Source organism: Tetrao urogallus, assembly GCF_951394365.1.
Source record: "Tetrao urogallus genome assembly, chromosome: 8".
Lineage (NCBI taxonomy): Eukaryota > Metazoa > Chordata > Aves > Galliformes > Phasianidae > Tetrao > Tetrao urogallus.
In genome coordinates, this window is record NC_136821.1 from 17,362,397 (window position 1) to 17,480,333 (window position 117,937).

Genomic DNA, 117,937 nt, shown 5'->3' on the forward strand with positions numbered 1-117,937 from the left:
CTGCATGCGAGTGCCTGGGAACCCATGGATATCTGGAGTGCGGGCAGAGCTCTTGGCCTGTATTTCAAACCACACATTCCAGTCATGACAGACTGGTGGGATGTAGGGCACTGAGAATCAAAGTGTTACAAAGTCTCTCTCCTCTCAGGAGATTTAATAAATCTAGTATGTAGCACGTGGAGTATCTTCCAGGAATCTTGCTAGTAGAATGATGAGTAAGATTTTTATTTCTAGACCACTTGTGTGTTGTCTGATGTCATCATAACAGTCTTTCAGGACAGCTATTATGCTGTTGGAGACATGACTGCTTCTGCATGTCTAGGTGAGCTGATGACTCTACTGCTCCTGACTCAGGTAGCAGCCACCATTTTTCTTAAGCAAATGCCTAATCCTGATGAACAGAATCAAATATCTGGCTTTCTCCAAATATCAGGCTCCATTTGTGTCTTCATTAAACAGTGTACCTGAGCTGCTCTCACACTTTACAGAAGAGATATACAGTAATTAGTTTCTAAAGAAAGACTGCGTGATTAACTATCAAAAAGTTACATAACCTGAGGTGGATGCTGGGAGTCACCTGCTTTATTATTGCCTGTGTGGATCATCAAGTGGAAATAAAAAGAGGTGATACCCTTAATCATTTCTCCAATGTACCTTTTTTCTCTGGCCACCTCTTCTCTTTCTCTTCTACCTGCAAAAGGTTTGCATTTCAGAAGAAACCAAACTGGTGTGCAATGTGCTGCCCAGCATTTTAAATATGAGAACAGAGAAATGCAGCACATCCTATGCCAGATCGCAGAAAGAAAACTGTCTTGGCTTGCTTTGGATGTACGCATGAAGTAAGGACCACTAATGAAAAACTGGCTGCAGAGCTTAGCAAACCATCTTCTTTGATGTCAAACACTGTTGTGGTTTTCACTATTGATTTATCTTTAAAGAATTTTAACTGCTCTGTCTTTAGATAAGTAAATCCTTCATGGCTCTAGGAAGGAAATTGGCATGTGCACTAAGGAGGCATGGACTAGATATGGGATAGAGTAAAGCAGAAAGAGGAAAAAAAAATGTTTTACTAGATTAAACAGAACAGCTGAAAATCTTTTTAAATAAAGGGAAGCATAAGGCCTAAAGAGAAGGAAAATGGGGTTATTGATAGAGCCTACAGAGGGAGGAGAGTGGAACAATTAGCTCTGCTAAAGACAGAGTCTGAGAAAGAATATTCCAGAAAGAATCAGGTTGTTATGAAATACAGGAGATTTGTTTGTGATTCTAATTACTAAGCTGCGTCAGTTCACCTTTATAATCAGGGATGTCTGAAGCATTACGATAAATGAGGCTTTTATTTGTGTGGGGTTTTTTTGTTTTCCACCATCTCTTTTAATTTACTTTGTTAGCACCATTATATGGTAAAGCAGCGATGTAATTTATATATGCTTCCTAATTTTTTTCTCTGAAGCTTTTTTCTTTCCGCGTCATAAAGGAGGTTATCCTTCAAGATGTCACCCCTCCATAAAGGGATTGCTAAAAGAAGCTTGAGTTTTCGTAAAGCCAAAAAGTGTGGAAGCAAATATTTTAGTAGCAACAGAGTTGAGGAAAAAGAGAAGTAAAACCTTTGCGGGAGTCTGTTTCCTAATGAAGCTTTTCTTTTGTGCAGTGTAGTAGTTCTGGAGAGGTGGAAAAAGTTCAAAAAAGCTGAAATGGCTGAATGGTTATAAACCCCCTCGTTAATTACTCGAGTCATAGCATGAACTGGGTACAGACCTTGGTTCAAAAAGGACACGCTTTCCTTTATTCTGTCTCTGCATATATGCAACTAATTAGTGTGGTGATAGTTATTCAGAGCTGCAAAAGTTAGTGAAGGCTTTGAAGATTCTGGCTGTGGATGCAGTCAGCCTGGTTCAGCCATCATGGCCAGGGTGGCAGGCAGCTCCAAAGGGACTGGAAGGCAGTGCTCAGAGGGCGGTAGGCCGGGCACCCAGAGCCTCAGCGCAGTGTGGGGCTGGCAGCCTGGTGAGGACACGTGGTCGGGTACTGCATGGCTGTTGGATGGTTGTAGCATAGCTTGGGCATAGCCGAGGGCAAGAGGCTTCATTTAAAGGCAGCTTCCTGGCAAAGGATGCTCAGGCCCATGGTAGACCACTTTGTGCTCTTTTTCTTTTGTGCTACAGGCCACCAACTGTACTGCCTGTAACTTCTCCTTGTGCGTATCCAAACCCCCCACAACCAGAGAGCTTGCTCAGAGCAAGACATACAAATAGAATTGCATTTCATATATCTAAAACACATTTATCAAGCAAATGGCTTTATTTTTGATGTGCAAAACAGGGCAAATCTCACAAGGTCTATCTGAATGTTAAGTAGGAAATAGAAGAAACTGCCAAATGCAGGCTAGATAGATTGCACGAACGCCGCTCTGCTGAGGAGGTTTGCATGTACCTGTCTTGTAAAGTGTGGGGGAAACAACAGCCTACGTAATTATAACCTTTTTTTTTTTTTTTTTTTTTTTTTTTTAGAGCAAGGCTACTTGCAGTTTCTTTTCTAATTCTGTCTTAAATAGTTGCTTCAGCCTGGGACTGTTTTAAAGTCTGGGTTTTGTTTGGTTGGATTTGTTAATAACTCCCATATTGCTTGGCAGGCACTTGCAAGAAATCCGGACTTGTTTGTGTGTACTGTCCATTTCTGTCTGAGTAATAGTAGCGCTTCAGGGTTGGAACAACAAAGCACCTTGCATCCGCATTGGAAAGTCTTATATTAAAACCAGTTATGAGTCTGCAATTGTCTATCTCCCTGCATCTCTCTCAGCAGCTAAGCCAGTAGAAGGGTGAAGCCTTGGTGCTCAACTCTAAGCTTATCTGTGCAGATAACAAAGAAAGTAAAGTTCGAGATATCTTCCAGCTAGTTGCTTTTCAGACAAAATGTCTCTTCACACTTTCCTCAGTGTTCCCAAGATTTATTTCTAGGCATTGAGGTAAAGTTTTTTGTTAAATTGAGCTAATTTGCTTGTAGGTGTCATAAAGAATCTGAGTGCTATGCACAGAATCCACTGGCAGTTTGTTATGATGTGGCAAACAGCTAGTTTTTCCAGAAGCTAAAACTGCTATCACTGTATAGTGGGTCTGTGCTAATTCATATGGTCTCACTACAGTTAAAGATCAATAATTCAGTGAAGATGGATGCTCTTATTTAAAGGAATTCACAGTTAATTTAAATGAAAATCTGTGGCAGCAAATAGAAGGTTGTAAACAGAAAGGTATTTTCCAGCTTCTGCTTGTTAGTATTTTGATTTCAAAGGGAAATCGTAGAACACAGGTACTTTGATGTGGCAGTAAAGTTTCATTCGTGATTTTGATTTTAAACTCAAATGAAATGAACTTAATGCTCATGTCTTCAACTGATACCTGATTTATTTGAATATGTAGAAAATCAAAATTCTCTTTGCAGTTTGTCTTGAAAAATGCTTTTTCATCATGAATTTAAGAGGCTGCAAGTAGACTTGGTAATGGAAGGGAAGCACAAAAAATTGAAAATTGTTCAACTCATTTTTTGCATGTGAATTCCTATTTATTTAGAAAATTTTGCGTGGACAAAAATCACCTAGAGATTGGCTTTTGGCATTAGATTTGGGTTATTGGAGTTGGCGTCAATGAGCCTTCTAGGTCTCTTCCAACTCAGGGTATCTTGTGATTACTTATGAAATAAGTAATAAAGATGCATAAGCACAGCTTATATAGGTAGAGTTTTATATAGATAAAGCTTCAAGGAAGATGTTAGTAGCAATTGTTCTCTTTTTAGATATTTTATGAAGACTGTCCCAAGCAGAAAGAAAATGTATTTAGCTGATGCTCAGGGATACTAAAATGCCTGAAGTACAGCTACAATTTGGTAGAAATTAAAGCCACAGAAAATCTCCTTGCCCTCTATTATTTTGGCCTCAGAACTTCTGATGCTGCATATCTCAAAACCATAGTGTTATTTTTAGTCTGTGCAATTGGTATTGCTGTACAGAGTTGGAGAGTAGTAGGAAATTACCGTCATCAATCTCTGAATTGTAATTTGCATTGAGATTTCAGAATCTTGCTTTGTGTAAAAGCAGCATTGTTACTTGGATAATCACAGAATTTCTCAAAAGCACAGCAGCATTCTTCACTGACAATCTGGAGAGCTGAGTCAGTATCAAAGAATGTATATAGGCACTAAGTATTCCTACAGCTGCTTGCTTGTTTTTCCTTAGAGAAAGGAGCTGGAGGGGAGAATTGCTATTCACTAGAGGAACTGAAGGTTATTAATAGAGATGTCTATTTTTTTTTCCTTGTCTTTAAATTTCATCATTACCTTTCAGTACAGTGTGTCCTCACTGATTACTAAGTAGCTTATTAGACCTATTTTTCAGATACGCTTTTTTGTGTGTGTTTTTCTTGCTGTTTTCACATTTTGCTGGGATGCAGCTGGGGGTGGGGAGCGGGAAATAGGGGAGAGAGGAGAGAGCATGTTCCAGAGGATGCCAGGATGACTTCAGTTATTGGATGACTGCTATTTGATGGATAGAAAAAAGGAGGAGTAAACCTTTCAGTCTGCACTCAGCTGAAACACAGAAAACCAGTGTACAGGTAAGGGAGAAAAAATCCTGTATTGAGCAGCTGTTCTTGATCCTTGCCACAATATTTCATGGCTAACAAACATGCATGTGCAACAGTCTTACCGTTTATTTCTCGTTAGTGAATTTGAAGCAGTGTCTTTATTACTTCTGCTTTCTAGGACATTTCAAATTAATTGTAATCCATAGGGGAATCCTAGGCATCCCTGATGCTATTTGAGAACTTGCTTATGTGATGGTGTAGTCATTGATGCTGAAGTTGTTCATTAGGCTATAGGATGAGAGATCTTTTGTGTGATGGAGCTACTGTTGAAAATACAGCGTATGCTACCAGCAGCAAAACAGTGTAGGTAGATCTGAAAAGAGTGATGTTTCTTTCATTTATTTTTGCTTTATTTTTGTGTTTAAAATTTGTGGTTTATAATTCAATCAAAAAATTATTTCATAAAAATACATATAATTAAATTACACATACAAGATCAGTATTACAAGATTTATCTATTGCAGCTGCACACCAAATTTAATCAACTGTATGAAAATCATTCTACAGACTTCATATGTTAGCAGCAGCATTTAGATAACAGAAATTTGGGATGGTGAAGAATAAATAGTAAAATAATAATTATTAGTACAGTAAATAACCTAGTGCAGAAAACAGGCTTATCCATTGAGGTATGTTATGTGAGGGTTTACAATTACAGAAGGAAGTCTTGGTCCCACTGAAGAATTTGGAAACAACAGAGTTTTCTGTACGAGGGGAGGATTTAAATGTGTCAGCTCCCTCCTGACTCTGTTTTGCATGTGTTACGTGTAGCAAATAGCTGTAATACTACAGGACCTCATTATGATTGTTTGAAGCAGAAATCTTTATTGACATAAATGAATTGTGATTATAAATTGTTGCCAATGTGTATCTTTTTTGTTTTTAAAGCAAATAATTATTTACATTATTTCACATTAGTGATGGACTTACCACTACAGTAGGAATCCATGGAATTCATTTATTTTAGATAACTGTGCTTTTGCTGTATTTAATCTCATAATTATCTTAAAGAAGCTACTGCAAGTATTCCAGTAACCACAATATATTTCCAACATGACTTCTTTTTCCTGACATTTCTTGAAGTTAACGATAACGTACTGAGAAATACCTATTTTTTAAGCAACTTTCTATATTTACTCTTTTTTTGAAGGGGTTCATTTTTAAATTGTATGGAGTGATTGCTCCTTAATCAGTTGTGTGTTACTAAGTTTAAGTTTATTACTAAGTCCTAAGTTTATTTATTCCAGTCACACTCTCCCCGCTTTTTCTTTTCCCAAAATGAGAAGTTTAACTCAAACCAGTTCTGGTAACAGCGAGGAGTTGATAAAAACAAAGATCTGGTTCCACCTATATTTAAATGATTCTGTCTCCTTGGAAACGCTACTGCTGCAGATGGATTTGGATTTTGCTGGCTAAAAATACCTACTTAATAATGACAATATCAAAGATATTGGGTAAAACTGCGGTGTGTAGTCACTTGTTCTGAAGTTCCCTCATGATTCACGTACTACTTGAACTAAAGATATGCATGTTCTATCCAGTATTCCCAGTCAGCTGCTGCTGGAACTCACCAGTGGCATGGAAATGAGAGCACCTCATTAGCTGTGGTCACAGACCTGAGAAGGAAGTACATGCGTGGGGGAGGATTGCTGAAGAACTTGTAATCAGGCAGCAAGTTGGAAAAATAGCTGGTGGTGAGGGTGTAGAAGTCAATAGGAGCTACGGCAGTATCTGGTTCTTTCTCTCACATTGCAATTTTATGGATGACTGATGCCTCCTAGCCGGAGCTCTGCCACACCCTGTCCTTCAGTAGAGCAGTCTAAAAGCCTTTTCTGGGAGCCCAGATAGGAGTTTGAAAGTTTCTTCAGGTCTTTGGTGGTACTACCTGAAAACTTCGGTGGGGATCCCATGGTAGACCCAGCTAACATTCTCTTAGATGACATAGATCTGAAGGTTAGGTGTCATGAGCCTGAATTTGTGGCCCAGCTGCAGCTTGACTTTCTCTTGAATCTCCTGTTTGCCTATAGGGCTCAGTACCCTTTATGTGTCTCTTGCTCTGTTGGAAATGGCTTTTGATGCAACAACTCACTTAGAAAACAGTTACGAGTGAGACAGTGTCAGAGTGTACAGCTTCTATGGGCAAATCTCATCTACATGGGAAAGCTTTCTCTCTTGTTGAGTGTCTTTGAATCCACTTCTGCCAGGTCGCACCCTGCAGCTGAATGCAGAGTTCCTGGATGTCTGGTTGAATTAGCACTGCTTTTTACTCATCTCTTTTCACTCTTCAGGGAGCATGCTGAGAAGAGGCCCAGGGAGAGCTAGCCTAGAATTTTCTTGTTTGCAGAACTGCGTGTATTTCGTGTAGCTGTTGAACTCAGACATCAGAAGGTTGCTTTAATGCTGCTGTATATGAACATTTTGTATTGGGGTGATGAATGGAGGATATTTGCATGCTTGGTTTGTGCAGGTGTTTGTGAGATGCTGTGCAGAACGAAGGGGTACAGAACTGCCACACATTGTTATATCCGTACAACGTAGACAGGAGAGTGAGCATATGCCAGCATCCCTTTAGCATTCTGAGTTCATTGCCGGTGGAGCTAGTTTGAGTGTACAGTGGAGTGTGCAACAATGTGTAGGCAGTCTGGAAGATTCGTGGATTAGTGCTCAAGTGTGAAATCAGGAGTTCTCTAAAGCGACGGTACAGAAACCCTGCAAAGAGCAGGCTTGGCAGGATTTAGCTTGCAGTTTTGGAACAGATTCCCCAGGTTGAATTGCACAGCCATATTCCTATAGGATTTATTTAGTGCTGTAGGTTTAACTAGTCTGAAGCAAGCAAAGCCTTTTCCTAGTTTATGTCCTGTGTAACTGACCCCTGCTGTAAGCACTAACTCATGAATAAGATTATACTAATGGTATTTCCTGTGCCTACACAGTGGTCTCTAAGTGGAATTATCCCGCTGTGTGTTTTTAATTTTTACAGATTGTACTTGTGAAATATCAGAGCCTACCTCTGATAACTGGTGCTTGTTATTAGAGCTGCCAAATACACAGAAACATGTATTGCAAACATAAATTTGAATTCTGAACAGCTGTTTGATTCATGTTCTTGTACCTCTGCTGTTCACTGTTTGCAAGCATTCATGCAAATGGATTCGTGTCTGCATTAATGCAGTCCTTTACATGAATAGTCATTTTCACAAGCAAATGGTATTCTTTGTGTGAGTGATGTTCTCACTATAGATGCTTTCAGTTTTGACTTTTTTTTTTTTTTTTTTTTTTTTTCCCCTTGAAAAGCTGTCAGCTGTATGAAGAGCAAAATGTGATTTGTAACCAAGCAAATGCCTTGGTCAGTTCATGACCAACTCTTACTGATGTTTTCCAAGGAAGAGAAATCTTAAAAATATAGTGTGAGCTAATAAATAAACCTAAATGCAAAAAGAATATTAATCATGACAAATAGTCCAAACATCTCTGCTTGTGGGCGTCAATATTCATGATTTAACTCTGAAATGATTTGCCAAGTCTTCCTAGCATCTTGTAGCACATGCTGACTGGCCAGTGGGTGGGAGTTGTTTATGATGAGTACTGAGCAGTAATGTTTTATGTGTAACATCTGTTTTCTGCATCCTCCTGTTCTGTTTGCAGTCATCTACATAGGATAGGTTTTTGTTCAGAAGGAAATCTGTACTGCTACTCCAGACCTTGTCTAATTTTTTTCTTGCTTCCAGTTGATACATTTGAGACAAGGCAAGATGCTGTGTTACTCATGTATTAAGTCTTTGTTTGCCTGCCATTTATTTTTATTTCCAGATATGAATTTTTATCCAGGTAGATTTTATTACTGATGCGATCAGCTCTCAAGAAGGAATCTGTCCAAAATAAGGTTTCATAAGTGAATGAAAGAAAAAATTAATTGAATTTTTTTAAACCAAAATGCCTTTGGACTTTCTCGTTTGTTTGGGATTTTTTTTTTTTTTTTTTCTTACTGGAGCTTTAGGCAGTATCTGCTTCCTGAATGCATCGTGAACGTGAAGATGCATGATCTGAGACAGGGACCTATTTCATTATTTCATATCTCTTTGATTTTGTGTTTTGGCTGTTACCTGTGATACATTGTATCTTTGCTGGTATGTTCCGTGCTTTTTCACTTACCCATATGGTAAACCATATAAACTGTATATATATTTAATGCTGAATTTTGCAACACAGTCATTTTTTTTTTCGTAAATTGTGATTAGGAGAAGTGTCTCTTTGTCAGGAAGGAAAGATTTTCTGAATTCCTTATGTCCATACTGCAGCTTGTTGTCTGTTTTCTTAGCATCTTCTGGCACATGTCAAAGCAATAGCAGAAGTGCAAGTTAGGAGAAGAGCCTTTTCCTCTGCGTACCCAACCTGGTGCCGGTACTTTTTGTTCTGTGGATTGTATTTTTGTTTTGCTTTTTTGTTGTTTGTGGGTTGCAGTGAAGGACTGCGGGTGATAGCTAACAGTGTGTGGAGCTGGCTTGGCAGCGTGTCTTTCAGGGGGCAGCAGGGGAGGAAAAAGCTTCTCCTGGGACCACAGGAAGCAATGCATTGCCGCCCCTCCCTTCCACTCACCAGCAATTCTAACACAGCTCTTCTGGGGCTTTTCACTGCTATCTGGAGATACCTGCTTTCTAAAGGACTCCTGCGTTGAGTTTGTTACCATGGTTTTCTAAAATCTTCAGCCCTTTCAGGCGCAAGAAAGAGTCAATCTACCCAGGCTTTTGCATTATTTTACTCTGTAGGTTACAGGTACTGTGACTGATTTAAATATGCCTGCACGCAGGTGGGACTTTCTCTCCCAGCAGTACCTCTGGCTGCAAGCTCCTTACTCAGGCCTGCCTGTTGCCATGGCGCCGTGAGGCATCACCTTGCCAGCCTGCTGGCCCAGGTCTGGCAATGTTCTCTGTAGCACTACTCTCCAGTGTGAGGAAAAGGAGGAAAGATGGTTGGGGTGCTTTAAGAAAGAGGTCCTTCTCCCAGCAGGCACACGTCATGCTTCTGCTGTGGCAAGTTGTCCTTTCCTCAAAGAATCCTTGTCTGTGTCAGGTGTTGGCATTTGACCTACAACAGTGCGCACATGGCCAATTTTCCTTGTTCTGATACTGCTCCATCTGTCTCAGCTTTGCTTAGCCTTAGTGCATTTTAGTGCTCCGTTAGCGCAGTAAGGAGTCTGGCAGAGGTTGTTGCATTGCATCACTGTGGAGGACATTGTTGTGAAGCGTACATCAACAGGCAGGAAAGCTTCTGGCTGTTAGACAGCTCTTTAATAATTATCCACAAACATCTGGTTTTAATTGGACTCTTCAATTTTCGCCTGAACAGGCAGTTTGCTGTGGTGGATCTCTGATTGTATTGGATTGTTGTCTCAGTGTTCACCTCTGAAGGCTGGAGCTCTTGTTGTCCTTCTGAGAGCCTGAAAACAGTGACTTACTACTTTTCTAATTCAGATTTTAATGTATTCTACACATCTGCTTTTCTTAGTCATATAATGTTCGTTTTCTGTAGAGTCTTGTACTTTTTGTGTACTGGATTCTATGCAGAAGTATGCACCTTCAGAATATACAAGCTGCTGTAGTGCTTCAGACTTGTACTTTCCACTCATGTACTGAAAGTTCAACTTAAGTCTTTGGTGTCTTGTCCTGTCCCCAGATCCTGTATAGTCTTAAGATCAGGATGGGTTTGGATTTCTTTGTGACTGTGGTAGCTTCAGTTTGATTCCCAAAAATCAAACTGAAACTACGGATTTAGTTGTAACAATTCAATTAGAGTTCCCTGTCCTCATTTCTTGATTCTGGACTTCAGGAACCCTTACAGATATTAAAAGCTTTGTGGTTTCATTTCTGTCAGAAGTTGGACTGCTGCTTTACTCTGTTTTCCACTGGGATGTGTTTTGTGATTAACAGAGTACAAAATAACTCTTGGATAAGCACGATGTGCTGTATACTGCTATGCTTATTGCTCCTGGAGATGTGGATGTGATACAGGTAGCATGATGTCTGTGTAAATGAGGTATGGCTTAAATGCATCAGACTGAACATGCCTCAGTCCTGTGCAGATGTGCATCTTTCTGAAGAATATTGGCTTATGGAATGGCAGCTGTTTGTACAGATGTGATTCTGAAGGAATCTCCTGCTGGTACATAGTGTGTACAAACAGATATCATCTGTGTAATATCCACGTTTTTGAATAATGGAAGTATCTTTCCCCTATCCAATGTTTTTTCTGCAGAGACTTGATACCAGAGGCACACAAATCAAAAGATTTTTTTTTTCTACACAAGTGACAGCACCTAAATTCATAGTGATACTCAGCTTCTCCACTGCTCCCTTGTACCCTGACTTAACTGTATTAGCTAGCTGGGTCTAGAACTAGTGTATACGTTAGTTCCAGGGATCCTGGAAATCGTATGGTAGGGTTCATTGCAGAAATCTTAATAAGATGGCTTTACTGCTGTCAGCTCATGGCGCTTGATGTAAATGTGGGCTGTGCTAAATGCAAGGAAATTTAAGACTCTTTGTCGTTAAAAATAGTTGTTTCTGCTACTAACTGTAAACAGTTACAGTTACTGAGACTCTTACCATCTGTGACAGCTTTACTGAGGGGCAAGTTGCATGTTAGTCATCTAGGTGCTATGTGGTGTACTTGTAAAAGACAATGTCTGGCAAAAAGACGTTAGTCTAGAAATCATTTCAGGCTATGAAATCAGCTCTTTGTGACAGTCTGCACACTAGTAATGATTACAGCTATTAGGTTTGCCTTGCAGTGCAGTTATGACAGAGCTTCTTTGGACTTGGAGCTTAAAGACTCCTGTAGCCACAATTTCAATGTACTTAGACATGGATTTGACCTAGGTTTTGATTGCACAGTAAAATCTGTCAGCCCTTTTCTTACTCTTTCTGCCTTTTCACTGAGATGTTTCAGTGTAAGCATTTTCTTTCTCACACTCCAGCTGCTTCTTTACCCTGTTCTGCAGTCAAGCTATAATCCTTTGGTTTTGATATTGCAGGCTGTTGCCATGGAAATAATTGTGATTTCGCAAATTCAGTGCTGTAAGCTCTGCAGGAAGCAGAGGAAAAGGTGGTCAGCAAGAGATACAGTGAGGACAGGGAGGGCAGTTTGGAAGAGTTTTTTTCTGACTCTTAACTTTTGGGGTTTTCTTCCCCCTCTTCATTTTTTCCATTTTTCTAGGTTTTCAATGTGTCACTGTGTGGGTTTTCTTTATTAAGTGGGGTTGTGTTAGTTGTTGTATCTTAATAACTTACAGTATTTAAAGTAAGGTTGTGTTTTGTGTGGTTTTTTTTTTTAGTTGTTGTTTTTTTTGTTTTGGTTTGGTTTTTTTGTTGATGTTATTGTAAATTGTAAGGAGATATAGAATGATCCTTTCCTCGTCCTCAGGACAGAAATGTAATACTTTCTTTGCAGCGTATAATTACTTACTTTTGGAGAAAAGGGCAAAGTTGAGATATGAGCGTGTGCTGTTTGTCATGTCTTTAGCCTGAGCAAATCTCTTTCAGGAAAACAATTTTTTTTGTAAATAGTAAAAGTTGAGAAGATCATGAAAGGGATATGCATTTAAACGTGTTTGTGTGCCTGACAGTATTAGAACCTAATATATTTGTTCTTTAATTTTTAGTAAGCTCTGCAGACAAATAAATTCAGTGTTGAAGATCTGCTGATAATACAGCATCTGTTCTTATCATTATGTTGCATTATGGTAGCATTCCACATCTATATTGAAATCTTTTCTCTCAGTTAGACACATCCATAAGGGTAAAATGAAATTTAGTGGAGGAAAATACTTCATTATAAACTAAATTGAACTGGCAGCTTATAGAAGCTGAAGGCAAGTGATGTTCAGAAGAATGAGAATTTTTTGCTACTGTATGCTTGGAAGTGTCAAGCAGCAGCTTTTTAAATGTGTCTTTTTTTCTCCAGCTATTTACAGCAACTTTCTACTGATTAGCGTAGTCAGAGAGCAGATATTATCAGTAACTTTTAAATTAAGATCTTGCAATTAATTATATCACAAGGATGCAATCAGTAATGATGCTGACAGTAAACTTATACTTTTTTTTTTTTTAAATTAAAGATATAGGAAGAAAAAAACTGGTTTAGCCTGTTAGATGCATTAACGTGATCTAGGAATTTTTATTTTGTTTTCACTTAGTATTCCATAAGTAGGGATAAAAAGGTCAGGTATCTTAAACGAAAGGGAAACAACGGTATTGGACAGTATGGTTAGAAAGCAAAGTTCATGAGGATAGATTCAATCCCATGACACTTGTATCAATGGACATAGTCTATGTATGTGCCACTGCTCTGAGTATCTGAACTTTCTAAATGCTGCACAAGAAACTTCTGTGTAAATTAAAATTGCTATATGACCTCAGAACAGTATTTGCAGGGCCTGGCCTGACAATATGCTAAGTATCTCATGCTCTAAAATCTAATTGAAAATATGGACATTTGCTAGTGCTCAGCATTTCATTCTGAAATGTACTTGGTGACAAATACTGATTTTTGTCACGTAATAGGTCTAGTTGCCAAGTATGGTTTGAAGTGTTGTGTGAATGAATATGCATTTCTACTGAGTTGTATGGGATTACATGCATTTCATACTTGACCAAAGCATAAAGTGAAATACTTATTATTTAGTTTTGTGCCTGAAAACTAGTTGTGGAATGTTGACTGTTCTGGTAGAATACAGATAGCACTTTCTATCTTAAGAAGAAAAGACAGTCTGTAATAGAGTTAGAATGTCTTTTGGACAGCTTCTCCTGTAAAAGTTGTTTAAAAAACCATGATAAGGAGCCACTTAACTAAAGGTAGAGGTATCAGAATGATATATAAACTCCTCCAGGTGAAATGAATTAGAAGACTTGAACAGCAGGCAGGTGTTTCAATGCTTCATTACCTCTGTTCCTGTTACAGGTGCATGTGACAGCACTGCAGCAATGAGTGGAATTTTAAAGAGGAAGTTTGAAGAAGTTAGTGGCACCTCGCCTTGCTCCTGTGTGTGGGATTCGGATGATGATATTTCTAGCAGTGAAAGCGCTGATAGCGGAAGCAGTGGCCACCCATCAGCTTCTAATCATTTTACCCGTAAGTACTGAACTGTTGTATTAAGGCATCCAGAAAAGTTCTACTTACTTTGAAGAGACACAGTGTAGGCTGCCTGCATTTATTTTGAAGTTCTTTTCTCTGTTTTACTGTATTTCAGCGTTAACAGTGTGAGGAGATCCTTCCTATTTAAAAACATCTTTTTCCTCTAGAAGACTTTTTTGGTAAAAGTTAGTGGTTGTCAGATTGCATAACTTTTGTACCATATCAGTTACAACCAGGGAATGTGAAATGTTTTAGGAAAATGGGAGAACATCTTCTGTTTTGGGTGATAATTTTGAGGAAGAGGAAAAAGCAGCAGTAACTAATATATGAGGCCGGTGTTTTTGCTTTATCCTGTCCAGTGCTGAGTAGTCTGCACTATCTGTTGCAAATCAGGCAGCTGATCCTTGTAACCACTCATCCTGTCACCTGAGCCTCAGTCTTTTCCTTTTACCCTTGATAGGAGCAGAAGGATATTTAATGAGATGGTGTTATATTCATGCTTGATGTCTATATGAGACACTTGAAGAACAGAATAAAGACAGCAGCTAGTAGAGTAGATTTTGAAAAACCAGATTTTTCTCTAGGCTTCTCACTGAAATTAGAATGGTAGTGAGAAGGACAAAGACTGAGATGAACTGAGACACAGGTAGATATGAGAAGTCAACCCCCCTCCTCCACCCCCAACTCATTACTCTCCTTTGATTGTGTTTAGGCTCTTGCTGTTGGCTCTTGAACTTGAACTCTCTGAGCTTTGCAATATGGTTTTCAGTCTGGAATTTCTTCCGCTTGGCCATCTGCCAGTGCTTTACTCTAGCAAATAGGCTTCAGGGCATGGTGCAGATACATTTATTTTGCTTAGCTTTGGACGATTTTCCATTTTTATATGGTTTTTGTTTTCATTGTTTCGTTCTTAACAAAGCCACAACGTATTTGCTTGTTGTTTCTATCGGTAATGGCAGTACTTTAAAGCAACGCAGTTTGGGGTAACTATTTTTTAAGGTTTTTGAGAGAGGAAGAAACAAGTACATAAAATAGACAAGAATCCATGACTGCTACAATAACAGACTTTATAAATCACAAAACAAGCTGATTGAAGTAGTTGTTTTTGTGTGTGTGTGAAGTAGAAATAAGTAATGAAATTTGAATTTAAGGAACGTGGCTCTTCATAGCTGAATCTTGGACAATATAGTTGAGTCAAAATAGAAGCCACATATTCTTCTTTTTACAGTGGTATTTTTATCCAAGCATCAGAACCGTAGTCCAAGAAAATGCAGTAGTTGATATAAATTATCTGAGGTACTTGTGGTAATTTCTGGTTTGTTTCCTCAAAGAGAAATTAGTGGTATGATCTAAAAACAGTTTTCTTTTTCTTAAACCATTGTTTTTAAAAGTGTGCAACTATCACAGTTTACTGCTTGCATAAGGTTTTTTTGTACAATAGGATTTGGAATTTTATATCTTGTTTCAGAATATTCCTTTCCAACCAAATGGTGGTAATAGTCATTTTCACATTCCTGTCTTCTCTTGCTGTTGCTTTCTACCAGTCATAAGCTTCTGTAAAACCCAGATGTTTAAAATTTATTAGCAGTTTGAGATCTCCCACTGCACAAGTTGGAATAAGAATATTCACAAATAACAATGATGCGATAAACTTGTGGGATTAGGTTGTATAATACTTAAATACGTGGCAACACATGAAAACGTGGCTTGCTGCCGTATGCAACTACATTCTCAGTACCACATGCTGTATGTATAATAGCAGGTTTTTAAAATATGTGAAGTGTATTTGCTCTAACCTCATATGAGATCAGTTGGATTCTTTCCTTCTCAGCCCACTTTATGCAGTGGTGTGTTTTATGCTATGCACATGTTCCCTGAAGTCTGTGCTCCTACAATGTGCCCAAAGCCAATGTGCTGTTCAGAAAAATCTCAGAAGGTTCATATGAATTCTTCTCGCTCTTCTTTATCAGTACATGTGCAGATTCATTGCTTCTCCTAGGGACTTCTGAGACACACAACTGCAATATAAAAAATCCTCTATTAGGCCATGAGCTCAATACACAGCAATTCTTTGTGATACTGGAATGTAATAATATAACAGTATTTCATAAGCTAAACATCAATTAAGACTGTTGTTAATAACTAATACTCAGCATTTTACATTAATTCTTTTATTTATTTTCTGTGGTCATGTATTTTAATCAAAAGTAAATGTTGGGCATATCCAAAACATTTAAAAGATTACAGTAGCGTTTTATTAGTTTTCATGTTTCCAGTAGCATCCATGGAAATGAATGTGCCAGTTTCAGTGTATGATATATGTCAGAGTACACATTTGTATATATTTATAGTATCCAAAACGCATTGGTGTGTAAGTGCATAAATGTATATGTAATTTGAAAAAGTGCATGTATATTTGTGTGTGTGTATATATATATATATATGTACAAGTATAGTAAATGCACCAATAGTGTATAGAAATGTTAAGTGGTGCTTTAGATGTGGAAATTACCACTGAACCAAGGAGTGAGAAGTTACAGCATTTCATAAGTGTTAATGGCTGCTGTTCCAGCTGTGGTAACTCTTTTCCTCCCTTCCATCCCACCCAAAGATTTAAGTATTCCTTGTGTGAATCAAACAGTTCTTTTCTTTTCTGATAAGATGACTGTGCTGTGTAAGCAAATTAATTCATGCCATTCTTGTAAAGGAAGGGTGAATAGTGTTTGTTAAACCCTTGAAGGAAAGTTTACTTTTTCACTCATTGTTTGCTATTCATTTTATTGGAAGCAAGATTTCACTTTGTTTTAAATCTTCTAAACTCTTGGTTAGGGAATTTGACAGGGATTTGTGCTTTCCCAAACTTAAGCTCAAGTGCAGCTGGAAAAGTTTATCTAATTAATGTCCGTTAACCTTCTACAAATTGATGAAGCGTGTTGCAAACTGTACCCTTTCTGCTAATTATAATCCATAGGCAAAGAGGGTCAATGAAGTGTTAGAAGACAGTTTGTTCACTTGCAATGGAACCAGCCTAGCTATTTTCTTTGTGTATTATGATTATTTTCTTTTCGAAAGGGTGGTATCTGCTTGAAGGGTAACTGGCTGCAGTAAGTCACACCTGTCAGTTGGTAATTATCAGGTGTCAGGTGGTCACAGTGAAACGCTATGGAAGAACACTTGTGTGGGTTTTTGGTCTGTGATCAGGCACAGGGTGGTAGAGGTGGCTCTTGTACCCTTTGTTAGTCAAGAGTAGAGCTTTGTTTTGCTGACATGTGTTGCGTGCAAAGAACCTAAAAAAATGTTTTGCATGGAGCTGGACCTTTTTGGGTTGGGGCAGAGGTCTGCAGCTTAATTCTTTTTCTGGATAGAATATGTGAGAGGCAGAAACTAATGGCAGTGTGTTTCTAAAGTGATGTTTGATTTGCCTTAGTTTAAAAGGCCAAAAATGAGATTGTAGAAATGTTGAGAACAGAAGCCAAAAGTCACTCCAGAATATCTTGGACTCTGAATCAAAGAAATTCAGTCTCCTTAACCCAGAGACTCATGCTGAATTGCTTGGGAAGGGTTTTCCAGCATTTAGTATAACCAGTGTGTAAAGAAGGAGCAATACTACTGCTTTCCAGACTCTGACCAGATTATTAAAAACAATCACACCTGTTGCTACAAGATGTGAGGAACTACTTGAGTCTCCATTTAAATTCACTGAGGCATTTCTGACATGAAAACCTGAGCCAGCAGACATTTTCCATTATCCCATTGTTTTGTCATGACTGACTTCAGTTTTTACAGTTTCTATGACAACTGTGATTTTTGATTGGTGAAGAGTAAGAATGAAGTGCTGAAACAGTTTTTGGACTGTACAGTATTTTTCCATCAACAGAGCGTAGTGAACACATCAAGATGTTCTTCACTGAACAGTGTTGTAATTGAATTGCTGCTTAAGTAGGGATACCTGCTTGTTGCAGACTCCACATACAATAATTTTTCAGTTGAAATAGCTGAGAAGAAAACCCTGCTACCCTTGCCAAATAACTTTCCTAAAAATTATTGATAACGTATAGCTTAAGACATCCTTGCTTTTCAAATCGCGTGGATATTTATGTTACCGTGTTAATACATAAAGGAATGAACAAGACATGGCTCAAAGCAGTGCAGCAGGTTGTTTTCTGAGATTGTTTAGCATTTTTTGTAAGTCCTCAGCAAAATGGAACTTGATGAGTAATGATAGAATTTCATCAAGTAGTTGTCCAGAAAGTAAAAAAAGGGGAAGGAGAAAAGAGCAAAATAATGACTTTTTCTGGATTACAAGAGAACAGAAAGTCCTTAGAATCCACAGGTGAAGAATTAGTGGAAATGCAGGGAGGAGCTAATAGAGAGCTATTGGGGGAGGAAAGACAGCTTGTTAATTGGATCATATATGAATGAAATGAGGTTCCCTGAGGCAGGAGGATTTTGACAAGCAACAAGCAAAGTTTTAGAGTAAGAGCAAGAAAGCGCTAACAGATTTTCCTTGGCAAATAAATCATCTTGCAGAAAAGGACACAGATTGGCTGGCTCACAACTGGTAAAGAGTTAGGGCTAATGAACAAAATGAGAATGAGCCAGTTTTATCGAGATCAAAAGAATTCAGTGCTCTGACAGTTTGTAAATTCTTAGTAAGTTGACTCATCTTTCATTTCAATGATACACAGAACATATTCGAGAAACACATTAGAAAATTACTGGAAAATGTTGATTGGGATTCCATAGCGCTTGCAGTTCTGCTTTGTATTTGCTAGAGGAAAGCACCTTGCAGTTGTGTAAATCCTGGTCTGCACTCAGGGGTATGTACTGATGGTAACATGACATATGAAATGAGATTTGCTGATCTGCCCTTGTCTGAGATTTGCTAAAATCAAGCTTGATAGCTTGTCTTTGATTTCTGATGCAAAATAATATACATGTATGTGTGCATTATATATATTTATATATAAAATATATACAATTTATATGTGGTTAAAGTAATGCATCAGATCCAAGCCACTAGTTTAAACTTCCTGTAGTAGTGGTTGTCTTCTTCAGATGCTATTCTAATGTGCAAAATAACTTAATAATTTTACGAATGCATGAAAACCATCCATAAAGAATATGAAGTTTATTTTGCTCAATTATGTACATTCAATTTAAAAAATATTAAATCATGGTGACTGTGACTTTCTTGATAAGGATGAACGTTCTTAAACCCCCAGTCTTTAAAGTTGGTTCTTCCTTTCAGTTAATTTTAAGCTTGGATTTGAGCTAGTCTTACTCAGCATTCTTTCCTGGAGAAGCCATGAGGTTAACGTGTGAATGGGCTTTATTTTAGTGCAGGCTTTTTCCGTGGTCTTTGACAAATAATACAGTTTTACAATGTGTTTCCTAGAGGTAAGTAACTTAGATTGAGTGCTAACTGTAGCTGTTCTGCTTCTCAGACATGAGGAAACTTTCTGACATTTGGATTCTAGTGAAAGCTTGGGTGGTCTGATACTATTACGTTAGATTCTGCAGAGAAATTACTGATGAATCAAATCATAAAAGAAGGGAAAAGGATTTTTCTGTTACTGGTTTATAACTTCTAATAGTTTCATTTTTGTCTGAAAAATTTTCTTTATGCTTTCTTTTTCAAGACAGCTCTGTCCTAGTGCCAGCTTTTATTCCTACCAAGAGTCCCAGTGGTCCTTTGGAAGCTTCTCTTGGATTTTCTTTGTGTTCTTGCAAAGCAAATAAAGCTTCAGAAAGACTCCTATAATATCCTACCCCCCCCCCCCCCTTTTTTTTTTTTTTTTTTTAAATCTAGTGTCATTTTTCATTTCATACGTTTAGTATAAGTTCTGCATTCTGTACTGGTTTAGAGCTTTTAATACCTGCCTTTAAAGATGGTCAGAATGAGTGCTTTAAACAAATTACATAGTCTGTGTACGGAATACATTGTTTTAGCCTGGGAAATATGAATAAATTGTGAGGATGCTGAGTACCTCCAGAGACTCGGGAGTTAATTCATTGTTTTCAGTTGGACTATTTTGCTAGAGGAGAGCTTTGTGACTGGTCAAAAGCAGGTGTAGGGGAGTCCAGTATGTCAAGAAGGAAAGTATACCAGTACTTTATGCATGATGAGAGGAACAAACTACAAGGCAGATCTGTAAAAATGGTGTCATACAAAATTCCAGAAGATTCCTTCATTTTTTTAACATATATTTTCTTTGAATAGAGATATTAAAAATAATAATAATAATGAAAGACTTATTCTCAATTATGGCTTATCAGAACTGCAAGAAACAGTTCAGAACATGGTTCTTCATTAGCTGCACTGTCTTTCAAGGGTACGTTCTGCAAGTCAGTGATTTGCTTTTCTAGCAGTGGCCACTAAAGAGACTATTTTTTTTGCTAAACTGCTGAAGTTGGCATGTGTTAAGATGCTATTCTATTCATCTTTGAAGTGCATGTAATTCTATTAAGTGTAGTATTTGAGTAACTTCTGAAACTGGCAAAATATCACAGTCTCCTCTATTCAACACTGTTGATTTTGTCATTCATCTGTTCACTGAGTATGTAATGGTTTTGGTGTTCTAACTGCATAAGACTACCAGTACTACCCCACTACATTTGTGTGTGGGTAGTATCCTGATTTCAAAGCTTGTTTCAGACTTTTCATAATACATTTGACAATTATGATGGTGTTATGTAGCAAGTTCCATTTGAACCCTCATAATAACGAAATGGCTCTGTTTTAAAGAGGGAAACAGCTTGTGGTTGGCTGAGGACATTGGTTTATCCTGCTATTTCCCCGTTCACTATAATAGCCAGTTAGTGTCTTTGTGTAGCATGGAGTCTTTGTATTTTAAAGAATTCATCACCAGTTCTGGTAATAGTGGCGAGAAAAGGATTTTCACCATCAGATTGACTGAAAATTGTGCTATGTTTCCCCAAATGAGGCCTCAACCTTTCTTATCCATGTTTCTATTTCTGTTATATTACTGGGTTTTGCTGTGTGATTGGGTGCAGGATTATCATATTCCAACCCATTAAGTCCCACTTGTTATGTACAGCATCACGGAACTAGCTGCGCTCTTAACAAAGACAGCTTCAGCTAGCGTGTGTCCACTTTGAGCTTTCTGTATTTCTGATGTTCAGTGTTAAGGAGATAAATTAATTGACAATATTAAAAGGCTACTCATTGTATGCACCAAGCTTGAATTCCCAAAAATGCAGACAATTAATTTTACAAGTTTACAAAAAATATTTGTGTGCGTTTCCAGCTGGCTTGCAAAGTAGCTTATCTATTGAAGGACTTTAGGAAAAACTTTTGAAAATGTTGAAGCAGGAGTTGTGTTTGCAAGTAAATTAAGGGCAATTCCAAGCGCTTAGGTTAGCTTTTCCTCCTTTTAACAGAGGTGTAGCTGTATTTGTACATTCACCTGCTAGCAAAGGAAGCAGCCATAGGCAGTGGTCAACTGTGGAGCTACAGTGCAGCAGTGGTTACTATGGAAACTGTAGGTGACCTACATTTTACCAAAAAAGTGAAAAAGTTATGTGATAATTTTCTTTTTTTAAATGAAGCACGCCTATCAACTCTTGTTTTCATTTTTTGCACATTACTTTGCTCATATAATACTATCAAAGTTGATGAAAACCTTGGAGCGGAGTCATCGTTTCATTTTTACAGCACTATTGAAAATTAGTAGAAATTGTCACCTTTGTCATGTCTAATGACGTGATGGAAAAGCTAAAACGCTGACTTAGTAGAGTGTGAGGTAGGACTATACAGATCCCTACCTACATGTATTTGCAGTCTCTGCTGTCCCACTGGCAGCGCGCAGTGTTGAGCTGTTCACACGCACAATGTCATATTCATTTGGCAGCTGATATTGGAACTGCCTTTTGATTTCTTCCCTACCTATCCCTTTCTCTCTCTGCCTGTGCATCTTTGGTTACTCTTTTTATTGCTCTGAAGTTCACACAGTCTGCTCAGTGTGATCTGTTCTGTGAAGCTTGCTGCTCTCCATCAGTTCAGTGATGAATTAGTGGATTAGCTACTGGCTCATTTGTTTGTGTACCTCAAAAAAAAAAAAAAAAAAAAAAAAAAAAACTGCTGGTTTTGCAAACCAGAACTTTGTTGCTCTAAAAAGCTTGAGTTGTGTGTACTGTATCCATTTCCTCACATTGCGATCAAGGCAGTAACAGTATTGGCATGAAATATCAATTAGTTTGTGTAAAACTTAGTAAGGCGCTAAGAAGTGTAAAGCACATCTTAGTACTTTTGAGGGTTGATTTAGTTTGCCTGAATGAAGCAGACTTAAATTATCACCTGAAATTCTTCTATCGTGATGAAAAAACTTATTTTCCAAATTAGTTTGATCCTAAAAAAATCTTAAGCATGCTGTAAATAGAGAAGTATCAGTTGTTACACTACTAAAGCTTGAGGTCATAGTAAATAAAACATTAGGAACTGAATGCCCAGAGAGTCACAGCTAGAAGAACATTCCCAGTGCTGTAAAAAGAGATGGAAATTGCCAGAGGTTTGTCTAGAATCTGTACATGTCTTGTTTTATGATCACGCTGCTATGAACCACCTATGAACACAAAATACCTTCCAGGCATATTTGAAGTGCCTCTGTGTTACTTGTGACCATGAGCCTGTCTTTCCTGTGCTCATTTTTTCCGTGCCGCAGAAGAAGGTGAGAAGTGATCATTCAAACCACATAAGCAGGTTCTGCATTTGGAAATATTGAAATGACTGTTCCAGTCTAATCTTTTGCAAGTTAAAATGAACCAAAATATGATTATGAAGTTTTGTTTTGTTTTGTTTTTTTTCAAGCAGAATCACAAGTTTTATGGGACAAAATAAAAAGTGATGCATATTGGTACCTGTAATTGCAGAGCCGGGATTGTCACCAGTTTGTGCTCGTTTCCTTTTTCTCCCTTTACCATAGCCACATGCCCAAGTGTACACTATAGATCAGGTGGAGATTTTTTTCCAAAACTTATATTCGAAAATGTATTTTAGAAATATAAGAAATCTTGCTTTAAGCGCTTCAACAGATGGCAAGTCTGTCACCTGCCTTGGTAAGCAACACTAATGTTTAATTGTCCTTGCTGTTCCTGAATCTTGTTTTGTTCAGTGACAGACTTCTTGGTGTGCAGGCTTCCTGTTGTGTCGCTTTGCTAGCAGAAGTGGCCAGTGTGTACCAGAACCACAACATGCATACTGGCTGTGTGCCATATAAATTAACGAGTCACATCTGCTCCTTCTGAAATACAGTATAGAAGACAATCAGTAATTCAGGTCAATCTTAGATATTTTTGTGAAGTGACTTTTTTTTTTGTATGGTTTATACACACAAATCACATGCTCTTCTGAAATCTGTTTCCTCATGTTTATTGCTTTTTTTTTTTTCTTTTTTACAAACAAACTGAATTTGCTGTTTATTCTGTGAGTTTGTGTAAGGCATCACTAATAATTTGATAGAAATTTTATGTTTGTTGATATCATTTTAACAGTAATGAGACATGAATTTCATTTTTTTAAGGACAGATTAAGGAAATGTCTACAGACTGAAAACATGATTTCAGAGGTCTAAAAATCTCCTGAGAGAATCTGCCCTTCTTTGAGATCACAAGGTCAGTAGTATGGTAGCAGTTATTCTCGTGCATCTGTCTATGCAGTTATGCAGACCCAATTTCAATTTGGTACCATTTGATGGTACAGAACATGGTGTTATATTTTATATCTCTGCAGGGATTTTTATCTGCAATTTTAGAAGAGCATTGGGGAAAACATTCTAATTTCCAGCTGCAGCTTTGCTTAAAATGGCTTAAAATTCATGCTAAAAGCTTTTAGATTATTATACATCAACAGCTTCCAATGTAATTAGATTTCACAGGAGAAATGTTCGTAACTTCTTGCCTATGTAAATGAATTAACTGTTGCATCTTTTTTTACTTGCTTGTAAAAATATAAGCTGCTTAATATTCTGGAAAACACTAAGTTGTCTGAAGAGGTGCCTTCAAAGCTTGTATTTTAATTTATAACAACACAATTCAATTGTTTTTTTTCCTAAGACTGGAAGTAATGTGTATGATTTATTCAAATGCAAAGAGCTATCCAGCTAAAGTAGTAAATGTGTTCAAAGAGCTTGTGTGTAATCTGTGTGCTATAATAAGAGCTTCACCACACAGTAATTAAAATGCTTGATAAATAAAGGAAAATAAAAGCTATCTCTTAGATACCATGTTCATAATTTGCTGTAAGTTTTGCTGTGATCCTTGAAAACATGTACAGTTTTTCTTTCACGTGTTTGTTGTTAGACTGTTATTTTTAAATGCTGCACATATTAATGAAGGAAAAACTGGAAAGCATGAGTGTAGTTAACTCTTATCCTGAAATGTCTGAAACCAGAAAATTAAAGCAGACACTAAAACTGTCCTCTTGTGAACAACCATAGATCTAAATGTAGTAGTATTCTGCTTATGTACGGCTCTGTATCATGTGGAGCTGCGCACATGGGCAGTGTTCCATGACCACGCTTATTCCTTTTTCTTGTTGGTTGTTTTCATAGTCAGAGTCAAATGAACTTATATTATTTCTTTTTACCTTTTCTAGATTATCCTTACTGCACATTACCAAACACAGCTGAGACTTAACTTTTTTTCAGTAGTTGGTGCCTTAGATTATGTAGTCTGATTTCTAATTATCTGTTGAGTTATTTTCTTTTGCTCTAGTGATGCTGTGTAAAGAAGAGAACTCCTCTCATTTGAGTGCTTAGTGTGCCAGAAGTTGGAACTATAATTAAAAAAATTAAGCAAACACAACAGAAAAAGGCCCTGATGACTTTAGGAGTGCTCCATTAAGTCAGTAAGTTGGTAAACTCTGCAGGAAGACTTACCAAATGAGCCTTACTGCTACCGCTGTTCCACTGGTGGGTGCAACTAAAAATGGGATTTGGAAAGGAAATAGACCAGTATTCCTTTGGCTGCATCAGAGAGGGCATTTGTGAGTAGTTTTCAAGTACTAAATATTTTACACATCAAACTGGCTAAGGGCACTGTTAATGTGTGCCCTTCTCTAGACAGACGGGATACATACGTAAAAATTTGGGGCAAAAGAGTGGTATGTTTGTGTTCCAGTATAAGAACAACTTCAGATTTATTCGAATTACAGTGTACAAACCTTGCAGTGTAAGGCTTAATTGCGTGGTCATTTTTGAAGAAAAAACTTTTGAGGCTGTTTCTCAGGGTTCTGGTGAATTTTTTTCATGACTTCATTAACTCTTAATGGGTTTTAGAGATCAGAGGAGGCTTAGATAGGGCTTATTAGCAAGAAAAAACCTTTAAGGAAGCTTGACAATTAATAGGTGTGCAAACACGTAGAATCTTCTGAATCATTCATTCAGAGTGTAACATCAGAGTGCTCTGAGTGCTGTGATGTTCATTCTTGTTTTCTATCTCTCATGCTGTATTAAAATGCTTTAGGTAACCATATTGGATACCTGAATATTTATTTGAATACCGGTAGTCTAATACAGTTTCAGTGAAAAAGAGGGCTGTCTTCTGCATATTTTTCCATATTTGTAATGGATAAACTGACCTTCTGTCAAAAATTAGAACATAATCACAGAATCACAGAACTGTAGGGGTTGGAAGGGACCTCCTGAGATCGAGTCCAACCCCCCTGCCAAAGCAGGTTCCCTACACCAGGTAGCACAGGTAGGCATCCAGGCAGGTCTTGAACATCTCCAGAGAAGATGACTCCACCACCTCCCTGGGCAGCCTGTTCCAGTGCTCCGTCACCCTCATTGTAAAGAAGTTCTTGCGCACATTTGTGTGGAACTTCCTATGCTCCAGTTTCTGGCCATTTCCCCTTGTCCTGTCTCCTCTCACCACTGAAAAGAGTCCGGCCTCGCCATTCTGCCCCCCACACCTTAGATATTTATAGACCTGGATCAGGTCCCCTCTCAGTCTCCTTTTCTCAAGGCTGAACAGACCCAGTTCACTCAGCCTTTCCTCATAGGGGAGATGCTCCAGGCCCTTCACCATCTTCGTGGCCCTCCGCTGGACTCTTTCCAAGAGATCCCTGTCTTTTTTGTACTGGGGAGCCCAGAACTGGACGCAGTACTCCAGATGAGGTCTTACCAGGGCAGAGTAGAGGGGGAGGATCACCTCCTTTGACCTGCTGGCCACGCTCTTTTTAATGCACCCCAGTAAGCCATTGGCCTTTTTGGCCACAAGGGCACACTGCTGGCTCATGGCCAACCTGTCGTCCACCAGGACACCCAGGTCCCTTTCCGCAGAGCTCCCCTCCAGCAGCTCATCCCCCAACCTGTACTGGTGCATGGAATTATTCCTCCCCAGATGCAAGACTCTACACTTGCTTTTGTTAAACCTCATCCGGTTTTTTTCTGCCCAGCTCTCCAGCCTATCCAGGTCTCGCTGAATGGCAACACAGCCTTCAGGCGTGTCAGCCAATCCTCCCAACTTCGTATCATCAGCAAACTTGCTGAGGGTGGCCATTATCCCCTCATCAAGGTCATTGATGAAGATGTTGAACAAGACCAGACCCAGCACAGACCCCTGAGGAACACCGCTAGTTACAGGCCTCCAACCGGACTCTGCACCACCAACAACGACCCTCTGTGCTCTGCCAGTCAGCCAGTTCTCAACCCACCTCACTGTCCACTCATCTATCCCACACTTCCTCAGCTTTGTTATAAGGACGTCATGGGGGACAGTATCAAATGCCTTGCTGAAATCAAGGTAGACTACATCCACTGCTCTCCCCCTATCCACCCAGCCAGAGACAACATCATAGAAGGCTACCAGGTTGGTCAAGCACGACCTCCCCCTTGTGAACCCGTGCTGACTACTCCTGATAACCTCCTCTTCTTCCAGTTGTCTGGAGATGACATCCAGTACAAGCTGTTCCATCACCTTTCCAGGGACAGAGGTGAGGCTGACTGGCCTATAATTGCCTGGGTCTTCCTTCTTGCCTTTTTTGAAGACTGGGGTGACGTTGGCTATCTTCCAGTCTTCAGGCACCTTCCCCATCTTCCAAGACTTCTCAAAGATGACAGAAAGTGGTTCAGCAATCACCTCTGCCAGCTCCTTCAGCACCCGTGGATGAATCCCATCGGGTCCCATGGATTTCTGAACATTGATGTTGCCTAGGCGCTCCCGGACCACCTCTTCCCTGACAGAAGGGGGGTCTTCCATTCCCCAGATCCTCTCACTCACCTCCAGGGTCTCAGATTCCCGAGGGGGAGCTTTTTCACTGAAAACAGAAGCAAAGAAGGCATTCAGTATCTCCGCCTTCTCAGCATCCCCCGTTACCAGAACACCCCCATCACTTAGCAGGGGAGCCACATTCTCCCTAGTCTTCCTTTTACTGTTAATGTACTTGAAAAACCCTTTTTTATTATCCTTTATCCCCTTTGCCAGATTTAATTCCAGGCGGGCTTTAGCCTTCCTTGTCGCATCCCTGCAGACCCTGACAACATTCCTGTATTCTTCCCAAGTAGTCAGACCCTTTTTCCACATTTCATGGGCCTTCTTCTTTCCTTTGAGTTTGTGCACGAGCTCCTTGCTCATCCACACAGGTCTCCTGCCACCCTTTCCCGATTTCTTCCTCACAGGGACGCACTGATCCTGAGCTTGGAAGAAGAGCTGCTTAAATGCCCACCAGCTCTCACAGGCCCCCTTGCCTTCCAACACCCTAGCCCATGAGACAGCTATATATATATATATATATATGTATATATGTATATATGTATATGTATATATATGTATATATGTATATGTATATATGTATATATATGTATATATGTATATGTATATATGTATATATATGTGTATATGTATATATGTATATATATGTATATATGTATATATGTATATATATATAATTCTATGTAATGTGAATAAAATCGATATTAAATGTTGATTTCAAAAGAAAAAAAAATTGGGATTTCTTAAGTACATGATGTAGAAGTTCTAGCCTTAATGCTTTTTAATAGCATGAAGGCTTGTTGTTCAGTATTTCTGTAGAACTGCATTTTGTCTTATTGTTCAGTATCTTCTTAGTAAGAGTATTATTTTTGAGCTCAAAGATGTTTTAAAGTTGTTGTTGAGGAACTAGTCTTACCTTAGTATACTTGAAGTACTTGCCCTAACCTGTGGGTGAGTTCAGTTTCTGACCTAAATTTGCTTATTGTATTTTAGTTTTTGTTGAAAATGATAATTGGATAAAAAGCATTCTGCAACGCAATCTGGGTGAAACACAGACAGTGGAATTGTTGATGAAATGCAGTTGTAGATGATAGGTAGGCCCTGTGCTACCATTTTACATAGAAAATAGGGTCCTGCAGTTAAACTTCAGGTGTCATCTGCTAAACATTTACAGAGAAGAAGGATTTTTATCTGCTGTTGCACAGCCTTTCACTCACTATCAAATCTATAGATAAAGAAAAGGACTTTAAGTTGCCTCCCCAGAGAAGCACCCAATTCTTGCAGCTGTCTGCAGTCTCATGCCTGATTGTTGGTAGCTGTGTTTTACTATAGGAGTTGGTATTTTCATTCATTGTGATGAAAAAATATTCAGATAAGAGTACAGCTTTCCCCCTCTTGTTTTTCTCTTAAACCTTCTCGAAGTGCACATTTACCTGGGTACCAGGAGCAGTTAGGGTCACTGTAGTTCAGGTAGAGCAGATCTGTGCATCCGAAGGGGCATTCCTTCCCTTTGCTGCCTTCTCAGTCAAACAGCTTCATCTGCTCTTCCTTGCAAGGAGGGATTTTCTCTTAGGCAAATACATAAATTCTTTCCTCTTGTGTTGCTTTGGGGATAAAATACCTTAGCAGTTCATTTAGTGTATTTATTTCCACATTAAACAGTAAATAGTTTGCAGACCAAATAATGCATTTAAACAAAAGTCTTCATTTTTATGGGGTTTAGAATATGTTTGCAGTTAGTTCTAAGCCCCTGAAAGGGTGGGGTTCCTTTTAAAAACATAGAATGGTCTGGGTTGGAAAGGGCTTTTAAGACCTATTTTCAACCCCCCTGCTATAGGGGGATATACCTCCTTTTAGACCAGTTTGCTCAAAGTCCTTCTCTTCTCCAGGCTGAAGAGCCCCAGCTCTTTCAGCCTGTTTTTGTAGGAGAGTGCTTCAGCCCTCTGATCATCTCTGTGGCCCTTGTCTGGATCTGTTCAAACAACTCCATGCCCTTTTTCTTTCTGGGGCTCCAGAACTGTGTGCAGTACTCCTGCATACTGTGGGGTCTGATGAGAGCAGAGTAAAGGGGCAGAGTCACCTCCCTTGACTTGCTGGTCATACTTCTCTTGATGCAACTTCTGTGCTGAGGACATTGCTGGCTCATGTTAAATCTTTCAACAACTGACACTCCCAAATACTTCTCCTCAGGGCTGCTCTCAAGCCATTCTCCACCCAACCTGTATCTGTGCTAGGGATTGCCACAGCGCAGGGGCAGAACCTTGCACCTGGCCTTGTTGAATTTCAGGAGGTTGGCATGGGCCCACCTCTGAAGCCTGTCCAGGTCCCTCCGGTTAGCATCACTTCCCTCTAGTGTGTCAACTGCACCACTTTGCTTGGTGTTGCAAATGTGCTGAGGATACGCTCAATCCCACTGTCCATGTCGCCTACAAAGATGTTAAACAACACCAGTCCCAACACTGATCCCTTAGAAACACCACTCATTGCTGGTCTCAGCTTGGACATTGAGCCATTGACCACAACTCTCTGAGTGTGACCATCCAGCCAATTCCTTATCCAGTGAATGGTCTGTCCGTCATATATATTTTTCTCCAATTTGGTGACCAGGATGTCATGTGAGACAGTGCCAAACTGCACAAGTCCAGTAGATGAGGTCAATTGCTCTTCCTGTATCCGCTGACATCATGAATGGCCACCAGATTTGTCAGGCATGACTTGCCCTTGGTGAAGCCATGTTGGTTACCACCAGTCACCTCGTCTTTATTTTCCGTGTGTCTTAGTGTAGGTCTTTTAGAAGGATCTACTCCGCAGTCTTGCCAGGCACAGAGATGAGACTGGCTAGCCTGCAGTTCCCAAGTTTTCCAAGCTTTGTTTAATAAATAACGTAAATAACTTAATACATGAGATAATAGAGTAAATAAATAATATGATAACAGAGTAGTTATCCTATTCATCTTAACAGTCCTTTTGGAATGTTTTCTCTTTGCCCTTCCTTTTGTGAAGGGGAAGTTTATTCTATGTGTTTTTTTAAATGGTAGCTTGACTTTTTGTGTCTAACTCACAGGAATAAACCAATTATAAGGCATAGAAAAGCTGGGAAGATTCACAATGTAACCTTTGATAGAGATGGATCTGCACAGAATTATTGATGAGAAGTTATGTCCAGGCTTTTGTGTTAGCCAGTTAATTCAGCACAGCTTTAGAAGTGCTTATCTTGCACTTGTTTCACAACACATTACACCTGCTACCTCAGGCGTCTTGTTGCTTCTGTGCCACCTCCCCCAGGCTGTAGCCTGTCTTTCTCACGCTTTGTTGGCACCCCATCTACGCTCTTCCCAGTCAGTGTCAGAAGCCTCCATTTAATTTCTCCCTGCGGGTCAGCCCTCCTCAGAAGCGTGAATTGGTCATCAATTGGTCAAAAGCCTGAAAAGTGCAAGTAAATTAAAAGTATACACCCTGATGCATCAAGTGGAGCCCTTTGCCTCTTTCTGGAGTGGTTTCTTCACTCTATATGTTACCAGATCTGAATTTCTTTCAGTTACATACAGACAATTGATAGAAATTTCTGCATACAACAAGATGCCAATTTTTTACCAAACAGGCTTTATTTCTGTTGTATGTAAAAAAGAGTTATAATGTAGTAACAGTTCTGCTTTTGACTTTTCATGTCCAAATACTAGGTTCCTATCCACTGTCTCTGTGTGACAATCCCTGGCTAATAACAGAGGAGTAAAAAGTCCCCAAACCATCTATGACTTCTGAAATAATTGAGCAAGGGCTGCATACAGATGAAGATGGAAGGTGTACATATGTGCACTGTTGTCTTAACTAGGGGTTGTGGAGTTCAGAAAGACTGATCTAATTGTGCTGGAACAGCTGCCTGGATGGAGCAACTGTACAATGTGTAGAAGAAACCTGACTCAGTTGTTTTTAATGTTTGTGTCCTTTAACAGCTTATGCTGTGTTATGTATCTAGGGCCAGTGGCTGTTTTCTGCACTAGAAAATGGCATGAGAGTTACTGCAAATGTTCTTTTCTGATAGTGCAGGCTTGGTGCTAGTGGGGTATGTTTGATTAGCCTAGGAGAAATGTGTCACACACAAAGCTTTACCGAATGCTGTAAGCTGCTGAAGGAAATGATCTCTGCTATCACAGATGTAACAGTTTTCCCATGCCAGGATCTATAAAACTTCAGGACAACTGAGCAGCTGTCTCACAGCTGATACTTCAGGAACTAATGAGGTAGTTTTTTCTTTAAAATGGACATAATTTAATTTTATATTACATTGGCTGCATTTTAATGGGTAGCATGATAAAGCCTGAACTCCTTGAGTGAGGTCAGCCTATCTGCCACTGTCGTGATTTTAGGAGCAGCTAAGCATATAAAGAAAAAAATCTTATACTAAAAATCTTCCAGTGGTTCAGTACAAGATAGGTTTTAATCAGTAGTTATGTTAAAAGGGAACTTGAAATGTGTGTCTGACTGTAAATTCTTTTATATTACTTTTCTCCCTAGAAGTTAGAAGTAAGAGACAAAAAGGCTTGTGCCCCATCTTCCAACATAGAGAGTAACTACTGCAGGATTTCTCTCATAGTATGAGGGTTTTCTGCTGTGGAGCTGTGGTTTCCTTTCTGAGAGTTTTGTGCAGGTATTAATACTAGCAAAAAAAAGAAAAAGAAAAAAAAAGGCGAAACTCCATATTTAGTGAGCAAAAATAATTTATGTATTTGATACTTCCTATTAAGCAAGTTATAAAAACGTGTGAGTTTTCTACTTCAGGTCTTGGAACCAGTGTGAGAATTGTGAGTAGTTCCACTGAAGAAACCACATTATTTAATGAATTAGCACTTTCATAGCATCTGTATCCTTTTGTCTGTTAAGATACACATAGTGTTGGTTATGTGATGTATTGGCTGAAATGTGATGCAAGGATTTCAGAGTCCTGTATCCTAGGCTCTAGAATTTCCCTGCTTTGGGAATTTGAGACATTAATTAAACAGATCTGTCCAGAAGAGACTAAGGCCTTCTTTCAGCAAGATGCTGAAGTCACATTCTTACTTAATGAGAATAACTGTGCTGGGACCATTGTTTTTTAATATCTGTTCTCACTGAGTCAGAAACTTAAAAACCCGACCCTATAACATTGCGTCAGAATAAATGGTTAAGGATGCTGATGAACAATTTAAAAATTATTATTCATTTTTAAATATTAACACTGTTTCTCCCTATTTATTCATCATCATCCGTATTGTCATTTTGATTCCTTGAAAAACATCGAAATTCAGTGGTCTGGTTTGTAACTAAAGACCTAGACGCATTCTTGTTATTTCTAATCCATCAAGAGTATCCAACAGCTCCCTTATTTCTTTATTTAGGCTTTTCTACACAGCAGTCTAATGAGGTCAGAAAGGTCAGAAGAAACTAGCAGGAAAGGTCAGAATGGCTTATGCATGGGTCTTTTTCTGTAGGCTGATACTCAGCATGCTGGGAATGGGTCAGATTATACTGTTTGGATTGTGCAGTGAAATAATGACATTACCAATTTGACAAGTATTCTTCATTATCCTTTCACACAGAATTCATTTCCATGACTAGAGCAATTAGCAGGGATTATCTCTGAGAAGAGGAATAAATGGCTTTTAACTGCTTTGTGTATACGAAAATAATGCTAGCTTGTTTAAACTTTTCCTATCTGAGGGACTTTTTTATAAGTTCAAGTGATAGGATATCAGAAGAAATAGTACTTTCCCATCCACCTACTGCTGTTACTTAGACATAAACAGAAATGTGAAGTTCATATGAGACTTAAATTTTCTTAATTTCCATTTGCCATTATAACTTTTTTTTTGTTACTAACAGTTTTGGAAAATAATTTTCCAAATGATTAGGCAGGTCCTCTCCAGCTGGCGGTGTCGCACATACTTTGTTCTTTTTATCACTAAGAGCGCAACTGTGGGATAACTAACAATAAGGTATTTGATTGCTTTTTTTCTTTAATGGAGAAGCAAGGCATGGGATAATTAAATTGCTCAAGGTCTCATAAAGTTACTCACCAGAAAAAGCTTTCGGAGTTTGAACTGGTTTTGGAAACTAATTGCAGTTGTTTGCAGCCAGTCCCAAGATGTCAATTCTTACAATCCAAAGAAAAGTTCAAATTTGGCATTAAAACACTAGTGACACATTTATAAGGAAAAAAATAACAGTTACCTGACAATTCCTAAGTGCTTGGTCATTTATTTGCAATTGCTCTTGTTTTAAGAATGTGTGCTATTTGTTGCATTTTTTATACATACTGCAGAATTATATGTTATCGGGCTTTGGCTTCAGAGTTCTCACTGGTTACTCACTGCTTAGTAAAAATTATCATATTTTACTTTTAAAGTATACTTGAGCCTGTGAATGTCTGTATTTGTTGTCTGAAGCTTTGGCTTTGGCTTGGTTGACTGGGTGCTGGATAGAGTGTTCTAGTGCTACCCACGGCAGAGCCACCTGGGTACCTTGTTTGTATGCTGGGAATGAACAAAACACCAGATGTGTGGAGAGGCAGGAATTTTCATTCCAGTCCCTGTTCAGGCTAGATGTGATTCAGCTGTCAGCCTGTATCTGTAGACTAGTATCTTGTTGGTTTGTTGTTTGGTTTTTTTTTTTGTTTTTTTTTAAGCTCCCTCTCCCTCCTTCCCTCCCCCCTCCACTGCTTCCCCCTTCACAATAGTCTCGGGTCATTGGTCCTTTCTTCACAAATTTTCTGATTTTATGTAGTTACCTTTCCTGTCTTCCAGTTCTTGCTCAGTGCACATTTCACTTTGTGAATTTTGTCTCTATTTGCTGAAGATTTGGGATGCAAATTAATTGGTCTTTTATTGTTGTTATTTTTATAAAGGCTAGAAATATATTCCTAGCAAATTTTGACTGTTGGTGTCACAACATCGTGTTTTTGGTGTTCAATCATTTACTTTGTCATTCAATTACCTTAGAACTTATGTGTCTTATTTACATATATTCTAGATACAAATGCATTTGCTACATTATCAGAATAAACGTTCTGGCCTCATCTTTCACAAACCACCTTCAGGAGTTTACTGTATTTCATCCTCTGAAACGTTGCTTTGTCTGTGCGTTTTCCCAGACATGGTTCTCCTAATTGCTATTGGATTTATTTTTCCATTGGGAATTCATTTTTTCTTTCCCCATCCCATACCTTTCTGTACATTTATATTTTTGGCAACCTTTTTCATTTAATCTCATAAAAGTGTGCAGTGAATGTATAGGTGTATCCCTCTCAGATTTTTACTGTAAAATCATTTTTCCATTGAGCAGTTTTTCTTATGCATATCCTCTAAGATGATACTCTAAGAACTGTGAAACAAACTTTTTAGTATTTCCAATCTCAAATACCACAAAATCCTAGCCTTAACAAATCTTATTCTTAATGTGTTCTTGTGTATATCAGCTGTGCTTTAAAGGCAGTGTCTCCCTGACCTTTTTGATGCATCTCTTTGTATCCCCTTTAGCAGCATGCTTTTTTTTTTTTTTTTTTTTTTTTCGCTGTTCTAAAGGTATACTATTTGCTTGTTTCTTGATACAGAAGCAAGTTCTTCTCAGTCTGTTATGTGATAACAACTTTTATGGGATAACAAGTGACATCTCTGTTTTCTCTGCGCTCCTAGCTCTCTGAATGTACCTTTGTCTCTTGTTTGACATTAAAAATGTATATCTTTTAAGGCAGAGACCTCTTTGGAATCTGTTAGTGCTATTGTTATTGCAGTATGATAATGTAGAGATAGCTATCAGGGTAAGGTTTGTGGAGAAAGTAATACTACTTTAGTGAGACGAACTTCTGCAGTTAGGAAAAAAAAGACAGTGTATGATCTCTCTCTCGTGTTCTCAGAGGGTCCAGTTTTCTTAGTCATCTCAGTTGTCTACTTGGAGATACTGCTTTTCTCTTCAAAATTTGCCTATTTCATGGCTTGTCAGCCTGGCTGTCATCAAAAGGCGAGTAATTATTGATCTGGGTCCGGTCCAGTATGAATGTAGTTTTTCAGGTTGTCTGCGAGCACAGCGAAAGAATAGTAGGATCAGCAAAGAGTAAGTACCACCTGCCCTTGTAAGTCTTCTACAAGCTAAATATGACCACTCAGAAATTGTCTAGAAAACTGCAGGATGCACAGTTGTGAACTCATTGCCACTGTAAATTATATGAAAAAAAATTCCTGCATGTAAATGGTGCCACTGCTGTATCTCATTCCAAGACATCTAGGGCAGTGAAGTTGTCTTTTGCTGTGGAAGAATAGAGCAGTGGCCCTGGCAAATGCTTATGCTTCTTGAAATCTGAAATGGTGGAAGTCTGTATTAAGAATCCTGTATCCTGGTGACACATGTAACCGTTAGCAACAGTAGACTTAGAGTAGAATGAAAATGGTTTCTCGGACACAGCCAGAACTATAGTAGAGTCAGTGAAATTTGCCTACCTGAAGCTATAGAACAAGACAGCCAAGGACCTCAACTTTATACTTTTCAGTCACAAAACTGGTGAGTTTCTCAACAGGCTCAGAGCTGTTGATCTGGTAGAAGTCTATTAACATCAAATGACAGCTGCTGCTGTCAGCTTGCACCTTTGCTGTAACCTAGGTCAAAACAGACAAGCTGACTGGACTCTTTCTAAATATTTGACAACACGAGTATTATTTCCATCTATTATAGCAGGAACAAACAGTGTCCGTATGCTGCTAGAAAGGAAAATAGTGTGACAGAGATAATATCCTTAATGCTTAAAAATGCCTGGCCGAAGGATAAGTTGATGGAGAAACCGTGGTCACTACAGGGATGCCAAAAATAACACTGAAGGTAGTAATCAGTGCTTTTCTGCAACACTGAAAACTGCTAAATGATGCAATTTCCTGTCAGGTAATGTCAGTGGTCCACACAGCCCAAGTTTTTGTCCATGTCATAAATTCATGAGCTTATTCAAACTGTTTGAATATAAACCTTGCAGGAAGTCTTTCTTTATTGAATATATTTATTGTCAAATACTGTGTTTTTGTTGTTGGAAATGGCAATCATTCTTTCTTGGAAAGCTTAGTTCTGAAATGGAGGGACATGACTTTAAGTTTTATTTCAACGTTGAACAGTTCCACACAAAGGTGTAATCCCCAAGATATTATAAAGAAATAGCAAAGTGTCTGCTGCAATAACATAGCGGTTCAGGTTTTGACTTGATTAAGATCTGGTATATATGCTATGAAATTTATTTTGGACGTTAAATACATGTTAGGATTTTTCACTGATTTTCTTTAACATTGATTTTGGAGAAGGTCAGAGCATTACCATGTCTTCAAGGGATAAGGAGAGGATACTTCTGCAAAATACACTTAGTTTTTTTTTTCCGTGTAGTCTACTGTCATGGAACTTATGGGGAAAAAATGTGTTGTGCTCTTTTTGGTTTAGAAAACTCAACAGGAGCAATAAAATTCCCAGTGCAATGCTGATACTATCAGTGATGCTGGTACACAAACAAAGAAGAAAAGAAAATATATTTTCAAGCTCCTCTGGAAACACATGAGGGAAAGAAATCAATGCTGGCCAAAGAGAAATCATTATGGACAGAATTATTACATGAGAATTGGTTTCTACGCTTTAAAGGTTACTTGAAACAGCAAAGAGTTTCTAAATCTAAAATTCAGTGTTATTTTAAACTGTAAATGAGATGTAGGATGGTATGTGGGATGTATAAAGGCAGGAACAAGTCTTGCAGCAAATTCGCTTCCTCTGGAATGAGATCCTAAACTGATGTTTAGAAATTCAGTGGAGACACCTTATTTTAGAATTTAGTTATGTTCTGGTCTATAGGTATAAAAGTTCACTATGTGTTTTATTGTAAGTGAAAATGTGCTGTAAGTTGTGATGCCTTGTGAGTTACTGCCGACCTGTTAAAAAATGCTTGTTTGTATTGTGGTTCAGATCTATTATATTTTATCACCGTCTTTGCTCAAATTGAAATTCATGTATCTATGGTAGTCGGGAAGAAACAACAATGAAAGATTCATCTTCTAGTGGAAGGAATCTTGAATTGTTCGTAAAATCTGAACAGTTTGTATGCTCCACTATGTAAATGGTGGAAGTGAGGGATGAGACAATGTTACTGGTTACAGCAGTGCTCTGTGAGGTGATACTGATGGTAAGTCAGTAAGAAAAGATGGTGGTCTTCCTCCTGACTGGATTTTTTTTTTTTTTTTTTTTTGCTTTGAGCTCCTCTGTCTCGGTGACCTTCTATTTAGAGGAAAAGAAAAAAAGAAAAAAATAGCTACCATGCTTGCTTCAGGTATTTCCTTTTTCAGATTTTATTTTAAATTTTTATTTTTAATCTTTCTGATGTTCAACAGCCAAGTGAAATTTCTGAACTGGAAAATGATACTGTGAGAAAAGGTGTGCTTAGTAACTAGGCAGGAGAAAAGCAAAGGCAGTAGAGAGTATATCAGTTAATTAAAAACTAAAAACCACCTTTGATTCTTGCATTTGTCTCGCAATGTCTTATGGCACCGAGCATAGCTGTGTAGTTCTGAATTACTCCCTGGCACTGATCATGTTGCTGTGTCTGAGCTGTCATGGAAACTAGCTGGAGCAAAGCTGGCTTATGAAATGCATACCAGACAGCACAGGCAGTCTCTCTTCTTAAAGTATTTAGGTTTTTTGAGACTTTTTTATTTTTATTTTTTAACTTGAAAACAAGCAGTTTGCTCTTCAGTATAAAGCTTGCTTTCTGGGTTTTTTTTCTTTTTTTTGAGAAAGTGTGTTTTCTGCTGGTGTTTTGGACTTTGCATAAGGCTAATGCTGGCTCTATCAAGCATTACTGCAACACTTAATTTAATTGCTTTGATTATTCACATAATCTAATGTAACAGCAATGAAGAGATTATTTTGCTGCTTGCTGTACATCTCAGTATAACAATTCTGCCACAGAGTTAATGCATTCTTTTGTTTTGATAGTTAACCAGCAGTTTTCAGAAAGTTTGCAAAAGGAGAAGGAAACCCTAATTATTTACTACAGGAGTTATTTTGGCTTGAACTCAGCAGCTCTTAAGTCGTAGTGCTGCTCAAGTCCATCCAGCTGCTTTCTGGAAGAAAGTGTGCTTTCCCCTGAGATACCAGCCTAGTATGGAGGTTAAGACATTTTTTTTTTTTTTTAATCTTAAAAAGATTTAGATATTGTAAGATATACCAATAATGTATCAGTAAAAATGAGGTTGCTTTGAAGATAATTGGTAGAAGTTGGATATTGTATATCTCATGAAGTACATAAAGAGCATTCACTGCTACTCTGTGGCTGCTTTGCACCATGTAATTTAGGAAGTTGCTCCTGGTGTGAAGAAACTTTAGAAGTCAGAAAATAAGGAAACTGTATGTACTGCCCTTCAAACTGACATGAGAAATGTGCCAGATGTAAGAATGAAGGGTGGCACTGACAGTCTTACACTGACATGCTGTAGAGCCACTCTTTGGAGTAACTCTGAGCTAAGGTGGCTGAAATCATAACAGCTTCTAATGCCTGCCCTTCAGGTGTAATAATCCTTTTTAATTCTGCCTTACCTTTCCAATTGATTTTGAAAGGTAAAAGATTTTCAAATAGATTTATCAATTTTCCCAAATTTTAGACTCTATTTCAAAATATTGTTATACTTCTCTGTAGAAAATGTAATTTAAGTTTTTCATATTTATGTACTTCAAGAATCCAAAATATGTTCTTCAGACATGCTATTGAAATCATACAAGCCCCAGAATTTTGAACTGAGTGGTTAATATGGAACTGCTTGAAGACAGTTCAGCTTTAGCTGTGATACATCCAGAGAAAGAAGAACAGGGATTCCAGGGAGAGAAAGGGTATTTGATTAAGTTATATTTGGTCTGGAAAGAAGTATGTGGAATTAATATTTAAGATTATCCTACCCCAGTGGTATTGACAATAACTTCAAATGAAGAGCTTTAATATTTCACTATTTTCTGTCAAAGAAAGTAGTTCTGTAGAACTACTGGAATGGCATTGTTCCATGGGAAATTTGCAGCAATACCTCATCGTGAGCTCAAATTAGAGGAGGTTGCATTCGCAAGATCTGTAGATGTTACTGATGAAATGATCACAAACCTCTGACTTCAAAACCTAAAAGTCAACTGTGAGGCATTTGGAACTGTTGGTGCTTATAAAATACAAGGCATGACCTCCAAACTATACTAGTTTTGAGAGCTGGAGTAAAGCATGGGTGGTCTGTGGGACATTTCTCATAAACTCTGGGCTTCAGATTTATCATTAAATTGCAAAAAAGGGTATGAGTAAAACCCTCTTTTTCAGCTAGTGTGGGAACTAGCATTCCGGTCGTCTTGGAGAAATCAGTGCTCTTGCGTTTTATTTAAAGGTACTCTTTTGGAAAAATAAGGCACAGGGTGCAAATGGCTCCTTTTTGTCTCATGCGATTAAGCAGTGCTGCCTCAATAATAGTTTTAATTCATATTGGAATCATGAAACTGTGATATAAGATTCTGAACAGCAAATTAGGCTCAGTACAAAACAGTGTAGTTGTATAAGGTGAGAATGACCTGAAGATCAAATTTTAGTCTGTTTTCTGATAAATGGTGCTTTTTAAAAAAAATCTGTGCAAGATCTATGTTTTAGTGCATATAATCTGTGTAAAAGTACTCAAGTTTAAATGCATACCAGCTAGAATAAAGCAGGCTTTACTCATGCATTCTTTTATAATGGTGGAGATGATTCAGCATCCAAACTTCAACAGTTGCCTTTAGCTGTAGCCTCAGTGGAAGAGGAAAGCATAAGAATTTCCCTCTGAATTGGTCTTCCTTCAGAGCTGTGTGGGATCTGGCAGACAATTTACCTGTATTTACAATTTGTCAGCAGATTCTTGGTTCTGTTTTTTTATGTGGATTTACTAGGAACCTTGCTTCTCCCTTGTCTCCCATGGGAGGCTTTGGGTGGGAGGATTGCTGAGCATTTGCACATTTACTTCCACTGTTGTTTCAAAGAGAGTTGATGTTGGATTTTCCCAGTGAAAGTCCTACGATGAACATGACTTCATAGGGAAAATTCAACAAGTCCTGTATGAGAGATACCAGGAAGTGTTTGGAGATCTTCCTTTTGTGAAGTGGCAGGGGAGATCTGGGTTCTTGCTGCTTTGAGACTCTTGGGTGATTTCTAACTCCTCAGGGGTTAAAGGCATTTCTATAATAGTACAATGAAATTGCAGAAGATTCTGATAGGGACCTGCTTCTATTTAATATACCTACAAGAATAGAGTATGGGGTGGAATATATGTAGGTTCCTAAAAAAGTCAAGTCAGAATTTGGAAATTCCAAATTTTACTGTGGAGGATTGAAGCGTTTTTTTTCTCTCCCAAACTTGAAGAGCTGAATAACGGAGGGTGTTTTTCATACAGCATGAAAGCTGCTTGCTGCCATTGTCTGCCTGCAGAAGCAGCTAATTCCTGCAAACTGGTTTAACAGTATCTTCTTGAATATGTTTTCCTCTACCTTTCAAGATTTGAAAAGTGCTCCCTAGTATATATAATAACACCCAGAAAATGTGGAATAATACCCTTTACCTTACCGGTTCTTTTTTCTTTTTGTTCTTTCCATCTGCCAAGCATTTGCTTTTTCTCTCCCCCCCCCCCCCCCCCCCCCCCTTTAGTGCTGCTGCAGCAAAATGCCTGCCTTTTGTTTATGTCTTCCTCCAGTAGCCTTGTGACATCACCAATGATATTGCCAGGGGAAAAATATGCATAGCTGCAGCTAACCCAGCTGTTCGTTAGCAGTGCGTCTAGCCTGCTTTCATTTCTTCTCATTAATGTCTATGTGTAGTGTTTCCTGCTTAAGAGATGTGGAGAATCCACCAGCCATCTGCTCAGTCGTTGTCTCTGGGCAGAGAAAAATGGTGGCATTTTAAAATACGTACATTCTTGATAGTAGAATTTTTTTAAATTTATTTAACAAAATGAATGTGAGATTCTAGCAGGGTTTCATCGCTGGATTGAGCAGTAGGCAGTTCTGTGTCCTTCCTGTCTTTTATAATTCAGTGCAATCACAGAGAACTGCATATCAGCTGATAGAACACCTTAATAATACATGATGAGGAGAACAATAAAGAGTTGGAGAGTTTTGTCATTGATTTGCATGACGACAGTAAAGCACGTGAATGTTTGTCATGCTTGTTCCTTCTTCCATGCAAATCAGTAGCAAAACTTCCATAGTACCAGAATAAAGCCAACAAAGTGCAACAATCTGTCATTTATTCTAATGAGGGGGGTTTTCAAGAGGAGTTGGGATTCCATTTGTGGAATGTTAATGAGAAAACAGTTTCTTTTTGCCAGCTTATGTTTTGAAAATGCTATGAATTGTTCCAGAGATAATTCACAATTTCATAGGGGAGCTGCATCTTTGTGGTGTTGTTATTATGGTTAATTACTTGCTTAGCACAGCTTTTCAGGATGGAGATGTTCATTTGTCGTCCCTCGCTCTCTGTTAGGATTTAAAACAAGAATATTCTGATAGCCTGATTCCTACCTCAGAATTATCTTGAAAAAATCTGTGGTGGATTGTGGAGCCTTGATGTTATCGATGGAAAAAATAATCTTTATTACTTTCTTTATATATAAAAGCTTCCATAATTTTGCATGTACTTATTCACTTGGTTCTGTATAAAACCCTCGGGTAAATACTAAGCTTTGAGGCAATATATTATTTTAATTTAAAATTTGTCTAAAATAAAAGACAACAAAAAGACAAAACCAGCCAACCCAAACCTGAGTATCATCACACACAATATCAGAAGGGATCAGACTTCATTGCGCTGTATAATTTGTCATTTTGCTCTGGGAATAATCCTTGCTCAAATGGCCAATTCTTATTCACCTGAACGGTCGCACTGAAACCAGCAAAACTAATTTTATGATCAGAGATAGCAGGATAATACCCTTGGATGAGACAAATTGAAATCAAGGGGCTGCTTTTTAGGAACAATTTTTCATTCAGACGCTCATCCTCCACATAAAGGATAAACACCGGCAGATTAAACGTGTTGGCAAAATATTACTTCTTTAGAATATTAATGGCAGTGTGTGTGCAGTACTGCAGACGCTGCAAGGTTTTCGCTGCTGCTCGCAAGGAAAAACGACTTAAAAACTCCTTCGAATGTCTACCTGAATTTTTGTTACAAAGGGAATAATAATTACAAATAATAATAATAAAAAGTTGAGGGGGTTTTCCATGGCGTCTGCTGCCTTCACGAGCTAAAGAAGCTTTAGGACTTGTTATTCCTTCCTCATAGCAGACTTCAGCTGGTGGGGGGGAGGGAGGTGGAAAAAAAAAAAAAAAAATCCATAGTCAGTGAGATGAGTGGCATGCCTGGCTTCCTCCGGCAGCGCTCCCATGTGATCGCACAGGCAGCCTCAGTGAGCGAGCGGCGCCGGCAGCAGTAGGTAATGGGGCTTTGTGCGCGGCGCTGCGCTGCTCGCTGAACAATAAAGCATATGGTACCGGCACGGCGGGGCTGCGAGCCGCGGGAGGATCTGCTGCACCGGGAGGACAGGGAATATGTCAGACGTTATAAAGTGACGGTCGGTCTGGGTTGGTTCCTAATTAATAAAAACAGTGCATGGATTGGAAAAACAGCAATTTGAACAGGTCAGTTTTTGGGTTTTTTTTATTTTATTATTTTTTTTTTTTACAGATTATTCACACCCTTCAGTATTTAAAATCTAAGTGGCGGTTTTGCTATTTCCTTATTTTTAGTGAAGCCAGGTGTTTTCTTACACCGGGTGAGGCGGGCTGGGAAGGCTGCACACAGTGTGATTCCAAGACATTGTGTGCACTCGGTGACCAGATGCACCTTCATAGCGTTGTTAGTGTTATTCCTATGCAAGTCAAACTTTAATTATGCATGAAAACTGAGTTGCAAGTGAAATTAAATGTGTGCTGGATGGATCATTTACCAATATCATAAAATATTTAATAACAACAGCCTATTATTTTGCTAGGCATTCAAGACTAATTCTGTCTCGATAGGAAATGTGTAGTGTTTACGTTTGCTCTGAGGTCATATGGTTGGTGGAGCATATCGGACTGCTTTGGGATTTTTCTTTCATTTTTTTTCTGAGACAAGTCTGGATGTGGTGTTTCGTATGATTTTTAACACAGCTGTGTGTGCACAGGGACGATCCGCTGCCTCCTTCTGCGTTTATTCCACTCTTGTTTAAGACAGAATACATCTTATCGTTTTCAAGCAGGCATCCATCTCTCTCGGTAACTCAGGTATCTGTACATCGGTTTTATACGTTTTGAAATCCGGTGAGGCGAAGCACCGATGTGCCACATCTCCATCTTATCCTGCCGGGCACAAGTCCTGCGCAACCCTTCCGTACATCTGTCTCCACGGCCGCGCACCCGCAGCACTCGGGTGAGTGAGGCTGCGGCGCCGCCCGGGAGAGCCGGACCCGGCCTGGGGAGAGCCGCCCGGCGACGAGAGGGGGTAGCGGAGGAACAGAACGCGGCACGGGGCATCCTTTCCAGGCCGGGCGCTGCCGCCGTGCCGGGTCGGGCTTTCGACCGAGCGGCGCCTTCACCCGTAGCCGTTTGCCCGCCGCAGCCGCACCCCGTTCCCGCGCCTGTGCAGGAATCGCGGCCGTCGTTTCCGTCCCCACGTCGCGGCCCTACTGAATTAAAAAAGGCGAAGAAGAAGCGGGAGGCCCGCTCTGCCGTCGCGGAGGCGGGAGGTCAGGGGCGTGCGTATCTCCCTGGAAACCGCGGCGGCGGGCGGGCTCCCGCCGGGCGGGGCGGGGCGTGCGGGCATTGCCGCGGGGGCCCGGACCCGCCGCCGGTGGGGGCGCTGCAGCCGTCCCGGCGGGCTGAGGCCGGCGTGCTCCGCAGCGGGGGGCGGGGCCGTGCCGAGCGGTGCGGCTGCGGGCTTACCTGTGCGCGGCCGGGCGCGCACTTAAGTGCGGGAGCTTACCTGTGCGCGGCCGGGCGGCCCCGAACCGCGCTGCGGACGCCTGTCGGAGGGATGGGCGCTGCTCCGAGGGAGCCTGGGCCTGTGACTCCTTGGCAGGGGCCGTGCAGTTTCTGTGCTTTTCCTTTAAAAAAAATTGGTGTTCTTAAATGCGAAGTTCTCTGCTTTCAAGCACTGTTAGGAGAAACACAGTAACACAGTCGATCGCTGTGTTACTGTGTTTCTCCTGTTCAAATTAATACAGAATCAAAAACTGTACAGCTCGGCATCTGTCAGCAAACAGGCTGTATACTGCAGACAATAGATCACAAAGGGTGTGATACAGTGGCTGCCTTGTAGCCCTTCCGTCAGCCCGCAATGTGCTTAGCGAGCCGCTCGCACAGTGCTGTGTGTGGTGTGCGTATCCAGCCCCGTGACACACACTCAACTTGTTCCTCTGAACTAAATGGAGAACGTAATGTATACTCGTGCAATTATATAATTGCTGTGTTTGTTTTTTTACGGTGGGCTTTGAGATGTTCGAGGCAGTTAGGTTCTTACAGTCAGTACATACGTAAGTGAAACTCTAACAGCTAGTGCTGAATACCAGCAGGACCATCGGAGCTGCCTCCTCACTGTTCTGAAGGAACCACTGATCTGACGCAGGCCTGCCTTTTCCATCCGTGCACAAAGGATCAAAAAGACAGTTTTCCTGTGGACAGAATCTTCGTGGTTCAGGCATTCATGCTCTAAAGCGCTCCATGTATTGAGTTATTTAAAGAACATTAAAGAAAAAATCCCAAAACCTCCCGAAGCAAGCAGGTGTCCTGGGCTGATGCCAAGTTATGGTAATTCTGAAACGCTTTGTGATTTGAATCCCATTAGAACTATGGTCTATAAAAACAGTCTGAATGCCGGATGTTGATCTCCTTTAAACATCATAAATAGAATTGTCTTCCTCTTGCATGCAGTGTTATAGAGATAGAAACGTGGTTCTGCCTTCATGAATTGCTAAAATTCAGCATTGATTCTGCTGCTGCCTATTTATTCAAAAGCTGGGAAGTCCACATCTGGTGTTTAATGTTTCAGTTTAGAGCATGTGTAGTACTTACCTGGTTTAGTGTCTTAGATATTTGATCTAACTTGTTTATAGAAAAGAGGAACTTTTGCTGAAAAGCATGTTGATTTCAGTAGATGTAATTAGAGATGTAATAATAAGGTTTAGCATTAATTGGAGGTGTTTAAGTCATGGTGTAGGACACATAATGGAGAATATTTGGTAATTCATTCTGAAACTTAAGTATTTTTTCCAAAACATCGATAAGAGGTTCTGCTCTTTAAAACTCAAAGTTGCTCTTAAAAGATACTTCTGCTAACTGAACCTCGTGTTTAGGGTTTTTAAGGTTTGGTTGTGTTTGTTTTTTTTTTTTTTAAGGGTTTTTTTCCCCCAAGCAAGCAGATGGAAGTCTTGTTGAAGCAAGGCAAGTGTAATCCTTTGCAGGATGAATAAAGCCCTTAAAGTATGAATGTGCACGTAGTCTGTCTGCTAGGATCTTCATCCTTGCTCTGACCCAATAAGGATGCCAAAAAAAAAAAAAATAGGTTTTATGAATGTGGCATTTTCTCAGTCAAGTATCACTAAACACCATCTTCAAAGTGTAGACGTCATTTGGAGTCCTGGTGGTGTGCTTTGATCACTGTTGCTTCATTGCTATTTTGTAGGTTTTTTGACCCAGAAGGGGATTGAATGTAGCAAAGTAATGTAGGGGTGCCTGCTTTAGCTGGAGAGTTGGACTTGATGATCTCTTGAGATCCCATCCCTTCCCCTGTAATTCTGTGAAAGCAGCAGATAGGTCTCATCTGCAAATGCACACAAACCAGAGAAATTTACTTATTGTTTATCTCAGATCTGTTTAATTAACGCTTTAATTTCTCCATAAGTATGGATACAATTTTCTAATGAAACCTGTGATAAGTGGTAGGTATGAATAATTGCCAACAGAAGTCTGGAAAACTTTTTAAGTGTATTGTTTTTATGTGTATTTCTCTGCAACAACCATCTTTCTTCTGATCTTACCCTCAAGCCCCCAGAAAGTTTGTATTTCTCAGACCTCTGTTCTCCACCATTTCATCTCTGCTTTTCACAATGAAGTAGGGAAAATGGGAAGAGGAAAAGAAATGTGTCAGCATAAAAGTTAGGTGGAGTTAGGTGGAGTAAGTTGTCTAAAAGCGAAATCAGGAAAAAGGAAGAGGAGCTACTTGAGGTTTTCAGATTTTTATGTTTAAATTCAAAACCACAAACATGGATTTTTCTGAAAACTTAATGCTGAAATGCATGAGATCACATGTGTTAGGGTTTTCTGATAATCAGCAGACCTTCTGAAGGACTTGGAAAGGAACTGAAATGTTTACCAGCTGCAGCTCCACCATCCCCTGTAGTCCGTGGGTTTCCATGTGAAAATACTATCAAGTGCTGCTTTTATGTAGGGTAAGGCTGCAGAGTGAATGAGCCACCATGGTACTGGTAACTTGCATCAGAATTCTGCCCCCTGAGGGTAAGTTAGAGGAGTTTGGGGTTGTGTCACTTTTACTTCGTCTTGGTAAATCAGTTTTATGCATAGATACAAGTAAATCATTTTCATCATTATGCTGTGAATCAAGATACACAGCTCTGTGCCAAGCTCCACGCTGCTGCTGCTGTTCAGTGGCAGTACTCAGTGAGTGGATCTATTCTCAAGTTAACATTTTTGTCTTTATGTATTCAGTTACAATGTGGGGACAGAAACTGTGCAACTCTTGTGGGACCCCAAGACCTTGCAGAGTTCCCTTTGCTTTGCTTGTAGGTCCAGAGGCTTTGTTGGACCCTTCCCAGCTCAGAGCAGCTCGAGGTAAGACTTTGTAGCTTTCCATTAAGTTGCTCACCGGTGTGGCCCTCTCACCCACTCACGTTTCTAAGTAAGCATCTTTAATAATGAAATGAGAAAGCGAAAATCACAGAATATTACAACTTTTGTGTCAGATCCCTTGGAAAATACAGAATAATCACAGATTTTATAAAGCAAAATATCATAAAATTTATAAATTTAAATTTATATATGTATATATGTTTACATATGTGTGTGTATATAGGACATGGAGTATAAGCCACATACCTTCACAGCAGGGCTTTCCAGGAGACCATGAGGCATATAATTAGTTCTGTCCCAGCTGTGCTGCTGAGTGGTCGTAAGGTGCTTACAAGTCAGGCAGTGCCATGGTAGTGGGCTAACTTGATTTCTGTTCATTGCTGGTGTGGTGACACATAGATGTTCCTAGACCTGCAAGTCTTCTGTCAGCCTTCTGAAGAGTTTTCAGCCTTGAGATTAGATAGATTGAACTGAATAGGATTTTTAGACATTTAGAAAAGCAAAGAAAGTTGGTACTCAAGTTTAATACAATTAGGATCTAATTTTTGATCAACCTTATTGTGGTCTGGAGCCTTACATATTATTCTGTGTAGCACTATACATTTCCTTCCTGTGCTCTTGTGTTGAAATGCAATGTTTCATGCAAGTAAGGACCAACATGTTTTTTGATGGCCAAAGATACGCAATTACTAATGATAAGATTGACTGTAATTGAGTACACACTTTAAAACTCCTACCTTTTGAGGTTGTCAGTCACTGAAATTGCTGGCTTTACAGGGAAGTGTTTCAGTTCACTGATTGTGTGTGTTGTGCCACTCTATAAAAATCAGCCATCTCATTCAGTGAGGCTGCGGTCACTAAGTCCAGGAATTTGAAATCTTTGTTTAGTTGATCGTTTTGACCGATTTCTTAAGAAAATAGGTCTAGACTGTTACACTGCCTTTGTGCCTGTCACATTGTCCCTTTTATCTGTCATATTTTCCTTATTAGTTCTTTAACTCATTACCTCATTTCAGCTGACTTTGAATGAGCAGTAGATGGTCTTCAAGTATTCTGCGAATTGGGTACAGAAGAGAGAGACTTAGTTTACAGCAATTAAAAGAAATTTGATCTGTGACTAAGTCTCTGATTATTGAAGCAAAAGCAACCACACAAATGAGTGCACTTCTGTTTATTTATAAACCATCTCTAAGGAGAACATCTATGAACCAAACCTCCTACTGTGCCTCAGGTGATCTGACCACAGTGTGCACATCCATAAATAATCAAGCTACTTTTGTTTCACAGAATGCTTTTATTTTGTAAGTCTGGAATTAAATTTACTGGTATTTTCTAGCTGATAACTTAGTAAGTTATTTTTGCCTTGCACTACCTTCAGAAGAGAAGGTGAATTGTCCCTGCTACATATGTTTTAATGGCATGAGGAGTTTTAGCAGCTGTTGTATTGTGTAAATTGTATAAATATTTAGCCTACATTCAGTAATTCATTGTGTATCTTTTTTTTTTTTTTTTTTTGTGAATTTTCACCTTCAGTGTTTATTGTTGAAATCCTATTATTGCTAAAATTCTGCAGGATTTTTTAAATAAATGTACCAGGTTTTTTTGTTTGTTTATTTTGGTTTCATAGATACACTATGTATTGAGGCAAATAGTAGAAGCAAGTATTAACTTCCTTTAGTTTGAATGTGAGTTGTGCAGGCCTGAATATCTCCTTATGACTGTCTCAAGTGTGCATTAAACCTGCAGGTAGTAATATTGTACGTTGGTTGTACATTGGCCTTGATTTAGATATGAAAACTTGAGTTATTATAGCCATAAAGCTATTTTGAAAGATACTTTTGAAATGTCACAACCTTCCAGGAGATATTAATAATGTATATTTTCCAGTACAAATAGTTTTATTGACTCTACTCTCTGGAGAAAAAAGATGCACTTAAACATCCTTTTACTAATTTTGGCCAAGCTTTGAATAAAGTCATTGTTGTGTGCTCATGCCGTGGAGATGATATTCATTTGTTTGGTAGTAGTTGAGTATTACCTCCCCATGAGCAAAATTATTTTTGTTTAAAGGGGCCTATTTGATATATTGTCCCTCAAATATTCCTGCTAGAGAAAACAATAGTTTTTCTGGTATTTTTGAGCTACTGTTTAGTTTCCAACTTTTTTTTTTTTTTCCAGTCTATTGTTGGTGACTGAATGATCTCTTCAAGAAGTGACTTGAGCTACTACAGACGATAATCTGTCCACCATGTTACCGCTAATAGCTGTCCCAAATCTTTGTCACAGTCCTGTGAGGATATTAGAGAGTTCAGTGTTTAGTATAAAAATAAAAACAAGATGTTAAGGGTGATTTGGTTGCTTTTAAATTATCAGATATATTCAACAACAACAAAAAACAACCAACAACACTCTGGGTTTTAAATGGCTTGTTAGTGAAGTTGGAAGGATGTGAACTGTTAGAGCTCTGTTTTCCCTCAGAGAAAACCTAAGGCCGCTGGAGTTCCAGGTCTGTACCTGGGCTTTTTTGGATAAAGGGAAAGGTTTTGCTGTGGCTGTGACAAGGCAAAAGCATGGGGTCTGTCAAAATGATCTGCCAAACTGGAATTGGAATGCTGAGTTAAGAAAAGGAGAGTTGATACAGTCTCCATTAGGGAACATGCTGAGCATGCCTATTGTATAATAAACTGCAGCGCTACTAAAACGCAAATGGCTGCTGGCTGTGCACAGGCAGCTCTTTAATATCTCAGGATTTGGTGCATAATAAACTAAGACTGTTGTTCATGATACCCATGCTGTGAATTCTTATACGCAGTATTTGGTAAGGCATATTGAACATCCACATTAAAAGCGTATGCGTGATTACATTTTTTGAGGTTGTGGCAAAGGGAAACCTATGTTAGAACAGCAAAAGAATCTGCAGAGCCTCACAGTGAATAACTGGTAAATAGCATGATTTTTGCACTCATATGACCCTTTGCTGTGTATTTTTTATATCCAAAACAGTGTGTATTTACACTTCAGAGACATATATTGAAGCTCAGAATACATTCTGTACTACAGTGACTGTATTAGGGCAGTGTTCTGCTTTGCAAATCAGTTCTGCTGAGAAGCTGGGTGCACTGTTACAGCTCTAGTGCTGTTTATGCTGGCTTGTTCAAAGGGGGGCTAAGTGGGTGCCTAACTGTAGCTACATGTTCAAATACATAGCAGGATGCATAGTTGCAGCATGATAATGGCCAGCTTCAAGGCTTGCTCGTATTTCTTTATCTGCTTTGTTTACCATCACCTTTGTAACTGGCCTTCAGTCATCATGACAGCGCATGGCTTTGCTGTGATTAAAAAGTAGAGAAAATTTGAAACCCCACATTTCTGAATCAGCTTCCAGTTTCTGTAGGGAATTATTATTATTATTATTTTTAATTTAAGCATTCAACTCCTCATCTTTTTTTTTCTTTCTGCAATTTCGGTTCTTTTCCTCAAAGTTCTAGGCATGAGGGTACTTCCTTCCACAGTAGCTGCAAGATTTTGTTTGTTTTACTTTTTAAAGTTTGTTCTTAGAAGTAATAAATAACCAAAAGTAAGTCTTAAAATTTTAAGTAGGCTTCAGTAGCCATGACTATACATATCATGACATGTTTGTGATGCCGGAGAATCATTGTGCAATGCTTTTCTTTATCTGTTTTCACTTTTAAAATATTTTTCACAAGTATAAATGTGTATGAAGGTATGTATGAAACTTGCAAAGGAGTTGAAAGAAAATAGGCAGAAACTGAGAGAAAAAGAGAAAATCCTTTGTGCTAGTTTCCAGAAGAATATATCTGGAGGTCAGAATAGCCAGCTTAATTGATTCCTGCCAGAGGCAGTGTGAATTTATATCTTTAACCTTGACTTGACTTTTAGCATGTATTTACTTGGTCAATTAAGTTGTTGTAGTTGTTTCTTTTGACCATCTCCTTTGGTAGTCTCGTTGTTGCCACTTCACTCCCTCCCCATGTGAAATCCTAATGGCTGGAAATACTTGTAGTGTGTAGGCTACAACAAAATATACTGACGCTCTCTGAACCAGCATGTTCATGCTTTCTCAAGTATAAGGGATGCTTCGAAAGTACTGCCCTCCTGTTTTGTATGTTGGCCCACAATGCCAGAAGTGAATGTTGGTGGTATGGTGATGGTAGAGGTTGAACCTTGCAGAAGGTATCCCATTCCATGATGTTGTCATGCAACAGATGGCAGCAGAGGAGCAGTCTGACACAATGGAATCTGACATGGGAGTGCATGAGAAGCAAAGACGTGTCATTTAATCGCTCCATATGAAAAAAATTATACCTATTGACGTTCATAGGCACTTGCTGAACGTTTGTGGAGAGCAGTCAGTGGATGTGAGCACAGTGAAGTGGTGGGTGGTTTGTTTCAGCAGTGGCAATGGTGACAGTGGGTCACCTCCAGTGGCACAGGTTTGACAAGCACAGCATGCAGGCTCTTGTTTATCATGGGTGAAACTCCTGTCTGGATGAGTCTGTTGCACACTGTAGAAAATAATGCCAAGATTCATAGGCCACAGTATGTGCACAAGTAGCTTGCCAAGTGTTAGGTTCTATCAAACAGCCTTCAGGTATGTAAGCATCACCCATGGGATTGAGCCCATCCTAACCTTTCCATCCCTTTTTCCTTTTAGACGTGTGTTACAAAGCGTATTCCACTTTCTGTTTGCTCTCAGGCACCTTGCTCAAAAGAACACCAAATTTGAGCTCCTAGAGAGACCTGGATGTGAGTTACTCAGACATCTCAAGCCCTTGTAACTTCTGGGTGTGTGCAGAAGCAGCCTTTATTCTAGGGGAGCTTGGAAGTGAAGAAAATTGAGACACTGAAAAAGCTTAGATGCCTTTGAAGGGATGTGTGCCATATAAGCAGAGTCTTTCAGGAGAGCAAATTTTATTTAAAGACCGCACAGTAGAGAAGTCATTGGAGTGGCTTAACACTCCAGGGGTTCTTAGCTGGAAGCCACTGTTACTGCAGACAGTAATCAATTATTTCTGTGTCCCTGTGCCATTACAAGGAGTGGAACAAGCACATGCAACTGCGATTAGTTGAGACTGTACTGTGTATGTAGGTTCCACAACAACCCCTCTTGCTCTTGTTTGCTGGACCTAGGGAATGTGACACAAGTTTGCACAGCAGAACCAAGAAGGAGGCATTAGGGCCCATGGCTCCCTGTGTGTTACCACAGGAGCTGGATGATTACTGTTGGGAGCCTGTTCCTTGTTCTGGGAATCATTAACTCAGAACTGTAAAGAACCTGTTTGAATAGTAATTGTGTGTTACTATTGCTTTCAGATCTGCACAATTTTCTGCTCACTTTCTCTGCCTGGCTGATGAGCACTTTAGATACCTATTGAAAGTAGAATAGTGTCAGCAGGAGACTGTGCTGCTTTGAGGAGTTTCCCAAGGGCAAAATCAAAGCATACTTAAGGTTGGCATGCACCTCTAGAAGTCTACAGCTCAGCACACGATGGGACACCCAGAGCAGGGCACCAGACAGCTTGTGAGGATCTCCCGCGAGGGACTCCACAACTTCTATAGGCCACTGTACCAGCACAGTAAAGAAGTGATTCCTAATGCTTACACAGAATGGTTGAGAATGCAGTTACACAGCTATGAGGTTGCAAATGTGGGTGATAACACAATTTTAGGCAACTGTGGTTGCCCAACTTTGGGCTGAGGAGCTTGATGTTGCAGTTCTGTTCGTGTCTCTGTCTCTATTGCACTCTCCACCTCCTCTCAGCCCCCCACCAAGCATATGTCCTAACTCCAAGGCACTGCACTTCCATTGTAATAGCTGCTGTTGAGGATTAGAGCGTACTCATAAATATTGCTATAAACATGCAAAAAGACCTTAGTGACTCCTCTTCAGTTATTTTCACAATGTGGGAAGTACCTGCATGTGTGGTACTCTCTCTTCTACAGCATATTTCTAGACATGGCTGTATTTCTGCTGCTCTTTACTGTCCAAAATATTGTAAAGGCTGAAATTGCTGTGATTTTGAATGGACTGTGGCTGTAGTTTTGGGAGATGTTTTGTTGATCTTTTTTCCCAATAAACCAATATGAAACTTGTTGCCTCAGGAGAACAAGTCAAATGAATTTATAAGAGGCTGTGCACTGTAATATAGCAACATTTCAGCCTTATGCTTAGGGGAAATTGACTGCAAGGATGAGGAAGCAGAGCCATGTATCTTGCAGTGAATTGTGGCTGGATTTCTCATTCCATTGCTTTCCACTGAAGCATTAAATACTGCTGCTGGAGACAGGATATTAAACCTGCTGCAATCATGTATGTGCTTCTCACAGCTTTTACTTCATAAGAGGTGAACAATCTCCTTTGTAATAAAACTTTTGTTCTAGGCCTTGTAATTAAACAGCATAATGAATATTTTGTATAATGCATCTGTAATTTCTAATTTGGGCTTACAAAGGCAAGTTTGAACTTCCCTAGAACTCTATCCTGCTGTGCTTAGGAGCTGGCAGACAATGGGAAACGCTTTGTCAGCAAAGCAGAGCAAATAATTAGAACTTTCTGTTGCACTGGGGTGCAGCCTTGCTATGCTTGCAGTGTCCTTCCTAGTATTTCCTGCAGACAGACCTGTGTTTGCTGAGTTATCATTTTGGATTAAGTCTTTCAGACTTCCTGTGACTGGATGAGCCCATCAATATATCTTTCATAGTTGTCAGCTTCCTACAGCCATCTTTGTCCTGCTCTAGCTTCACATCAGGCCAAAAGCTGGTCGCAAACCTCTGACATACTGTCTTTGCTTATTCACATCAGGAAACTGTGGTATTAGGGATTGAGAGAGTGGTGGGGTATGTAGGAGACATTTGAACTGTGTGGCACTCAGTGGACTTTGAGATTTAGCAGAGATACCTAGGGATCTACCAAAGTGCTGCAGCTTATAGGGTCAGAATGTAGCAGCTGCATCCATGTCCCTGCCGCTTTGTTAATGAAAAAGACAAAAAGGTATGAGGCTGAGGACAGCATTCTTTGGCTTCCGATGCAGGCAGCAGGGCATGGCTTTTGGGCACGTTATTGGCTAGGCTGTCACCCCTCCGCCAGAGCTGGGGGCCTCACTCAGGGTGCCTGTGGGCTTCTCTGGCTCTGCTACAGCCAGCAGCATCCGAGGAAGCTCAGTGCCTGGCCAGCGCTGTGCAGCATGCTGGTAGGCAGTGTGGCCAGTTCTGCAGTCTGTGCCTTGACCTTGCCTCACTAGCAGTCATTTAGCCTGACATACATTAGCTTCTTGCAGCTTGCTTTTTTTGTCTGTTGTTGTTTTTTTAACAGTCATAGAGGAATTGGTTGGAAGGGAGCTGCGGGTGGTGTCTGCTGGGTTTTTGCCCCACTCAGTGACTCTGGGATATCACCAGTCCTTAACAAACTTTTTGCCTGGCTGAGTGTTAGCACTGCTCAGCTCTGCAGTGCTACAGAAACCATGGAGCAGGTGCACAGCATCTGAGTGAGCTCAACTGCCCTTCAGCTCTTGGCTGGTTGGGGGTACGCTTCCTCCTTCATTATCTGGATTCATTTTAAATTTCTACCCTTGGTGCTAAATTTCTGCTGGAATACTTAGCCTTATAAACTTTTTTTGCAACCTCAGCAGCTTTATTAGGTATCTCATTTCTTAAAGTGGGATGGAGAAGATCGGGAAGCAATTAGTGTGTCTGACTGGAGTGGGGAACTTTTGAATTCCAAGGGTTTCTAAAATGATATGCCGTCTTTGTGACTTCATTGCCATATGTCTATCTGTATTATTGAAATTGTCAGAGAATACTTACGATTCCTTGCAGGTGTGATGTAAGCACTAACTACATTACATATATTTGGCAGTGAGAGCTGTAATGTTCTTATGTAATTTCATTTCTGATGGTGAATGTTCCTTTCTTCCAAGTGAGGGTGTTTGAAGAGCAACTCCAAATTTTTCTTTGTTTGAAGTGTCCCAACATAACCTTTGCTGGAGCTCATGTCTATGGAAGTCAGGGCTGCTGAGCACCCCACAGATGATGCACAACATTGGGCAGTTGCAGTCATGATTCTCACCAGCCTGTAGAAAGTCTATATTTAAAATTAAATGGTTGTGCTTTTCATAAAAAGAGGTAACTTGAAAATGTCAGAAATAACCCTTGAAAGTAATTTGCTGCATGTTGTTCTAAATAAACATCTAAATAAAATCTATCCCCATAGGTAGCAAGTTAGAATATGATGTATGAACATTTGTTTTTTTCATGTGACTTCACAGTCTCCTAATTATATCTAATCACGTACTAAATGGCTATTTAAGATGAGATGTGGCAACTTACTGGTACTTCTAAATAAAAATGACTCAGGAGAGTATGACTGAATATTCTGCAGTTGGATGTTTCCATACTTCATTACCCCTGTTCCTGTTACAGGTGCATGTGACAGCATTGCAGCAATGAGTGGAATTTTGAAGAGGAAGTTTGAAGAAGTTGATGGCTCCTCACCTTGCTCCTCTGTACGGGAATCAGACGATGACATTTCTAGCAGTGAAAGCGCTGACAGTGGTGATAGTGTCAATCCATCCACTTCTAACCATTTTACCCGTAAGTACCAATGTTCTGTATCAAACAAAATTCTTTCTGTTCCTCAAAATAAAATTTGCCATTTTAGTTTGATAGAGGTGATGATTTAAAATTGAAGAGATGACAAAATTCACTTTCAGAGAGCTTGTGACTTGCTCAGAATGACTTAGCAGACTTGTACCCTTTTGCCTTCACGTAACCTGTGTACAGTTATCTGTAGTTGTAAAAATGTGAAGTCACTTGGAAGGCCCTAACTGTTTGCTGTTTGAATTACATGTATGCTCATAGCAAACATTGGGAATTGTGCTTACAGTATTTCAAGCGTGTGCTGTACAGAAGATACTGTAGGTAAGTTTAGTTATTTTCCTTGGACAACTGTCAGCTATCTGCAAAGTATTGTATTAGCAAGAGATCTCCTCCAAGGTAGATAACGCTATTTTTTTTTTCTTTGGTTGGTTGGGTTTAGGTTTTCTTTTTTGTTTGTTTGTTTGTTTTGAATGGAGCAACTTTGTGTATTAGTCACAGAGACATCCGTTATTGCAGTAGTTTCTGTTCTTCATGAAGAGGAGAACATCTGTACTCAGCAATTCTTTTGTGCTCAGATAAACATTTGTTCTTAAGTTAGCAAAGCTATGTAGGCTATGTGGGCAACAGGTATATGCATATATATACATATTATACATGTATGACAAATTAATTTACGTTTTGTAGTTTATAATGCATGTTGCAGTTGGCTTTACTGTTTTGATGGTGAACTGTATGTTTTAAAAATCTGGGTTTTTCGTGCTTCGACTCAGCTATATATAAATGTGTGTACTGGAGATAGTGGCCATAAAGCTGTTTCTTAGAACTGTGGACTAAGGAATAGATGAGGCGCCCTTGTCACCATCCATGTACTGTGTGATGCTTCCAACTTGTGGTTTAGCTTGTGTCCAGGAGTCATGTTTGTACCATGTGGTATGAAGGCTCTCACAGTTGGTTTGTCTGCCTGATGCTGCAGTGCAGTTTGAGCTAGGAGCTGGGTGTGAGCATCCAAATCCTGTTCTGTTATGGAATGCTCCTCCAAAAAGGGTTATGCAGGTGCAACTTTTCTAATGTGTTTACTTGTAAAACTCTTGATGAAGTGTATTATATTTAAGACTCGGCTTTAGTAGGAGTCTTTATATTGTGGAAATGCTATAAAGGAGTAAGTGACCCAGTAAATCTTGCTAGTAGTAACAGGAAACAGTTTGATGGTAATATTCTCTACATGCTGATCTTTTAACTTTTGCATCTATTAAAAGACTTAAATGATTATTCATTGCAGACTGAAAGCAGCCCTTGTACATCAGTCATTGCCACCCACATAGAAGACAGCAATTCTATTGTGAATACGCAAAGAAAGCTTGCAATTCAGAGGAGAAAGTTGAGAGACGTTGTAATATATGCATATAACAGTGAGCTTTGTTTATAATTGACTCAATAAATGGCTTGATTTCTGAATAAAAATGGGGGAAAATATAACGTTTCTGAGTGTTACGAGTAGAGGTCCATATGTATGTATCAGCTGGCAGTGTCTTCCTTCATATGAGCAAATCTGAAGTACCATCCTTTAGTGACTGGCAGTGTGGTTTTTGTGAGTATCACAGTGACCTGTAGTCAACATCAAAATCTACATGTTACATCTGTAACTTGCTTTTAAAAGCCTTCATGTGGCCCTCTAAATCTTATTTTCCTTTCTAATTGGCCTAAAAAAAGATAATTTTTAAATCACTTGTAGCTATAGCTTTGTTGATGCATGAGTGAGCAAGCAGCTGGTTTATAAAGCTGCCTACAATCACCGATGCATCTCAGTATTTATAAGATCCTTAAACATTACCTGTTAGCACAGATAAACAAGAATGTTTCAGCTATCGTGCTCCATTAGCCTTAAGTTCAGTTCAGCCTCTCGGCTATACAAGGATCATTCAGATGTGGCAGAAACACCAGAATATAGCTTAGATGCAAATAACTATACCTGTAGTGTGATTGCAGAAAGCACATAACTGAGATGTCTATGAGTGATGTCTGTTGGGGCTTCTACAAAGGTTCTACAAAGGGGTAGGTACAGAGTTTCTTTAACAAGATATCCATTCAAACAGATCAAGGCAGCAACAGTGCATGTTGCAGGCATCTTCTGAGTCATGAAATGAAATTGCAGTCTGCTTCTGCTAAATAAAGTAGTTGCTGCTTTCTGCTTCGGAGTTTTCATTGCCAGGTGGGTTTAGGGTGAGTCTAGTATATATATTTATATAAAATACAGAGTGCTCCGTAAAGCTCAGACAACTGTTACTGCGTCCATAACCATAAAATCAGTAAATTTTGCTTTTTCTCGGTCAGGTGTGTATATATAGATGTATATACATGCTCACTTTTTCAATTCTCATATCAAATAGTGATCAAACACCTGCATTCACAGTGACAGACACACACCTTACCTTCTTTTATTTATTGTTCTCAGTCTACTGAGGTCATTTCAGTTTCACCCAGCAGGCAATTACTCACACCATAGGTTTACCTTAATGAATGCCAAACCCTGTTACCAATCACCAGTCTGCTTATGTGTCCCATTTCACAGCCCCTCTCCATATCAGAGAGGAGAAGAATGTCCATCTTATGTAAGGTATTAGGCTGACCAGTATTGATTTTACTATTAAAGACAACTGGAAGGATTCTGAAATACAGGTACATCCTCACTGTTCTTTCCTTAGGAGTACAGTTTGGAGTATTGTAGGGCCTCTGGAAAATTAAGATTTGCTTCATTTGTGTGGCCATGTAAGAGTTTGGAAGAAGGTATCAAATCTTTGGACATTCACTAGGAAGGTTTGGATTCTCTTAAATTACCTTTATGTGAAGGCTGAAGTTTAATTTGATGTGGGGTCCATAGCAGAAGACATTACCCAAGCCTTGAGCTTAAAGCTGTTGTTTAATTTGTGGTTAATGATAGAAATCTCAAGGAGTTGGACATGGAAATGCTAGCTTGTTATAGGGGAACACTTAGGAAGTACAGCTAAATGCAGGTGTTTTTTTTTTCATGGCATTTTGCAAATACTCACGTTGCTGCCACAAGGCTTGGGATTTCCTTGCTAATCAGGAATACATTCTCCTCATCATTTGTTAACTTGCATTAGGAAGTACAACCAGGCTTAGAGAGTCTCGATTTTGATTTCAAAGAAGTGAATGCATCTGGGCGAGAAATACCAAGAAATGCAAAGAAATTCAGTGGAGTAAATTTCTCAGAGCTCAAATGCTCATACAGAATGAAAGGGCAAGGTATGCAAGAGATCCCACCTGCTGTCTTTCACCTGGAGTAATGACTGCAAGAGAAGGAATGCAGGAGAGGCATTAGGAGGCCGACTGATTTTTAAAAGGATTTGTGTTTTTAATTCTATTTTGTATTTTTGAAAATTTCTCTCATATAAATTAGTACATGTCATGCAATATACACAGGGCTGTTTTTCCTTTAAACAATGCATTCGTTAAAGACGTTCATCGCATATGCAGAATGCCTGAAAATGCAAATTAATGGAGAGTTGACTGGAGTCGTATTTGTATCCAATGGCTGATCACACAAGTCTCCATAAGGTTGGACAAAGGACCGACTGTAGTCTTAGGAGAGTTTGGCAAATGCAATTGTTATGCATAGGTGTTCCTGCAAGGATGGCATCCTCACAGTGCTCAGAGCTGGGGCCAAGGTCAGAAATAATCATCCAGGAAACGGCAGCTGGCATTTAGAGCAACTGGGGAGGCAGAGAGCGGTTAACTGTCTCCAGTTCTCTCTGCAGGCTGAGATTTTATATTGCATCTTATATTGCAATCTTATATCTTATATTTCTTATCTTAATCTTATACTGCAGAACACAATCTGTGCCGTTGTAGCGAGTGTCAAAGGAAAGCCTGCTGCAGATAGAGGGTGGTGAGGAAGGAAACATGCAGCTTTCTTTGAGATTTCCGCGGTGCATTTCCAGCTTTCGGCATGCAAAGAATTGTAATATTTCTGTAAAATTTTAAACAAAACTCTGACAGTGGAGTCAAATCTTAACTGAAGCTCAGGTGAAAATTGTCAAAAGTCAGAGCTGCCTGTGAACTAGTCTTTTTCAGAAACCATTTCTGAAGTGCAGTGCAAATCTGGCATTATGTGAGCATCCCCATCCAGCCACTGCTGTGGGATGAATTTAGCCTTGGATTTACCACGGAGGGAGGTACCAGAAGGATGGAGCAGTGAAGCTGTTAGGGTCAGCATTACTGTTGTGCATTACTGTTGTGCAATATTGTGCCTGTCCTGCCCAATTTCCAGCCCTCATGTTGCTTCTTTCTGAATATGCCATGCTTGCCCTCAAGATACGGTATGTCACAGCATTTCCTCCTAAGGAGGATTTCCGGTTTTGTCGGAAAGGCATTTAATTGTTAAGGGCTTTAAATTTTTAATATATGGAGTCTGTTGAAAGTATATCTTCAGAAGTGGTAAAGGAGCATAGAAGCAATTTCTGGAATATGCTAATTCACTGAATCACAGAATTGTAGGGGTTGGAAGGGACCTCCTGAGATCATCGAGTCCAACCCCCCTGCCAAAGCAGGTTCCCTACACCAGGTCGCACAGGTAGGCATCCAGGCAGGTCTTGAACATCTCCAGAGAAGGAGACTCCACCACCTCCCTGGGCAGCCTGTTCCAGTGCTCCATCACCTCACTGTAAAGAAGTTCCTGCGCATGTTTGTGTGGAACTTCCTATGCTGCAGTTTCCAGCCGTTTCCCCTTGTCCTGTCTCCACTCACCACTGAAAACAGTCTGGCCTCGCCATTCTGCCCCCCACACCTTAGATATTTATAGACCTGGATCAGGTCCCCTCTCAGTCTTCTCTTCTCAAGGCTGAACAGACCCAGTTCACTCAGCCTTTCCTCATAGGAGAGATGCTCCAGGCCCTTCACCATCTTCGTGGCCCTCCGCTGGACTCTTTCCAAGAGATCCTTGTCTTTTTTGTACTGGGGAGCCCAGAACTGGACGCAGCACTCCAGATGAGGCCTCACCAGGGCAGAGTAGAGGGGGAGGATCACCTCCCTCGACCTGCTGGCCACGCTCTTTTTAATGCACCCCAGTAATCCATTGGCCTTTTTGGCTACAAGGGCACACTGCTGGCTCATGGCCAACCTGTCATCCACCAGGACACCCAGGTCCCTTTCCGCAGAGCTCCCCTCCAGCAGGTCATCCCCCAACCTGTACTGGTGCATGGAATTATTCCTCCCCAGATGCAAGACTCTACACTTGCTTTTGTTAAACCTCATCCGGTTTTTTTCTGCCCAGCTCTCCAGCCTATCCAGGTCTCGCTGAATGGCAACACAGCCTTCAGGCGTGTCAGCCAATCCTCCCAACTTCGTATCATCAGCAAACTTGCTGAGGGTGGCCATTATCCCCTCATCAAGGTCATTGATGAAGATGTTGAACAAGACCAGACCCAGCACAGACCCCTGAGGAACACCGCTAGTTACAGGCCTCCAACTGGACTCTGCACCACCAACGACGACCCTCTGCGCTCTGCCAGTCAGCCAGTTCTCAACCCACCTCACTGTCCACTCATCTATCCCACACTTCCTCAGCTTTGTTATAAGGATGTCGTGGGGGACAGTATCAAATGCCTTGCTGAAATCAAGGTAGACTACATCCACTGCTCTTCCCCCATCCACCCAGCCAGGGACAACATCATAGAAGGCTACCAGGTTGGTCAAGCACGACCTCCCCCTTGTGAATCCGTGCTGACTATTCCTGATAACCTCCTCTTCTTCCAGTTGTCTGGAGATGACATCCAGTACAAGCTGTTCCATCACCTTTCCAGGGACAGAGGTGAGGCTGACTGGCCTATAATTGCCTGGGTCTTCCTTCTTGCCTTTTTTGAAGACCGGGGTGACATTGGCTATCTTCCAGTCTTCAGGCACCTCCCCCGTCCTCCAAGACTTCTCAAAGATGACAGAAAGTGGTTCAGCAACCACCTCTGCCAGCTCCCTCAGCACCCGTGGATGAATCCCATTGGGTCCCATGGATTTGTGAACACTGGTGTTGCCTAGGCGCTCCTGGACCACCTCTTCCCTGACAGAAGGGAGGTCTTCCATTCCCCAGATCCTCTCACTCACCTCCAGGGTCTCAGATTCCCGAGGGGGAGCTTTTTCACTGAAAACAGAAGCAAAGAAGGCATTCAGTATCTCCGCCTTCTCAGCATCCCCCGTTACCAGAACACCCCCGTCACTTAGCAGGGGAGCCACATTCTCCCTAGTCTTCCTTTTACTGTTAATGTACTTGAAAAACCCTTTTTTATTATCCTTTATCCCCTTTGCCAGATTTAATTCCAGGCGGGCTTCAGCCTTCCTTGTCGCATCCCTGTAGACCCTGACAACATTCCTGTATTCTTCCCAAGTAGTCAGACCCTTTTTCCACATTTCATGGGCTTTCTTCTTTCCTTTGAGTTTGTGCACGAGCTCCTTGCTCATCCACACAGGTCTCCTGCTACCCTTTCCCGATTTCTTCCTCACAGGGACACACCGATCCTGAGCTTGGAAGAAGAGCTGCTTAAATGCCCACCAGCTCTCACAGGCCCCCTTGTCTTCCCACACCCTAGCCCATGAGACAGCTCCAAGTAGGCCCCGGAAGAGATCGAAGTCGGCTCTCCTAAAGTCCAGGATAGCAATCCTACTTTTTGCTTTACTTCTTCCACTCAGGATCTTGAACTCCACCATCTCGTGGTCACTGCAACCCAAGCTACCCCCGACCTTTACTTCCCTGACAAGCCCTTCTCTATTAGTGAGAATAAGGTCCAGCAGTACCCCTCTCCTCGTCGATTCCTCAACCACCTGCATCAGGAAGTTGTCTTCAATTCAATTCCCCAGGGTTTTTTTTTGTTGTTGTTGTTTGTTTGTTTGCAAAGAAGATTGTGGAGCAAAGCTGGTTTTTGTCAGTGATGTTTGACCTGGGTTTCCAGGGGGTGTGAGGCTCTGCCTTCTGCGTCACTAAACGTGGTGGAACACTGCATGGCAGTCAATGAGCAGGTGGAGATCGGTGTTAATTCTTCTTGCCACAACATTTTATGTGGTGCTAAAAGTATGTAAAAAATAAGACAAATGGGATTGTAGAGTATAAGTAAAGCAGTGTTTCCTCCTGTCTAAGACAGTTTTAATTCAAAAGGCTGCAGTTTTTTCCCAGCCCTTAGGAATGTTCACATGCCTAAGAGATTTCTGTGATGGTGACAATGAATTGCTTTGCCCTCATTGATGCAAGAGTGCTAGTAATCTGCCGAATAGCCATATGGTTTACATTTATTTTAATGTGTCTTTGACATCAGGAGAATAGCTGAGACAGCAGAAGAAATTGCTTATGTTTTGGAGTTCAGCCAGAACTCAGATTATTCACGTTTAGTAATCAAAGAACTACCAGTTTGCTCAGTAGAGAATGTTTGAAAATCTTTATGGGTTTAAAATGTCACTCACATCAGGATTTTGTAAAATTAGGAAGTATGTTTTGCATTTCACAGCCAAATACAGCTGTATCAGGATTTGTTCCCAGTTTTCGGGGTTCTGGCTTCTATTTCAGTCATGAGATATATGGAATTAAGTGCTCTGTCTTTCACAGGTTTTACGCTGCTGTAGGCCTACTGCCCAAAGAACAAAATAAAGCAGATGAAAAGCGTGGGTGTATAGAGCATTACTTGTATATGAGAGTCATCTGTCAGTGCATCATTGCCACTGCTTACCTATTTAATCAGTTATAATTTAGTCACACGTAAATGAGACTTGGATGTTTCTCGCAAGAGTACACTGCATTTTGGAGGAGCATTACTGTAGTAACTAGAAGAAGTAGGGGTATGTGTATGCTTGTTGTGTAGGAAAAGATTGTCCTGCAGCACATAACTCTTGTTTCATGTTGCTTTGCAGCTTTGAACAAATCACTGAAAAAATCTCAATTTCTTGAATTAGTGCTGAACTATCTATAGTCTTTCTTCTAATAGAAAACGAAGGGCTATAATGAAAAAACTTGATGTCTGGTAATAGGCATTCTCGCTTGTAGTACAGTCGTTCCTCAGTTTTGCAATTCTTGAACTTCCTTTGAACATTCAGTCACCAGCGACGTGTGTAAGCCTGGAATGGTGCGCGAAGAGAACTGGTGGAAATGCCACGTGTAGTCATTAAGTAATGGTAACTGGTATGGATAAAGAGAACTACTATAAGGAAGAGAGGGTAATAACGGAGGAAAAATATGAATTGATGCATCCTACAGTGTGTCCACGCACATCACAAACAAGGATAACAAAAGAGCATGAACAAAGAGCAGATGGTGTTTCTAGGATGGGATAACAATCCGTGTTGTTCTTTAAAGTTTTCCCTTAAGTGTTTTGGCCTGACCTTTAGGAAGCCTGTTTACCACAGGTTCCCAGTTTCCAGGATGTTTCCAGGATGTTGCAGATGACCTGAGCAGTGGCTGCTAGTGCAGGCTGAGTGAGTGCTGTATGACTGGGGCTCAGCACTGCCTGGAGCCAGCCTGGAAAGCACAGCAGCTGCTCTGGCGTGGCACGTGTGGAGCTGGGAAGCCCTGTGGGACTGGGCATGATGCCACGGGAGGCAGGTTATTAACTCAGGCTCTGTTCTGCTAAACCCAGAAACTAAGCCACTCAAATGCCAAAAATCAACATTTGAGCTGTTGCTTCCTTTCAGAGGTTGAACTCTGGCAGGGCTTTTTGAAGATGTCTCTTTCTGAAGACCTTGTTCAGATATAGTGATATTTTCTAAGGGACAGTTCTGTAGCAGCAATTATGTTAACAGCACCATTCTTCCTTCTAGTAATAGATTTTATGCTTTACAATCCATATTCTGTACATCCTTCTGTTGTGTCTTGAGTTAAGCAGTGTTCTTAGCAGTAATTACAACTGATTCAAACCTACTGCTTAAGGTGCAGTGCATGCAAAATAGCATATGGCTCTGAATCCTGCTAAGATGATTGAAGAATGTGAGTTTTTGTTGACTTGAAGCAAAAAGAACTGAATGAGCTTGTGCTGGAGTATGGAGTTCAACATTCTACAACCTCCTGAAGGGAGGTTGTGGTGAAGAGGGATTTGGCCTCTTCTTCCAGGCAACGAGCAGGACATGGGGAAATGGCCACAAGTTGTATCAGGGGAGGTTTAGATTAGACATAAAGAAGAACTATTTCAGAGTGATCGGGCACTGGAATGGCTGCCCAGGGAAGTGGTGGAGTCGCCATCCCTGGCAGTGTTCAAGAGGTGTCTGGATGACGTGCTGCGTGATATGGTTTAGTGCTAGTGGTGGCAATGGTGATGAGGAGACGATTGGACTAGGTGATCTTATAGGTCGTTTCCAACCTTGTGATTCTATGATTCTATGATTTCCATTCAAATTCTAATACTAATTGCCTTCGAAAAATCGCATGAAGGCAGTAAGAGACAGACTTGGAGAAATACAGCAGAACACATGCATGGTGCCTTTGCAGGGCTGACTGTGGCATGCCCTTTGGTACTGAGAATCATAGAATCGCAAGATGGGAAAAGAACCTACAAGATCATCTAGTGCAACCATTCTCCCATTACTGTCGCTATCACAAGCACTAAACCATGTCTCATAGCTCCTCATCCAGACACCTCTTGAATACTGCCAGGGATGGCGACTCCACCGCCTCCCTGGGCAGCCATTCCAGTGTCTGACCACTGTCTGAGAGAAAAAGCTTTTCCTTATGTGTAACCTAAATCTCCTCTGGTACAACTTGTGGCCGTTTCCTCAGCTTCTGTTTGTTGAGGTGGTTGCAGCTCCCCGGGCGCACTGATGGCAGGCTGATTGTATCCTCAGCAATCTGGGACACCAGAATATCTCTGATTTCTGTTTCTGTGTAACTAAGAGCAATCCTGTGTTCTTTTGCAGGTCCTGCCTGCTCTGTTCTTTCAAACAACATTGTCATAAATATGAATACGTTCTGATTTCTTTCTAACAGTAGGATAGAGTAGACGGCAGTGGAGTTATCTGTAGTGCCTCAGCCCTCGCTTTAATAAGCTCTGGGGTGAGACAAGACAGAAGCAAACCCAAAAGATAAGATGAGTTTCAGAAATAAATAGTTGCTTGTAATCTGAGACCCCTCCGTGTTTACATGCTTGCTTACAAAGATTAGCGTATAATTTGACTAGGAACTACAATGTTAGTAAATGACAGCATGAATTTTGCTGACATTTACAACAAATGCATTTCACAGATCCACTGTCTTCAGCACAGCTGTATAGTGCTGGGCTTACAGTGCTCATTTTTGTGGCAGTGAGAGTACTCTAGCATTTTCTTGGAGTTCAGCTTATCTCCACTTTAACACCATTTTTGTCAGTGACAAAACAAAACTTTTGATGGTGTAGCACTGATAATTTAATTGCTGGAAGCGAGAAAAACTATATGAAAAGTTGAGGAAATGCATTAATGGGTTCTTTACAACAGCTCATGGCAACAGCAGTCTTACTGAGACAGCTGACCAAACATTTAGGCATAAACATATGGTGATGTATGAAATTCTTGTAAATGTTGACAACACACACGTGCTCACATGGGTGTCCCTGCCCCTCCCCAGAAATCTACATGGTGGGATAGCTTGTTCATGTAGTCTAGCTGTTACCATAGATGATATTCTTTTCTTTTCCAGATGGAATTTGTTAAATTGCACAGCTTTCTGCTGAGCTCCATTGATTAGTGTGTAGATGGCAAATAAAAATTCAGATTGATTTCATTATTTTTAAAGTAAAGTAGTGTAATTCAGCTCTTCCATAGAAACTGACAGAAGAATGGAAGCACTTTTATTCCAGCATTTGGTACTTCTGCCAGTAAGCAACCATGTCAAGAATTCCATAGGTGAGTCTAAAAAAATTGCTATACATTTGAGTGTTATGTAGTAGATGCTGAAGTTTGTAGAGATTCAAAGCTTGTGGGACGTGGACACAATTACCTTGTAGTTCTTCATGAAGCACACACACACACCTACATATATAGTTAACCTTCTGTATTTTCTTTCCTTTGATATTTTCCATAGTTTTATGTCTCATCTCATTTGTGGCTGGCTGTTTTATGTAGTATAAGTGCTGCTTGTCCTTCAGTAGCTGTCAGTGCTTCTACCCCTTTGGAGGAAGTTGAAATTCAAATAGGATCAATAGTACTCCATCAGAAACTGGACACATCCAGGACGATTAAGACACCTCCTTTGCTAGGAGCAGGATATTTTAGTGTGCTCTTTCCTGTGTGTAAAAGCAATAGGCAAAGAACTTTCTGATTCATGGAATATTTTCTTTCACTCTAAATGGAAAGTGAATGTCATGATACCAAAATATCTTCCAAGCCCTATTAAAATTTTGGTCTTATTAATAGCAAAAATTTTGTTTTGAAATTGTGACGTATATAAAAAAATCAGTACATTACAGCATGTCTTCATATTATGCAAAACTGGAATAACCCTGTCAAATATTCCATTCTATTTTAATAGCCTTCTATCCCTAGTGAAACCTCCTGTATATATTTTTGACAGGCTCTGTTGATAAAGAATGTCCTTAAACATGTAAATTTAAACATGTCTAATGTAGCAGAATTTCTTCTAATTCTTCTGTATACATCCTACATCTTTCTGCAGTATCCTTTGCCGAGGACCTATAAGTGAATGTGGTTATTTATCTATTTTACACTTGCAATTTAGCAAACCTGCAGCACGCCTGAAGTGTGTGGTATTTACCATGCCTTTAGCTGCTTGTCAGTATTTATAAAAATAATTTTATTTCAATGTTTTACAGAACCCAAAATGTTTTTTATGACTGTGTTAGTAGGGCATATCATCTGTGATTTAGTTACAAGAAAATATTTTCCTATGTACCTTTTTTTCTCATATAGCTAGCCTATCCCATTTTATTTTTTAATATAGAAGTTTGAGGTTAACATTTTGATACTTAATAATTGAAGAATGAATGAACTGTGTTTTAACTGTGACAATAAACCAAACCTATTACAAAACCAAGGCTGAAAACCAAGTGCTCCCAGCCTCCAGAGACAGTGCAGTCTTAGATGAACAACATACATTGTGTTGTTCTTACAGCATTAATGGAATGGTTCCAAGTCTTTCAGGAATGATCGGGCACCTTTTAAATTCTGCTTGAGTTCCAGCAACTCAGTCGCTCATTTGTGCTTACCCAGTTGTTGCCTCTGAACTTCAAAGCAATAACTTATTATCTACTTTCTTGACAACCTGTTGTCATTTTGCAATAAATCAAATGAATCAGACTGCTGGTTAGTCTTAAAAATCAAGGAGGGTCTCCTACTCTGTATCTCTTACTTTGCAATATAGACTCACCACTGTTACCAGTAAGAAATGATAGATTGATATCACTGAAAGGAGATAAAAGTGCTGTTAAAATTGGGCATGTATTTTTAAATAAATCCTTTTCACATGAGACTGCATGTTTGTATAAGAAAAACTCAGCAGGAGTGTGAGGGGAATCAGAAAATAATTTTACATGGATAGATAGTGATAGGACCAAAGGGATAGTTTTAACCTTGAAGAAGGGAGATACAGGTTAGATGTTAGGGGAAAATTCTTTATTCAGAGGGTGATAAGCACTGGGACTGCTTGCCTGGCCTGGATGGGCCCTGGACAGCCTGATTGTGGGTGACAACCCTGCCCGTGGAAGGGGACTGGCAGGGACCATAAAGATCACCCAGTTCCATTCTGTGTTTCTATGATTCTAGAAAGGACCTGATTTTATGATAATAGAAATTTCTGAGAGTCTGAAACACAAACAATACTGCCTTTGTAGTTTATCTAACACGAACTTCACACGTGTTAAAGTATAAAAGATAGAAATCTTTTCTGCAGATGTGATCCAGTGCTTTAAAGATGGGCTAGCAAATCTCTGCTGGAGCTTTGCGTTCCAGTGGTGCATACAGCTCTGTGAGAGCTGTTGGCCTGCTGCTATCCTGACTGCTGTCATATGCAGTGTCTGTTTTGTGTGCTGGGGTTTAAGGAAGTGCCAGTTGATAGATCAGTCTCTTTGAGGCGGCAGTGTAAAAAGAAATTTACTTTTCTGGGATGTGTTTGCTTTGCTTCCTTAGAAAAAAGAATAAAACTTTAAAAATGCTATTAGAAAACAGCCATTCTGGACAAGAATTTCTGTTCTAAAGTAGAGAATAGTGCTCATGATTGTAGCAGTTTGTAATGACTTCAGGGTTTGGTAATTTTCTCAACTCTCAGCACCTCATTTAGACTGCACTTCTCTGAATGGTAGCGTGTACATATTAAGGAAAATAAAAGTACTCAAGTGACAAATTCGCTGTGATTGCAAGTTATCATTAATGTAATCATTAATGTAAACTGTATCTGTTCCAGCTTCTTCCATCCTGAAGAGAGAGAAGCGGAAGAGAACAAAAAATGTCCATTTTAACTGTGTCACTGTGTATTACTTCACAAGAAGGCAAGGCTTCACCAGCGTTCCCAGCCAAGGGGGAAGCACGCTGGGAATGTCCACGCGCCACAACAGTGTGCGCCAGTACACGCTTGGAGAGTTTGCGATGGAGCAGGAGAGGCTTCACCGGGAGATGCTGCGAGAGCACCTGAGGGAAGAAAAACTCAATTCTCTAAAATTAAAGGTAAAACTCATTAACTTTGTGCTTTGCCTTATGTATTCTCATGAGCAGAGTCAGAGTTGTATGGGCCCAGTGTGCATCTTTTAAACAAAACTGCTTTCAGCTCTAATTTCAGTGAGAGAAATTACATTCTTTATTTTATTTTTGCTGAAGATGCATATTTTTTTGATATTATGAAGCACTGATGTAGCTCTTGCTAATGTGCTTTAAAGTGCTTTACAGGGATGTGGTTGCTTACTTGTTTTCTTACAGAGAAGGTGATAAAGGTGGAGAGAACACTGGAACTTAGTCTGAAGTTAGACTCTGGAACTGCCTCTGAGCCCTGGCAGAGTGCCCTATTTAGACAAAGGAATGATAACATCTTAAGTACAGAAAGCAAAACACCTTATTTTCTTTGCCAGTTTGACTATATTTGGCAGAAAGTAGGGAACAGCAATACAGAAAATGTTTTTAGTGTACCAATTTATGCAATCATTCGTCTTTAGTATTTCACCAAAAGTTGTCTAGTAAGGAATAAAAATCAGACAAATTAACTTGCTTTATCAATTCAGCTTGATGGTAGTTTTGAAGCTGTCCTTTTAATTTAGTAGAGGAAGGAAACTGTATTTGAGAAGAGACAGGAATTCCATTTTTTTGAAGCGTCCTTTCTGTGTCTTTCAATTTGCTCGCAAAATCTCAGGTTTTGTTATTTTGTTTAGTGAATGAAAAACTTCCGGTATGATGGCATATGTTACCTCAGGTGTTTTCAGGTGAATTCTGTAATTAAAGGTGAACAAAGTTGAACTGTGGCTGAACTGCTGGGCTCCACAGCTCCTATTTCTTGTGCTTTGACAGATACGAACGACTATGTAGGTGCAAAGCAAAATAACACCCGCAAATCTCTGCCTTTTTCCACTAGAATGAATGGTGTTTATAACTGTCTGTCTGAATACCTGAAGCAGTGCATATGACCCTTACTGCTACAATTATTTTTTATTCAGTCTCCTATTGTTTTAATTTGAATAGAAAAACAGATTCTTATATGATTGATAATAATTGAATATTTTTATGAAAAAAGCCTCACAAACATAAAACCACGCACGACAGAGGCAAATAAAAGACGGACATTTTGACAGGCTGGAAAAAAAAAGGCTGGAGTTAATGATTTATTGCTATTTAGAGATTATAGCTCTAGACGTCACAGGATCTTCAGAGCATCAGGTGGGAAGTGAGCTGTGTCTCTGAGTAGATCCCTTGGCTGACTTCCAGGAAGAACTGTTTTGCTGTTCACTTGGTTTCTAAATAAATGCAGAAAGGAAAGGCTGTAGATTTCTAAGGTGATCAATCAGTGATTGGGTATAAAGTACTGCATATCTGCACAGAAAAATGAAGAAAATAAGAAACTGAAGGAAGTCAAGGTTGTTCTGATTGATTAGATTGATTGAAGGACTGATTAGAATGATTGTGCAAACAGAAAGTAGTATTTTCTGTGGTTCTGTTCTTAAATTTCAGCTTCCCTGATTAATTTTTCCATTGGATTAAAATGTGCAAGATAGAACGCACTGTCTTTTGTACAACTTGTTTAAAGAAAGAAAAAAGAAATATGAATATTTTGGAATTGTGTGTTTGTAATGTTAGGTACTGTTCATTATTTTTACTTGCTAAAAGTGAGGAGCCAGATAAGAAATTTCAGTTGATTAAAAGCAGATGATAAAGACTACAGTCATCTTGAAATCACTGTAGTCATGTAAAGCAGCTCTTTGATGTAAGCACTGCTGACAGTGGCATAAACACTGTTAGCAGCCGAGTGTGAAAGTTTTAATGGCAATCTGAGCATAAAAGCCATCTTGTTGAGATGAAAGGTACAAGGTAGGCTTTACTTTAAATGTACTGTCATTTGAGAAACGGTATGAGTTAACACAACAGGTTAGCTACAGTACTCTTTATTGCTTATTTATAAAGTCTCTTTAGATTCAGGTATTTGAAAATGATTTGCATGACCCAGAGTGATGTTAAAGCCCCTGAGTCTGCAGCCCAATGGATAAATCAGCACAGACTGTACTTATTTTAAAAACAAGACAAATGCAAATGGAAAAGGATGTGGGTTTGTCTTTTGTAAATAATGTTCTAGCCCTATTTCCATCTGTGTGGTGTTAGGGAATGTGCCTGAGAAGTATCACTGAGGAATGGTAAAATGTTAGGTAGTTGCTATGAGAAATCTGCTATTTTGCGATTTTCTATGAGCTAGGCAATCTTATGAAACCTAAATGTGATGATGGTGCATGTTTTCACATGCATATATGCTTAACAATTTCAAAGAAAGGAAACTCACAGTACATTAACTGCATTAGATAAATATGTGACTTAACTGAATTCATGCAAGCTGGTCATTAAATTATCAATAATTGGTAAATTTGTTTTAGTATTAAGGCAGAATATTCAGTTTTCAGTTTTCCAGTTCTGTCTAGGAGCTTGCAGAAATCTTTAGCTTACTCGATTCATGTAGCTGGACAGTACAAATGGAGGCCAGTAGTGGTATGATATGAAATTATAACAGTTCGGTTTTTCTACAGTGAACTGTAGGAGAAACTAAAAATCTATTATCCGTGTTGGTTTCTTCTGTGTGAAATGTAAAAGAGAACTTCCAGCTCGGGCAGGCAAAGGTATCCAACCCAAATTTGTCACCTTTTACGAAGTTGAAGGGATTTTCAGGCAAACTCTTCATGTGTTCATCAGCTATAGCCTGTTGTTATGAATTAACCTTTAGTTTTATGACGAAAATGTTACCCATCTGCATATATTCGGATGTGTTACAACAACAAGAAAACACAATGCTGTCCTGAGGTTTTGAATAGAAAAATATATTTGATGGTTCTTAATAATCTTCCATCTTAACCAGTTAATTGTTTGAGAAATGTTCAAAGCTTTCAGTTTCATTAATTCATTTGTTCTTTGCGTCACAAAATGGAGAAAAAAAATCAGAGAATACAAGGGAGTCATCCAGCAAGGGAGTGAAAAGGAGCTGAGGTTCTTTGAAATTACAGTTTGCTGTCTAATCTCACTTGATGCCTGTGACTTTGCAGTCCACAGGACGCCTACAGCACCTGACTAGAATTCACTCCTTAATGCTCAATCACTACTTAGCAAAGCTATAAGCTATTAAGCTTTGCAGGAAGAGGAGAAATATGCGACAGGCTGGGCATGGTTGTGTAGGTGCCTTTTGTAAGCTGAGTGGTTAAAGTATTTACCTCATCAGTAAGAGCTGATGATCATGACAAAAATAATTACCAAAGCAGGAATTAGAAGTCTTCCATAGTTTCAAATGTAAATCATGACAAACTATTAAATAACAGTGATCTGCTTAAGGAGTTGTTTGAACTGTGTATATCTGAAAATGGAGAAATTAGAAGTAAGTCATTTTTCTATTAAATGCAAAAAGAAGACCAAAGCAACATAATAGAAGCTATTTAATAGTATCGAGGTAACAGAAAATGAAGAATAAAAATGATTAAGGCTACCATCTGGATGTTCAGCCTGAGTTGTATGTACTGAGGGAAATTGCCCCCCACTGCCATCAGATAGCTGATTGAAGATGCTCTGAACTTTTCTATGCATTTACTTGTCTCTCACTGTAAAGAATACAGAAAAAGACTTTTAATGTTGTTTATTCTACCTTGCTGAACTAATATGTTGAAGTGCTTCATGTAGGGTACCTGGTCACTGTAAAACAAAGTGATTAATAGGAAATAGAGTGAGCAAACAACATAAAGGTAGTTTGAGAGGACATTTCAGATAAAGTAAGAGATGAATGTATATGCATGTAAAACTAGGGATAACAGACACGGTAAGTAACATTAAAGATGAATTGAAATGAAAGCACTAAGCTCTGAAGGCTGCACTGACAGAAAAAGAGTAAGAATATACTGCAAAGAAACAATAATGCCTGTAAAGGCAGAACACTCCTGTGTTAAACAAATATGGCGCTGGATTGCTAAGAAGAGATGATTACTGATCTGGGAAGATTCTCCTTGTGTAACATGTACGTGTTAGTACACTGTATAAGCATTGCAGTCTGAATACTGAGGCTCCTCCCATCTGACGGGGATGAGTATCACCTGACAGTACAGGTTGGAAATAATGAGCATTTTCTTCTATGATTGTCTTATACAGTTAATATAAACACAAAACTGCAATTACAAAAGAAATAGGCCATATGTAGGAGTTCACCATGGAGTAATTCAATTATGCTCTAAAATGACAGAATCAAAAAGATTTTGTAATATAAATGGAAAATGAAAAATGCTAACACAGTTGAGAACCTAATAAAAGCAGCAAGAGTGGTAAAGGTGAGATTCATTGTTAGATAGAAGATGCATATATAGCTAGAAGATGTAATTGATTTGTTTCCTTACGTACAGCACTTTGTTAATTGTTCTGTATAACAGATGACAAAGAATGGTACAGTGGAATCTGAAGAGGCTAATACGCTGACACTGGATGACATTTCTGATGATGATATTGATCTGGACAACACTGAAGTAGATGAGTATTTCTTTCTACAACCCCTGCCAACAAAAAAGCGAAGGGCACTGCTGCGAGCCTCTGGAGTGAAAAAGATTGATGTGGAAGAAAAACATGAGCTGCGGGCCATCCGGCTGTCCAGAGAGGATTGTGGCTGTGACTGCCGTGTGTTTTGTGATCCAGAAACTTGCACTTGCAGTCTTGCAGGCATAAAGTGTCAGGTAAATGTCTACATTATTGTCATTATTTAACTAGCAAGGGAAGGGGCTGTAGGGGTGTGTGTGCATGCACTTTTTTGTTAAGGTGGTAAGTACTGAAAGGTTATTGAGTGAATTATTAAACAGTAACTTGTGGATCTTAAACTAGTTTAAGGCTCGGATTTAAGAGCATGTAATGTGCAATACAATTTTTCTCCTTAAACATCTTTATTTTACAATCAGTTTAGGCATATACACTGTTCAGTATTTTTGGTTTTGTTCATACATATTTTCCTCCTCGTGTTCCCCTTTGGCCTTTATCTAAACATGCAAATGGAAACAGAAGAATCAGTAGCCTGCAGATTTCACAAGGGTATGTAGCTTTTGTTTTAGAGACAATTCACATACTGTCCAAATGTGAATTATAGTCCAAACTCAGTGAGAAGTAGTAAGTCAAACTGCGGTACTGTCCCTTCTTTAACATGCATGATACTTAACATGCAAGCATGAAAAACTGCATGCAGGCAACAAAATATAGCAGGTAGTTTTTCTCTCTACAGATTTAATGGTATCGCATATTGTACATATAGCTGTAAATGTCCCAAAATAGGAACTCCCAAAAGATGGTTTCTGCTAATTACCACAAGTAGCTGTTACGCAGCTGAGTTGGTTTCTTTCTAAACGCATTTTTTACATCATTTCTTAAATCCCTGCTAAATTTTCTCTGCTATTCTAAATAATATGTTCCCTTTGCTGCTCCTGTTTTCATCATCTTCACGTTTTGGGAAGATGTACTAATTGATTGTTTCAGATGGCTCTCTTCTGCATCACATTTGATGTTTAGGTATAGAGTAGATAAAAATTATAGACCTTAAGCTGTCTAATAGAACTATTTGATTTGTGGATTCAGTCACACTTTTATATACTTAAAATGGACACTATGAGACATAGGGATATTTGACACGGCTTATTCTTAAAGTACTTCTCAATTGAATCCCACTTCACTTCTATTTTTAGGCTTTCTAGGTTCTGTGATATAACCAGGTTTATGTTAAGTATCGTTAATCTGTATTCTCTTTTTCAAAAGGTGGATCGTATGTCTTTTCCATGCGGTTGCACTAAAGAAGGGTGTAGCAATACAGCAGGTAGAATTGAATTTAATCCTATCCGTGTACGGACTCACTTTTTGCACACAATAATGAAACTTGAATTGGAGAAAAATAGAGAACAGCAAATTCCATCACTAAATGGCTGCCACAGCGAGATAAGTGCACATACTAGTTCTATGAGTCCGGGACCCCATCCGGTTGAATATTCAATTGCAGAAAATTTTGAGATTGAAACTGAACCTCAGGCTGCAGTTATGCATTCTCAGTCAGCCGAGGACTTGGACTGCCCTGGGGAAGAGGAGGAAGAGGAAGATGGGAGTAGCTTTTGTAGTGGAGTTACTGATTCTAGCACTCAGAGTTTAGCCCCTAGTGAATCAGATGATGATGAAGAGGAAGAGGAAGATGAGGAAGATGATGAGGAAGAAAAAGCAGATGACTTTGTAGAAAGTATGAGCTCCCATGCTGACATGGTGCCTCTTCCTTCTGTCCTTTGCTACTCTGATGGAACTGCTGTGCATGAAAACCACTCTAAAAATGCCTCATACTATACTAACTCTTCAAATCTATATTACCAAATAGAGAACCATGTTGCTGGCACTGCTAACCAGATTGGTGAGACTTACTCAGAAAGGGATGCTATCAAGAATGGCAATCTTTCTCTGGTGCCTTACAGCATGACTTCAGAACAGTTTGTTGACTACACTCGGCAATCAGAGGAAACTTTTAGCAGCCCTCATTACCCTTCTGCAAACCCCTCAGTGATTGTCTGCTGCTCATCTTCTGAAGGTGATAGCAGTGCTCCGTGTAACAGTTTATACACTGAGCATAGGCCAAGTCACTCTCAAGTGGAATTTCACTCATTCTTGAAAGGTCCTTCTCAAGATGGATTTGTTTCAGCTTTGAATGGCGAGAGTGGTGTACAAGAGCACCCTGCCGAGAATTCACTAGTCCTCTCAGAAAAGAGTAGACTGCACGAAGAGTGCATCAAATCACCAGTGGTAGAAACAGTACCTGTTTAATATTAAAATTATTCTAAGACTGACTTCCTGTAATAAAATGCACTCAAATTGGATTTCCTAGAATCTTAACTTTTTTTTTAAGAGGTAGACAACACTTGGGCTATAGTCAATGTTCCAGACACACCTTCAAGCTACATTGCCAGAGGCACTGCACAGAATCAGTTCATGTAAAGGTTAAAAAAAGCAAACCAACGTCAGACTGTCTTTGATAAAAGTAAAACACGTAAGTAAAAAACCACATCTAACATATTTCAAAGTAGCCTACCTGTCAAATATGTGAAACATGCCAAGCTATCTGAATCAAAGCTTCAAGTTTTTGATTGTCGGGCCTGTGCAAGATTGTTAAAAATGATAGTTTGAAATAATCATGTTTAAAGTCCTGATTTTCAACGTATTTGAAAGAACATAACTTTAATGTAAAAGTAATTACTGTACAAAAAAAAGTTTTAATTGTTCTGTACTGTATGTATTTTATTTATAGTAGCTTAGTATTCATGTTTTGATAAAAATGAACAGTGTGTTCATTTGAACAGAAGATCCATAGTTAGTAAGAAAGAGCATGACCAATTTTCATCTGGAGTACCATGTATTTTTTAAATACCATTTCTGATAAATTAACTTAAAATGCATTTTTAGAGTACTATTTTCTCTTTCTTTTTACTGTTCTTGACCAACAGAAGAGTCAGAAAGGGGGGCATGTGCATCTTATAGGAAGGTGAAAGGTAGACAATCCTCCATCAAAATTAGTGGTATTTCTAGAACTAGCACCCCTTCCCAAAGAAAAACGATCTTGTATATAATGGCAAAGCAGTAACTTAAGCTTGCACAGCACCTTTTAGCCCAGCAAACATTCAGATACTTACTTATGCACTTTAGTGCCATTTTGCAGTGATGTTTCGACTGCAGAAACTGTGAACTATTTTGGAGAAATGCCATAGCTCCAGACTCTGAGGTATATGTAAGATCTTAAAGTCCATTGCAGCAAAACTAAGCCAGTATATGAATAAGTCAGTCAGTCAGTAAATACTTGAAAAACAAAAAACAACTAACAAGCAAAAGTCTTGTTGATCACAGTTTAAATGAAGCATGGAAAGTAATGTGGAAGGGTCTAGATTTTCCTAACTATTTAGCAGTTTTTATGAAATACAAAGGATTTTGTGGACTGTAGACTGTCCCTTGAATTACTTGATCTAAATAAGGATCAGTATAGTCAATGACAAAACACAGTTACAGATATTTTACATCGCTGAAGTCTGCACGCAGAATAGAGCATACACCATATGGATTTCCATTACTTTGTACTCCAGTTATTCAAAAAATAAATGGAAATTAAAATGCCTGCTTTACCTTATGAGCAGACATTGCTTTCTTCAAGAAAAGGAAGTGTACTAGAGCCTGCTTTTCTGTACGCTGGTAGTTCTCTGCAGACTTTGATTTCAGAAGCCATTTTAATTTTGTTCTAATAATGAAATATTATCATACATCAAATATAGCTGCTGTGAAGACCTGTTTTGTTTGCCAAAATAAGGATCACCATCTTATTTTCATCTGTCAAATCTCCATGGTTAGCTGTAAGCATGTAAACAGACTATCAACTTTAGCTCTGTGACAGTGACTGGTTAGAAGCTCTTTACAACATCACATAAAGTGCTTCAGTAGAATAATTTCCAGATCTAAAATGTGCTTTTTAAAAAATAAACTTAATTATTTTAGTGAGATCTGGGCATTTACTGAGATCAGCATTTTCTGATTTTCTACGCTAAATTAGCAAAATATTTTTACTCCACATACTCACTGGAAAGGTTTTTTTTTTTTGTTTCCACAAGTCCTACACATGTTTTATCTTTCTCAAATTGCATCAGAAAGTGCTAGTTCTCCTAGGACTGGATATTCCATATTTACAGCATACTCCATGGTCTGGGAAAGTGCAGTCATGTTGATCAACTGCCTCTGCAGCTCCTTAAGCCCTGCTGCTCTTAGTCACTCTAATCTATTTCTGTACAGGCTGAGTAGCCAAGTAAATGCGTGTGTTCTCCACTTCCAAACAGCAAATACCCATCTCTAAAGAGAAAACCTTAGTTCACAAAAGGTTCTGCATGAAAAAAAAAGAGTAGTGTTATTCTGTCCAGATATTTTACAGCAAATGTTACAAGTCTCCACATACAGGGATCTTGCACAAACAGCAGGCTTAAATTAGGCAGTCTCACAACACCAGCATCAAAAGCACAAATCCCTTCCTGAGCTGGGAGAACAATTGTGAATCAGTAGCAGCATTTTAAGTTCAGAGTGTGTTGACTACTGGAGCATCATGCATACTTTACCAGGGTATTACTCAGGGGAAAGTTAAATTAAATATTTTTGTTTCATTATTCACCCCCTTACTGAGCAATAAGAGATTATTTTCTTGGCCCCTATGCTTCCAAATGAAAAATACCTTTAATAACATTAGCAAGCACAGTAAGCGATTAACTTTATAAAAGTTCGCTTTAACATTCTGAGACAATAGTTTCTTTGTATTTCTCTTGGCACTGGTGTCAGAGCAAAGGCCTCCTCTGTAAATTTCTGAGTACTTAGATGTATATACCATACACTTTGATGCACGTGCTGTGGGGGCACGGGGTGAACATAGCTAAATTCTCAATAGTGTACAGCACAGGGTAACAAGGAGCTTAAAGACAGCATGCAGGCAGGAGTGAATATGCCAAGGAATTCTTGCTACAGTATTTGCCCTTGCTTAAAAGTAGCTAATTCCACAGCCCTGCCCAGAACAGATGCTCCAGTTTATAACTCCTGAGTTAGCTGTAGAAATCAGCTCAGAGCCAAGATTCCTACTCCTATCAGACTTGTTCATATTTTGCTTAGAAGACCAAAGAAATCTTCATAGAAGCAAAAATAAACTTAAATCATGAGCTGAAGAATGTTTCAGTCTTACATTCTGGGCTAACGTATGCATATGATGCATCTCATTTTCCAGTTAGTTAATACTGATAAACAGTCCTATCATTTGGGGCAAACCTATTTCTATGTGCTAAAAGTATTATATTATTAAATGATAAATGGCAGTATTTGCTTCTGTATAGACATGGCTTATCATTTTTGGAAATGTTTACTTTACTGATAGCTGTATCAGCTTTTTCTCCTAACACATTTTGCTACTGATAAGCGCTCGTAAGAAGCCAGATAATAAACTGGCAGATAATTTATGATTGTGTTAGGTAGCTCAGAAAAATACATAATAACAAAAGCAATTCCCCCTCCGTTCAAATCGGATTTTTACACAGAAAATTAATAGAACACCACATAAAACTGAATGCCTTTTTGCTCCTAATGTGAACTTTGCCCCTCTTGGAAAAAAAGTATTGTTAAAGTTTATAAAGCTTTAACAGATGTTAAAGTTGGCACTTTTCTGGCAAAAGTGCAGTATCTTTTTTTCCTAAGGGCTTTAATTCAATTCATACCCATTTTGAAACATCCTTTAAAAAAAAATAAAAAGTTGGTCAGTAAATCTTTCTGATCTTTTTTTTCCTTTTAAGTTTTTTTTTTTTTTTTAATCAGCTATATACCATTTCAATAGGAAAATTTTAACTTAGTGAAGTTTTACTGTTTTACAGTTACATAAATTGTTGCTAGTGAATCGTTTGAGTTGTCATTGCTGTCTTTTAAGGCCATTGATTACTATCACTTGCTGTAAATGTGGTTCAGCCCAGCTCACCTCTTTGTTACGTGATGAGTTAACAGTGTTAACAATGGTATCTTGCCTTTTTATAAGTTGTACAGAAAATGCAGGTAATACTCATGATGTTGTTACTCACTGGATTGCTAATAAATCCAGAACCAGTTTCTAACCTTATCTGAGCACCGTATTTCAGTAAATGTGCTATTAAATCAACCATGTAGACATCTCCTGCCCCACAATCTACCTAGAGGATGTCTTCACTAAAGACAAATTGTTTCTTAAAAATTGAGAACATACATTCATATACAAAACATGGCATGTTTTTGAATGTTCTTAAATGTTCTTAATTCTTTGATAGAAATGTGAAATACCGGACAGAGTACCAGGCTAATACAGAGGAGACCTGGGTACCTTTGGCTTTGCCTTTGTTCTGCTCTTTTACTTGGAAGTGACTCTGACTCTGGTTTGCAAGGTACTTGGAGGTGCTGTGATTAAAAACTTTCAAGACAACAGCCAGGATAACATTTTTCCTCCTTTTTTTTGGCATCATAACTAAATTTCTGCAAACTAAGTCACTTTCCCAATAAATTCTAGTTTAGCTCAGAAGTACAGATTTCATCATCAACATGAAACACAAAAAAAGCAAGGTCTTCTTTTATGGACAACATTAATAAGCAAACATAGAATGACAAATTCCGCAGTGAAAAATGTGAAAATTAGAAAAAAAGCTTGATTTACCTGTTGAGCAGCAAGATTTTAGTTTGCCAATGACACCAGCTACAGGCAGTCTTATTCCTCTGCTTATCTTCTTTCGCTAGTTGAGTTCTGTCAGTTGAAACTCCTTGCCAGGGCTACTCCTATGGCATAGTAGGTACCCTCACTCTGAGCTAAAGCAAAAGAGACAGTTGGAGCAACAATACTGTTTTAAAGGCATTTGCTAAACAAGAAACTCCTGTGTTTTAACTCATGAGTTGTGTGAACTCAAGTGCTAGTTTATTTTCTTGAGGCAATCAGGAAAAGGCATAGAAGAGAATGAAACCAGAAATCCTCTAGTATTTAGGGGTGTTATGCTTTCCTACTGGGACTAAAGACTAATTCTGTCACCTACTTTACCACAGTCACAAAGCATTTGTTGTAAAATATTTAGAAAAACTAGAATTAACTCAGAGAATATATTCTATAGAATTTATTTCTAAAATATTAAATCTGATCCCTATTTTTTTACAATATTTGAAAGCTACTGTTATTTTCAAAATGCATGCACACAAAGAATTGAGTTCATTAATATACTCATTGGCATGAGAAATCTCAACATAATTCTTAATTTTTAATATTTCTTTTTAAAAGTATACCTTAATTTTGCTGTTCTCAGTAATCAGTATTTATGTACTAATAATTGTCCATTTTCTCCAAGTGGCATGCAATCCAAAGTACAAACCTTATGAAGTGATAAATAAGTGGTGTTTATCTGTAAAGATGTCCGAAGGAACAAATGTTCAAGTGCTTCGTAATTGCTTCCTTTTTGCTGTCTCTTCTTCCTCCTACATCAGAGGCAGCTTTTAATTTGGTTGATAATAAATATTTCAGAGTATAGTTCTTAAGAAAGAGAACAGCTGTAACAACCTTGAAAACTTTCTGCCATGCTAATGGCTGATATAAAAAATTTTACTTACCATAAGAACATCTGATTAATGAAATATCTCAACGTTTTCCAGTCTTAGTCTTCTCATTTTTTTTTCTTCCTTCCTTCCTGAATCTTAAGTGTCTGGGAAAAAGTTTGTTTAACAGTAAGGCTTTTCATTACAAACAACTTTATATAAGTGCAACACTAGTGTCCTCTGCGCTATCTGTCCTTTATCCTGGAAGAAGAGTTGATTTTATTTTTCACTTAACATTTGCACGAAGACAAATTAGAACTGTAGTAAAAAAAATGTCATCTCCCTCACTGGCTCTGAATAAACAGTAATCAGGAATGGAACCCATAAGGTCTCTCTATAGGCTTTCCTTTGCTGCACCCACAAACAAACAGGAAGGAGACCTACCCCCATGGGCTGCAGACGTTGAAGGGGATCCTCTTATCTCCTGATGCCTGTAGATCCAGAGGAAGGGTGTCATGTTTCATATGGCACAGCCTAGTACAAGAGAAATATGGAGAGAAATAAAGAGAGATTATGGAAAGCAGAAAAAACATCAGCTAAGGAAAGAAAGGTTTTTCTTCAAACTACACTTGCAGTTTGTTTTTCTTAATATAAACAATAAATGAAAAGTACCCTTTTACAAAAACCGAGTCACCTTTATAGCGGGGAAAAAAGAGATGAGTACTGCTCTACTGTTGTATATTCTCTATGGTTAGGAGGACACCCAGTACGCATAAGGTCTCACTGCCTGGAGAACCAAGTTCACTATCCTCCGTATTTATTGTCAGTTAAGAAGATGATAATCCTTCACCCAGGTTTAGCACAACTCCTTTTACTTATTAAATCACTATCATTTGAATCTTCATTGTTACACTTCAGTTTTCTTGAGGTATTTTATGAATTTTGAGAAGAACAGAAACGAGGTCAAATAAATTTGCCTTACATGTAGTTCATCTCTAACTGTGCCCATTTGCAATAAGCCATGAACCGGATTATAACTGAATTAGCTTTCCTATACTGGCAGGAAAAATGGTGGAAAGTACAAAGTAACACCACTGTTATACGACAAGGGTCAAGAAAATCCTTTGTCTTGAGGCATGGGCAGATATACCCTGGTGTGAGTGAGGGGAAGACAGAAAGGTCAATCTAGAGGAAAGGAGGTAAGAAGGTAATAGATATACTGATAAGGACATTTTAATTTTTTTTTCTAAAGGGCAAAAGAGAACAAGATATAGGAGAAAAAAAAATACAGAAAATATGAAATGAAGATATCCCCAGAGCAAGGATGGGAAAGCATATGCCTGTGCACTACATGTTTGGTCATGTTAGCTCATAAAATGAATTCTGTTGCTTGAAATATCTTAAAACCATTATGAACTTCCTGCAAAGAAGAAATGTTGATTTGCAACAGCAGTTATATGTGGGCAAACATTAAATAACACTCATCCAAAAGCACAGGGTAAAAACAAGAAGTTTTTACCTTGAAGCAATGCTACCTTGTCTTTTCTTTGCATACGTTAACCGCAAAGTCATACTCAGTATCACTGAATTAACTCCCAGGCCTGTGCTCTACTATAACATCAGATAACAACAGACACTAAAAGCAAAAAAGAAATAGGTGTCCTTTGTATTAGCATTTTAGCTTGGGGGTTTTTAATGAGATTTAGTACATTATGGCAGCTAATTCTTCTAGACTTCTATACTTGAAACTTTTTTTAAAGGTGGATCTTTACTTAAAAATGAAATTTCAAGTTTGAATTGTAGGTGAAGTACCTTGCTGGGGTACTGGGGTAAAACAGCCACCCGTTTAGCAGTTTCTGATAGGCATGCTGAGCATAGGGTTTTAGCTTCTTGAAAAGATTGCAACATTATGTGCACTGGCAGCTAGTTCTTTTAAAAAACAGAAGGCAGTGTTCTATTTTTCTATTAAAAAAACAAAACAAAACAAAACCCAACACATTCTATTTCTAAAACAAATACCACCACATGAGCTTTCACATAACAATGCCCATATAAATGATGTTTAACAACGGGGTCCTTCTTTTAATTGACTGATGTAGGCACTTCTATGGAAATATGTCTGAAGTGTAGTTTGTAAAACGTTTTTAAAAGTGTTTGATGTAAAATAAGCACTAGACTTTTAACAGTGCAAAAATAGTCAAAATCTGTATGTTACAAGTTCTTTACTGAGAGCCTCAGCCTGTAGTAGTGTCTTAGTAAAGTCAATCTTTTAAGTTAAATTGCATTCTGGTGTAATAACTTTTTGCACATAACATTAATACAGATGTACTGGTTAATAACATAACTGGTTAATAACATGGCGATTTATGTTATTTTGATTTTCCACCTACAGCTAGTAGTTAAAATTTTGTTATATATATAATTACATTTTTATGTTTAAAGTGTTTTCTCTGTTTTAAAAAATATGACCTATGGCAACCTACACTGTGTGTTCCAACCCTAGGTTTTTGGGTTTTTTGTTGTTTGTTGGTTTTGGGGGTTTTTTTGTTTGTTTGTTTTTTTGGTTGTTTTTTTAAGAGATTCCTGTTTCTGCATATATAAAAATATATATATTTCCCATATAAATATAACACTACTTTGGAAATTTTGGGAGTTTGGAGCAAGTGGTAAATAATGCACCACAGCACAGATTCGAAAGTTGATAGTCTTTCAGATGTAATTTATTCCGGTAAGGCTAAAACTGTGGTGTAATTGCAGCCATTTGTTTAAAATTTGTACATTACATCCAACTTCACGAAGTTTTGAGAAAAGTAATTATGTTAAGTAATCAACATTTTCCATTACAGATGATCTTGCATACTAAAATTATGTTGATCTCAACAGTAAGGCAACATACAGAAATGAACTGCTGCTTTTAAACTGTTCGAAGAAGCAAAGGAAATTTCATCTTAAAATCTGTACATGGAAATAATTTAAAGCTTCATGAATTACACATTTCCTTAATTAGTTTCTTCTCTTTCTTAAATAAGTTGTAACATCAAAGATGCCAAAGGGTAATATAAGCTACAATAATATTCAACAGAACTTAATCTTGACCTTATGTTGTAATAATTTATTCAAATTAACTGTATTCTTCTGTATTTATATTTTCAGTATTTATTATGAATGATATGGAATTTGATGTATTTATTGTGGCTTATTACTGCAATGTATATATTACAAAAATGAGCATTTTTAAGTCTTAACATTAGTTCTTTCTGTTAACTAGTGGCACTTGTATTGGCTGTATTTTTATTATATATTGTACAATATATATTGTCCATTTGTTTGCAATGAAGTAAAACAGGTTTCTACGTTATATCATGGCTGCCAGTGCATTGTGCATCTTCTTTCTGCTATGCAGTCACCAGACATTCCTCTCTTGCCTAGCAGAGTCGGAATTAGTGCTGCACCTCCTCCCCAGGGCTGTAAAATCTCTCTAGAAGCTCTGAAATTTCTAGCATTTCTCCCATACCTCACAGCCTGATAGTGTAACAAGAAACTGTTTTAACTGTGGGGGCGTGTTTTGTATCTTATTTTATTTTTTAAACTTAGCATTTAAATGCTAAAGGAATCCACAGAAATGGTTTGTTTGGTATTTTTGTTTGCCCTTCTGTGACACTAAAACACTTTGGTGAGTGGAATAAACTACATGATTTTTCTGCAGATACCACAATGAATTTAATAATTGTGAACAGTTGTTGGGGAAAAAAAAAATGCAACAGCTCTCTCTGGTGGTCAATTTGCAGAAACATCAATGGCTAGAACAGCATTGTAGCCATACTAGCAAATTGCAGGACAACTGCTTTATTATTTTGAAAATTGCTGATCAATATTGCTTCGTTATGAAAACTATTAACAATACAGCTCTGTGCCATCTTTTTATTCTGATACTTAAAATTGTGCTTTACGTTTGTAAAAGGTAAGTTGATGGTAAGCGCAGTGACAAATTGCGTACAGCTAAATTATTTGTATCTACAAAAATTGATAAAGATAAGTTGTTCTATATCATAAAAAAAAAGTTCTCACAGGATTTTATGTAGCATTTGCTTTAAATTTATTAGGAGCTACATGGAAGAGAATAGATAAGTACCTGTTACCAGGCTGCTTTTGGCATTGCCACAAACTATGGTTAACAGTGCTCCAGGGCTTGCTAAGACATACCAGCATAAAAAAACCTCGGAAAACAACTTTCCAAACCCGTATTCTAATTTAAGACATAGGGATGCCATTTCAGAAACAGAAAGGCTTAACTCTAAGATTCAGCTGTAATATTAATAATTCTCTCACAGTTCTGTACTCACATTTACGTAGACTGGCAGATACTCCTGAGGGTATGCTGAGCTAGTGATGTCCCAGTGCAGGTAATAGTGCTGTGTCCAGGCAGAGTCACAAAGAATCAGGTCGGCAGGGTCTCTTGTTGGTGGGAGAGCAAGAGCTACCTTGAGCCACCCGCCCTCAAAGCACATCTAGAATCTGCTTCATCCTGCCAGGAGTAAGCCTGAGTTGTCTGTGCCTGAAATCAAGCCTTCTTCAACAGCTGCAGCTCCTTTCCTATAACATAGCACAGTGAGATGGAGATTAACACTAGTTTTTCTGGTCCATTTAGTAGCCTACAAAGCCAGCTGATTGATGTACAAGTTTTTACATACTGCATATGTAACAGTACTTCATTTTCTTTCCCCAGGGGAAGAGCAAAACAGCACTACTGAAAGTATTTTAAATTAAAGCAAAGGCAGTAAATGAGCCAGAGAACTCCCTGTGAAAAACTGATTTTCAGTTTGCCATTTGTATGAGGACCATCATCTTGTTTTTCAGAACTGCTGCTATTTGGCTCTTAGAAATGTAGTGCAGCATATTTCTAAAAAAATTAAAAAAAAAAATAAAATCAATTTAATAGCTTAGAAGAGAGTAAACTATTACGCTTTAGATGTTTCAATGTATACAGTGACCATGAAATTTGCAAGACAAATGAAGAGACCTGCTGAAGGAACAAAACTACATGTTTTCAAAAGGCAGTAGTGGTAGGTTATTTGTTTAAAATTTCTTGGTTAAAAAAAAAAGGACTCTGGAACAAGAAGGACCTGATAGCAAGGGGAATGAAGCACGAGGAAAAGCACAACTGACATTAAGCTGTTTACGGTATAGCGATACAGCACCCCAGACTGTATTCAGTACAAATTCATTATTTTCCCATTTAAAGAGTGTTCTGCATTATGCAACAATTATTTCTTGGTTTCTAACAATAAAATGGGAATTAGCTTGCATAAGCTTTTGTTCATATGGCTTAGTTTTATATGCACACTACTCAAAGCACTACGCAGGCAGAACACGTTTTGATTTCCACATTTGTGTGTACCCGGTTTGAGCGCTACAAGCTGTGAATAATGGCAAACCAGAATTTGTGGAGTAGATCCTCCACAAGGAATAATGGAAATCACCGTGCAAAAATCACATCTATTTCTATTTCTTCAGGCATTTCCCCCAAAAATATTTGAAATAGACACTGGAACTGCACATTACCTTTTAGAAACAACACTGCATCTTCCTTCCCTTCCTTCATGTCAAAAGCACAGGCTAACCCTATCAGTCTTTGTATCATTCCATTTTTTTCAAGTTCCTACTCCAAGTTGCTGCCAACAGTGAAGACTGATTCTGCTTTAACTCATACAGCTCAGACCTGGCAGGCCAGCAAACCCACAGAAACCAAGTTTTGTTCCACAGCCAGCAAAAACATTGCGAGTCCACACTTTTACCACAGGCCTTGAATAAGTCAATAGATTGCCTTGAGCTCTTTATTTCCAGTTACCTAGACAGGGAGGTAGTAACCATGATTCACCCTGATATTCCCTACATAACAGTGACTACTTTTTGCCTAGAAATGGGAGGATGATTAAGAGGCAGCAGTGTCCAAGAGATGGGAGGTTAAACTGACTGTCAGGAGAAAGAAAAAGGTAGTGACAAACCTACATTCAGGAGTACTGCTTGATTCTCACCTCTCCCTGTATAGTTAGAAACAGTGTCTTAGTTTCAGCTGGGATGGAACTGTTTTCCTCAGAGTGTCTGGTATGATGTTGTTTTGGTTCTAAAAGAAAAACATTCTTGATAACACACCAATGTTTATAGTCACTGCTAAGCAGCGCTGTGTAGAGCCAAGGCAGTTCTCAGTCAAGAGCCCAAGGATCTGGGAGGGAACAGAATTAAGACAGCTGACTTAAACTGGCCAAAGGGATATTTTGTATCATATGACATCAAATGGAAGAAGTGGAAGACATACACATATAAGTCTATGTATATATGTGTGTGTATACACACACACACACACACGTATTTATGTGTGTATATATGTATATCCTAATTACTATCTTTTTCTTTTTTTCTATCTTAGTAAATACTTTCATCTTAACCCACAAGTTCTGCTTTTTTCTTTTTTTTTTTTAATTCTCTCTCCCATCCCATGGGGAAGTGGGGGGAGTGAGCAAAAGACTGGTGCTGAGGCACCTGCTGGGTTAAATAATAACAAACAGTCTAACAACATATTAGCAGCAGTTTGTATTGCTGCTTTTGAGTTGTGCTGAGTCATCTTATTACAGGCAGAGAATTCATCTGTTTAAAGAAGGGAGACTTCAAGTCACTCTTTTTTTGACCTGATATATTTCTACCTGTTAGACTGAAAGGATCCTTTCAAAGCCCAGTAAGTCCCAGTGGATTTCATTTTCTCAAGATTATGGCTACCTTGCCTCAATCAAGTAGGCACCCGTTGGTATCTTCCACAGTTAGTTGGCCTTATCTTCAAACACAGCAGTAGAACTGAACTTTAAATAGAATATCAAATATCTGGGAACATAACACTTTAGGGCAGTATATTTGTTCTGAGATCAATATCCCTAGGAAATTCTCCACTCTTAGAAGCCTCTTTTGTGCACACTGACACAACACAGCATGAGAAATACGCCAAGGAGAAAGCACAGAAAATTTTCAAAAGCAACCAGCCATTTTAAGTATGATCTAATGAAGTGTAATAATGACTTTTAAATGAAGTGTCTGAAGAATAGATAAAATACATATCTAAAAGGTGAGTTGTTGTGTAAGTAATAAAGTGACATTGATGTGTCACATCAGCCACCTTCTAGTTTGGTCACAATACCAAATGCAGATAGAAGTATTTCATATAAGTATACGTACAGATCAAATTAAAGTTTTAATTGTATTTGATGGCCCATGAAAACTTGTTTTTTTGTACTGCCCTAAGCTGTAACACAATTGTGCAAAAAAAAAAAAAAAAAAAAAAAAGATCTGCCATGCAAACCTAGATTAAAATGAGAGAAGACAAAGGAAACTACATTAGGAATGAAAAAAAAAAAAAAAAAAGCCCAACAAAAGTGAGAATACCAAGTGAACAAGGGTACTGTTTGAAGTGTCTACCTTTGAGAGTAATTTTTTGCAGTCACTGGCTTTAAGAATAAAGACCACTTTAGAAACATAAATCTTACTCATTAAACAACAGTTATTGCTTACCTATAGACATTTTTGTTCTTGAAACTCCTCTATCCTATGCAACAAATAGAGTTGAGAAAATACATTCCTACTTTTTATTTTGCAGACAGCTGAATTGCCACCTCCTAAGTTTCTGTAGTGTGAATATAGCGTTGACCTGATTCTAAGCAACATTTAAATGCAATTGTCTGCCACAACACAAATCAACCAGAACCTCTATAATGTAAGACTGTATCATGAGGAATGGGGTTGGGCAGAAAAAAGACAGTTGCTTTCCAGGCGAGTTTACTTTCGTTAGTTGGATCCTGGAACAGCAATGTTTACTTTTAATCTATACTTGGAATGCTGCACAGTTTTAAATCCTTCTATGCTGATCCATTGCCCCCAGACAACCGAACAGCACCCAATCTAGACACTGATATTTCCAAAACAGCTCTTCACCAATCCTATTCAGGTTTTTTTTTCTGCTTCTGGTTTCCTATTCTTTGATACTGCCTGATTTTTGAAAGGTCTTTTTTTTTCCCCCCTTTAAAAAAAATGGTAATCTTGTTCTCTCAACCCAAGGAGAAATTGAACATTTAAGCAGGACATACTAAAGTTGTGCTTTCTACCTCTTATAAAATAGAAAGTCTAGCTAACATTTACATAATAATAAACAGAACCAACTATTGTAGACTCAACTTTAAAAATACATTTTTCAAAACCTTTGGAGATAATAGCTTAAAGGGAAGATTTAATGCTAATAACACAGGAAATTGAATCCATTCACTTTTTTTTTTTTAAATCACAATAGTAAACTAAGATTTGATATACTATTGTGCTGTTGAAACAACTGAAATTCACGTTTGAAGTTCCTGTTTGAAGAATTAAGGAGACACATCAAAAAGACTGTATGTTCCTTTCTTGGAATTTTTGATAACAAGTACAACCATAAATGAGATCCGTAAACAAGAATTTCAAAGAACTGGCTATGGTTCTGACAATCCAGATACTGAATTTGAGCTCCTAGAACTCAATCTGATATTTTTATCTTATATAAGGCCAATTCTCAAAATGTAGGAAGTAATGCTCTGAATTTCTTTTAGTTTCACATACTTCTCTGTTGTAATTGAATATAATTAAAGAAAACGCATACAGCAAAATATAAAGCACAAAAAAATCAGCACCACATACCATACTTACTTGAGAAAGATGTCAATGTAATAAATTACACCAATGAGAACATCTGCTTCTGACCCCTGAAAAAAGAAAGGCAAAGAAATTTAACTTCTCAGGAAAGATTGAAGGCCAGAGCTGAAAAAGGACAGAGATTATGTACAATAATTCATAAATGCATTATTTTATTTTATGTTTTACTAGTGCTTTGTTACTACTTTTTAAAAACATGTAATTTCAAAAATGTTGTAATTAATTTTAAAAAATCTGTATCTCCAAACACATTACAACAGATCTTTAATTGCTCTTATGAAATTGTATGATATCCATATGTACACACACACACATACACATTTGGAAGTGCAATGCTTAACATAGACACGATACTTGATTTCAGATCTTAACACGGAATAGAAGAAAAACTGTACTTGGTGCCTTCCACTGCTGTTTACAAATCTGCTATTTCCTTTTGCTCAAGAAATTAGACATAGTTAAAAACAGTAATTAGTCAGCTGCTCAATAATCCCCAACTGTTTTCTGTTGTAAACCTTCAGGAGAAAAGCAATTTCTTCTTATGTTTCTTCAAACGTTGAACTCATTTTTCCAATATTCTGAAATTAAGCAAAAGCAGGCTTCTTTTCCCCCACTAGAAAACAATAACACCACACCATATTCATCCATTAACCAGATCCTACAGATAAATAAGCATTTCTCCTTAATGATATTTGTTATTTACCAGAAAAAATCTGAAATGTATGTATTTTGTTCTACTTAATATTCCCTCCTTTATTGTTAGTCTCAGCTCTATATTTGATCTAGCAGCCAAATACTTTTTTTTCCCCTGCAGCAACCATGATCTTTTCCTTAATCTCCCTTGCCTTATCAGTGTAGTTCTTGAGGGAAATACTAAGTACTTCTGAAAATATTATATTAATAGGCCTGATCTTTTTGTTTCACTTTCTTATGTACACGTTTCTTGTGATTCACATCATTAAAGAGTTCATTATTAAAAAACAAGCTGGTTGCTATTAAACCTACTATTTTCTTCCATCTGAATACAGCTGTTCAATGCAATTCTTTTGATAAGCTGCAAAACCTAAGAACCTTTCTACCTTTGATGCTTCCCATACCTACTAAGTAACAACACTGGCACTTTCAGATTACATTTAAGTATTTCCCTCATATTTATTCTGCTGCTGCCTTACTACAAATTTATTATTTTAATTTTATAGAATTTCCCCCCACATCATAAAACATGCAAATTAAAGGTTACTTTAAAATCTTTGCAATTCAAATCAACCAGCTAAGTGTTCTCCAAATCAGAGTATGAAGTTTATTATGAAATAGTTTACCTTGTTAAAGTGCAATTTTTACGTGATCTTACATGCTTTAAGTTGGGGTGATCATTAATCTCACATTCATACCCTGAAGTAAACATTTCTAAGTGAGAGTAAATCTCTGTTCCTTAGAAGGACATTTTTGTACAGAGTTACTTTCACTAAAGAAGGCCTGAAATACAGTCAGAAAATGGGCATGATTGGCAACTGCAATGAAGGCTAACAGAGTAGTGCTTAGCAAGTGTGCATCCAGTAAAAGAACCAAAGAAATAAATATTATTAAAATAATCAGAGGAAGCCTATTTCGGAAGTCATAGCTCTACATTATCTACTGAAGTACATTTTTGGATCCTTAAAGAATGCACTATTTCATTAACATTGCTAGCAAAGCAGTTTGGAAAGCCAACTTCTCACTGTTAAAACTGAAGTCAGTCCTTCAAAAAAAGAGGAAACATCAAAAAATAAATTTTAAAAAAATATCCATATTTAGGTGTTTGCACAGGAAATTATGTACAAATAATATTAGAAACATATTAGGTAAACACTGCATAAATCACTAAAAGCTGAAAAGAAAACACGTTAGTAATTTAAAAGCAGTAACAAAAAGCTGAAAATGTCTAACAGTGTAACCACCATGAATTTTAAACTTCATGACATCATTTAAAAAAGTACAATTTTGGCTAAACAAAAGGAGATTAATATCAGAGTAGGCAGGTTTTCCATTTAAATAATTCCATATAAATAACATATTTCAGTGAGAATTATTTTTTCTTCTACAACAAAAGGGTTGCTTTGCTAGAGGCACAACAGCACAGTATGGTAGCCTCTTTGGTTCTTTTTCAAATGAGGGAGTTTAAAAAAAAAGTAGTGAGCAAAGTTTCACTTAGTGAAATAAACAACTTTTTAAAAAAATTACATAAAGTCAACCAATTGAGCATGAATACACACACACACACACACACACACAGCCTTTTGGCTTTCAGATGGCATACAATACTTCCTTGTAACTCTACAAAGTAAACCAGTTGTCTTCAAAATACTTACAATATGCGGTAAAGCAATATACACATGGTCCCCAAGGTGAAAAGGGACTACAGGATCTATGAATCAATGGTTAACACACAGTCTTATCATGCAAATATTGTAAACATTATCTTTAATTGGGACCTCAAACATTCTTTGGTGTAACAGACTCCTAGGGAATCTCTGACTACACATTTTATATCCAATTCACACAGTAAAGAAGAAAAATTTTGCATTTGAAGTATGCATTCCTTTAAAACACAGTATACATATATGGTCTCTGTTTAGAAATGGAACTGCTCTTTTAATAAAATGCTCCTGTCTATAGATAGCAAATCTTAATTGTTGTGGCCAAAGATCCACTTCTGGAAGGGGTCTGATGGGTTGCAGGAAACCAAACTGGGATGCTCTCCATTTCCTGTAAGGCACATATGTAGTGCTGCACTGTACAGAGTTTGATCCTAAAGTGGGTAAGAAAGAAGAGGGGAAAAAAAAAAAAAAAGGTAAACACTGAAAATGCTGTTTTCCTCCATACATCATTTTCTGCAAGTTCATTGTTGTTAAAAAAAAAAAAAAAAAAAAAAAAAAAGAGTAGGTGCATGCTGTGCAGAAGGGGGCCAGGAAAAGAGTAGTATGCAAGTGCTAACTTGTTTTGCTAGTAAAAAGAATTATTTTAAAAGATCTAAGCATTTGAATTGACTTCCAATGCACGTCCAGACATACACAATAAAACACATCAACTGTTTTTGTAAGTGACTCTTCCAGTGAAATCATCAAGTTTTGAGCAGGTAACCAAAAAGCTATAATTATCTAAATTTTCTTCCCAAAAAGGAACTTACTCCTTTTTTGGCTTCAAGTTCTGTTTTCTTGGATTTTCTCTTTTATTAAAAACCATAAATTAACTCATCACTGATAAAACGCCCATCTTAGACTGCATGTCTAAATACCTTTTGATGCTGCCATTGCTCTTCTCCAAAGGCAAAGATTTTCTGGCCTTTGTAGCTACATTCACGAAGCTGCACAGGTCCTTTAGAAGCATGCAGACAAAGCTCCTTCTGAATGTTATGACGAATTTCATGGTGTGCAGAATACTCAAAGTACTATTCAAATAATTTTTTAGAAGTTTAGTAAGTAAATATCAACGAGAGTATTAAATTAACTCTGACATTCCGATACACAAAACAATAGATTTCTTTTGTTATTCAACAGTTTGAAACTACAGAATCATTTCTTTGACTTTTAGCATACACATCTTAGAAGTGTTTCTTAAAAAATGCCTTTTTTAATTCTGACGCAATGGAATACACTGAATAGTACTTAAATGTAGAATTAGTTATATATATATATATATATATATATATATATAGTGCATGTACACAGTCATGCAAGATTTCATTGCACGCACTCTCAGAAATCTTAACTAATACATGATACAAAGGGAAGAGTAGAAATAGTTGTATGAATTAGTTTAATTTTGTCATTTAGTAACTAAAACAAAAAGTTTTATTCAATTTTCACTGCTACATTTTTATATATTCTCAGAGTAACCCAAACCCAATTTTGTCACGTGGACAGTACTGATTGCCATTAGTTAACTTTTGCTGCTCGAATTAAACAATAAATGCTAACAAAAGGATTCTCTGTGAGGTTGTCATTACAAAGAAAAGCGTAATGTAAGGACATAATTTGTGGGTATTTTACTGTTATTTCCTGACAGAAGATTACTTTCAAGTCTCAGGTATCCTTGGCTATAGTTCAGGTCTAAACAGGCATTTAATTCTAACAGTTACAGACACAGCAGTCCTTTTATACCTCGTATCCTGAACATCCTGGTCTCTTTCTTTAACCAGCAGGTTTTCTATCACTGTGTCTCACGACAACTGTTTCTTGGCTCCCTGTGTCAGCCTTTGCCATATCTGTCCTTTGACAGCCCACGCTCAGTTAGAACCCTGTTGCTTTCAACTGTCTGTCCAATTAGCCAGTTTCCATCCTCCCTCCTTGCCTTGGGAATCAATGGGAGCAACACTGAGGAAGACACCTCACTCCTAAGTTCCTACGCCCAGCGTCACTACCTGAAACAGGTACTGTTAGGTACCTGCTTAGCCATTTAGCTCCCAAACATAACAGTTTAATCTGTTCATCTAAGTAAAGCTTTTTTAATTTAACTTTGAATCTCAGGGACTCTCTTTGAGCCCTGAAAATAGGATTTGGAAAATTGCTTTAGGAATTAATTTATCTTAGACATTGAAATGGACATGTTATCACCTCTAGAATATGTTACAAATGAAAAAAAGTTACACAACTTTTATACAACTCTGAAAACTAGGTTCTCTCTTCCACTCCCCTCTCCTACCTCAAACATAGGCGGAAAGGAGAGGTAACATGAAAAACAGCAGCCTGCACTGCTAAGGTCTGGTAAAGAGCATAAAGCAACTGAATGTGAAGGATTAAGTAAGTAAATACCCACATCTCTTGTGTATTACTAGCACAACCTATATTAAAAGAATAAAAGCTGCTACGGCACAGCAAAAGGAAAAACAAAGAACACACTTAAAAAGACAGTTTTAGTACAATCCAAGGTAAGTTAGAGAGAGGTAACAACAGAAACATATAGCGGGTCTTTTAATATAACATCTTGATACAGTATTAATACAGTATTAATGACTGTGACTATTTGAAAAGGATAATATAACACCAGAACAGAATAAAAAAAATTCAGTACTGTAAGGAGCTAACATAACAGGGTAGCGATTAAACTAGACAGTATTCCTTCTCCCACTAATATTGATTAGGAAAGCATCAGCTGACTAGGGTCAAGTGTCTGAGTTTCCACAGTGCCATAAATGGTTGGCTTTTACAAGTCAAGTTCATTTCCCAAATAACTATAAAACAGCACTGTACATTTCTGGGGGAGGGAGATGCTAATTTTTAAATATTATAGTGCCTGAAGAATTCAGTACCGGACATCAATAAATGTCTGCAAGTCATGCTGCAGGAGAAACAGGAGATCATTGCTCCCCCAAGAGCTAAGCAACAAAGAAAGCTCCTCTTGGACAAGTTCAGTCATGTAGTTTACTTGCACGAGCCAGTATAGAGTAGATCACTTTGACCTCACACTACGAGGCTGTGAGCGTGACAGGAAAGATGGCTCAGGCCGACCACTTGGTCTCCCACCACTGGCCAGATTCCCATCTTCCTTGACAGTGTGAGTCCTGCTGATAGAGACAGAAGCAATAGGAGGAAGCATAAGGAAAAGAAGAGTTAAGAAGAAAACACAAGAAAGTAGTAAAAGTAGGCCGAGAAGATTCTGCACAGGAACAAGAGACCATGTGAAGTAGTGCAATTACGTAAAAAATCTGAATCTGTATGTTGAACATAGGATGTTAGATGTGGGACACAACAAGAAGAGCGGTGAAAAAAACCTGCCTTGAACAAATATATATACGCACACACACACATATATATATACATTTGAATTCTTAAAAAACTATATAAAAAAAATGTAAATCTTGCATGCTAAATATGAGTCCATTCCACTACATCAAGTTAAAAGCTTTGCTATGGTAAACAGTTGATCATAAAACCCAGATATTTTACCTGATTTCCTCCAAGTCCATGACAAGAATACATAATCAATGGTTTGCCACCATGGTTGTTTTCACCAACATCCAGACACATGTGGTTACCTACATTTTTTAGCTAAAGAAAATTTGTTATCAGCAAAAAAGAAATACAAAAGCTCAGTGAGGATGAGAAAAAAATAAACTGCCTCACTCGTGTAGAAGCCTAATCTTTATCTTATTAATTAAAACTGTTCATTTATTTTTGCTTTCTACTTTGCTCAAATTTTAAAATCTTGTTCCCACAGAAGTATTTTTTTCTTCCCAAAAATCTATTAACTTCATACAGTTGTCTACAGCCATGCACTGTGAATTACTCAACTACCATTCTCCATGGTGAATCTGATGATTCAGATTACAATTTGAAAACACACACAAAATATTCAAAACTAGAGAAAGGGGAAGTTTTATTTGTAAATACATGCTAAATATTCAGAATTGTTTAATACTTTGTTGGCTTTAGCGTTATGCAGTCTAAGAGGTTAATTGACAGAGAATATGGAGTGATCTTTAAAATAAATAATGTTCATCATAAACCTAATTCAGAGCAGCATACAATTGCCAGAGTACAGCCTTCCTTCTTAATGTGAATTAAAAATTCTCTCTGACTTTTCACTATATAAAGCTAAATTTATTTTGACAATTCAGGAAAACTCACCACCTCTTTAGAACTTGTGTAGTACTTCTGTGGCAGTCACTATTAAGTCATGGGCAGAACGTTGACTATATTATCAGGCTCCAAGATCCCTTTAAGCAAAGCTACTGTTGCTTAAGAAGAGTATTTGCTTAAGTTTCATATAATAACATCGGTAGAGCCATAAAATACTCAAATAGCAAGAAATGCAGGTGAGACTCATCAATCATCAACAGTACTGATAGAAAACTCCACAGCAATTAACAATAACTAAAATGTAAACACTATGGCTAAAGTAGCACAAAGGATTACCTAATTTCTTGAATTCTAGAATACCAGAGAAAAGAATTAAAATTAAACTCACATATCCAGAAAACAAAGGATTTAGGTCTGGAACATATACTTCTGGATAAACATTATTCAGATACCAGGTAAAATTTTTACACTGCAAACGTTGCCTTAAGTCGAGTCGTTTTGAGATGTCTCCAAATGTTTTCTGTTGCAGGAAGAGAAATTTATTGATATTATTAATATTTTTGTGCATATAAATCTATAATATCCTGTTCTGTAGCATCAAAAAAGTAGATCTTTTTTAAAAAGTAACTGTGCTAGTACAGTTACTGCAACTTGTTTTTCGTAACACCACTGACATCCTGCCTGTAGCATCTCAGAGCACAAGAAAGAAAAAACCATTGTGACATGCAAAAAAACAAAAAACAAACAAACAAACAAGAAGTACCCGTAGTTCATAGAGTGCTTTAACAGTGCTATAAAGTGGCAGTGTAAAAACGACTAAAGACCATACTGACCACAGCAATAAAGCTAACCACTGAGTATATCTCACTAAAGAGAGTGCTTAAGTGGATTAGTTCAATAACTAGCGTAATACTTGCTATCTCCCACACAAATACAGTATCTCCCACACAAAATCCAGTTGTGTTTTTCTGCTAAGCTTGCTTGGGAAATCTACTGCTATCACTGCTACAATGTTCATATAAAGGGTTAAAAAACATCTTCTAAGAGAAAAGTATAAAGTTCCAGCTGGTAAATTACTCAAGTTCCAGATCACTTATAAAAACAACCTTCCCCAGCAAAGCCTAAATTTAACTTAAGTTTCTAAATTGACAGATATAGGATTGATTTTTTTTTTTTTTTTTTGAAAGGGAAGGTTGTAAGATTAATTAAACTGAACTATGTCTGTATTTTCACTAAAATGTCTACACTTCAAACATACTTTGTCAATAAATAACTTTTTGCTCACCAAAATTTTCAATGCAGCAAGTGTGATTTCTAAAACCACCACCATCACCACCTACTTGTTTCACAATTTTTGCTGCCTCTGTGTTTCTTCGGTAAAAAATTTCTTTATATTCATCCATCCAGACTTCTGCGAGGCGGACTTGATTACGTGTGATTACTTGAGTACCTTTTGGGAAAGTATGGGGACTCTTGCTGCGAAAGACATGGCCAACAACAGAGCAAGGCATGATCTCCAACTGTCCACCACATTGCCATACCTAACAATAACATTTTTTGTATAAGTGCAATGAAGTTATGATTAAGGAGATGGAAGAAAAAAAAAAAAATTCAGCAACGCTACTGTTCTCTTAAATAGAACAAAACAACGCTACCAGCAAGATAGTATATATCAGGAGCACTGTAGGTGAAATTCCTTACCAGGTAAACCCTGTAAAATGTACATTTCAGCTATCAACATTAATGACATTTAAAAAATAAAAACAGAACACTTTAGTGAGCAAGTTTGTAGCTTATTTCATAGGTTATTACTAATTAATTTGCCATGTCCTAGATGGCTGATTAAGCAGAGTAGTCTAGATACAATACTAACTTGTTCTCAAAAATCATGTAGACTGTTAGCGTAGAAACCAGTATTAAGTAAGTAGCTAAACTTACTCTGAAAGACATTTCTATATTTTCACCTCCCCATATTTCCATTTCATCATCATAACTTCCAATGTGTTCAAAATACTTCTTTGATATTGAAAAGAGACCTCCAGCAAAAGTAGGTGTTCTGCAAAAAGAGAAGATTACTGTGGAAAAGAAGATTCAAACTACGTTTAAGGTAGGTTTTCCAAATATAGATATGAAAATTCAGTACTACTGTTCTAGAATGTTTCTTAGCATTTGTCAGTGCTTCACTCCTGTTCTAGAATGTTTCTTAGCATTTGTCAGTGCTTCACTCCATCAAAATGTTTTCCTGGCACAGGTAATTAAATCTGCCCCCATCGAGTCTCATTCCACAGTTTTATTGTCACTCATTAACAAACAGATTATCAGACAGTATCAATAAAAATGACATATTTTCCCCGTATGGAGGGAAAGTTACTACTCCTTTAGACCAGTAACATGTCTGAGGGCAAAGAATGCACTGTATTGCATGTTTTAAAATGCATAACCTGGCTCCTACAGAAAACATTACATAAAACATCTAAGATGCTAAGACTTGTGACTATACACAATATGAGTAACTAATTCATTTACAAACAGCTTTTTATTAAGAAAAAAAAAAAAATCAAAACCAACCAACCAACCGAAGGAAAAAAAAAACAAAAAAAACAAAAAAAAAAAAAACAAGAAAATTGAAGGATATTATTCAAGTTACGTTTACCTGATTGGATAGGTTTCATCTTTTCTTCTTTTATTTTCATATTTAGGAAGAGACTCCCATCCAAATGACAAACTCCAGTCAAAATTCCCTCTATTGTGGTTATGCCCATAAGGAGATGGTTTACTAAATTCAAAAGTATTGAGATCTATAGAAGCAATATCAGGGCTTACAACAGCAACAGAGTTCTCAGCTATTCTTGCCAACAATGGTTCTAACCAGCCATAGAAGCATTCACCTATAGAAAAAATGGGAACAAGTACTGAATTTTCAATTTGACTATATGGTAGTATAATGGGAATGATTTAACATGACCATAGCAAGCCAGTACAGTTTGTAAATAGCACTTACTATGACATAAAATAGCAGTAGAAGAGCTAATACTTCATGTTCATAACTCGTAAAAAATCTGTAGCATTAAATCAAAGACATTCACTTACAGTGAGCATCCAGAAAGGTGAGGGTCTCTCCTGTTGCTACTGAAGCTCCCAACAACCGTGCAGTGATTAGACCTTTCCTTTCCTTTTGACGGACTACTTTAACAATCTGAAATTGCTTCATGTACTCATCAAGTTTATCATGCAAGTATTCTAGAAAGAGAAATTGTTTTCAGGATATTGAGTACATATGGCATGGCCTAAAATGTCACTTTACTAAACTAAGAGGACGAACAATTCATTCTAATTCCAGCAGTGACCTCAACATTAAAGCAGTGAACAAGTCCTGACTGTTGAATGTAATTTTTAGGGGCTGAGTTCTGTTGAGACTGAGGATGAAGGAAGAAGCAATTGGCAGACAACAGGGCTTGGAGAACTGAAAATTTGATTTTAAAAGACAAAAGACACTTGCTGGAAAAACTGTTCAGCTGAATTGACAGCTTGACTATCAACTCAAAATCCATTTTCACAAATACATCAAGCAAATGCATCATGTACCTACTCAACAGTGTATTTTACTCCAGGTTTTCAGAGGCTACTGTATTTACTCTTGACAGAAGCTATATTAAAAAACAAAAAAACAAAAAACAAACACCACCACCATCAAAAAACCCCACAACTTAAACATGAAAAATCTGGGAAAGAATCTCACATCCTTCATAAAACATCACGCTCTGCCACCCTCTGCCTATCATCATGTCCAACCCCTGGTTCCACAAAGGAGTACCCAAACCCTGCACCTGAGAGCTGTGTCCAAATGCTCCCTGAGTACCAGCAGCTCAGGCTGTGCCCATCATCCTCTGGTGTAGAACCTTTTCCATCATATCCAGCATGACCCTCCCTATTCAGCTCTGTGCCATTCCCTCAGGCCCTGTCACTGCCAACACTGATCACAGCTCAGCACTGCTCCTTCACTCCCCTGTGAGAAGCTGCAGGCCACCATGAGGTCTCCCCTCTGCTCTGGGCTGAACAAACCCAGGAATCTCAGTCACCAGTGTAGCCTTCCTTTGCCTGCTAATACTTTTATGTCCTTCTTATGTTGAGGCACCCCAAACTGCATTCATTGCTCCAGGTGAGGCTGCACCAGACAGAGCAGAACAGGACAACCCTTCCCTCGCCCAGTGCTGGCCCTGACGCAGCCCCAGGTGTGGTTGGCCCCTCTGGCTGCCAGGGCACACTGCTGACTCAGATCCAACTTGCTGTTAACCAGATTCCCCAGATCCATTCCCAAAGGCCTGCTGTCCAGCCCCTCGTCTCCCAGTCTGTACATAGAGCCAAGGCTTTCCCCACTGGGGAGCAGCATCCAGCACTTCCTTCTTCCTCATAAAAATGATGAGCACTGTGAAATCTGTGAAGGCAGTGTTCAAGAAGCATCTGGATGATGTGCTGCATGACATGGTTTAGTGCTAGTGGTGGCAATGGTGATGAGGAGACGGTTGGACTAGATGATCTTGTAGGTCATTTCCAACCTTGTGATTCTATGATTCTATGATCTGTCAAGACCTTGGTGCGAGGCCTCTCTACTCCTAGAGTGTCAACACTCCTCCCAATTTAACATCATCCACAGATTTACTTCAGATCTTTACTGGAATAATTGATGAAAAAGTTAAAGAGTACTGATTCAAAAATGTACTCCTGCAGAATCCCACTAGTGACAACTAGAGCAATTCTCAGACCATAGTCTCCCCTTTCCCAATACAGCCATGTTTTGATTGTCATGAGAGATTCTCAGGGTCACACCACCATGGCTTTCTGATGTCACAAGCCTCCTCCCTGCCAACTACTATAAATACGGGGACTCTGCCAACAGAAAACCAGCTACCAACAGCCTTGGGTCTTGGTGAGCTTATTCTGGCACAATGGACAATTTAGATAGAATCCTCCTTCCCACCTCTGCGTAGGAGGATAGAGCCTCCTCCACCAAAGAAGCTTAGGCTTCAAGGGAGCAGCAATGAACCTGAGCCAATGAATGTGGATCCACCCAAAGGCCACGTCAAGCCCATGGAGGTAGATCTACCTTCAGAAGTGAAGAACCAATGGAAGTGGATCCACCTCCATCAGGGCAGGACAAGTGCTATAACATCATGCTTGCTTGGAGACATTACCTCATCCACTGCCAGCACACCAGCCCTCAATTTCCATCTTGGTGCTGAAATATCACCATCCACTAGAGAGCCCCAGCATCAGATGCTGCTCCCTATCACCCTTCCTATCCTGCCTCCCATTCTCATCCTTGCCAAGGCCTCTCACTTCTTCTTTCCCAAGCTCTGAGGAAAAGACCAGGACTGGAATCCACTGAGCAGCTGCACTGAGACAACAGGAATCCAATAGATGGCCCTGAGCTCCCTGCAGCATCCAGGTGAGCCCTGAGGAAGAGGGCAGGACTGGGACTGATATCCAGGCAAGCCCTAAGGATGAGGGTAGGACTGGGACTGATACCCTCTGAGCTGTTCTGAGACAACAGGGAGAGTCCAACTGATGGCCTCAAGCTCCTTGCTGCCATCCAGGTGGCATTAGGGAAGCTCCACAGGCAGCTGTTCCTTTGAAAAAGCAGAGAACTTTGGTTTGGGTGGAAAAAAGGGCTGATGGACAGCATGAAACCTCATTCCAAGTCCTTCATTAGGACCTTTATTCAAGATTGGACAGTAAGCAATTTAAAAGGATGATACAAAAAAAAATAATGAATTATTAAAAAAAAGCAAAACCAGTAAGTGCCTCCATTTTTGGTACTTTCAAGGCTGCACTGGGACTCCTGCGACCCCTCCTGCTCTCCCCAGTGCCAAACAAATTTGCCCTATGGGGTGAGAGCCCAGCTCAAGCCTCAGGCACACCCAGCAGCCCAGGACAGGCTGAGGGTTTGGCCTTTGCCCAGTGTTGGGCACAGAAGGCTGTGGGGGCTATAGAGCAGTAGAAGTGCCTCCACTTCTCACTGCAGGGCAGCACTGAAGGATGGGAGAAGCCTCAGCAGCCCCCAGCACCTGGTGGGTGGGGCAGGCATGGTGGTTGGCACAGGAGGGTGCTGTCTGCTGTACCGAAAGACAGCTTCAATCACTCACGAGGAACTCTGTCATGGCCTCAGCCCAGCTCAGAGCTGTGGCCTCCACATCCCCAGTGGCCTCTGCTGCCACAGGAACCAACATGGCCACCCAGATGAAGCTCCTAGCCCACGTATGGCTGCAGTTACTGCATCCACCGCTGTCTCCTGCATCTGCCAATCCAGACCTCTGAGCTCTCCCAGGACAGGCCTTGCTGAAGCAGATGTTTACTCAACATTTCCTACACTGCCCCTCTCCTCCCTCCCCCCCACCCAATTTGTTTGCAAAACAGCAGTGTGGGGGAGTACCAAAGAGAGTCATTTTCACACATACTTCGTAAAGGCTTTCTTTTTGATCTCTCCCATTTTTTCCACCTCTCACAGTAAATTGAAAGAAAGCAATCCCAGATTTCCAACAGAAAAACTTCGCCACAACTAGGAACAGCTGCTGGATGCCAAATTACGATGAGTTTCATCGCATTAAATCTTCATAAAAACTAAGAGCTATGACCCAAACAAGAGCATCTTCAGACAGAAACACAGCAGAGGTTCAAACCTCCCAAGCCTGATGCCACATTTACCACTGATACCACAGTTATCACTGAGCTCTTCAAAGGTTTTAAATTCCTTGACATAATCAGAATAGGTTTTAAAAGCCTCTCAGAAGAAAATTTCATACTTGACAATTCTTGCAAAGAAAAAGCGAGGGAAAAATATTTTGTATTTTAAAGGAAAACAAAAGGAACAAAAGTACTTGGAACATCATAAGGTGTTTAGTATGGCTGTAAGGAGATGATAGCCTCTTTTATCCCATTCTATATATAATCCTAACACACTTTCAATAAAATAAATAATACGTTCAATGAAAAATGAAGACTTCTTACCATCAACACTGGCATCATCCACCAAAATTATTTCCTTTAGCAGTATGGCAGGAGAAGTGTACATCACGCTGTGAACAGTTCTGAGCAGAGTGGACCATGCTTCATTATGAAAAACTATTATAACACTCGTGGTTGGCAACGGTGGGCAACGCTTGAACTTTTGTTCAATGCATCTGCAGATTAGAAAGCATCAGATGTCAGAAAATGGACAAAAAGTTTTGATTCAACCTCTTAAGAGAAACCCTACTCTTCCCAGTATGAAGGTGTATAAATATGGACATTAAATCTTTCAGCTTCTCCAATTTCTGTCCAAGTTTTGGAGCACAAACATAGCACAAAAACAACTGGAAAAGCTGTAAGAAGTATTCTGTAAACATCTGGCAAATAAGAACTCCACCTGAACAACTGGCTCAACTCTAGTTCTCTCACACAACATTTGAGTATATTTCATGGAGCACCCAGGCCTTATTCAGACAAAAACACATTTTTCTATTAAGACCAGCAGATACTGAGCTGAAAAGTCAGACCATTACTATTGAAATCCAAAAATATGAGAAAAAGTATTTACTTGAAATTGAAGAAATGCAGTTTGAAATAGAAAAATAGAACAAATCAAATTCAGGACTTGACTTTTTCTTAGAAACACCACATAATGCTTAGAGCAATACAAAACATTCAAGTGAAACAACTTTAAACATACAGGTTTTCAAGACTGATGTATTCTGGACAGAACTTTAAACCCAACTGTGAGTAAAGCTAACAAGACAATGTTTCTGTATTCATAAATTGCACACTTACTGTTTATTGCCTGCCAACTCTAGAGGCTGGCATACTTCCCAAGGCAATTATCACATCTATTGCCAAAGCCCTCACAAAACATACAGGCCAAGTCTCACCAGACAGTTACACTCCCATAAAGATTATTGTGATCTGCACCACACATAAAGTGCTGGCCACCCTACCAGCACCAGCTCAGTAAGGACTGTCACTTCTGACATCAACAGATAAAGAATACCGAAGGAGATTTCTCAGAACCAAAATCCACTCTAGCCATGAAGTGCTACTGTTTTGTTAACAAAATCATACTATGCCAGTGGTTTTATTAACACTTAATTTTTGTTTTAAAAAGAGTAGGGAATGGATTTTAAAACAGAAGGAAGTTTAAACCATATTTTCAGTTTTCTCCTAAGTAAAACGTAGCAGCTTCCAGAAAGTCACTGAGAAAACGTAGCAGAAAGCCTTATTTAAATATGTTTAACATGAAATGCGAGCCTTTCTAAATATTCTTGGCTTCTGCACTCTGGAACATTATGTACTGTAAATGACCATGTATAACCCAGACATTTCCCTTTCTAAGCGATAATCTAATGCTAAACTCAAATCACAGCCTTCACACTTCTGTCAAGATATTCAGCTAGCAGGACATACACATTTCCACATACTCAGGAGGTCGACTGTCCGGTCCAAGATCCCGGTGTAACGAAATCCTATCACTTGCAAACGCATTGAAACAGTGTTTTTCTTCTCCACGCTCTTTTTCTTTCTGCTCTTCTGGATTTAGGTTGATGGTTTTAAATGCTTTACCAGAAGCTCCAGGAGCGTTAGGATCTTGAAGGGGTCGATCTAGAAAGGGTTTCAGTTCCATCGTAGTGTAGTGTCCTGGCAAACAGTGTCTGTCTCCAGGAACCTTAGTTTGCCTTACAGGTGCTTTTATCTGCATTTTTGGTTTTGCACCATTGACATTGTTCATAGCATTTAGCACAAGACCTAATACATGACTCTTCTTTCTGACAACTGGCTCAATCCCTCCTTCATCTCTAAAATCTTGGACACCAACTTCTCGTTGCAGTAAAAATAAAAATACTATAAAGACAAACACAATAATGCTAAATTTCCAAAGTTTCCAGTGAAAAAATAATTTCTTGAATATTTTAGGCATTATTTTCAAAGCCATTCTAGTTCTAAAAGTTTATCACAAAACAAAAGCTTCTCTGAATGATGTTCTTTAATACTATTTTACAGCATATCTTGAAAAGAAAATACCTGTAAATCAAAACAAAAAGTAATACGTTAGACAAACAGTACTTACAACAATGTAGAGCTACAAGAAATTACTGGGCAGGAATTAATTCAAACTCCCCAGCATCAAATATCACGTGTCCATGAATTAAATATAGGATTCACCTATCTGCAAAATACCCGAATGCACTTTCCCCCCTTTTTTTTTTTTTTTTTTTTTTGTCAACACACTTCAAACTGAAGAATCAGAAAGCAGGCTTTCCAGTAAGAACAAAGTATTATTTCTGTATAAAGGCAGTACTTCCCATTAATTTTCTTCCAAATCTTAAAAATTAAGGAATTCTGAGGGAATTTTAGTTCAGTGGTGGGATAGAAGGAAAATTGATGCAATCAATATGGAAGTTCTAGGTAGAAAAACCAGCACTAAAAGTGAACTATAAAGATGTAAAGGGCTCCTCATAGAGATTTAAAATTCCCAATATTTTAAAACCAATTTCCATTTCCAGGTCAGACTCAAGTGCCCAAATTGTCAAGGGAGAAATTGTTAAGATTAATTTAGTTATGTATTGTATATGTTAAATGCAGACTTAATACCGGTAACGGGACAAGGGGTAATTTAGGCAATGTATCAAGCAGTAAATCTGTATATCTTTTGTACAGTATTCTCTGGCATGTTCCGCTGCAACTCATCAAAAGAATATGTTAAATAGTTCCCCTCTTTCACCTACTAATTTTTATTTATTTATTTATGTATTTTTACAGACGAGAGATTACTCAGTAGCTTTCAAAGACAAGGGAACTATGAAAAATAGTTAAGGACCAGTATTCAAGTGATCGGAATTTAATTCTCTCTGTAAAAATGGCTGTTTACAAGAAGGGGAGAAATAGCAATATCCTGAATTCAAAGCAAGGCTTCATTTTTGTACATGTTGCATCTAAGTGAACTGAGAAAAGAACTAAGCTGCAGCCAGCTAAAAGCCACACTTAATTTCTGCTTGCTAACTACTGACCAAAGAATTGCAAATATATATATATATAAATAAATAAAATAAAATAAAATTGGAAAAACAACAACAAAAGGTGCAATAATATATACACACAGAGTTATAGAACTTCTAGAAAATTTTAAAAGTCACTTGATTTCCCTCAAGAGTTTGTGAATATGGTCAGGTATCCAGTTGTTTTATATTATAGTTTATTTCAAAGCTAAAGTAATTTATTTTTAAGAAACTCATACATTGTATTTAACTGCTACTAATCTTGTTGTAGCATCACCACGTAGACAATACAATATATAAAAAATACCCTTCACAATGCTCATAAATTTTCCAAGAAAGCTCATTTAAAAAATCCAATCCACTTCATCTTATATTATTTACCCAATTTTATTTAGACCTGAAGATTTTGCACTGCAGCAGATGCCCATATAAAGCAAAACAAACAAAATAAAATCATTCTTTCTTTCCTGGGGAAAAGGAAAGAATCTTCACCTCTTTGTAGCCCTCCTCTGGGCACTCCAGTAGCCTTATGTCCCTATATTGTGGCACCCCATGATGCCAGTGCTCTAGGTGAGTCTGCACCAGGCAGAACAGGGCAGGACAATCCCTTCTCTTGACCAGTCAGCAGTGCTGAGCCGTGGCACACTAACTCAGATCCAACTCGCTGTCAACCAGAACCCCCAGATCCCTCCCCCGCAGGGCTGCTTTCCAGCCCCTCATTCCCCTGTCTGTACATAAATCGAGGATCGCCTCATCCCAGGTGCAGAATCCAGCACTTACTCTTGTTAAGCAACACGCAGTTGGTGACTGCCAGCCCTATAACCTGCCAAGATCTTTCTGTACCAAAGCCTCTGCACCTATGAGTGAGTCAACAGCTCCTCCTAATTTAGTACCATCTGCAAGCTTACTTAGTGTGCACTTGAGTTCTGCATCCAGATCACTTATAAAAACAAAACCAGCCCTAAAATGGTGCTTTACAGAACCCCGCTAGTGAATGGCCACCAACCTGATGTAATCCCATTTAATTCAGCCATTTGAGCCCGACCCAATTGTTCACTCATTGCATTATGTTACCTACTGTTCCTGTCTAGCCATATGCTAGGCAATTTGTCCAGTAAGATACTGTGAGAAACAGCATCAAAATCTTTGATGAAATCCAAAAAGATGACATCAACTGGCTTCTCTTGGTCAGCTAGGTTATTGGCTATGATCAATAACTGTTGTCTTTTAAGTGTTTTCTCCTAAGGTGGCAGGAGAGTCTCTACTCTGGTGCCTGAAGCACCTCCTCATTGACCTTGGTGCTTGCAGGACTGTTTTTCCCACATGTTTCTTACTCCTCTCACAGCTGCTGCAGAGCACTTTCTAGCCTTTCTTAAAAAATGAGTGCACCACCTGCTGCACCAATGGGTTCAGCTGTGACAGCGTTCAATAGTGAGACTGTGCTGGAGCTGGCTGAGACTGGCACAGGGCAGCTCTGTTCACAGAAAGTACCCATCAGTCCCTCTGCTACCAAAACCTTGCTACATAAACCCAATACAGAAAGTAAAACCCTAAGCACCATCAAAGAGACTGCAACCTGTAAAACCACTTCTGCTAAATCTGCCTGGGGTCAGCTTGAGCCTATAGCCTCTGCACCCTCTTAACCACAATTGCTTTCATAACCCTACACTGAAGTACATTTAATTACACTATTGTTTCTCAATGCACAATGCACAAGCATGGCCAATATGAGTATATCTTAAAGCATAGAATCAATAAGCAACATAAATATACTGTCTTCAAACAGGAAAATATAAACATCTTTTTTTACAGTTGAGGTACTTGATATCATAAGAGAAGTTTGGCAGTTTCCTTATTTCACAAGAAGCCATTTGGGCACAGTCAGTCAGGAAAACACTGGGGAGAGGGCAGTAGGTTGGTTTGCTTTCAAACACCACAGCCCTCAAATACTCTTTGTATAACTAACAAAAACCAACATTCTCCAATCAGCTCTCTGGGACTCTTCATGGCGGTAAAGATTAAACTCAGATGAGCATCCTGTTATGAGATACAACATGAAAAGGCAGGCAGAAGGTAATTCTACATAACCACATTGAATTTCACCAAAGTTTAACACTGAAGTAACGCTTCAATTTGAGACCTGAATTTTTATTCAAGTCAAAACACTTAAGATTCTCTTTTGATTTGATGATCTGGCCTAAGACTACTCAGAAAGGGTAGAAAAACAACAAACTATGGTTACACATCCGTTATTTGACTTAATAACACTTAGTTTCCACTAACTTAATAATTATGTTAGAGTTAAAAATGCATTTATCGGATTTCTGTTCTCTGCTTTCAGCATTTAAATCAATGCAACAACTATTATTTACACTAAGCTTGCTTCATCATTTTTCACCAGCTTTACGTATGCTATATGAAATTAGGCTTAGTTTCCCACAAGAAAAAAAAAAAGTCTAGACAGTACCAGAGACATTTTACGTACATTGTTGCATATAATTCTGGGGAATTAAATCTTTGCTGCTGCCAGCTCTGCTATCAGCACAGTAACATGTTCTTCAAGAAAGATTTGATGTGCATAGATATGCTTTACCGAAAAAGGCTAAATTACTGTTAATTTTCTTTGGGATTATTTCCTTCAGAAACTGAGCATATGCAAATCCTTAGAAAACTCGTGATCCACACAGCAAATCAGTCAAAATATCTGTGAAGAAAATAAACACAATCTAAAATTCATCAAGACTATTTCTTACGTCACCCATGTTTTGCACACATCTGCCTTTAAACAAGTCGTGTAAGACTTAAGCAGACTAATGAGCAAACACAAATGGGCTTAGCAATTTATTCTGCCTTTGGTTTTCTTCATAACTATTATTTCTTTTTATCTGCGTGCACCATGATTTCTGTTTGATGGCACATTTCTCTGTAGTGGAGCTGCGTGCCCTGCCTGTTCATGCATAACCAGTGCCATAATGCACAGGTGAAACACGTCTGCTCCAAGGAATGAGAAGCAACTCCTGTAAAGGGGTTGTGCAAGGAGAGCAACACAACCTATCCTTTCAACAGGCACTCATACATTCCAGCAGCATGCACAGCAGCATGCTGTGCAGAGAAACAGTGCATGTGGTGTTTCAGAGGTGCTTTTCAGAAGAAAGAGTCAACCTTGGGATAGTGTGTGGCAGCTGGGGTGAATTGCACCAACACTTCTCCTTTGCCACAAATGCACGAACTCTGATACAGATAAATCCCGAGTGCAGTGTTACTGACGAAATACCTTGAAGGGACAGTGCTTAACAATAAGAAAAGGGCTCTCTGCCACACAGAATAGTATCAGTTCCCGGAACACAAACTATATTACACAAACAACTGTCACCAAAGCTGTATGTTTCCTAAGGTTTTTACCCAGAGTAATTTTGTAGTCAGCAATGCAATCTTCACTTGCCACAAGCATTTCATACATTTTTATGGCACAGCAGCATCTGTAAACACAGACCAGGCCACGGTTCTGTCCTTCAGGACATGCTGAAGAAATACGTGGCACAGTTCAATTCCTTGATGTAACTGGTAAGTGAAGGTTAAGTTGCTTTTGTTTTGTTTTTAAAAGAAAAGAAGCAGAAAACTTATAGGCACTACAAGCGCCTTCTAATAAGTGCCAAAAGGCAGCAGCCGCCCTGCTCCACAGCACAGCACAGCAGGCAAGCCGAATGCACAGCAGCCTCTGTTACGTTCTGCCACCCACCAGCTCCGGTGTCACACCGCCTGCCAGCAGCCGGCCTCACAGGACAGCCTCTCTCCAGTATCCATGTGCACACAGCTCCGACTCCGGCAGCTCGCTCTGAACAACACTATTGGCAACCATTAAAAAAAACCAACTATATGTCACAGTAACCTAAATCATCAGAAGTTCTTGAGGAACAATCCAGTAAGAAGGCATTTCCTGGGGTTGGTGTTCACAACATACCTTTGCTTTTTAATAAAGTTGTTTAAAATCTACCTTTTTTTTATCTGGATGTTAAACAGTGTTCTGATGATTTCTGAGAATGTTTCTTACAGAACTCGAAAAATGCTTTTAAAAGAATAGTAGCAACATTAAGCCTTAAGAATGATTCCAGCCACATCATTTTTTCCTCACTATTTAGCTTTACTCTTAATTTAACTCCCGTCACTCCAAAATCACAGTCTGGTTAAAACCTTGTCTATTTTGTCCTTCCCCAACACCTTAACGCTCCCCTAACGAGGAAGCAGGCCTTCAAGGAGCAAACGTTGATTAAATTCTGGAGGAAAACCCAGCTGACACTAACGACCAGCTACTCCCCCAGACCAGCATAAATCTGACAAGGGCACAGTTACACCTGTTGGGTGTTGCTCTGCTAAGGAACTTTCCAGCGCTTTTTGTTTTCTTCACATGAATCCCACAGCAGATTGCACTAAAACATTAGCTATTGAAGTAAGCACTTCCACTACCCTGGAAATCAAAAATTTCCTACCAACTAAAAAAAAAATTAAAAAATAAAAATCACCCAATAAAATCTTACCTGCTTCCCAGAAGAACATGCTCACACACATGATGAAGTCATGGCTAAAAAATGCCACATTTGAAGTGAAACATGCAAGTCTAGCTGAATTTGGAATATTAGGGCTCTCCATAAAAAATCAAGAGCAAAAGCACTTCAGAACATGGGGAAAAGCAAAAGAGCTGCTGAAGTACTGTACCCTGTACTACTGCTTATGATTTATTAGTATTTGACTTAAATAAAGGAACGATTCACAAAACAAAACACGTATAAGTTAAGGATCAATGCTTCATCTGAAAAGGAGAAGCAGAATCTGGTCAGCACCTGCCTGTGCACTCACAGTATCAAGTACTTGCCCCCTGGCTCCACCAAGAATTTCCACTGGTTGTCCCCTAGACAGGGCTGTACCCAACAAGCTGGTGACCAACAAACCCCTGATGTTGCTCCTCCGGTTGCATTCTTTGAGGCTCAGCCGGGGAAATCTTGTTCTGCTCCTGAGTATGTTGTAAGAATACTGAGTGTCTTCATTTCCCAAGTGTCAGTTTCAGAAAGTCTAAGGACATAGATTATTCTAGCACTGACTGAGTAATTCACTCCAGTGATTACTGCAGAAAAATCAGAAGCAGTAACCTGATGATAACACAATGGGTGAAAGAAATTCAAGCAGCAGCAGCAGTCCAGAACACGCAACTGTATTCCAACCTTGTAAGCAGTCTTCTTTGGGAGTTTCTTTAAGATTAAAAAAAATAACACTACAACGCCTTCCTTCTGTGTATTCTTCTAAGAACTCTTTCAGTATCAGCACTACCACTGCTTTTCTACAGCTGAGCACTGTATGGGATGGGCAGAGATAGAGGCTAATTCTGATAGTTCTCCATGACAATAAATGATGAATTAAAAGTACACGGTGACTATATATTAAAACAATATTTATAGCTTGTTTTTACAGTTTTAGAACTACAACAATGCTCTGAATTTGAGTTAAATTTAAATTTTAGTCAACGCTGTAGCTTCCCTTTTCTTCTTGCCAGTTTGGTTTGGGCTGTTGTTAAAAGCATTCTAAACTGCTCCTAAAAATGCCACAATGACAACTGAGCACCACAGCAGCTGTAAAGTGCTGTTATAACTTCATAGTATTGGTGTCTGATTTTTATTTAAGCACCAGAAAACAATCTCTGGATCATATCCAAGGGATTTTTTTTCCCCCAATTGCAGTAATGTTTCTAAGATAAGAACAGCATCTAAGTGCATTAAGTGCAGGCCCTGAAGTCATAGTTTTACACTCTAATTTGCCTTAAAATTTGTTTAAACCACAAGAATGAAGGGAAAAAAAGAAAAAAAAGAAAAAAAGAAAAAAAGAAAAAAAGAAGAAAAAAAAAGTTTCCTCATGTTTTTGCTTTGTTTATTCTGAAATGCACTGAGCTTTATTAGATCAGTTACTTTCAAACTGCAGGAAACTGAGGTGCCATCTCTTTGCTCTTGCCCTCACCTGACCAGTTGTGCATGTCACTGCTGAACAAACTTCCGTAACAAACAAAAGTAGTGGTTTGACTACAGGATGTTATTCCTAAGTAGCTGTAAGTAGTACTGTGACACTGTTTCACTGTTTATAAGCAGAACTATAACCTACAGCACAAAGTAGTAGCAAAGGTAAGGAAATGCAGACAACTCTGGGGCAAGACTACACTTCACAAAATGTAGCACTTCACAGTCCAGAAACTTGAAGCACTTTCCAATCTTACAGAAGATAAACACAGAAAAACTCGAGAGTGCTGGCAAGCAACTGAGCATCAGTTCATGCTACGACCATGACTCCCTGCACTGCCAGAAATGGGGAGCCCTGCACATCGTATAGCTTATTGAGCAGACAAGCAGCACACGTTTGTCCAAAGCACAGAGGAATTTCCTGGAGCAATGCAGTCGGTAACCAAGGGCCGCACCACAAAGGACGCTGCTATTTTGACAGCAGTCACAGTACCCAGCTGCCCCACCTAAAAACAGGGCAAGGTTAAACGGCCACACAGCCACAGGGCAGGGAGGGCTGCTCTGCCGCTCCCCACGGCATGACAGAAATAGCAGCAACCAACCTACCCTCTGCAACCAACTTAATTTCTACTTTACTGTTATAGATGCCTCAGGAAGGCGGCAGCAGATGACAAAGCGACCGGGCCTACGGACAAACCCTGCTAGAAGCAGCGCAGTAAGCCACAGAGCGGCCGGGCTCAGCCCAGCAGCACAGCGCTGCCCGTGGGCGGGATCCAACGCACAGAACGAGGGCACAAGACGTAACGATTTTTGAAACAGAAGGCTAACGCGTGAAACGCTCTGAGGTGAACGTGTAACACTCAAATTGCCAGTAAGGTATTTCTTGTTTGATCAGCAAAAACGTTTAATAAAGACTTCTCAGCATAAGCACGCTCACACAAAGATAGCCTCAGCTTCTCTCGTTTCTATCTGTATCACAAGTTTTATTGCCAGCTCTCGGATACTGAGAAAACGAGCGAAAGCCACGCGTAACACGGAGCGCTGGGAAGAGGCAGCCCGGCCAGCACGCGCCCTCGCTCGGGGCAGGACGGAACGCAGCACGCGGAGCTGCACGACGCCCCGCCGGGACATCCCGCGGTCACCGCACCGCCATGGGGCCCGGGCCGTGGCAGCCACCGCCGCCTCCAGCGGTCACCGCCCGGCCCCGGCCCGCGCAGCCCCGAACGCCGGCAGCCCCCCCGGGCCCGTCCCTCACGCCCGGCCCGCTCAGGGCCCCTCCCCGCCCGACCCCCGGCGACACGAGGGAACCACGTACGCTTCAGGGGGCTCTCGGGGAAGGGATCTCCCGCCGGGCCCCGGCCGCGCGCCCGCCCCCAAACCGCCCACCCGAGGACAGCGGAGCCGCGCGAGCCCCCGTCACTCACCCGGTTCGGAGGGAGAAGGGCCGTCCAGGCGAGCGGCTGCCGGCGGAGGGAAGCGCGGTGTCCGTCCCGACCGGAGGCCGCCCACGGCGCACGGAGGCTGCGGCAGCGCCTTCCGCTCGGCGGCAGCCAGGTGCGCACCGCCCCGCGCCTGCGCGCCGCCCCGCCCTCAGCCTCACCTGGCGGCCAGGTGCGCGAGGCGGCGGCGGGAAGCGCACGGATCTTCTCTTCAGCCGCTTCCGCGCGCCGCGCCCGGAGGAGCGTTACGTCCGCGCATAGCGGGGCAGCCGCTGCGCGCGGTAATGGGCAGATCGCGGTGGAAGCGCGGCAGAGCGGCGCTGCGAGCTTTCGCCAATCCCGGCCGTGCTGCACCGCGCGCGGCCGAGTGCTGCCCGCGCACGTTGCTGGGAGACGGCACAAAACGCTGGAGCTGAGATCAGAACTCGAGAGAAGGGACGCCCCGCTGCGCGCACGGACGGACGGAGCGGCGCTTCTCGCTGAAAGCACGCGGGTTGTGAGGAAAAGGAAGGGCTGTACAAGTTAAAGTCTGTTTCCAAGTTGCCCAGGTGCAGCAACTTGGGCCCGCAGCGTTTCGGCTCAGCTCGCGGCGGGCACAGCTGTGGCACCGGCTCCAGCGACCACCCGCCGAGAGCAGCTGGGCACGAGGGAACGGTTCTGGCCGGGAACGCCTTCTCCCTCCCATTTTGGCCCGAGCTCCCCCCAGGTTACGTGTTAGAAATGGTGGAGCACGTTAAGTCCTTCCTTCTACCTCTGAAAACTGAGGCTGGAGCTGCAGCAGGTACCCCATCTCTGGCACACAGCAGCCACCCCCGCTTGGTGCAGCCGCAAGGCTCAGCCATTCCAAATTTCGAGTGACAGTAAAGGTTTTTAAATCTGTTACTTTCCCAAGTAAAGGCTGCAAGAAGAGGCATGCTTACTATTTTCAAGAACAATACTTCAAATCCACATCTAGATCAGTCACTCTGCTCCTCTTCTGGCAAATACCACGTCACATAGGCACCAAAACAGGAGTTTTAGCAGAGGAAGGAGGAAAAAAAAAAAAACTTATTAAAATAACAGTCCAAAAAAGTCAATTTCTTTGCAAATTAATCAAGAGGTAAAACCACAGCAAAATCAGCCACAGCTGTAAAGAGCCACAGCTGACACAGCAGTGATCTGACTATAAGAAGTGGCACAGCCACAAGCAGACAAGTACTTCTTGATGGATTTTATTTTCCAATTTTTCCTGCTTATTGCATAAGGAACACACCAACTGATGAGTTGTTCATCACACACTTGATAAGAACCAGAAGCCTACCCAAAGTGTTCCAAGACAATGCTTACAGAACAATTTCAACTTTCAACAAGTTCTTTGATAAACATAAGCGCTGTTTAAACTGCGATGTTTGCAAAGCTGCTCACTCCTCCTCTAATGACTATTAAGATAAAGGCTGAGGTTGTTAAACTAGAGTTTCCTGATTTATGAGCCTTTCTAAAAATTGCTGCATATGCATTTAAGAATTGATGCAAGATAGTCAAACCTAGCTCAGAAAGGGAATTGTAAATTATTTCTATTTTTCCTATAAGAATCTAATTTGTTTCATCTAATTATATTATTTTACTCAATTATATTTACTAGACCATCTTTCTAATATTGGTAAAAATCTGAAGAAAAAAAAAAAAAAAAGTAGGAAAGAGTATCATCCCACTCCCAAAGAAGTTTACCTATCCCTCTAGAAGATACTCCACACATTCTGTACCTGCGGGGTCAGAACAGTAGAGGAAGTGACACCTATGGCTCACGCTGCTATAGCTACAGGATGCCCAGATTCCCAGCTTCAGTGAATGAATCAATAGAAACCACAGCTTTGCTCTCCTCTTTTATTCAACAAAGGCAAACTGGAAGATGGGTTGCCAAGCAACATCATGCTAAAGACTGCAGCTCTTTGAAACGAGCATTACTGATTGCCTTCCATCCTCCCTCTCATCCTCCAGGAGTCTCTTCCATTCAAAGCCATTTTATTAAGGGACTGAGAAAAAACTACCAGGACATGAATTTTAAAATAACTGTAGAAGCAGAAGGAAAGCTGGAATTAATGCTTAAAGTAAAAGAGAAATGAAACAATATAATTCCTTCTGCACAGAAAAAAGAAAAAAATAGTAAGGACAGAAAAACTTAGACTGACTTATACAAACCAAAAGGGGATGGAAAGACCATTTCCTTCTAAGAATATTTTATTAAAGCAAAATTTCCTCTGAAGAATTGCTTATAGCCACTGTTTGTTTAATTGAAATCTAATGACATTCCTCAATTGCACACTTATTTTAAAGACTTAACTCATAAAAAAAAGCACATTAGTGTCTAGATATCTTCAGGAAGCTTAAGAGGATTCCAGAAATCTTTTCTTTCATGCTAAAATCAACAAAAATCTCCACTATAAATTAGCAAGGAAAAGCTTCAAGTCTAAGACCAATTTCTATCAACTAATTTCTGTACCATATCATCTTATGAACCATCTTAAGAGATGGTGATATGCATCTTATGCTCACAATAAAATAAAAGAAAGTAGGTGTAGATATGGATTAGTTTTACCTATTTTGAAAATGACTTGCATGTCAGCATAAAAGCATTTATTCTTATTCTAAACTTGAGCTAAGTTATTCCAGTGCTAGGGAGCAAGCAGAAAGACATCAATCTCATACAGAAAAGGCTGTGGATAAAGAAATGCTCTCTTATTAGAAACTGCCTTGAAAAGCCCTATGTACTTGATCTTTACCAGTGGGGGAAAAAAAAAAAAAAATCCAGCAGCTTAAGGATTCATAATCTGATCCCCAAAGACCAGCTTCCTTGTAATTCCTCCCTGCCTCTGCATTCTTCAAATCCTTTCAAGTCCCTCATCCTACTCCCATATTATCAGTTTCCCCCAACCACTTAAGTCTTTTTCTTCCTCTATTTTGCTCAACACAAAAAGGATAAGTCTACACTGTAAGTTTCAAGGTTATGTGTGGAAGAAGCAGCCACTTAAGTCTTTTGTCAACTCTCTTTCATACCAAAATTGTAGAAGTATTATACACCTGTTACCTGTTAGTTTCCATTAATTTTATTTTGGCTGACCAAAAGCTCAGAACTTCCTTGAATGCAGGATCTAGAAACCCCCAGTACGCAGCATCACTGCATTCAGGATACATATCGATCTGTTTAGGAAACAAGGCTGTAAGTTACCCAAGACATTGCACCCAGTTACAGAAAGGAAAATTACACACAATTTCAAACAGCATTTCATGTACCTTTAATGCTAAATTGTCAATGTTAAGTTGTTCTTTCATTCACAGCATGCTACCAATCCCTTACAGATCCACAACCATGATACATGCAAGATGCAAGAGTAAACACTCCAAATTAAACATGACAAATATTCATCTCCATGAAAGCCTGTAATACACCATGAGTAGAAAAAATATCATGTAAAAATCTGTACAACTGTTAAATATTTAAAGGATATTTATATAAGAATCTTAACTTTACACACTAGTGTTCTATTAAAAATGAAAGTTTCATCAAGAATAATGCATATGACTTCTTTAATCTTTGAAAAGTAGTGTATTTACAGCATATGTAAAAATAAAAACAAATGAAATCATGAATAGGCAGATTTCTTAAATCAAGATCCAGCATCTTAACAAAAAACAAAGGCAATGCCTGCACTCGTTTGGACAGGCTGTTGAGCACTATTTCAAACGAACAAAAAAAATACTGCACTATGTTCCCTAAAACATATTGACAGTGCTGGGACACAGAACAGAAGAGTGCACTACCTCCTACATAGCATTTATCTGGAAAGAGACTGCTGTATGCATTTGTATTTAGAATTATTTTATTACTTTTCTTAAAAATACACAGTTGTACAGAATACTTGCTATGTACATTGTGGACTGCGCATGTAACTTTGAAAAATAGATTGAAAATGTACCTCCAGTAAGTCAGTCACT

At 39.1% G+C, this 117,937-nt stretch overlaps 2 protein-coding genes across 2 annotated transcripts; one reads left to right on the forward strand and one right to left on the reverse strand.

Annotated features, from left to right (window-relative positions):
* Positions 1-13,612: 13,612 nt before the first annotated feature.
* CSRNP3 (cysteine and serine rich nuclear protein 3) lies at positions 13,613-75,950 on the forward strand (the record flags this gene model as incomplete). Its single annotated transcript, XM_079538964.1, has 5 exons — positions 13,613-13,760; positions 55,320-55,490; positions 68,869-69,128; positions 73,550-73,846; positions 74,910-75,950. The coding sequence occupies 5 exons, from the start codon at positions 13,613-13,615 to the stop codon at positions 75,948-75,950; spliced, it is 1,917 nt and encodes a 638-aa protein (XP_079395090.1).
* Positions 75,951-92,613: 16,663 nt separating this feature from the next.
* GALNT3 (polypeptide N-acetylgalactosaminyltransferase 3) lies at positions 92,614-105,464 on the reverse strand (the record flags this gene model as incomplete). The annotated part of the gene is made up of 10 exons (XM_079539268.1): positions 92,614-92,736; positions 93,223-93,375; positions 95,873-95,974; positions 96,894-97,025; positions 97,846-98,046; positions 98,444-98,561; positions 99,159-99,393; positions 99,596-99,745; positions 103,511-103,683; positions 104,953-105,464. 10 exons carry the CDS (start codon positions 105,462-105,464, stop codon positions 92,614-92,616), a joined length of 1,899 nt encoding a protein of 632 aa, XP_079395394.1.
* Positions 105,465-117,937: the final 12,473 nt, after the last annotated feature.